This window comes from Phocoena phocoena, chromosome 4 (genome assembly GCF_963924675.1).
Source record: "Phocoena phocoena chromosome 4, mPhoPho1.1, whole genome shotgun sequence".
In the NCBI taxonomy this organism is placed as follows: Eukaryota; Metazoa; Chordata; class Mammalia; order Artiodactyla; family Phocoenidae; genus Phocoena; species Phocoena phocoena.
In genome coordinates this window covers 143,304,093-143,445,828 of record NC_089222.1, presented here as the reverse complement: position 1 = coordinate 143,445,828, position 141,736 = coordinate 143,304,093, and the positions used below count along the sequence as shown (strand labels likewise).

Below are 141,736 nucleotides of genomic sequence, written 5' to 3'. Positions count from 1 at the left end.
GCAGTCCTAGGTCGCCAGGTCCCCAGGATCAGCAGCGTGGCTGCAGAGGCTGGGAGGGCCGGCGGCTGGGGGGTGTTGGAAAAAAGAGCCTGACGGTTGGGGCCCCGAAGCCGGGTGACTTTCCGGGGCTTTGAGTCCAGTAAAATCCCTCCAGGAGGCTCACCGGCTCCGGGAGCCAGCTGCTCAGACGAACAAGCCGAAGGCCCAGGGAGCCGGCGCTCCGAGCCTCTCGCCGGCTTTGGCGTCGGCTCCTCCCCGGCGGCCCGTCCCGGAGGAGGACTGGCGGGCACACCCACGTCCCGCCGCGCCGCCCACCCCGCGCGGGGCTCCCCTCTCGAGCCCCGGGCTGGGCTGTCACCGCGGCTGCCCGGCCGGGGAAAAGGCCCGGAGGACGGCTGGGCTCGCCCCCGCCCGGGGCTCCGGTGGGCGGCTGCCTGCCCGGCACCGGCTCCTCCGGGGTCCGCTCGCCGGGTCCGGGGGGCGCCCGGCCGCTCCTCCAGCCCCGCCCGCTGCAAGGGCCGCCCCGGGCCCGGGGCCCGCCGGACGCCTCCGCCCCGGACGAGCACAAAGACGCGCGCCCGGCGCAGGGACCCCCGGCCTCCCCGCCCGTCGCCCGCGCTGGCAGGTGTCGCTCGGCCGCGGCGCCCGAGTCCCGCGGCCCGGCCGGCGCGGGCGGTGGGGAGGGGGTCCCCCGCGCCGCCCACTCCCCACCGGCCCCCTCCCGGTCCCCGCGTCTCACCTGCGTCCCCAGGCCCCGCGCCCCGCTGCCCGGCCCGGGCGCCGCCGGCGCTTCCTGCTCGCGACTTCCTGGGGCGGCGCGCGGAGGCCCCGGCGGCCCTTTCACTTTCCTGAGGCAGCGGGGCGCCCGGCCGGGCGGTGGCGGCGGCGGCGGCGGCTCGGCCCCTCCCCCTCCGACTCATCCCCTCGCCGGTCCTCCCGCGGCCCCGGAGCGCACCCAGAGGCCCAGCCAGCCCGGGGGAGGCCGGGCGGGGACGCCGCCACGAGGAGACCCCGGGCCACCGCCGCTCAGGACTCCTCCCCGCGGTCCCCGCTCCTTGCACCTGCCTGCGGGCGCCCGGGCTTGAGTTCGAAACTGACCAAAGAAGAGCTCCCCAAGGACCCTTTGTCCTCAAGGTAAGTCCTCCCCGACAGCAGCGGAGCCGGGCTTCCCGAGAAAGGACCGGCACTAAAGGGGGGCAGCCTTGGTCTCCTGGACATTATTCTTATTACCTCCTCTCAGGGGTCAGACTCATGAGACTAGCCTCGTATTAAGTGAAAATGGGGCCCACGATCGGCTGTCGTGAACCATCTTTGATCACACCTGTGTGTGTGTGTGTGTGTGTGTGTGTGTGTGACACGCCCCTCACGTGGCTGTGCTGGAGAACCTCACTGGGTCTCAGTCACCTGAACCAGACGGACCCTCCCCCGGTGCCATAACAGGCTTCCCACCTCACCCAGGAACAGTGTTCTGCGAATCCCACCCTCACTTCTTGCCAAAAAGTGACCGGGCACCGCCCCCCACAAGCCTGATTATTTTCCTGGGGTACCTGCAAAGCACCCGCGGTAGACACATGGCATCTAAATCCAGCCCAGGTGCCCAGCTCCCAGGAAATCACCTCCCTGGAAGGGCCCAGTGAGGCAGAAAGCATGTTTTGCAGAAGAAATTGCAGGAAGAAGTCTCCCCCTTGTTAAAACAATGCTTAAAGTTAAAACCAATCCAAGCAGGAATAAAGACGCTGACGTAGAGAATGGACTTGACACAGGGAGAGGCAAGGGTAAGCTGGGACGAAGTGAGAGAGTGGCATGGATATATACACTACCAAATGTAAAATACATAGCTAGTGGGAAGCAGCCGCATAGCACAGGGAGATCAGCTCGGTGCTTTGTGACCACCTAGAGGGGTGGGATAGGGAGGGTGGGAGGGAGACCCAAGAGGGAGGGGATATGGGGATATATGTATACATATAGCTGATTCACTTTGTTATAAAGCAGAAACTAACACCATTGTAAAGCAATTATACTCCAGTAAAGATGTTAATAAATAAAACCAATCCAAGGCCTGGCAGTAACTGCCCAAAGAGGTCAGAAGGAGAGTGCGCACAGCCTCCTGGCAGGTACCCACCTCCCCTGCCAGGCCTGCGCTTGGGGACACCCTGCTATCCTTTCCCGTTGGCTAAGTTGGGTGTCAAATGCATCGCTTCTGTAGGCCTTTGAGAAGCGTTCTCAGTGCAGGAAGGAGACTGGCCAGCCTCACTGTAGCCCGCAGGATGGCTGCTGGCCCCTCATCCTGCAAGGGAGGTGGCCCGCGCCTCCTGATTTCTCCCTCCCCCTGGCGAGGTCTCTTTCCGCAGACCTCCTCTCTCACAGTCCTCCTCCCTCCCTTCCCCAACTCTCCATCCATGGTGATGCAAGCCTGCCCAGCCTGGCACACCTCTCTCTCCAGATCACCTTGCTCTGCACCCACCCCAGGCTCTGCTCCGGGCTCCTCCTCTCTCCCTGAGCATCAGCCCCCCTGCCTGCAAGCTCTCCCCACCCAAATCCACTCCTCCAGCCCTTCAAATCGCCCTCCTAAAGCAGATGGGACCCTGGCGTTCCTGATGAGAACCCTTCAAGAGCCCCCTCCGGATCAGGAAAGAGCCTCAGTCCTTAGTAGCTGGAAAACAAGACCCTAACCCACTCTTGACTTCACGACCAAAGCTCAGGACCGCTCTTCTAGTTTCCAGGACTTTCTCACACATTGAGTGGCTATTTCTGCCTTAGCCCTCCAGACCCCGGCTCTTCCTAGTGAGCTCAGACTTCGAGACCCAGGTCAGGTGTTTGTCTGTTCTCTCAGGCCATCTTCACTGCTTTCCCAGGGCACTGTAGTTACCTCTTGCTCCTGACTTAGCACACCAAACTGGTACTGGTTATTTCTAAATCTATCTCCTGGCCCCTAGCCTGGGACTGGAGGGGTTCTCGGGGCCTTGCCCTACTCAGAAGGTCTCATCCACCTTTGCCAGCTGCATGAACAGGTGCGGAAGGACTCAGCACAGGGATGCTCCACGTTTCCACACCACTTCTCACCTAGAAAATGACGATGTTTGTATGGCACACTGGGGAAAACCAGACAGACCTCAGGTGGTCTATTTAATACTTGCCGAAAATATTCATCTATGAATTTTACAAAGATTAAAATATTAATCTTTTGGAAAATATTAGTTTCTATATTAATCTTTCGTATGATGGTAAGAAACACCTAAAAATGGATCAGGGAAGTTAGTAAATTTGTATGAAATCTCCAAATAAAACGGTTCACATTTTGAAACGAAAACGTGCGATTGCTTTGATGATCGTGTCGGGTGTTATGCTTGAAATAGCTGCACACAAGCTCAGGACGGGGCACAGCTGGGATGTCACCCTGGAGACTCTTTCTTGACGCAGGTAGACGATAACTTTAAAGTCTTTTTTACAATCACACAGATTTCACAAAAGTTGAAATTATTTTTAAGAATCTGACACTCTTCCTTTTCTTTCTAGGTGTAATATTGACATTTCTTGTGCGAATCAATAAATGAATTTCCAACCCAGTTGAACTTTTCATATCCAGCTTTTCGAACTCGTGACACAGCGTGGGGACCGGTGGAGGTGTGCCCTCAGGCTGCCGCTGCCACAGCCCATGGCCAGGCTTCCAGAGAGATGAGTCCAAGGTGCCCAGACCTGGGGCTGCTCGCTCAACACACCTGCCTGGCCGGGCCTCTGCTTTAACTAGAGACTTCCACGCTTGCTTTGAATTTATTTTGATTTTTATTTCAGAACAAGAGGAACAGACCAAATGAGAGGCACATTCACTCTTATCCGACAGATGTGTCTTGGGTGCCTACCGGGGCCAGAGCATGCCAGGCACTGAGGCCTCAGTCAACTGGGGCCTTGCCTTTGCAGAATCCACAGAGCAAGAGGCTTGCGGCGAGGGCAAGAGCGGAAGGGACTTGGGTTCATGTCCTGGGGCAGCCATAACAAAGACCTCAGACTGGGGGCCTTAAGACAATGGACGTTTATGGTCTCACAGGTCTGGAGGCCACAGGTCTAGATCAAGATGCTGGCGGGGCCGTGCTCCTTCTGAAGCCTCCAGGGGAGAACGGGTTTCGTGCCCTTCTCTCAGCTTGCTGCGTCGCTGGCAATACTGGGTGTTTCTTAGCTTGTAGGTGCATCGCTCTAATAGGCCTCTGTCGTCACCTGGCCTGTCTGTGTTCACATCATCTCTCCGTGTGTCTGTGTCTCTGTGTCCCCCCCTCTTGTAAGGACACCAGTCATGTTGGATTTAGGCTGTACCCTACTCCGGGAGGACTTCAACGGAACTGACTGTATCCGCAATGATCCTATTCCCAAGTAAGGTCATGTTCAGAGCTTCAGGGAGGGACATGAGTTTGTGGGGCGGGGCAGGGCGGGGCCGGAGGGGGACATTATTTAACCCACTACGAGGCTAAATAAGTCTGAACAGGTGGTGGAGAAGGCACTCCCAGGCCAGAGGCCGCAGGAAGTTGGCACCCGAGGCCTGAAGAGGCCAGGGAAGTGAGCCATTACTGGAACCCAGGGCGCTGGGCCAGGGTGGCACTTTGGTAGAGAAGCAGCAGCGGGGAAGAAGCAGGGAGTCTGCAGCCCCACTTCCCCTCCTGCCCTCCAACTGCCCTGATCTAGGAGGGGGGCGGAGGCCGGGGGAGCCCCCCTGACGCAGTGCATCCCAGGACAGATGTGGTCCTTCCCCGCCAAGAGCTCCCAGCTAGTGGAGAGGTCAGACGACAGGTCACCAGCGATCATCACAGCACTGTGTCACACACTGCAGTAGGGGACACGGGGTGCAAAAGAGGGTCACCTGACCCAGACTTGATGGTCACAGGAGGTGACATCTCAGCAGCATACAAGGAGTTGGCCGAGCGCTCGGGGAAGAGAAGGGACATGGTCTGTGCAGAGGGGGTACAGCGTGGACACAAGCCCGCAGGCTGGTATGGGGAGCGAGGACGGAGCAGGGAAAGGGAGGGGGGAGGCTGAGGACCCTGGCAGCAATCCGGCCCGAGGATGGTTGTCTGGGAGCACAGACTTAAGGAAGGCTCAAGAGGTGAGAGAAAGAACACAGAGCTGGGATGACACCCAGCTGTCTGGCTTGGGCAGCGAGCTGGATGGCGGGATCTTCGTGGAGCGAGGCGACAGACGAAGGACAGACAGACTTGAGGGGCAGGGTGCGGGCAAGGAATTAATTTATACTTGTTGAGCGTTGGTTCCCGTGGGGTGTCTCAGTGGGGCTGTTAACTGGGGTTGGATGTGTGAGTCTGGAGTCTCTGGAAGAATCCTAGGTGGGTGAGAGAGGCCTGGTACAGACAGCAGGGGAGGAGAAAGCTTGCCTGGGGCCGGAGACTAGGGCTGAGCCCCCAGGGGTGCCAGTATCTAAGGGCCAGGCAGGGAGGAGGGCCTGGAAGCTGTGGATGGAGCAGAGGGAAAAGCCAGAGTGTGATGTCCAGGAAGCCCCAGCAAGGCAGTGTTTGCTGATGGGGAGGGAGTGGGTGTGGAGCTGGAGGCTGCAAGGAAGTCATTGTCTACTGGCCTCACCCTGGAGGTCATGAAGCTTCCTGGGTGGGGGGTGGCAGAGGCCTGGGTGGGGGTGAGGAAGGAGAGCAGAAAACCATTTCAGGAAGGTTGGCTGCGCTGGGGAGAAGTGAAGGGCCCAAAGCTGGAGAAGGACTCAGGGGGAGGAAGGACATTGCTTAAACGCAAGGACATTTTCTTTCTTTCTTTCTTTCTTCCTTCCTTCCTTCCTTCCTTCCTTCCTTCCTCTCTTTCTTTCTTTTCTTTCTTTCTTTTTTTTTTTTTTTTAATATTTCTTTCTTTCTTTAGGCTGTGCCGGGTCTTAGTTGCGGCGTGCATGGGGGATCTAGTTCTCCCTCCAGGGATCGAACCCTGACCCCCTGCGTTGGGAGTGTGGAGTCTTACCCACTGGACCACCAGGGAAGTGCATGGGCATTTTCAAGCGTAGACAGAAGTCGAGAGAACATTAGAATGAAGCTCCAGGTACCCACTGCCTGGCTTCATCAATGCGCCACCGATTTTGTTTCCTCTGTCTTGACCCACTTCCTGCCCCAGGATATTTTGCAGAAAATCCCAGATGTTATATTTCGCCTGTAAAGTTTCAGTGTGTATCTCTAAAAGATACAGTTTTCAACATAATCACTCTACCATCATGAGGGCTCCCCAAGCGAGAATGATTCCATAATAGCATCAGATCCCCAGCCCGTGTTCTCACTCCCCTGAGTGCCCTATAAATGGTCTCACTCTGTCAGTTTATGTTCGGATGGGGACCCAAACAGTCCACACATGTGTTGTCTGATGTGTCTCCTAGATCTCTCCATCTGGAGATTCCCCTGCATCTTTGTCCTAAGCAATTTCTTGCTGTTGTCACGGAGGCCAGGCCGTTCTTCCTGCAGAGTCTCCCACGCTTTGCATTGTGCGGACCCCATCGTTGTGATATGGTCGAGCATATTCTTTATGTGCTTCCTGTGTACTACCTGAAATTGGCAAGGAGCTCCCGAGGCTTGATCAGATTCGGGACGATTCAAGCCAGTGAGGCATCTGGTATCTGGTCATCTGCCGTATTTAGACGTTCCTTGCCTAAGTTCATTAATTCATTAGAAGTAGAACTCATAGTTGTGAAATGGACATCATAATTTCATTGTTTCTTTTTTATTTGCTAGCCTACTTCTATAAAGAGAAACTTCCCCTCATCAGTTACTTAGTTAACTCTGCAGCACGGTTCATATAGGAGAGGCAGGATACACGTGGAATTCCTTTATTTGCCACTTGTCAAAATAATGAGTTGGCTTTCTACTGTTCTTCAAAAGTTAGCCATGAGTTTTCCTTTGTTTTGCTTTTTTATTCTCCGCACGAGTGGGCTGAGCTACAGTCGCTGTATTTGCATCCATTCCAGTTACTCTCCTTGTTGAATCACATTGGCCAGTGAGTCCTTCTGACGTGACCCGGGTACCTTTGATAGTGTCCTTGCTTTCTAGGGTGACAAGATGTCCTCACAAGCTCATCCCATGCACCTCCTGCCCCAGACCTGGAAATTAGCTCCTTCTCACGGGAGGCCCAGGTCCCAGAGTAGCCAGAAGGGTGGGTGGGTGTGGACACGTCCAGGAAAGGGAGCTGTGTGCTTGAATGACACGTCCTTCCAGAGGCAGAAAGACAAGGAATCCAGAATATGTGAGGAGGAATGAGCCTCGGGTTGGAGAAGAGACGATGGAAAAAGGGCAGAGAGAGAGCCGTCACTTTGCCGGTGGGCAGGTACGAGGGGAGGGTTCCTCCCTCTGTTCCCTTTGTCGCAGAAGGGAGTCAGTTGTGAAAGTGAAGAGGGAGGTGTTTTGGGGAAATGGAGAGGGTTCCGGGGAACCATTGGGAACCCTGGGGAGGGGACAGCAGGTGTGGCCCGGAGACAAGACGGAAGGTCATGAGACAATGAACTTCTCTCAGCGCCCATCTGAGAGGTGGTGCAAGCGTGTCCGTGAGCCCCAGCGGCGCTGAGAGAAGACAGACAGGTGGACAGCTCCACTTGGAAGGGTCGGCTTTCACGGCCCCCAACTCGCAGGGAAGACTCACTCCTTTTCCCTGGTCTTAAGAAAGAGGTAACTCTGACACCTGCTGGAGGGTTGGGTCATCCATGGTAGAGAGGCACTAGGAATGCAAACCTACTATGTGCAAAACAAGCTCTGTGCTAGTAGCGGGCATTGCAAGGAGAAATAAGACTGGAAAAAAGGACCTTCTGCCCAGAAGCTCTGTCACTGCAGGAAAACCACGAGGTGTGTGCATCCAGGGAGGAGCAGACATTGCCTGGGGAGGGCGGAAGCGGGCCGATGGCTCCCTGTAGGGAGCTTTGAGGATACTGGGCTTCAGAGCTCGTGAAAATGCCTCCAGCTTAGAAAGCAGAAAAGCATGAAATATTATTAGAGAGATAAGGAAACAGAACTGACCGTGAAGGAGTTTCATTTTATCTCCACTGATCAAAAAGCAAGAATTTTAGCAGTATGGGGCACTCAACCGGTGAGCCGGGGAGATTTTTGGTTCCATTGCTAATGTTGTTGGTAAAGAACCGAATGAAGAGCCTCCCCTTAGAAGCACATCTTGTATTCCAGGCAGACAAGAGTCCACACACCAAGGAGCCGTAGCCTGACCAAGAATGGAGGAGCAGGTCTGCTGGGTCCCCAGGGGCCCAGAGAGGAGATGGCCAGGCCTCTGGCCGCCTCGGGCTACAGATCTCTTGATTCGACCCTAGCTGACTCACGTATTCTGTGAGTCAACCCTTCTGTCCCCACCCAAGGCTCTCCTCCTGGATGGGAAAAGCCCAGGCAGCAGCCTTAACAGCACTCAGAACTATCCTCGGGGATGTCAGAGAGCTAGATCTCGTCTGCAGAGCAAGAGGTCTAAGCTGGACAGTAAAGTCGCGGTGTACTTATCGTCTTTAGAAACATGGAGAAAAGGCTAAGAGTGGAAAGCAGTTGCCTCTGGGCTGTGAGAAGAGGCACAAAAAGGACAAAGCCGTGTATTTTCAAACAGAATAAAAATAAACGTTAATGTTAAAAAAAAAAAAGATAGAACGATGTGCTTAGCCTAGGCAATGGCTTGTTAGCGGTAGGATTTTAGACCCCGTGATACCCGGGTTGGGACGCATTTGGGGGAGAGGAGCTTTGTAAGTCCTATGATAACACCTAACACTTGAGGCAACTACCATTTGCGAGGGCGGTCCTTGGCGAACTGCTCGTGTAAGACAGGTGGGCGGTGGGCAGAGGTCCCTGCTTCCAGGGCCCTGGCAGTTTTTCCTAGTTGAGAGCTTTCTTGCTTTTCTTCTGTATTGGGGCGAGGGGAGTGGTCGCTGGAGGATGCCTGAGTGCCTTGGGCGTAGCTGGACCCTGACTCCAGCGGGGCTGCTAGAGAGGCTTGCACCGAATGCGGGGACTGTTGCTTCCATCAGCCAAGTGTTCCTGGCAGTGGAGCTCCCCTCTGGAGCTCACGTGTTGCCCGAGCCCATGCGCTGTAAATTCCTCCTAGTTTTAAGCCTATAAGGTCATAGCAGGTTAGGGAAAGGGAAATAGGGTCCATCAACTAGGGAGTCACCCCTCAGCTGAGCTTGTGCAGATAAATAGGATAACCAAGTTGGAATATTTTTATAAGGTCTTCAGCAAGGCTCGATACTTTTCAGCCTAGGTGGTTTGGTAAAATATGTGTTGTAAACCAAGGGACTGTACTTTAAAGCTCCCTCTGGGCCTGTACACACAGACAAGCAGGTACGCCAGAGGCATAGAGGAGAGGCCAGCACCCAGAGCTGAGAAAGGGCTTTTGGGGGTCATGCCAGAGCAGGGGGGAATGAGGTACCCGGAAAAGGCACCTGAAACGGTATTTTCTTAGTAACACAATGGAGTACAATTTCCTTAGGTAACGCCCCCTACATCCTTCAGACTTGTATTAAACGTTCCCATTCATTCTTTTATCAAATCTTGATTGAGTCAAGATAATTTTGGTATATCCTTAAGGTGACATACTTTTCAGTCTTTTAAACACTTTTGAAGAAGTTTGGACGTGCCACCCCATAATGGTAAGTGATAATGGCAAGTGATAAATTAAACGACTTCAATTAAGTTCACACATTATACATGCCCATTCAAAAAGCCTGGGAGGACGCGCACCAGATGCCAGCAGTGGCACCTCTCTCTGGGAGGTGGGGTTAGTGGTCCTCTTTACTTTCTTCTTTGTACTTTACTGTATTTCCCCAATTTGCCAAGAGCGTTTAGTAATTTTTAATAATCCGAGCCTAGGCTCTGCGCTAGACTGCAGGGGTCAAGGCCCTGGGGCCCTTAGGGAGGCTGACCCCGAAACACAAGTCACAACTATGCAAGGAGGGCAACAGGCACAGCCAGAGGGGTGGTCAGAGGGGCCTGAAGCAGCCAGCAAAGGCGTCCCCAGGAGGTGACATCTGGGTAAAGTTGAAGAACTATTCCCCAGGTAGAGAAACAAGACCCAGGTGGGTCTTGCATTTCAGAAAGAGAGAACTGACATACACGGATCTCTGAGGGTGTCCTGGAGAAAAGTGATCTAAATAGTTAACAACAGCTAATGTAGATGGAGAATGAGCCGTAGGGAAAAGTGCTTATCTTCACAAATAATCAAGGAAGTACAAAGTAAAGGCACCAGGAGACGCTGTTTTGCCCAGCAAATTAGCAAAGAAGAGAAATGACTTACAGCAGACCAGGCAGCAGCAGGAATCGGTCACTCTGCTGGAGAGAGCAGGCCCAGGCCGGCCGTTCTAAAAGGCAATGTGGTAGTAGGTGTTTAGTCTTAAGGTTCCTTCCCACCGGCCCAGTAACTCTTCATTCTCTATAACCAAATTCTACAGAGTCGGATTTGAGGTGTGGACAGAGATCTCTGCACTCAGATGTCAGTGGTGAATCTTTTTATTTCTTCATTCATTTCTTTATTTGGGGAAGTACGTTCCCAGGTATTTGTGTGTGACTTTGCTACAATCAGTAAATTAAAAATGTGAGTTCAACTTACACATTACATTTCTCCAGCATCTGCCGTTTCCAGAGCATTTTCATCCTCACCGTCTTATTTGGTCCTTACGACCTCCTGAAGGTGGGGTAGGGTGAGCCCGACTCTGAGAAGAGCGGCCTGCAGCCTCCCCACCTGCTCCTTGCTCAGGGAGACTGATCCATCCTTAGGCCTAGAAGGTGCAGCCCCTTGTACCACGGGATCTCCCACCACCTCTACCACTGGCCAGAGCAAGGTGACAGGTAATGTCAAACATAGAAGCAACCTTCCTATTCACTAGGCGGAAAGGACGTCCATTCTAGGTTGAGGCACTAACATGTAGCCATCAGATATCATAGTTTTGGTAATTTTTTAAATAGCATGGATTAATGTCAAACTTGCCCCAAATGGGTCTGTATTTTTTCTTCCCTCATTTCCTCATAACCCCTAGTATATGACCAGGGCCCCAGCACACACTAAGCCATAGTTATTTAACTGACATACTGAGAGAGCCCCTGGAAAATGGAATCTGATTTAAGGAGAATAAAAAAAACAAGATAGAATAAAAGAAGAATGAGAAATTGATATACTTTACCTTTTTTTTTCTTTCCCAAGTGTTGCATAAAGTACAACTCTGTTACAAAATGCTACCTAGCACCACGATCACAAGCTTCTTTGATTGAGGGCTTACTATGTGCCGGGCACTGCTATGGGGGGGTGGTGGTGAGGGGAGCACAGGTGAGCGCAGGTGAGCACAGTCTGTGCCCTCAAGTTGCTGCCTAACATAAACTGGAGCTGGCCCAACTTCCTGATGTCTCCTGGGTCCACCCTGCCTGACCGCATGAACCCGTCCGCCCACTGCTGCTGCTGAATTACTGAATAATCCCACTACCCGGATGGAAAAGTATTTACTTCCTTTCTGGACTACAGCATTCTCAATATCCTTCCATGAAACCGCATACCTCACGTAGGTGTGTAGGGGTGTGTGTGTGTGTGTATCTGTTTATTTCCTCCTTGTCAGTTGTCACTTTTATAAGAGACATAACGTCAAACAGTTAAAAGAGTTCCTTTTACGTAAGAATCTACTCGTCAATATCTTTCTAGAAACTTCGGTCTCTTCCCATCCTCATGTGTACCAGTGCTAGTGGATATAAGCATTAAACATAATCTGTTTTTTCACAGACTAACTTCTGGTTGTCACGATTACCTGATTGAACCATCTCTGGCAGTTTGATGCTCTCCGGGAAGACACCATTGAAAATGACCAAGACAACCTGACGTCAGAACTTCCCCAAAGCCCCATGGATAGACAGAACGTGCTTGGTTACTATGTGAGTAACCACAGTGAAATTATTAACAACAATAGCTAACATTTACTAAGTGCTGAGTAACAGTAACGCAGTTATTAGTAACAGCTAACATTTACTAGTGTTTTATTGTGTGCTAGGCCCGTGCCAAGCTCATTTTAAACATCTTATTTAGACCTCACGACAGCCCTAAAAGGGCAGTGAACTATTTCCTCCGTTTTACAGATGGGTAAATTGGCTTCAGAAAGAAGCAAACAGAGGTAGGATTTCAAACCTGGGTCTGACTCCTACCCACTAGAGGCCATAAAAACTCCATTTTAAAAAAGAAGTTACAAGGCCTGTGTTTTTATGTCTACCTATAGATATACCTAAAAGTGTCTGTTTATAAATGTGCATATATATATATATATATAAAATAGTTCCATTCTCAAGAACACAAGTATTTTAATAAACAACCACACATTTCCACACTGAAGATGGGCCTGGATTCATTTTGTTGAAAGTCCCTGCTTTTTATCTGAGCAGTTTGTAAACAAACACAGAAACAACCCTGTTTGCACTTTGCCGACTCCCCTCTGCCTTGTCCTCCACGGTCCAGAAGGGACAGGCTCAGGGCCTCAGCCAGTCGCCATGGCAACCGCCAGGCAGCCCCGACCCAGCTCGGAGGTGGGTCAGAAAGCTGTGGAACACGGGAAGCGGACCCCCAGGAGGCCTCCAAGTCACCTTCCTCCCCCGGGGTGGTCCCACCATAGAAGCCGAAGCCACTATCCCCAGCCCCTCTGGGCAGAACCACGGATCGGGTTTCCTTCACCCCTTCTTTTGGCGGGGGTGGGAGAAGTAGAGAGAGGAGGGTCTCATTTATATTTAAGAAAAGCAAGAAGATAATTTCTGCCTGGGGGAAGGGAGCTGGGAGGAACCGTGGTCCTTCACCTCCTCGGCTCACCTGAAGCCCTGCCGCCTCGCCCCTCCCTTCTCCACGGAGGGCTCATCTGCGCACGCTCCCTGCGGTGGGGGGGGAGGGGGAGGGGAGAGGATGGGAACCCCCTCCTGGGGGGTGATGGGAAGGGCCGGCTGGGGGTGTAGGGGAAGTGCCTCCCTGTCAAGGTTGAGAAGTAGGATTTCCTCCTTTTTCCAGTGAAGAAACTCCTTCTAGTGAGGCCTCACCTTTTTGTCTCCGGGAAAGGAGGACGAGCTATGCCACAGTTTCGCAGGCCTTCGGATTTTGAAATCGCTGCTTCTGTGATCACCAAGTACTTGCGTGTCACGTGGGGCTTAAGGGTCAGGGAGTTTGGGGCTGCCCGGCATCAGGCTGGCCGAATGAGGTCTTTCTGGACTACGCAGGTCTCATAGGGAGAGGGTAGGTGGGGCTTTCTACCTGCCGTGAGCGGGGAGCAGCCTCTTTCTGGAAGGAGTTTCTGGGCTCTGTGCTGCAGGAGGCTGGGAGGCCGGTCCTGATGTTTACCTGATCTTGCCTTATTTGGACGATTGTTAAACCTGCAGGGTAAAGAAATTACTACAGATTGACTGAAAGATTTGGTGGGTGGGGAGGATTCTGACTAATTTGCATAAGCCATAAATCCAGTTGTAAACTTTAGGATCTAATAATTCAATGGCTAGGCACCCAGCTGCTTATGATGTGATCCAGGGCAGGGTGTGCTTAAACCACTTTCTGAGTCTTTTAATCGAAGGCTCTTAGAGCCAGTGGTTCTCTGCTTGGTAGATGGTTAAAGTCACTCCCAGAAAAGCATAGTTATTCCTTTAAATCAGAGATCTGGGGCGGGGGGTTGGGGTGGGCAGTAGAGTGTAGTGATTTACAGCAATAGCTTGAGTCAGATGGCATGGTTTGAATCCCACTGGCTGTGTGATTGTGAGCAAAGTCTTTACCTCTCTGTGGCTCCGTTTCCTTAGCTGTACAATGGAGAAATGACAGTGAGGATTTGTTAAGATAATTCATATATAAAACTCTTCAAACACTGCCAGCACAGAGTCAGAACTTAGCAAACATTACTCACTGGCATTTTTAGAGAAAATTTGAAAATTGAATTCCTGACATTTATTTTTATATGCAGAAAAGCTAACATCTGGTTGCATATTCTTGATTGTATTACCATTCCAGATCTCTAATATTTAAAATATTTTGAGGTAGTATTATAAAAAGACACACCCCACTGTAGTAAATGTGGCAACTGACAAGTATAAAGAAGAAAATCATAGTCATCGGTCCTTCTAAAGTCCCCACTTTTTCCCACAAGAAAAACTGTTAATTTGGGGTGTTTACAATCTTTTTAATCTTTGCAACTAACAAACAATATAATCGTAGGGTCTTGTGTGTTAATTTGCCTGTTCATTGTTTCTTTTTTCGGTAAGTGATGGATTTGGGCCTGAGATGCGGTTAAGGTTGCAACCTTCCATTATGCTGTTGTTTCAGAGGGAAACGTCAGCATGCTATGTGTCTTCTGGAAGATCTGTTGATTATTCAGCTATCCACCTCATGGAGTTGGCCTTTGTGTTTTCTCAGGCACTGCTACCCTCCCCCATCTCCCCATCCCCCAGCAACATCACACGACACACCTGGGAGGGGGGTGGGTGGGTGCGAGGAGAACTTTCTATTAATGATATGTGATTTCTTTGTTAGATCTTCATTGATGGCATTATATAGCTATCATAATAAATAACAATACATTAATAAAGTACCATTTTTGATCCCCAGGGCAGCTCTTCAAGTTTGGAAGGGTTTATTCCCCTCAGTTTACAGAATAGGAAACTGAGGCTTAGGGCAGGTGAGTTGCCTGAGGTCACCAAAGCTAATAGGCCATGGGAACCCAGAATTTGACATTGGGCATTCTGGCTCTAGGGGAGTAATATTTCCACTAAATGATGATGACTTTAAGACCGCTTTCCCTCCATTTAGATCAATTTTTAAAATACTTAAATATTAGATTTAAATAAATAAAAAGTTGGGGTTATTATTATTGTTGAAGGTATTAAATCTCAAAAGCAACTAAGAGCACCATACAATATTTAGATTTAAGATGAAACACAGTTATTTGTATAATTTGCAAAAACACATTAAAATTGGATATACAAATGTACGATGGCCAAACCATATATAGAAATAGAACTCTGACCCACAAGTTGCAGCAACAAAGCCCAGGAAACCAACCCACTATCTACAGTAGCCATCGCAAGAAGCCAGCCTACTGTAGGCCAGACTGGCAGGAAGTCAGTCGCTAGCTCTACTAGCTGATCCAGTAACAAACAATAACCCCTTTAACAATTGGCTCCAAATGGCCAGGACTTGATTATAACTGAGAGGCACCCTAATTTTTGCCCCCCCCCCTTCCCCCTTAGGACCAACCAGAGAAAGCTGAATTTTTACTGTAACCAAACACACGGGATGTCTCGGTTCTCCTGAGCCCTCTGGCAGCTTTCCCACACCCACAGCCTGCAGTCAGGGCACCAACCCCCTTCCTTTTTCCCACTATAAAGCTTTCCCACTCCTCTGCCTGCCTTTGAGTCTCTGCCGAAATGCAAGTGATGGTGGCTGAGTCCCTTGCTATAGCAAGCCGCGAATAAATAGTCTTTGCTTGTTCTCATTGGGTGGTCTTTGTTTACTTCCGCACACAAAATAGAGATTCTCTTAAGTAAAAGTGATAAAGGAAAAACATTTCCATCTCACCAGGGGATCTAAAGGCCCATGTGGACTGGATTCCCTTGGCTTGGTTGAGCATCCACTGTGTGCAAAACATGAGACGCTGAGGGGGAAAGGAAGATGAGGGCGGCATGGCTCCTGACACCCAGAAATCAGACAACCGCCCAGATGACTGTCATATGAGACAGAACTTGTCTCGTGTATTTGATGAAGATGGCTAAAGGTACGATGGGAATTAAGAGACAGTGAGCACAGCTAACTTGAAGGGTCAATGGAAACTGCAGGAGGGAGGTGTCCAACATTTAGAGCAAAAGTTAAAAATACAGAGAAATATGGTTATTATATGCTAATAAAAACACACTACTTAAAATTAAATTTTGCATGTTGTCACACTCAGACCTTTAAAATATATAGGTAGATGGATGGTTGATAGCCAGATAGATGATACAGAGCTGAAGTCCTCTCCTCTTTCTCTAAGCCCCATTCCCCTTTTCCTCCACGAGGGCACCCTTATCATGAATTTGGAGCTTTTTCTGGAAGTGGTCTCTTATCCAGTCTTTGATGAATGGCTATGACTTTTGATAGGCAAGGCTGGGGGAAGGAAGACTTTCCAGGGAGAGAATCTGGCACAGGCAGAGGCATAGAAGTGGGGAAGTGACGGATGTACTGGGGCAAGTGCCTGTGGTTTTCTTTTGTCTGAAGCATCTAAACCAGTATAGGAAGGGGATGATGGGCTGTGAGGCTGAGAGGATGACTTAGGGCTTGAACATGGAGGGACTGAACGCCAGTGGATAAGGCTGGTCTGCATTTGGGCTTCGGAGTAGAGGAGGAACGTGAGGTGGTGAAGAGTACCAAAGGCTGGAGATAGAGAGGCTGAATTAGAGACCACTGCTAGAACTTACAGGCTGGGATCAGGGCTGGTGACAGCCGAGTTGGGAAGGAGATCATGAGGGGCCCTGGGCAGGCCCAGGGTCAGATGACCGGAGGGAAGCTAGGAGGAGGGGCCCATTAACAAGTGGGAGTGAGTGTCAATGTGCAGGTGTATGTGTGCGCGTGTGAGTGACTGTCTAGGCGTGTGTGAGGGAGTGAGCTCCACATGGGAACCCCAGGGGGCTGGACTCACACCTAGGGTGGAGGAGAGACGTCAAACCCTGACGGGCATCAGGGTAGATTGCATCTGCTGATAGGTCGGAGCTGACTCCTTGAGTCAGGAGGAGATGTTTACAAACACGAGAAAAGATCTTGAAGAACACATCTCTGTGGACCGCCAACACCCAAGGATCAGAAGACAGCTCAGAAAGGTGAAGAGGGCCTGCCGAGGTATCCGAGGAACCAGTGGCCGGGGCTGGGAAGGGGCAGTGCCCAGCCCGAGGCAGGGGTGAAGGCCTCAAGAGAACTGGCCCGACGCGCTTCCTGCACCCCTCCTCGTTGCAGCATCACCCAGCAGCTGGTTAAAGGGGGCAAGCCACGTGGTGTCCAGGTTAGCGAGCAGGTGGGTACCTAGTACGCCTCAGGCCCCGCCCCCTCCCTCCTCTTGCGCGACGATTGGCCGAGGCTCCCCTTCTCGTTGCTATGACAGCCCCCGGAGGCTGCCATTGGCTTCTCCCTACGCCTTCCCGCCCCAGGCCCCGCCTCTCTCCCGTCCCAAGCGGCGATTGGTGGATGCATCCCGTTGCTATGACAGCATGCGATGGTTAACAGTGACTCCTACCCCCACCTTCCGGCTTCTACGCCCCAGTTGGGAGGAAGGCGGGCCTGGCCGCGTCTCCGTGGCGACGGCGGACGCGGTGCAGGCAGCTGGTACCTACCGACTAGAAAGGCTCAGGCGGCAGCCGGGATCCAGACTGGGGCGGGATCATGTCGGACCTGGGCTCGGAAGAGTTGGAGGAGGAGGGAGAGAAATATCTTGGGGTGAGATCTCCGGGTAAGGGGGGGGGAGCTCCCAGGGGTGCGCGGACCCTTGGAAACCGGTTTCGGAGAGTGGGGTGGCCTGGAGGCCAGCCACAGTCCCACTGGGAGGCCCAGCCAAGAGCAAGGACCACGCAGGCCACAGCGGGCGCTGCGTCCTGCAAGATGGCTGTGAAAGGTGAAACGTTATGACGTCCGCCTGCCGAATCCCTTCTCGCTCCCCCCTCTACCAATTCCTCCTATCGTTAACGGCAAAGATTTCCAAATCCAAGACGTTGGAAGCGTCCTCTTCCCTGCTGTCACCCTTCATGGAGGCAGTTTCCTTGGATGGCTGGGCCATCCCAAGCTACCATACTATTCTTGAATGTATTTTTGTATATTATTCTGAAACTATTTCTGTAATGGAGCCTGGCCCCTCAGGATTAAAGGAAGATGGAGGAAAGCTGCTTCCTGGCAGCCTTCAAGAAATGCTAAGGAGGTCCCAGGCTCAGCGAAGGCTTCCTGAAGTATTACCATCCAGGCCTGTAATCCCATGTGCTTTCTTCACTCTTGTTGGAAATGACCCGGGTCGTTGGAAATATTTCCTGGTTTAGACAGCGGAGAGGAGGTAAGGGGTGCACATTCAGTGATGTGAGCTGGGCTCCACGTGGGCACATTTGTGCTGCCCGAAGCCAGAGGGTGACTGTTGCCTGGCTGGCAGGCTGGGAACCTCATCCGCTGTGTGTGTGCAAGGTACAGAGTTGAAATCGTTTCAGATTTACTTGAAAAATCTAGCAGCGCTTCTGAGATAGATGTGCTTGCTTGCTCGGACCTGTTTTTACTAGCTCTGCACACCCATCTTCCAGCTTCTGCCTGATTTGCTGCTGAAGACAAGCACGTCTGTGCACTGGAGTCACCTGGCCAGTAGGGAGCGGCGGAAGTGCCTGGGATGTACGCATCCCGGGACAGCCAGCAGCTAGTGCTAAAAGGCAGGACAAACTGCAGTGATCGACACTCCAGCACGCCCTGTGCGGTGAGGCTGAGTCTGGGACATCACCCATGCTTGGCAGCCGCCTCTTTCACGTCTGTTTTCGCACCCCCTTTGCTGGTTTCTCCTGGGAGCACTTAAAAAAAAAAAAATCTCTCTCCAAGGTCTGCTTCTGGCGAACCCAAGCTACATCACCTTCCCAGTAAGCTTTCTAGTTCATCCCCTCAAAAGGCCCTACCGATCTGTAACTTTTTAGCGTCCATAATTTTCAGGTTCGATTCACAGTGGGGTCATTTTCAAGGGTTCTTTTCCTATTCAGGCACCCCAGCGTCTCAGTACTGGGTGTATTGAGAGGTCTTTGGGGCGCCAGGAGGAGCCTTTTGTACACTTTGACTTAGACTAACCCTGAAACAAGTTTGTAAGGTTATAAAATTCTGCGTTATAACCTGAGCATGAATTTCTGAGCCAAACAGTGCTAGAAAAGCACAAGAACTGCAAAAATGTTTGTTTCTGAAGCCCTTGATTTAATGTGTCTGAGCTTGTGTGTAATGTCTATCCAGATCCAGCGCCATGTCAAATCATTGCTCTATGCCCTCGCCATTTCATTATTCATGATTTGCACTCTACACTCACGTATTAGGTGCTTGAGAAACATTTATTTCATGAAGGATCGAGAAAATAGGGAAGCGACAAGCTTGTATTATGTTTTTTATTGATTTACTTTTAAGATAGATTAATTATCGATCTTAGCTATGAGGGTTTGAACCTTAAGTCTCTTGATAAGGAGTTTAAAAATAAGATAAACTAAATTCAGTTGGGAGACTCAAGTTGACAACTGAGCCCAGTTTATTCCTCAGCTCCCCCTGCCCCTCTCCCACCATCAGAGCTTCCTTGAAGGTCAAAGCTGTCTTCGGGACACAGACACCCCAGGGATGATTTGCATTTTAAGTTCTGTATTATTGGAGGAAGGTGGGTTTAGGACACGTTCCACCCGCAAATGCTACTTCAAACGTGTTCCTATAAGGAACACAACTTGGCGCACCTCGCATTTTCCTCAAAATGGTCAGTTTTGTTTACAGCTTAAAGGATTATCATAATACATTGGAGGGAGAGAGTGAAAGTCCCACCGTGGACAGGTGCCAGCTGTGTGACCCTGGACGGATGCTCCATGTCACCCAGGTGTGGTACCTACCTCACCTGTAAGACAAGGCCAAGGATTGGGAGGATGCAATGGAATACTATTTATAAAATGCCTAACACATAGTTAGTGCTTTTATTTATTTTATTCATTTTTTAAAAAATTTATTTTGGCTGCGCTGGGTCTTCGTTTCAGCACGTGGGATCTTCCTTGCAGCATGCAGGATCTAGTCCCCCAACCAGGGTTCAAACCCGGGTCCCCTGCTTTGGGAGTGCAGGGTCTTACCCACTGGACCACCAGGGAGATCCCTGGTTAGTGCTTAATAAATGGTAACTGTGATCATCTAGTTTTCTTCGGTCCAGGAATACGAAGGGGAGCGGAACGAGGCCGGTGAGCGGCATGGTCATGGGAAAGCGAGACTGCCCAATGGGGACACGTATGAAGGGAAATACGAACATGGTGAAAGGCACGGCCAGGTCAGAATCGGTGGCTTGAGTGGGTGGTTTACCCAATTTAATACTCTGTTAGCAATGATTAAATTCAGGATTGATATGAATTATATAATCAATGTGTTTCAGGGGACCTACAAATTTAAAAGTGGTGCACGGTACATTGGAGAATATGTTAAAAATAAAAAACATGGTCGAGGCACTTTTATCTATCCAGACGGATCAAGATATGAAGGTAAAGTATTACCACAAAGCAGACTTCCGTGTTGTGGAGGACTTGGGGATGGAACTTCTCTGGGGATGCTGAGACATGCATGAAAGCTTCAAGTTCCCCAGTCATTCAACAAATACGATCTATGTTCCTGTGTTCACAGGGTTGATGCAGAAACCAGAGAGCCTTGTAATTAGTGAACTGATCCACAGGGGGACATGTGACTGTCCCTGTGGCCTGCACACTCCCTCCTGGGGGCCCATGCGCTGAGAGAGGTTGCTGGGCGAGCACGGACCTCGGGGGGTGGGTTGGACCCAGGTCAACTGGTGCTCAGTGGTAGAGTCTCCTTGGAGCTGTGCTTGCTGTCTTCCATTTCTGACCAGCCCCTCTTCTGATGAACACATTGTTGGTTTAGATGGTGGTTCCTTCACTGAAGGCTTCTGATCTGGGAGGTGTTCTGCCTCGTTAAAGTGGCGTTCTTACCTCTGCCGCAGGGCGTTACGTGCCAATGTTACGTAGCTCAGGAAGACTCTTGTCCCCTTATTTCCAAGAACCGCACTGCCGCCCCACCCACCATTGTCACCTGGTGTGACGACAGTGTGACGTCTCACCCCAAAGACCGGTGAAGGCCGTTCCTAACCCAGGGAGAGAGACGAGCGGGGGTGGGTTGTGAGCCTTGCCAACGGTGTGCAAAGGTTATGTTCCGGGCTGCTTTTCTGCGAAGTTATCTAGTTTTCATCAGATTTCCAAAAAGGTCTGTGAGCCCAACCCTGGAACTGGTGTGACAGTAGGTGTGACCCGGTTCAGGGGACCCCATCCCTCCCTGCTCAGCCTTCTCCCCTGCAGTGCGAGGATCAGATGAGTGAACACACGTGAGATGCTCAGAACCAGACCCGACGGATCGTATGTGTTCAGTAAATGTCGGTGGCCACAATGTAGCCTGTGTGATAGCAGCGCTTCTTACCACGGATTCCACCCTCTGAGGGTGTGGGCTGGAGCTGCGGGTCTGGTGGCCACATAAAACCAGAACCGAGGCATCATCAAAGAGGGCTTCTGCTGGAATCCGACACCTGGGTGGACAGTGTCACTGCTGTTCCTACTAGAGATGGAATTTCTCTTTGGTTTTGTTTCATAAATCTTAGAAGCCTGGCTCCAGACGTAGGACCCATCTGCTTTTTAAATCAACTTGACACAATCTAATTTAGGATTTAATTCTTTCCAGATTCTGATGAACCTAATCTCATTATTGTCATTTTGATTTCAGCGTAGATGTTAATCTAATTTGAACAACATATATATTTATATATATTATATATGTGATGTATGAGAAGATATATGCATATGTGGAGATACATATATATGCACTCAGAGTAGGGGCTTGAAGGAAATTTTACTGCGAAGGTTATTAGCTAACATATAAAACGCCTTTGGAGGTAGTTGTAAGTTGTCGTGTCTCCTTATGGTTTTGTACCTTAATGGGTGCAGGGCGCAGTCACTGCCCAGGGATTTCCTCTCTGAGGTCGGAGGCTAAGTACTCATTTTAGCTCAGTAAGTCCACAGTCTTCCAGCCCAAAGCCCAAGTTAACGTGGGACTTCTTTGCCGCTGCTTTGGCCGAAAGGGGTGCAGACCGGCTTGCGGCCACTTGGCGGGGATGCTCAACACAGGCGCTGGAGCAGGTGCGAGGAGGGAAACAGATTGAAATGCCGGCAAGTGGCTGAGAATAGACCACCGAGCCTCCAAGTTGTTGCTGGATCACTGAACGCACGCGAGGCAGCAGGGGTGTGGAGCTGGGGCCACTGTCCATAGGGCAGCAAACCCTGGCTTGAAGCCTTGCTGTGCCGCCGGCCAAGTGGGAAAAAGCCGCCGTTAGCACATGCAGGTGACAGTGGCCCAGTACATACACCTGCCAGCCCGTCCCCCCAGAGGCCCGGCTCAGCCTCCCTCCTCCGGCTCCCCACTCCAGGTGTCTATCGGTCCGGCCGGGAGGCAGGGATGGAGGGGGGTCAGAGTGGGCAGGGGCAGTGGTGAAGGGCGGAGCTGTTTCCTCCTGACCCCTGCTTTTGTGTGGCCCTTCCAGGGGAGTGGGCGGACGACCTGAGGCATGGCCACGGCGTGTACTACTACGTCAACAATGACAGCTACACCGGGGAGTGGTTTGCTCACCAAAGGTTCGGTTCTCCCCCTGGGCCCGCAGATCAGTTCACGTCATGAGCACGTGACGGTAACTAAGCGACAGAATCATGACCGGAGAGCCCACTGGCCAGCTCTGCCCCACGGTTCATGGCTTTAAGGCCAGCGTGGGAGCAATGTACTGCGCGGCTGCAGGTTCCCGGGAACCCACCCAAGGGCCCCAGGCCACGGAGGGCACAGGAGAACCTTCTGGGCGCTGAGTTGCAGCTCCCAGGAGCCCTGCCTCTTCCCCGAGCCAGCCAGCTGATAGGCGGGAGGCCGCCGCTGTACAGCAGGGATGCCTGCTCTCAGCTGGGGCCACGAGCAGGAGGTGTGCTTCGACTGGGCCCAGATATAGAAGCCACTTGTGAGCCCGCCTCAGCGTAGGCCCCCCCCTTGATTCAAATGTGTGTCTCAGGGCTTCCCTGGTGGCGCAGTGGTTGAGAGTCCACCTGCCGATGCAGGGGACGCGGGGTTTGTGCCCCGGTCCGGGGGGATCCCGCGTGCCGCGGAGCGGCTGGGCCCGTGAGCCATGGCCGCTGAGCCTGCGCGTCCGGAGCCTGTGCTCCGCAACGGGAGAGGCCACAGCAGTGAGAGGCCCGCGTACCGCAAAAAAAAACACCCAAAACAAATGTGTGTCTCATAAACCTGGAGGGGTTTTCACTGCAACGGAACCGAGTGCATCGCGGTCCTCATCTTCACCAGGCACGGGCAAGGCACCTACTTCTACGCGGAGACGGGCAGCAAGTACGTGGGTACCTGGGTGAACGGCCAGCAGAAGGGCACGGCAGAGCTCATCCACCTGAACCACAGGTACCAGGGCAAGTTCTTGAACAAAAATGTAAGTCAACGGGCAGCGATGTTTGCCAATGAAATAAGCAACACCCTCCTCCCCGAGCCTGTATAAATGTGTGAGCAGAAAATAGGACAAACCCAGGCAAACCCTCCCACCCGCTCCAGATAGGGAAACAGGGCAGCTGTGCTGAGCTCCGAGCCTCACTGATACCCACAGAGGGCAGGGTGGGGGCGGGGGAAGCTCAGCCAGTTTCTCTGCATCTCAGTAACATCCATGGTCTCTCCCAGCAGCGGGAGTCATTATAGCACTGGGGGCATCTTGACCTTGGTCTTATGAGTAAATCGGATATGAAATACGTATTTGTCTGGAACGACTGAGCATTTCCTGCAGTTGAGCCTGTGGGTGTTTTGACTTTCTTTCCCCCGGGAGGCCCGCAGCCGGAGCCGCAGGGAGGAAGACACACCAGGTCCTCCCTGGAGCCCCACGCCCACCCACCTGCTCCAGGTGGTGGTGGAGCTGGAGGCCTTGGGTCTGAAGGTTTCCGGTTCGCAGTACCTGTGATGGGTCATTTCTGTTGGGAGGACTCTGTGGCCTTGCCTGTCCTTGTTGCCCGAGCCCTGATGGGATGCAGAGAAACCCTGAGTAATTTGGACGCTACCTACCACCCTGCATTTGCCATGTAGCCTTGATCAGGGGTTGAGCAGAAACTTTCCCCGAAGAAAGAGTTTGCTGAGCAAACGAAAGGTGTTAAGAGTTTGACAGAGGAACATCTAACTGATTTAATAAAGTAGCCTCAGACCCTTAAAACTCAGTTTTCATTTCCATATAATTCACGCCCTAATCGCAGACTCTGCTTTCAGTCTTTGTGCGTGTAGGCACGCTCTCCTCAAATCTGTACATGGAATACGTCACTCCCAGCAAAACCTCATGAGATCTTTTTCGGCACACGGAGGTGGGTGGAAGAAAGAGAATTTGATACGAGTCAATTGGGAGGGACCAATGAACGCTGCGAACCTAGACTCATCTGAGGAGTAAGAGCAGAGTGGGACTTTGTTCTGCTAGTTAGAAAAAGACTTTAAAGTTGTGCCAGAGCGTAGTTCCAACCGTGAAACGCCCAGACTCTGGATCCCGCCTGCCCACCTCAAGCATCGCAAAGGCACGGACTTACATGTACAGCTTATACAGAGTTACAGCATGGGGATTTTAATTACATAAATAGAGCCACAGTATATCAGGACACAAAAATATACCCCCGAAAAAGCTATCTTTTTGTGTATTTCAGAAGTTTTTATGTAGGTTAGTTACCGGAATTGCGAAATCTACAAGTATTGATACTTTAGATGATGGTGGATACTCTAATTGTCCTGAAAAGCTAAGCCAGTTTATACTCTGGTCAGCAGGATATGGGAGTCTCTTCATCACTTCTTCCATCAACATTGGATGGTATTAGTCTTTAACATTTTCTTTTCAAATCTGGTGGGTAAAAAATGTTATCTCATAGTTTTAATGTGGAATTCCCTGATTCCTGGTGAGGTCCAGCACCTTTACACACTTTTATTGCTGGTTTGACTTTCTTCCTTCAGACAATTACCTGTTCACATCCTTGCTGACAAGTTATGAAAACACACTATAAATCTTCGATAATGAAAACAGTGTGATACTAGGATAGAGAAATATAGATCAGTGAAGCAGGTTAGAGAGTCCACAGACAGATCGAAGTATATAAAATAATTTAGCACTTGAAAGGATGTCATTTCCAGTTAAAAGGAATGGTGGGGAGAAGTCAAGAAATGGTGCTGGGAGGGCTTCCCTGGTGGCGCAGTGGTTGACGGTCCGCCTGCCGATGCAGGGGACACGGGTTCATGCCCCGGTCCGGGAAGATCCCACGTGCCGCGGAGCGGCTGGGCCCGTGAGCCATGGCCGCTGAGCCTGCGCGTCCGGAGCCTGTGCTCCGCAACGGGAGAGGCCACAACAGTGAGAGGCCTGCGTACCGCAAAAAAAAGGAAAAAAAGAAATAGTGCTAGGACAGCTTGATGACCATTTGGGAGAAAAAATAAAACCAAAGTTTGTCCTCCAACATGTAGACGAAGATACTTACTAGAAGAAATAAAGATTTAAATGCAAACAAGAAAGTCACAGATAGAAGAATAAGTATTTATGACCTTTGGAATGAGGAAGAGGACTTTCTATACAAAAATAGAAAGGAAAACCCAAAAGATTTCACTTGATAAAAATAAGCCAATATAGATTAGAGAGCACCTTAAAGAAAATGTAAAAGATATCTGACAAAAGGGGTTGGGCTATTTGTAACATTTAATTTGTAAAGCGCTTAATCAACGTGATTTAAATTTCAAAAATGTTGAAAAAAAATTCAGCCTTACTGATAACTTAAAAGGTGTGACTTCAAATGATGAGGTCCTGTTTTTTACATATATATATAAAATGTAAAAGTATAATAAATGTTAAGCCCAGAAAAAATATGGGTTTGCGGACGAGAGGCTCTTAAGTGCTGTTGTGGGAAAGAAAATTATTAGAGCCTTATTCTGGTTTAAATATATATATATATAAAACACATACTTTTATCCAGAAATTCAACTTCTGTAAATTTACCCCGAGGAAAATGCCAAGGGTGGACCTAAAGATTTAACTCAGAATATGTTTACCATAGCATTTTTTGCCAAAGTATCAGCATACCAAATATCAACAATAGTAGGTGAGTAAAACAGATTATAATTCTTTGATGAAATAACATACCAGGTTGACAACCGATGTTATGGAAGAATATCTGTGATATGGGAGGTCATTCATGCCCTATTTCTAAGTAAAGATAGAATAAGAGTCAGCACGTGTAGTTACGGTCAGATTTTTATTTAAAAAAAAAATCTCTGTATTAGAAATAAGGTTACAGAGACTACATCAAAATATTAGTCGTTCTAACACAATATTGTAAATCAACTATATATTTAGATAAAATTTTAAAAAATATCAATAGTACTATTTTTAGCTAGTTTGACTGTGTGGGTCAACTAAGTGAAATTTTTGTCATAAATACATTACTTTTATAAAGAGATAAAATGTAGTTAAAGTTTTTTTTAAAACAAACAAAAGGGGGCCTATACTTTGCATTCCACTAGCCATTAGTTCCCAAAAGCATCTTTAATCCATACTGAATTTTCCCCAGTTCCATGATTTGGGGTAGGTTTTATGAAAGTCACATTTATAAAGCATTTTGTACTTTCTACTGGGTGTTGACGCTCAAGAGTGAAGTATTTCTTGGTTTCTCTTTGCTCGTAGCCCGTTGGCCCTGGAAAGTACGTGTTTGATATTGGCTGTGAACAGCACGGGGAATATCACTTACCAGATGTGGTAGGTTGCAGAGTCTATATCACTCCTACGTTCATAGGCAAACGAGCTGCTCGGTGATACTGATCCTACAGATCTGCGTCGGGACCAATTGCCCTAAGGGAGTATAGGAAAGGGGATTGGGCAGAAGGGGAAGCTGGGTTCTGACGGGACCCCATGGGAGCTCTGAAATGGGATGACCCTTCAAAGTGTCCTGAATGGAGGCCAGGACCTGTGACCCACATGTGGACCAGTCACCGGCTGTGGGCTGCCCGTGGACAGGGGCATGAAACCTGGACAATGCGGCCTCCTTTGATGGAGGGCAGTTCCTGGCAGGAACTCTGTTATGAGCAACCAGCTGCCAACACGCCCAGCAGCTGGAGGAGTGAGCGCCTGAAGGGGGGGGGGGATCACATGATCACACAGGAGCCAATGAGAGAGCAGACAGCCTTGGGGGCCGTTCTCAAAGCGCAGTCCCTACGGCAGCTCTGGCCCTACCTGGGAGTCTGTTTGAAATGAAGAGTTTTGGGCCCCACCCCATTCTTCCTGAATCAGAAACTCAGGCTGGGGCCAGCGATCTGGACTTCGACAACCCCTCCACGGGATTCTGAAGGTGCAGTTCAAGTTTGAGCACCACTGTCCTGGAGAAACTCAGACATTTGGACACGGAGGAGAGCAGTGTATTTCCGAGTGACTCAACGGCAGTAATAGGGGTCTGTCACTCTTTGTCACAGGTATTATCATCTTTGCGACAGTGAAGTTTTCCATATTTATAGATTGATGTTCAATCTTTGGAGTTTTGTGATAGTTACAAAACTGAGAAGTAGACCAATATGCTTGGTAAGATTGCCACGTGTTGGCTGTTAACCTTTGTTGGAATTATTCATTATTATAAATTCTTCCACATTTGGAACTGATGAACTTCGTCTACTTTCACTGCATTTTATTTTTCTCTCCATAATCCTTGAGACTAGAGCTTCAGGGTTTATGCCCTTCCATGTCATTCCATGGATGTCTTTGGGTGTTTTTAGGCTTTTTCTTACAGTGATGTTGATACCGAAACTTGGCCTCTGTACACCTGTGCTGAATCGAATCTCAGAGACAGAGTTTTGGGTGAAGCAGAAAAGAACAGCTTTATTGCTTTGCCAGGCAAAGGGGGACACAGTGGGCTAATGCCCTCAAAACTGTGTGTCCCAACCTGGTGGAATTTGGTGAGGAATTTCATAGCAATGGTTCAAGGGTGGGGTTGCTGATAAGGATCAGGGTGTGTGCAGGGCCTGCACTCTTTTAATCTGGCCTCAGGTGGTCTCTTCCCCCGCCCCCGGTACGCGGGGCTCTCACTGTTGTGGCCTCTCCTGTTGCGGATCACAGGCTCCGGACATGCAGGCTCAGCGGCCATGGCTCACGGGCCCAGCCGCTCCGCGGCATGTGGGATCTTCCCGGACCGGGGCACGAACCCGTGTCCCCTGCATCGGCAGGCGGACTCTCAACCACTGTGCCACCAGGGAAGGCCCCCTCAGGTGGTCTCTTGATGAGCTTCTCAAGGTTATCAAACTGTGACCTTCTCTCTGGAATGAACAATGTTTCGTCAAGTAGTGATGAAACATTCCAGTTTCATCAAATGCACATCTTCAAACGAACATCTTCCATTTCTTGGGGGTTTTAGTTCTGCAGAAGAGCTCAAAGACGTTGTTTTGTGTATCCCTTGAGGCAGAACGAGGACCCTGCCCCAAGGCTGCACCACTGTTTCTGGGTTCCTCCTCCCTTATCTCTGCATCCCCTCCCTTTTCTGATTAGTAACTGCTTGAACCTGCCCTTTGGAACTCAGGGAAGGTCATGGAGGCTGGGGCCTATTCCCTAAAACAAGAAACGGGGGACACAAAGGCTTTGGTGTCCAGGAGCCCCACGAGGTCCTGCTCAGTTTCAGTGTTTGTTTTGTTATGTTTAAAGAATCTTAGAGCTGAAATGTGGCTTAGCGGCTGCAAAGGGCACTTAGTCCTGGTCATCTTCGTGTCTCATCCTCATTCTTTCAAGATTCATTTTCAGCCCTTGGATTATACTGTGGAGAGTTGGCAATTACTCTGATCACTGAATCCTGTTATAAAAATGCCCCAGTACAATTCAAAACCTGTCCCATCTCCCCTCACTCTAAATGTCCCATGCATGTTGGTCAAGTTACATTTTTTAACTTAGGAAAGAGAAGAGGATGAGGAGGAGACACTGGTAACTGTCGTTCCAAAATGGAAAGTGACCAAAATCACAGAATTGGCCTTGTGGACCCCACCCCGCCCCCAGGAGCAGACCACTGCAGATGGACCAAGCCAGGGCGAGGCCCCAGGAGCTGAGGGTATATGGAGGCCCTGGGGGGCAGATGGAGTAGGGCTCCCCGGGAGGCAGGCTCTGAGTCCCTTGGTCAGTGATTGGCCGTGGGTGTGACCTGGGCAAGTCTCCGACAGCAGCTGGGATGACAGGTCCTTCCTAAAGGGGATCTGGACAGCGTTTCTGTGTGACCCTCACAGGGGGCTTCCTAAGAAGTCCTCAGGGGGCTGTGGAGTGTCAAAGGTAGGTTACAGTGGGCAGGAGCCCTTCTGTTGCAAGTGATTGAAGACCAGTTCCAATTGGCCTAAGTGGAAAAATACTGATACTAATTCATTGGTTCATACAACTGGAGCGGTGCGGGGGTGGGAGGGGGAGAGCCTCAGGTGTGGCTGGATCAGGGCTCCGTGCTTGGATCTCCTCTCTCCTGTGCACTGGCTCTGCTTGCCAGCATCCTCTTCCCTTTGGCGACCAAAGCTCAGTGACTTTATCAGATTGCCACCCAATCTGCTCAAGAACCCTAGGGAACAGAGAGCTTCTCTCTCCAAATGCTCATCAAAACCCTTGGGATATATATTGTATATACTTAAAATAAAAAGCCCTTGGGAATTAGTACTTCAGAGCAGTGATGCCCATCCCTGAACCTATCACTGTGATGGGGATGAGGGAGCAGATGCCAGGCCTGGGTGGAGCTGTGACTCTGAGTTAAGGGGTGGTCCCCTGATGGAGAAGCGGGCACTGCTGTCAGCAGGGTGGGTGCGGCAAGGCGTCTGCTGATACCGGTTCCCTTTGTTCCATCTCAGGCGGGGGAGAGCCGGCGGAGGAGGTCCAGCCTCTGACCGACGACATGTCAGAGGGGGAATTAGATTCAGTGCATCCTGGAGAGGAGGAGGGAGACGCCAGCAGGGAGGACGGAGAGGAATTTCACTACGACAGCTTAGACCAGGGTGAGCCTGCGCTCTGGGGGCCAGGAGGGCGGGAGAGAAGGAGGCATCAGGCATGCCGGGGTGGGCACAGGGTTTTCTCTGCCTTTGACCGAGGCCGTCCTTGGTCCAGGCCTGAGGGATGGGACATCTCAGAGGACCTGCCCTGGGAATGTCGCTCCTTCTTAGGTGTCCTGGTAGGGACAGCCGTGCGATGCATGTTCTCTCTAACTCGGTCCTTGCTAATCTGCATTTCACCAATACGGCATGCTCGGGCTGCAGGTCCCAGTCGATTGATCCCATGGCTTCATTTTTCTACATGTTTTTCACCTTTATAACACTTTATAGTAATGCACATATAATAATATACAGCAAACACCTTCAAAATTTAAACCCTTTTACCATTTAATTTTTCAGCATTAATACACACAAATGCTCTTACGGGGGTGTGGGAGGAGGGTGGGAAGCGTGGAGTACAGCTTCCACAGAGATCAGAGTTTCAACAGTGTTACTTATAAATTATAGTCCAGCAATTTTATTCACTGATGAGTGCGCGCAGGCAAAAGATAATGCTGGACCTTACTCTCACTTACATGGATGTTCTTTGTCTCAGCATTTACTCCGAATAAACCTTTTGCTTAGTTTATTACTGGTACCAAAAGAAAAACTATAAAAGCCTGTATAAGATAAAATTTAACGTTCCATGATTTTGCCTGATAAATAGAAATGTTTAACATTTATAATACCTATTGCAAAAGATCTGCTAGCAAATCATGCATTTTTAAATAGAAAAAAGGTAATACACTCACATTTCCTTTTCCTTCCCAGGAAACGTTAGTTTTGAAGAAGAGGAAGCCAGACCAGAGCTGCTGGATTAAGATGAAGCAAAAGCCCGAGTGGTAGGAGGTTGAGTCTTAAAGATGCGTCTGTTACCAGGGTAGCTATTACTCATCTATCACTAATCTTTCTTACTTAGTTGTTTGTTAAGATGTTTTACAGTTGCAAATAAATTTCTTCATTATCCTTTGTTTATGAAATAGCCTCTGCTCCCAGTTCTTTAAAAGTTACCTGGTTGGGGCTTCCCTGGTGCCACAGTGGTAAAGAATCCACCTGCCAATGCAGGGGACACGGGTTTGAGCCCTTGTCCAGGAAGATCCCACATGCTGCTGAGCAACTAAGCCTGTGCGCCACAACTACCGAGCCCACGCACCACAACTAATGAAGCCCGCGTGCCTAGAGCCCGTGCTCCGCAACAGGAGAAGCCACCAGCCCCCGCTCGCCGCAACTAGAGAAAGGCCATGTGCAGCAATGAAGACCCAACGCAGCCAAAAAAAAAAAGTTACCAGGTTATTTTGCCATGATTTTTTTAGTGCTGTTTTCTCCTAGGAGAAAGAAAAACATCATATGACTGTAACTCTGCTGAAGATGGTTAATGGAAATGGATTCTGGCTAAGTTAGCTGAGTGACTAGATAGTGAAGTCCCTCTCTCAAATTACCCTCAAGCGAGCCAGGAAAACACCTAGAAAATAAGAATTCCTGTGTGCAATGCTCATAAAACACAACGTAATAAATACACGTCAGGCTTGGGTAAGAAACCCTCAGGTGCCGCCGGAGGGGGCACTCCCATCCGTTCTGCGCCTTCGGCATCTCGGGGTGGGCTTTGGGGCTCCCTGCCGGGAGGTCCGCACAAAAGGCTGAGGGGCAGGGCTGACCGCAGAGATGGCTTTGGCCTGTGTGTACGCTCTTCAGGCCTCCTGGTGGGCTGGGGGCTGACACCTACGTCACATCCAAGTTCCTTGAGTACGGGCCCACCTTGTTTTATTGTGTTTTGCCTTATTGCATTTTGCAGATACTGTGTTTTTTTACAGATTGAAGGTTTGGGGCAACCCTGTGTCAAGCAAGTCTATTGGCACCATCTTTCCGAGAGCATTTGCTCACTTCACGTCTCTGGGTCACATTTTGGTAATTCTCACAACATTTCCAACTTTTTCATTATTTTTATATTTGTTGTGGTGATCTGTGATCTTTTTTTTTTTTAAATGAAGTAGAGTCGATTGACAATATCATGTCAGTTTCAGGGGTACAGCAAAGTGATTCAGAGATATATATATATATATTACAAAATGTTGAGTATAGTTCCCTGTGCTGTTGGTTACCTGTTTTATATATAGCAGTGTGTATCTGCTAAGCCCAAACTCCTAATTTATCCCTCCCCCGACCTTTCCCCTTTGGCAACCATAAGTTTGTTTTGTATGTCCGTGAGGAGTCTGTTTCTGTTTTGTAAATAAGTTCATTTGTATCTTATTTTTTTGGATGCCACATATAAGCGATATCATATGATATTTGTCTTTCTCTGTCTGACTTCACTTAGTATGATAAGCTCTAGGTCCATCCATTGCTACCAATGGCATGATTTCATTCTTTTTTATGGCTGAGTGATAATTCCAGTGATCAGTGATCTTTTTTTTTTTTTTTTTTTTTTTTTTGCGGTACACGGGCCTCTCACTGCTGTGGCCTCTCCCGTTGCGGAGCACAGGCTCTGGACGCACAGGCTCAGCGGCCACGGCTCACGGGCCCAGCTGCTCCGCAGCATGTGGGATCTTCCCGGACCGGGTCATGAACCCGTGTCCCCTGCATCGGCAGGCGGACTCTCAACCACTGCGCCACCAGGGAAGCCCGATCAGTGATCTTTGACATGACTATTGCCATGGTTTTGGGACACCATGTGCTGCACCCCTATAAGATGGCCAACTAAATGGATCAATGTTGTGTGTGTTCTGACTGCTCCACTGACCGGCTGTTGTCCCATCTCTCCCTCTCTTTGGGCCTCCCTGTTCCCTGAGACACAACAATATTGAAATTAGGCCATTTAATAACCCTGCAATGGCCTCTAAGTGTTCAAGAGAAATAAGAGTCACATGTCTCTCACTTTAAATCAAAAGCTAGAAATGATGACGCTTAGTGAGGAAGCCATGTTGAAAGCCTAGACAGGCCAAAAGCTACATCTCTTGCACCAAACAGCCAAGTTGTGGATGCAAAGGAAAAGTTCTTGGAGGAGATTAAAACTGCTGCCCCAGTGAACACACGAATGATGAGAAAGCGAGACAGCTTTATTGCCGGTATGGAGAAAGTTTTACTTGTCTGGATAGAAGATCAAACCAGCCACAATATTCCCTTAAGCCAGAGCCTAACCTAGAGCCAGGCCCTAACTCTCTTCAATTCTGTGAAGGCTAAAAGAGGTGAGGAAGCTGCAGAGGAAAAGTTTGAAGCCAGCAGAGGTTGGTTCGTGAGGTTTAAGGAAGAAGCCGTCTCTTGACATAGAAGTAGGAGATAAAGCAGCAAGTGCTGATGTGGAAGCTGCAGCAAGTTATCCAGAAGGTCTAGCTAAGTAATTAATGAAGGTGGCTACATCTGTTATCCAGCATAGACAAAACAGCCTGCATTGGAAGAAGATGCCATCTAGGAGTTTCATAGCTAGAGAGGAGAAGTCAGTGACTGGCTTCAAAGCTTCAGAGGACAGGCTGACTCTCTCGTTAGGGGCTAATGCAGTTAGTGACTTGCAGTTGAAGCCATTGCTCATTCAACATTCTGAAAATCCTAAGGCCCTTAAGAATTATGCTAAGTCTACTCTGCCTGTGCTCTGTAAATGCAACGACAAAACCTGGATGACAGCACATCTGTTTACAACACGGGTTACCGAATATTTTAAGCCCACCGTTGAGACCTACTGCTCAGAGAAAAAGATTCCTTTCAAAATATTACTGCTCATTGACAAGGCACCTGGTCACCCGAGAGCTCTGATGGAGATGTACAGTGAGATTTGTGTTGTTTTCATGACTACTAACAACAACCACTCTGCAGCCCATGGATTAAGGAGTAATTTCAGCTTTCAAGTCTTACTATTTAAGAAATACATTTCGGAAGGCTGTAGTTGCCGTAGATGGTAGTTCCTCTGATGGATCTGGGCAAAGTAAATCGAAAACCTTCTGGAAAGGGTTCACCATTCTAGATGCCATTCGTAACATTCGTGATTCATGGGAAGAGGTCAAAGCATCAACATTAACAGGAGTTTGGAAGAAGTTGATTCCAGCCCTCATGGATGACTTTGAGGGCTTCAAGACCTCATGGAGGAGGTAACTGCAGATGTGGTGGAAACAGCAAGGGAAGTAGAATTAGAAGTGGAGCCTGAAGATCGACTGAGTTGCTGCAATTTCATGACAGAACTTAATCGGTTGAGGAGTTGCTTCTTACGGATGAGCAAAGAAAGTGGTTCCTTGAGATGGAATCTTACTCCTGGTGAAGATGCTGTGCAGACTGTTGAAACGACAACAAAGGATTTAGAATGTTACATCAACTTAGTTGATAAGGCAGCTGCAGGATTGGAGGGGATTGACTCCAACTTTGAAAGAAGTTCTACAGCGGGCAAAATGCTATCACACAGCACTGCTGCTACAGAGAAATCATTCGTGAAAGGAAGAGTCAATTGACGTGGCAAACTTCACTGGGGTCTTATTTTAAAAACTGCCACAGCTGTTCCAAACTTCAGCAGCCACCACCCCGACCAGCCAGCAGCCATCAACATCCAAGAAAGACCCTCCACCAGCAACAAGATTCTGACTCGTGGAAGGCTCAGATGACGGTTAGCAGTTTTTAGCAATAAAATAAAATATTTTAAAATGAAGGCATGTACACTGATTTTTATTTTTAAAAAATTTTATTGGAGTAGAGTTGATTTACAATGTTGTGTTCGTTTCTGCTGTACAGCAAAGTGAGTCCGTTATACACATACATGTATCCACTCTTTTTTATATTCTTTTCCCATATAGCTCATTACAGAGTATGGAGTAGAGTTCCCTGTGCTCTACATGGTTGACCCTGGTTCCCTGTGCTATAATCGGCATCCTTAGCTGTTTTATATGTAGTGGTGTGTATATGTCAATCCCAACCTCCCAATTTATCCCTCCCTGCCCCTCTCCCCCACCTTCCCCCCAGTAACCATACGTTTGTTTTTCACCTCTGTGACTCTATTTCTGTTCTGTAAATAAGTTCATTTGTACCAGTTTTTTTCGATTCCAGATATAAGCATATCATATTTGTCTTTCTCTGTCTGGCTTACTTCACTCAGTATGACAATCTCTAGGTCCATCCATGTTGCTGGTTGAGTAATATTCCGTTGTATATATGTACCACATCTTCTTTATCCATTCCTCCGTTGATGGACATTTAGGTTGCTTCCATGTCCAGGCTATCGTAAATAGTGCTGCAGTGAACACTGGGGTGCATGTATCTTCTCAAATTATGGTTTTCTCCGGATATACGCCCAGGTGTGGGATTGCTAATTTTAGTTTTCTAAGGAAACTCTGTACTGTTCTCCATAATGTTTGTACCAATTTACATTCCCACCAACATAAACTGTTTTTCTAGGGCTATTGCACACTTAATAGACTGCAGTAGAGTGTAAACGTAACTTTTATATACACAGGGAAACCAAAAAATTCACGTGACTAGCTTTGCCTCAATGTTCGCTTTATTGCTGTCACCTGGAACCAAGCCTGCGGTCTCTCTGAGGTCTGCCTGCGTTGGTCCCTCCCGGCCCCGCCTTTCTCTCCCAGCACCAGTTCAGGCCCCACTGCTCTGAAATCATGAACTCCGAAGGAGCCCCCGCCTCCCATCTCTCCAGCTCGGCTTCACCCATCCTCCCCTGTTCCCAGAGTCACTCAGAGGGCAAGGGTCTCCAGTTCACCCCAAAATGTCCTTGGGAGCCGGTCTGCCCAACCCCAGGTCATGCACTGCATCTGGTGGTTATGACCCTGAACGTGGGGCCTCTGTAAGAAAAAGCACACGGCACTATGGGTATAAAATTACGTGAAGCAAATATTTATTCAGAATGAGAAATTTCAAAATGATTATAAGCTAAAAGGTGACAAATCCACATATAGCACCACTAGAAAACCGTCGGACTACTGCTACTAATACATTGCCTAATACGATTCTCTAGTATTTCTTTTCCTACAGTTTTTTCGCCGGCATGTTCTTTGATTGCCTCTTCTTACCACAGTAATTTTGTAAGGTTTTCTATGGGGACATTAGCAAGAAAATTAGTTGTTCCTTGAGCGTGGTTTATGAAATACCAATGGTCGAGGGGCACAAAACGCCTATCTTCCCCTGCGGGCACGTTGCTACTCACGAAATCGCTCCAGCTTGGCATTTCAAACAAGCACTGTGATAAACCCCACTGCGTGTGAGTCCCTCAAAAATTGTATACGCTGCGATTAACATACATACACTACTATACATAAAATAGGTAAACAACAAGGACCTACTGTATAGCACAGGCAACCATAGTCAATATTTTGTAATAACCTACAAAGGAAAAGAATCTGAAAAAGAACATATATATATATATGTATATATATATCACTGAGTCAGTTTGCTGTACGCTTGAAACTAGCACAATGTAAATTACCAATACTTCAATTAAAAAAAAAAAACATTGTATACGTTGTATCATCATATTCCCCACAGGAGATACTCTGTTTTGATCTGGCATCAGTAGTAACCTCCCTTACAGCTTTGCACATCTGATGATTGAAATAATTTCCCATAGCCTGGAGCCTGTACTCCTCCTCCACTCCCACATCTATGGTGCTGGACTCACCAGACAGGTTCAGACGGAGACTTGACCTTTGACCCCACACCCTGGGGTGTCAGAAGCCTGGGTAAGTTATCCAAATGGCTGGCAGGAGTGTTTCTGGAAGCCTTGCCAGAACAGCTAGCAATGACAGAACTACACGTGGAAGTTACTGCAAACCTGTCACACACAGATGCATATATTCTACCAAACCCAAACTCCTAAGTCTATCCTCAGTTCAGCTCACTCAATGCTCCCTTAAATGGATTCTAAAAATGCCCCTGATTGTTCAAGTGACCCCAGCGTGAGGACGTGTCTGAATGAGCCGGGAGAAAAGAGACGGAGGACACAGGTGATTATGGGTAAAATACTTCGCTTCCGCAACTACACAAAGTCACCACATGAATGCAGTCAAGGTCTCGGAAGGGCCCAGGTTGGTGAGCTGAATTCACGATAAATCCCCTCTGCCCTTCACACTCTATTTTGTACAGTCCCTCTCACATCGCTGGGGTTTTTTGGTTTTGTTTTTTATAATATTCTTTTAGCAACACTGGTTTTGAAGAAACTGAGCCACTCCCTGGCAGAATATCTGACCTTCTCCATGTGTCTGGATTCTCTTAGCTTGTTCTTCTGTCCCCGTATTTCTTATGTTCTAGAAGTTACAGCTAAAGGCGTGATGATTCACCGTTTGTGGTCGTGTGTACTCCCCACTTCATTAAGCAGAAGGTGTGGTGAACCTGGTTGACCCGCCGTCATGGTTGACCCTGGTCTCACACAGTGGCCGATACCTCGCTGGTCCCCTTTGCTGCTCGAAGTTGTGTGCCTGGTGTGTGTGCCCGTCCAATTCCCCACAGTCACTTACCTGACAGTTTCAACACTAGTGGATAACCTTTGTCTGAGTTAATTTCATTATTGTCTTGGTTTCCTAGGGCTGCTGTACAAATTACCACAAACTGGGTGGCTGTAAACAACTAAAACTTATTCTCCCACAGTTCTGGAGGTCAGACATTCAAAACTGAGGTCTCGACAGGGCCGCGTTCCCTCAGAGACTCCTGGGGAGGATCCTTCCTGCTTCTCAAGCTTCTGGTGGCTCCCATGTCCCTTGACTCGTGGCCACGTCACCGCGTCGATGCCTCCTTTCACATCTGTATCAAACCTTCCTCTGTCTCTCTTACAAGGACACGTGTGATTAGGTTTAGGGCTCTCCTGGATGATCTAGGATAATCTCAAAATCTTTAATCACACCTGCAGAGATCCTTTTTCCGAATGAGGTAACATTCACAGGTTCCAGTGTTTAGGACCTGCTATCTTTGGGGCCACTATTCAGCCCACTACAATTACGGTTTTAAAAAAATGGTTTTTCTAACTACCGTTCCTTCTGCATTTATTAGGCTGTAAAATGTGCATTTATTTGGTTCCCATGAAATACAGTCCTCCTGGGAAGACAGGGTAAATACTTAATTCCTTCCTTTGAATTACCAATTTTAAAAGCAAGACGTTAGTTCACTAAGTGCTTCAAATGGTAACAGATTAGTTTGTTCTGGACCTCTCTTTTTTGCGCAGTCATCATGGACTCCTGGATTTTCATTGATTCCATGTGTTTTAATCCACTACAATTCTTATTCTTTATCATGCTAAAACAGACACAGCTTTGGCCAGTGGTAGCTCTTCATGCTAGCTTCTGGTCCTTTGGGCACAACTCTGTTAGTCCTTGAAAATTTCATTACATCTTCCTCAGTGTTTTTATAATTTATTTTTATGTATTTTCAAATTTACAAAAACATTGCAAGAAGAGTAAAAGGAACTCCCCTGTACTCCTTAACCAGGCTCAGCAATTACTTAATTACTTACATCTTTGCCCCATTTGCTTTAGAGACAGAAAAAGAGAATCGTATGTATAGTATCTATATAGTATCTATACTATATATACTATAGTATGGAATAGATACTATAGATATACTATATATATCTATACACATACTATTTCATATATATATATACACACTATTATATATAGTATATATTATATACTATAATAGTATATTAATAATATAATAGGATATTATATACTATTATTTGTATATATACTATATATGTATGTATACTATATACATGTGTATATAGTATACACACATATATAGTATATATATACACTATTTCTTCAGAACCGTTTGAATGTAAGATATGTCTAAGTTTTTCAGTGTATTTTTTAGAAACAAGGACATTCTCTTACATAACCACAGTATAATTATCCAAATCAGGAAACTTCACCTTGATGTAATTTGGTATGATTCCCCCAATCCCCACTCCTTATGTAAATTTCATCAATTTTCTACTTAATGTCCTTTTTAGCTAATATTAACGACTCAGCATTTATTCGTTATTGGATATCCATTATTGGATATTTACATAACATTCTTTGTGAAATGTTTGTTCAGTATTTTTTCTAGTTTTTAACTGGCTTGTCTTATTTTTTGATTTGTGGAAGTTCTTGATCTCTTCCAGATGTAATTCCTTCATCAGACACACGTTTGCTTTCCGTCTGTGGCTGGCCTCTTTTCTTTTTTTTTTTTTCCTGTACGCGGGCCTCTCACTGTTGTGGCCTCTCCCGTTGCGGAGCACAGGCTCCAGACGCACAGGCTCAGCAGCCATGGCTCACGGGCCCAGCCGCTCCACGGCATGTGGGATCTTCCCGGACGGGGGCACGAACCCGTGTCCCCTGCATTGGCAGGCGGACTCTCAACCACTGCGCCACCAGGGAAGCCCTGCCTCTTTTCTTGACAGTGTCCTTGACAAGAAGAAGTTTGAAATTCTGATGATCTAATTTGGGCAGATTTATCCACAGAAGTTGAAGCTCCTCCTTTCTGGCTTTTTCTGCTCCTGGATTTTCTGCTCACTTTCCAGCAGCTGTGGTGGCCCTGAGCCCGGTCCTCTAGCTCTTCAGATCAGAGAGGTGCCCTTTTCTATCGGCATCTAGTCACTCTGTGTGGCTACCACTGCCCCAGGCTAAAGTTATAATCACGGAAGCTCACCCTTATATCTCTTCTCCAGGTGTCAGCTCTCTGTCAGGTCCTGGCCAGTTTTTGTTCACTCCATTGGCATCAGATAGTTGTTTGGTAACTTCCCCAGAGTTTATCTCCTGTTATCTGCAGGCGGGCTAGGTCTGGAAGGAGCTTACTGAATTCGGAACCTTCAGTGCGTAATGCTGGGTAGAGGAGAGTTTTGTTCACCAAATGTCTTTACCATAAATGAAATGAGTAAGACATTCGTCTTGATCTCCAGATGTGAGTGATTCATATTTCAGGATTCCTGACACCCGGGGCTGTGCCCGGCCTCGGCCAGCTCCGTGGGTTCTGGCGTCCTGGGCCTCAGCCCAGGGCACCTCCTCAGAGCTGCCCCCTCTGCTGGAGCCCATCCCGTGGCCCTTCCCTGCATAACTGCCTGCCCGAGTGAGGTGTCTGGGAGCCCACCTCAGAGAAGCCCCTCCACTCCACCCATTCTTCTCTCCGCCAACCCAGAAGGGTGGTCTGGATGCTGGCTCACCCCTCCTCTCTAGCCGGGGGTCCAGCTTCCCGGGCTCTCCTGCCAGGTGCCTGCACACTGGTTCTTGGTTGTTGATTTGGTTTGGTCCCAGTTTGGGGTGGGCAGGCAGGGGGACAGGGGAAGAGGAGGGCCTCCAGCGAGGCCGCTGTGAATGAGCAGGAAGCAGAGAAGGGAAAGAGGGTGGAAAGGATTGTAGCAAGAGAGGCATGGAGGGTGAATGGAGCTGCTGCTGGATGTCTACCGTAATGGGATCTCACCAGCAAAAAGCATCTATTTCTGTACCTAAAAAGAGCCTGCAGCACAGGAATTCTGGAAACCTCCAGCAAGGTTGCAGACCCTGGATGCTGCACCATCTTTCAGCCACTCTCCTCGGGCAGCGTGTGAACCCAGGGGTGCGGGGCTGGTTCAGAGGGTGCAACGTGTTTGTTCCCTGTCTCCTCTGCCATCATGCGAGTTACAGAGACAAACACCACCGGGGTTCCTCACCAGCGGAGTCTGAGTCTCCCGTCTCTGCTTTGTACCCGCTGAATCTTGACCCTTCAGACCCTGCCACGCCCCCTCTAAAGCCACACGTGTTAGGAAAAGCTCCATCTACCTCCTGCATTTCTCCTTTACTCTCCATGACTGCCACACTCACAGCACTTCTGACACAGATGTGTGGGTTTCTCCACACCTGGCACTTCTGTGACCCCAGCTGGTGTCCTACGACTGAACTCAGTTCTGACACTACCTACCTGGAGATGGCGTCGGATCCCACAGGCTAAGGGCTCAGTCCCACAAGACCGCCCCCCACACACTTCAGATGCCAATGGCAAGGAGTGGGTCCCCAGGTGACCCACAACTTCTGTCCGACTTGCCTACACATCGGAGGTTCCCATGACTGCCTCCCTTTTGGATGCAGTAATTTGCAAGAACAGCTCATAGAACTCAGGGAAACACTTATTTACATTTACCAGTTTATTAAAGGATGAGATAGGGGATTCGGATGAACACCCAGATGAAGAGGTACAAAGGCGAGGTCTGGGAGGTTCCTGAGTGCAGAAGCTTCTGTCCCCATGGAACTGGGGTGCATCACCCTCCAAATGCACAAACTGGAAGCTCCTCAAACCTCCTACTGTTGGGATTTTATGGAGGCTTCCTCACAAGGGCACGATCAATTATGAACTCCATTTCCAGCCCCTGTCCCATCTCTGGAGAATGTTGAGGAGAAGGCGCTGAAGATTCCAAGGTTCTAATCATGGCTTGGTCTTTCTGGTGAGACCAGCCCCCATTCAGGAGCCCAGAGTCACCTCATTAGAACAAAAGACACTCCTATCACCCAGGAAATTCCAAGGGATTTAGGAGCTCTGTGGTCAAAGACCAAATATAAGAACAGATTCTAATTGTCTAGTTGTCTTAATTGTTGACAAACTGTCAACAAGTTCACCTTGTCTTATCACCTAGAAAATGGTTTCAGGAGCTCTGTGCCAGGAGCAGAGACCAATTCATATATTTTCTATTATTTCACACCACCCTTACCTTTCACCTCTTCACAAAGGCCTTCTTTGACCCAATCTCTTTTAGGCCCCTCCTAATGTCCTATCTCCTAGCACTCTTTTGTTTTTCTTTATGCCATGTCTCATAATTTTCAATTCATTCATTCAACAAATACTTCCTGAAAGCCAGCTGCTTGCCAGGTAGTGTGTTGGAGGTGGGGCTTAGAGTGGGACGCTTATTCCTAGGACCCCCTGTTACACAGTGAAGCAAAAGGGGTCTGGCTTCCTTGACCGTATTTGCCACTGCACCGGCCACTTCCAGAACGCATCCTCACCCGACACCCAGCCCTGGTCAGTGCTGGCATCTTTCTGTCCTTGACCATCATGCCCACACTTCTGGCAATCAGTTCTTCTGATTGTCAAGTTTTCCACAATACAATACAAGTCTATTACCAACAGATGGCAACATGAAAATTTGAATCTTGCAAAAGATGTAGGATTTCATGGAATTGATTAAATTTATGTTGAATGACTGCTCAAATCACATACAAAGCTGGGAGAGGTTCTGGCAAAGTTAGACTGAACAACAATAGGGTATAAGGACATCAACAAAGGGATAAACCCAGTTTCTGGGGTAAACCTCACTTGGTCAGGATATATCACCTTTTTTATATATTGTTATATTTGATTTGCTAAACTTTTGTTAATACGTTTTGCAACTATGTTTATGAGGGATATTTATTTGTAGTTTTCTGATTTGAAATGTCTTTCTCTAGTTTTGTTATCAAGGTAATGCTGGCTTCATAGACTATGTTGGTGAGCGTTCCCTTCTCTTCAATTTTCTGGAAGGGTTTGTTTAGAACTGGTATTATTTCTTCCTTCATTGTTTGGTAGAATTCACCAGTGAAGTCTTCTGGACCTGTACTTTTCTTTGTGGAAAGGTTTTTAACTACAAATTCTATTTTGTTATTAGGTATAAGACTGTTCAGATTCTTTTTTCTTGGTTGAGCTTCGACAGTTTGCATCTTTAAGAAATTTTCTGTTTAAGTTTAGGAAATTGTTGGCACAAAGTTGTTCATAATGTTGTCTTTTTTTTTTAGAAGATGTTGGGGGTAGGAGTTTTATTAATTTATTTTATTTATTTATGGCTGTGTTGGGTCTTCGTTTCTGTGCGAGGGCTTTCTCTAGTTGCGGCAAGTCGGGGCCATTCTTCATCGCGGTGCGCGGGCCTCTCACTATCGCGGCCTCTCTTGTGGAGCACAGGCTCCAGACGCGCAGGCTCAGTAGTTGTGGCTCACGGGCCCAGTTGCTCTGCGGCATGTGGGATCTTCCCAGACCAGGGCTCGAACCTGTGTCCCCTGCATTAGCAGGCAGATTCTCAACCACTGCGCCACCAGGGAAGCCCCATAATGTTGTCTTTTAATATCTGCCAACTCAGTAGTGATGTCACCTCTCCTGATAATGGTAATTTGTCTTTTCTCTCTCTCTTTTTCCCTCTGGTTAGTCTGTTGGAGGCTTATACCTTTTCTTGAATGTGTTCGAAGAGCCAGCTTTTGTTTTCATTGATTCTATTAGTTTTTCTGTTTTCTATTTCATTGATAAATCCTTGGATCTATATCATTTCCTTTCTTTGGCTTATGTTGGGTTTAATTTGCTGTTATATTTCTAGTTTTTAGGGTGGAAGCTAAGCTCATAGCGTTTAGACTTTACTTCTCTTCTAAGAATGACATTTAATGTGCTATAAATTTCTTTCCAAATCGTGCCTTAATGACATCTAACAAGTTCTGATACCACATATTCTCATTTTAACTCAGTTCAAAACTTTCCGTTTACCCTTTTGATTTCATCTTTAATCCATGCGTTATTTAGAGATGTGTTATTTAGTTTCCAAATATTCTAGATATTTTCCTGTTATCAATTTCCATTTAATTCCTTTTTGGTAAGAAAACAAACATTTAATGACTTGAGTACTTTTATTAAACTTACCAAGACTTGTTTTTTAGCCTAGAGTATGGTCTATCTTAGTAAATGGCCCACATGCACACTTGGAAAAGACGTGAATTCCGCTGTTGCTTGGTGGAGTGTTCTATAAATATTGATTAGGCCAAGTTGGTTGATAGTGTTGCCAAATTCTATGCACTTACTTATTTTCTGTCTACTAGTTTTTATCAATTATTATGAGAGAGATTGAAATCCATGACTAGAATTGTGGATTTTTCCACAGTTGCAGTTCTACCAGTCTTTGAAGCTCTGTTATCTGTAGTACAAATCTTTGGGGTTGCTATATTCTTTGGATGAGTTGACTCATTAATTATTATGATGAAATTACTTCTTTATCTCTGGCTATAATCTTTGCTCTGAAATGTTTAACATCGATATAGCCATTCCAGCTTTATTCTGAATAGAGTAAGCAGGGTATATCTTTCTCCATTCTTTTACTTCTAATAATTTTTAAAAATAGGCGAAAGGGGTTTCACGTAGGTAGCACACAGTTAGGTCTTGATTAGTTATCTTATCTGTTGAGCTATGCTGTTTAATGGGTATGTTTAGACTACTGGTGTTTAATGGTATCATCGATATGACTAGGTTTAAATACCAACTGTCATTTTATTACCCTCTCCCCCCCTTTTTGTCTTCTTTTAGATTGTTTTCATGGTTCCCTTTATCTCTGTTCTTGGATTATTAGATATAAATCTTTGTCTTCTCTTTTAGTCATTGTTTTAGGGTCTATAGTACACGTATTTAGTTCTTCACACTCTGCTTTCAAGCGATAGTATATCAGTTCTTGTGTAGTATAAGAATCCTTCTATTTCTCTGTTCCCAGGCTATTGTTGTCTTATATTTTAATTTACAGATATTATAAACCCCATCCTACATTGTTATTATTTTTGTTTATATATCCCATAGTCTCTTAAAATAACAATAAGAATAAATATCATGCACTTATCCACGCAGTTAACGTTGTAGATGCTCCTTATTCCTTTGTGTACATTCAGATTTCCATCTGGCATCATTTTCCTTCTGATGAAGAATTTTCTTAAGATTTCCTGTCCTGTGAGTTTGCTGGTGATATATTTCTTTAGCTTTTTATATTTGAAGAAGTTTCTGTTTCACTTTTATTTTATTTATTTATTTATTTATTTTTGCGGTACGCGGGCCTCTCACCGTTGTGGCCTCTCCCGTTGCGGAGCACAGGCTCCGGATGCGCAGGCTCAGCGTCCACGGCTCACGGGCCCAGCCGCTCCGCAGCACGTGGGATCTTCCCGCACCGGGGCACGAACCCATGTCCCCTGCATCGGCAGGCGGACTCTCAACCACTGTGCCACTAGGGAAGCCCTCACTTTTATTTTTGACGCACACGTTCCCTGGGTATAGAACTCTATGTTGGCAGTTTTTTCCTTCGGTACTTAAAGGTGCTGCTCCACATTACCTGTATTGTTTCTGACAAAAAGTCTGCTGTTATTCGTGTCTCTGTCTGTTCTGTATATTTTCACCCTCTCTGCTTTTAAGAGTTCTCCTAATTCCTGGTTTTGAACGATCTGATCATATTTTTTCTCATGTAATTTTCATTATATTTCTTGTGCTTGGAGTTTGTTGAGATTCTTGGCTGAGGGTTTGTAGTTTTCATCAGATTTTAAAACATTTTGGCTATTGCTTTTCAAACATATGTTTTCTTCCCCCGTCCCTCTCAGGGACTCCAGTTCTTCACGTACTAGCCTGCTCAATATTTTCCTACAAGTCACTGATGCTTTGTTCATTTCATTGTCAGTCATTTTTCTCTCTGTTTCAGTTTGGTTAGTTTTTATTGTTATGTGCTCATATTCACCAATCTTTTCTTCTGCGGTTCTATCCAATGTGTTTTTAAGTCTCGGTCATTATAGTTTTCATCTCAAGAAACTTGATTTAAGTAAGTGCTGTGCTGAATAATTGAAGTTTGCCACCCACATGTCCCTGGAGCTCTCTCTGTGCCACTCTCTTGTCTGGTACTGGTGAATCCCTGCTGCCTTGTCTCTACAGACTCTCACCCCTCCTCATCTACTCAGGCAGCCTACTGGGCTTACCTAGGTTCTCGCTCTCCGTACTCTGACCTGGAAACCCTCTCTTCGGTCAGAAAGATGGACAATTGCTGCACTGCCCGTTGTCCAACATCTGAGAAAAACCTGTTTCATATGTTCTTGATAAGCCTTCTCATTGTTCGTGGTGAGAAGGCAAGTGCCATAGCAATTACTTCCAGGACCCAATTTCACTTTTGATACTGGATCTAAATGTTTCTAAACCTGTACCCATCTCTTCTCACCTGGGCTCCATCACTTACGAGGTATTTGACTTGAAAAGCCACACCTTTTCACTAATACTGAGATGGTATTACTCATCCTCTTATAAAGTGTTAAAAGCATAGACTGAAAGAATAGAAAATGATTCAAGAAAATAAAAAGCGTTCTGTAGAAGCTACTGTTATTTGTCATCTTGCTCTTTTCAGGAGCCATTTTCTCTTCTAAATTGCTCTAACTTTCTGATTACAACAAGTTACTACTTTACCTTTTTGTATATAATTCTTTTAAATCCAAGTGCATAGAAAAATTGATTTAAATCAATTTTCTCAAGTTCTAGGTCCTGCTTCCCTCTCGGTTCACAATACCCCATGTAAATATCCCTTAAACACTCCACATCTAGGCTCACAGGGCCAGAGTGGAGGAGGGAACCTAGAAAAAAACCTGAGTGGTTTTATTGGTAATCGAAGCTACGATATAAAAAATAACAGAGCTTCCAACACAAATTGAGATCACTGTGTCCTAGGCATTATGCTAACTATTTTATGTAAAGGGCACTGGTTAGCTTCACCTCACAACAATCCTTTGAAGGAGGTACTAACATATGTCCATTTTGTAGGTGAGAAAATAGAAGTTTAGAGAATTAAATGACTCCAGGTCACAAAGTAGGTGAGTGTCAAGTGTGGGCTTAACTCAGAGTTCTCTGACTTGAAACTTGTGCTCTTTTTAGCTCCTCTTCCCCACCGTGACCTAATGACCAGGTTGGGCCACTTCACGTGCTCTGACGTCACCCACGCCAATCATGACTGCAAGCAGTCCACAGAGGTTCCCCAGCTCCAGTGTCCTGCTCCGTGCTCTATACAAGAGAGATGGAACAGGAAACTCAAGAAGCATAGACGTGGCAAGATGATTTATGTCCTCCCCAGATGACGTCCTGGCCGGGCCGTAGCTCTGCTTCCCTCCCTTGTCCCCTGCGCCTGCTGGCAGGGTGGCTGGAGGCCTGGATTGTTGCAGGGTGCGAGCCCAGGGCGAGCGCTCCAGCCCCGGAGCAGGCCTGGCCCAGCTCATCCACCCATCCAGCCCACAGATTCCAGTGTGTCCTTCTTCCTGAGCCTCTACGGGCGACTGTCAGGTGTGATAACCAGGCCCCTGTCCCCTGCACTGCTCCTGAAAGATGAGTCCATCCACCCAGCAGGGCCCAGGACCAGGTTGGGTTTACATCCTGAGTTGAGAACCAGTCTGCTGTGAACAAGGACTGCTTGGTCCATTTTTCTTTCTTTATAACCCCTGGGGTGGACAGCAGTACTCAGTTCACCGGGGTTCAATTTGGGGGCCGGCTCTCTTTTTGAGCTTCGTTTCATCTCTAGCTCATATGAAGTGACCAGCGTTTTCTCCCAGCCCCGTGGTTGGCTATCTTCCCACTGCTGCTCAGGCCTCCTCGGTGGGGCTGGGCTGCAGAGCCAGAGGACACGACCGGGATGACGTTTATGTAACAGTGAATGGGCACTGGAGATGTGCCCATTCAGACTTGATCAGGCGAGGCGGTCTCCTTGGGGCTCCCCAGACTCCCACACGCCCCGATGATGTCCCATTGCTCGCTTACCCATGCATGTCCTGCGCACGGCGGGGACTGAGTCTAAGTTTCTGTCTCCAGGGCCTCCAGCTGCCCACATAGATGGTGCCCACGTCCATCTCACATAAACTCTGAGGCTTCCGAGGAGGTCTTAAGGGCAGAAGAAAGCTTAGTGGGAAAATCTGGGTTCACTTATCTTTTATTTTTATTGAAGTCAAGTTGGTTTACAGTGTTGTGTTAGTTTCAGATGTACAGCAAAGTGATTCAGTTACACATATATTCTTTTCAGATTCTTTTCCATTACGGGTTATTACAAGATGTTGAATATAGTTCCCCGTGCTACAAAGTGGGTCCTTGTTGTTTATCTATTTTATATATAGTAGTGTGTATCTACTAATCCTAAACTCCTAATTTATCCCTCCACCCCTTTGGTAACCATACGTTCGTCTTCTATGTCTGTGAGTCTCTTTCTGTTCTGTAAATAAGTTCACTTGTATCATCTTTTTAGATTCCACATATAAGTGATATCACGTGATATTTGTCTTTCTCTGTCTGACTTACTTCACTTAGTGTGATCATCTCCAGGTCCATCCTCGTTGCTGCAAATGACATTATTTCATTCTTTTTCGTGGCTGAGTAGTAGTCCATTGTGTACATGCACCACATCCTCTTTGGGTTCACTTATCTTAAGGGATAAACAAAGGAAGAGGACTAGTTAGGAAGATGTTAGAGCAGCCAACTGGGACCTCAGAGGGTCAGGACGTGGGGATGGTGGCACATTTCTATCACAAATGCTGTGTCACCATCACTGTGTTCCCTTCTCTGCTGTGTCCCTTTTCATCTTCTCATGGCACGTGACACAATATATTTTTTTCAAGGCAGACAGCACCTCTTCACGTTCACTTCATGCAGACCCGCTGGGGACTGAGTCAAAATGCAGCTTCTGACCCAGCAGGTGAGTGAGGGGCCTGAGACTCTGCACTTCCAGCACACTCCCAGGTGATGCCCATCCCACTGCATGTTTGAGAAGCAAGTTGATAGATGGCTTATTCAGGGTTCCTTGCTTTTCCTCAAAGACTGGTTGTGTTTTCCCAGATAATAAGCTCTGGGACCCCCGGTTTTTAATAATGTCGACGTGAGCCAGGGTAGAGGGTCCGCCCTTCTGTCAGCACACCCGAGCAAGGAGAGCAAAATGGTCCAAGTATCACTGAAGGCAGTAAAACGTGTACTTTCCAGAATCAACCACTAAAATCAGCTGGACTGCCTTTCTGGGAAGGGTTTTGGGGGAGAGCCTACCTGCAGCTCACTCAGAGCATTTCTCCTTTGGGATTTATGTGCTGTAGCTTCTTGGGAAAACACTTTGGCTTATTGCACTAACAGATTCTCACCTTATTGTGAGTGGAACAGAATGAAAGATAATGAGTTACCAGTTGAAAGAAACACTTTTGGAGGGAGAAGGAGAAATCTGACATTTCCAGATCATTTATTTTTGGAATGATTTCTTCAAGAACGTCTTTGCTCCACTTGAGGAGATCATGTGTGTGTGTGTGTGTGTGTGTGTGTCTAATTCTTAGCTTTTCGGGGGGCTTCAGTTTTAGAAGCAAATGGTATTCAACAACTGAAAGTGGCATTTACTTGGAACCAAACAGGGATGAGAAGCTAAGGATTCTGGAAATTTTCTGCGGAGACTTGCAAAGACCTTTCGACACAGCTGAGTTCCTACTACCCTTTGTGATGGAGAAGCCTGTAAAACCTGTGACATCTCTAAAAGTCAAGTTCAGCTTTGGTAGATTGCCATCTCCACCCCCCAGACTTTACTCAGTGCGTGGAGTGTGCAGGCTTTGTCTTGCCTTGGAGGAAGTGTGTGGTTTTCTCGTGTGTGTGTGGGGGGACAGCAGGTCAGGAGGGGGTGGAAGCAGGTGGTGCCCTGTTGAACAGGGAGACTGGGTACAGGCAAGCGGTGGGGCTCCCTCCAGGCAGGGTCCAGGCACCAGAGTCGCTGGTTGGACCCGGAACCCGGAAGAGACACAACCTTGGTGGGATCCTAGGAGCCAAACGTCTGTCCAGAGCCCAGCACACAGCATCTCACTTGATACCCCCTGGCCCGGCTCTTCTGCCAAGTCTTTCCTCCCAGCCCAGGGCCATAGTCTCCTCACTCTCCTGTTCTGGCTCCCTCCTCCTGCCCGTCCCCCTATTTGTGAAGGAGGCTTGTTTTCTTTAGCAGGAAGTGGGCACCAGCCCGAAGCACATGGCTGCGATGGTGCCTGCAGGCCAGTCGAAGCCCCTCTCACTAACCCTGACCTCTCCCCACAGAGCAGTGGTGGGCTGGAGCCGGCTCACACCAGCTCCGGAGAGCGGCTTTTGAAATTCTCAGGCATTTTGTAAATCGACTGTTAAAACGTTGATGGCTCAGAATCAACCACGGTGGGAGGAGCATTTGCATCATGGAAATTGGCAAACGCCACAGACACCCCAGCTCAGCCCCCCAGTGCTCACTGCTAAGAGGGTGACACTTCCTCCTGAAGTGTCAATGCCAGGTCACAGTGGCGCACGCAAAACACACAGAAATGGTACCCGGGGTCACATGAGTAAAAGATAGAATTGGAGCTCAAACCCAGGTCTCCCAAACCCAATTTAATTCCTCTGGACAATGCTGGTGGTGACGTTGAATAATTAATGTCTCCTTCGTTATTGGAAACTATTTCTTTCAATTCTATTAGTTTTGTGTGTATCCATTGTCTGCTGGCCCTTGGGGTCTGGGGGAGGGAGGAAGTACGGGATAGGGATTGAGAAGATTACTCTGATTTGGGACCATGCACTGTGTCCAAAGACTCTACAGCCATTGGGCGTTCATGGCAGACTTTCATATAGTATCACTTACACGTGGAATCTAAAAAAATGATACAAAGGAGCTTATTTACAAAAGAAACAGACTTAGGAAACAAACTGATGGTTACCAAAGGGGAAAGGTGGGGGGTGGAATAAATTAGGAGGTTGGGATTAATATACATAACTACTATATATAAAATAGATAAATCAATGAGGATCTACTGTATAGCACAGGGGACCCAATACTCCGTAACAACCTATATGGGAGAAGAGTCTGAAAAAGAAAAGATATATGTACATGTATAACTGAATCACTTGGCTGTACACCTGAAACTAACACAACATTGTAAATCAACTATACTCCAATATAAAGTAAAAATTAAAAAAAAACAAAAACAGACTTTCAAGTTCTAGAATTTGGTTGGGGGACTCGGTCAAATGGACTAAAAGTCTTAGAAACAAGGCTGGGTTGTCACCAGGTCTCGGCCACCTGGACAGAAAGACCCACTTGACAGAGCTCTCCCCTGCTGGTCTCGGCCACCCCTCCGTGCAGCCCCCCAGGCTCACACAGCTGTTCACAGGTACCCCCGGGCTTCCTCTGTCCTGTGAATGCACAAAACCCTGCCCTTCAGAGCAACATAAGCTGCTCAGCTCAAGATAGGGACCTATTGGTTAAGGCATTTTTCTCCCTAATAGCACGTGTACCCAGCAGGGGTTCTACTCGCACATGTGTGTGGGTCCTGGGGAGCCCGGGTGACTTCATGTGTCATCACCTGGGGACAGGGCTCTCGGCATCTCTGGGAAGGGGCTACATCAGTGGTTCTCAACTGGGGTGGGTAATTTTGCTCCCCCAGACACATTTGGCAATGTCCAGAGACGTTTCTGGTTATCACAATGGGGAGGAGGGGTGCTTCTGGCATCTTACTGGGTCCAGACCAAGGATGCTGCTGGATGCCCACAATGCACAGGACAGCCCCCACAAGAAGCAATTATCCCTCCCCAGTGTCAACAGTGCCGAGGTTGGGAAACCCTGGACCACGTAAACGGAGCAGGTTCGCAGGTGAATCACTGTCACAGAGGTGACGGGGTGCCACTCCCTGCCCAGGTCCTGGGCTTGCGGTGAACTTGGCACGTGGTCACCGTTGCACCCTTTGAAATAAGCAATGTCTACACAAACAAGTGACAGCAAACAGCAGAGCGAGGCAGAGCATGGCTAAGGGCATCGGGGTCCCTGTGGTGCAGAGGGAGGAGGCTGGGTGGGCTGGGGGTAGGGTTACCCTTGTAGTACTTTAAAATTTTGTACTTTCCCAGCTTGTACTTTTAAATTTTGTTTAAGGTGCTTTTTAAAGCAGATTTGAAGAATATTTTAGTTGAATTTATCTATTTTTCCTTTTATAGTTCCAGATTTCTGTGTCATGGTTACAAAGGCCTTCCCTCCACTCTGAGATACTTTTAAAAAGTTCTCACATAAAAAGTTCTCACATGGTGTCTTCTAGTACTTTTACAATTTTACTTTGTACATTTAAACCTTTGATTTTTTTTTTTTTTTCCTTGCAATGAGTGAGGAACGACTCCAACCTTCTCTTCCCCGGATGGCGACCCTATTGTCCCAACATCACTGACTTAATCATCTTCCGCCCCACCACCCAGTCATTCCATTACCCAGTTTAACATACATAAACGCCTATATTTCAGAGCTGATTCCTGCCTTTCTATTTATACCTCTGATCGCTCTGCCTAAAATCCAGCGCTTCTGCCACACTGTTTTAACTACAGTAGCTTTATAATGTGTTTAAGGGGCTTCCCTGGTGGCGCAGTGGTTGAGAGTCCACCTGCCGATGCAGGGGACGCGGGTTCGTGCCCCGGTCCGGGAAGCTCCCACATGCCGCGGAGCGGCTGGGCCCGTGAGCCGTGGCCGCTAAGCCTGCGCGTCCGGAGCCTGTGCTCTGCAATGGGAGAGGCCACAACGGTGAGAGGCCCACGTACTGCAAAAAATAAAATAAAATGGAATATAATGTGTTTAATATCTGTTGGGGTTAATTCCCCTCTTTATCCCAACACTCCCTTTTGGATTTTGTTCGTTATTCCTCCTGGAAGTTTGTTTTTCCTCATGAACTTCAGAATCTACTCGTTTCTCCCTCAAAAGTCATTTTCATGATTTGAATTTGATTGTGATCACCCTGTGGATGCATTTAGGAGATGGCATCCTTGTGATGTTGAGTCTTGCTTTCTATGGGGGAAAATGGCATGCCTTTCCAACCATTCCAGCCTTTTTCTGTGCCCCTCGGTGGTATGTTAAATTCTCATGAGTCCTGTAAGTGTACTCCTAGGTGTTTCATGTTGTGCTGTCATGGCCATGCAAACGGGCCATTCTCTGTGTCGTATCTCCTAAGGATGTGGCCCTAAACAAAAGCTATTGATGTTTGAACTTACCCATGAGCTCAGCCATGTTGCTGAATTCTCTTCCTGGAGTACGAGGATTTCAGTCCATTTCTTGGGGTTCCAGGCTTATGGTCCCAGCATCTGTAAGTACTGACAACTGGCTTTCGATGCGTGGCCAGAGGGTGCAGGGTCTCTGCACGTGGGTAGGAGGGACGCCTCTGTTCCCCACTTCCTCTGCCACGCTCCTTGGACTGATCTGGGGGTCTGATGGAGTGGGAGAAGCACTTAGGGCTGTTTGTAGGCCTTTGTGAGCCCCTGAGACCGGGTGACAAAGGGACTTGGAGAGGATGAGACCCCCAGCCTGGCTCTGTGTAGGAGGTTCTGGGAGTGTGGGCCGTGACCCTAGATGGGTGCCTTTCTCTAGACGGTAGGATGGCAAAGCCACTAGGGGCTCTTGATCTTGGGGGCTGAGAAGGGCAGTGTCCCACAGATCCCTTCCCGAGCACTCGTGCTCCCCAGAGGGCTCCCAGAAATAACTGGGGTGGGAAGAGGGGGTCAGCACAAATGTCCCTGCACCTCGTTCTTCCCCGAGGCCAGGGAGGGAGGGCCTTTAGGTGACCAAGGTTCTGGCCTTTACTCCTCACAAGACCTGCCCACAGGGAGTTAGATTTTTGTGTTAACTGAAAATAAGTACAGAAAAAGTCAGGAGGGGTCGTGTATGGATCTGGACGCTTTAAACAGGCTCGGTTGATGGTGACATTTATTATGGGCCTTGCGCTGAGCTGCGTGCCCTGGCCAGTAACCAGCCCTTCAGAAGTATCCATGTTTGGTGTTTGTATCAATGTTTTTTATGCTCTGTAACAGAGTCTTGGGGCTGCCTTGACAAAGTGCCACAGGCTGGGCGGCTCAAAAAAACGTTGTTTATTTTAGTCTTATACTCTGAAGGTTTGAAGTTCAAGACTGAGGTGTGGGCAGGGCTGGTCCCTCTCTCCTGGGCATGTAGATGGCCTTCTTCTCCCCGTGTCCTCACATGATTTTCCCTCTGTATGTCTGTGTCCTAATCTCCTCTTCTTATAAGGACTCCAGTCATCTTGGATTAGGGCCCCACCCCAATGAGCTCATTATAGTTTTATCACCTCTTTAAAGACCCATCTCCAATAGAAGTCACATTCCGAAGTGCTGTGGGTTAGGACTTCAGCTTATAAAATTTAGGGGGACATGATTCAACGCATAAAATTCACCAACATGACTCATACCTAAAGCATCTCAAATTTGGTGCTAAAATAAGACTTGCTTCAGTGGAAAATTATGACGGCTCTTTCTTAGAGAAACTTAGCAGCGTTTGCAGGGATGGGTGGCCCCAGACCTGTGGCTGAGGGCTTCTCTGTCACAGGCATGAGCTCAGGCCCCTCAATTCCTTTGCAGCCCAGCCCAAGGCCAGCTCCTCCCCCCGCTTTCAGCCTCCTCTCATCTTCCAAAGGAGCCAAGTACTGGCCAGGAGAAGCCCCAGTCACTGTGCCGCAAGGTTATTAAACAACGTTAACCTCCACCGCGTGGGGGGCAGCAAGCAAAACACGGTGGAGGGCCCCTTTCCAGGTTTGCGTTTTCGAGCTCACAGGTGAGGAAATCAAAGAGATAATGTGGGTGGGATCGGAGGTGGGCGCCAGTGGGCACAGGACATCTATTTCCAGATGACGTCAGCAGGGCTCAGACTAGGCTTGTAAACACCTGAGGACCAGCAGGGCCAAAGGAAAGAGGAAAGAGGAGAGGGCTCAGAAATGTTTCTTTCCTTCTTTTTTTTTTTTGCGGTACGCGGGCCTCTCACTGTTGTGGCCTCTCCCGTTGCGGAGCACAGGCTCCGGACGCGCAGGCTCAGCGGCCATGGCTCACGGGCCCCGCCGCTCCGCGGCATGTGGGGTCTTCCCGGACCGGGGCACCTTCCCTGCATCGGCAGGTGGACTCTCAACCACTGCGCCACCAGGGAAGCCCTCTTTCCTTCTTTTTTGGTTCCTTATTAGTTCATAGAGTTGAAAACTTACACCAAATAATGAAAAGCTTCCAAAGGCACCTCCATCCTTGCCCCTCCGCAGGACAGCTCTGTGCCCAAGGACGCCCCACACAGTGAGGGTCATTCTGGAAGCCGAGAATGACAGAAGTGGGCTTTTCTATCTTTGCAGCAGAAGTGGGGGGCTAGTCAGAAGAATTAGAGAATACAAAGAAATCAGTGTTTCTTGCACACTTGACTTCAAGCTCCGAGATTCAAACCCATCTCGTCGTCCCATGTAACCCCCCATCAGCAGCCCAGTGAAGACGAGGTCGTTGTCTGCCTCCTTCATCACCCAGGGGCATGAGACCCAGAAGCCTCCCCCCTGAGAGGATGAACCTGGACATCTTGTGGACCACCCCAGAGCAGTGACCACTATGTAAACCCCATTTGCTTGATTTGTGAAGTTTTTATCATCATCGTGATTAGGAAGGTCTGTGTGGCACTGGGATACCCAGGAGAGAGTGCAGAGAGATTGCGAGGTGGTGGTGTAGCACATCCAACCACGACTGTGCCCTCCCTCTGAGCACTTGGAGAACTTTTTCTGTTTCTTCAGCACGGTTGGGGTGAGAGGACATCGCTGGGCACCCCCGCCTTGACTGCCCGGACCAGCTTCTTCAAAGTCAGAGCACCTTTGGATACACCATCTCTGGATACTTCACTGTGCCTGGTGGGCTTGGGGGCTCTCTGGTTTTTCCTTCCTGTTAGTCAGGGCAGGACCCACTGCCTCCATTTGCAAAGCTCCCCTCCCCCCCTCCGCTTGATCAAAGGGAGAAAAAGAGAAGCTGAATAAGACCTGCACCAAGGGGGGGATGTCGCAAATCCTTACACCCTGGCCTCTGTATAAGCAGCTGGAAGTGCTTGGAAGGACTGGGGGTGGGGTGGGCTGAAGACTGAGCGGCCGCAGAGCTGTGCACATCCTAATCCCTGGACCTGTGACTATGTTACATCACATGGCAAAGGGGACTTTGCAGGTGGGATTAAGTTATGGGTCTTGAGATGGGGAGATAGTCCCAGATTATTGGGATTATTGGGTGGGTTCAATGTAATCCCAGGGGAATTTACAAAAGGGAGACAGGAAGGTCAGAAGCAGAAGGCAATGTGACTGTAAGTAGAGGAACAGGGAGATCTGAAGGGGCACCACTGCTGCCTTTGAAGACAGAGGAAGGTGCTGTGAACCAAGGAATGCAGGAGCCGCTAAAGCCTGGAGAAGCAGGGAAGCAGACTCTCCCCAGTGCCGCGGAAGGAAAGGAACCCGCTGGCCTATTTCAGAACTGCTGACCTGCAGGACTGTAACAGTAAACACGTGTGTGTTTAAAAAGTTGTGTCTCTAATCAGTACTGTGCAGTTACTTGTTACAGCAGCAACAGGAAGCTAATACCTGGTCTGTGGTCACCAGGCCTGTTTCCCGGTTTTGATCTGGTAGGTGGTTTTCTTGCAATATTTTATTCAATATTCCACCTCTTTGGGCCTGTGTGGACATAGCCAAAGAGTGATTGAAACAGAAAAAGAAAAAAATGATTGGGAACTTGATGAATAAAAACATATAAAGTAAAGTAGAATTTTCTGTGGGGTCAGTGTCATGGTTCCTCATTCCCCTCCAAGCCGCATGGCCAATGCACATGGTACACTGTGGCATCCTCACAGCTAAGCTCACAGGATGACGGTCCGCAGAGGGCAAACACTCTGGTATCTAAAAGTGCCTTTTGTGCTTCTACAAGTCACATTAGGGGAGACTATGACCTCTTCGAAATAACAGTATCTTACAGCCACTGCGAAGCGTTTCCCCTCTTCATCATTGTGAATTATGCAAACATAGAGGCGGCTCTTAGTTGCCCGGGATCCAGTTACTCCAGTTAAACGCTGAGTTTGAGCCATGAGTCAGCGTCTTCACGGGAGGGTTCACCAGCTCCCATTTTCCTTCTTCTTTGTTTTCTTCTAAGAAGCACATACCCAGAGAAGGGATCTAGAACAGAGTTAAATCACTTATTATTATTTTATACCAGGTCCATGGATTTCAGACTTGTTCCAAAGCCAACAGCCTTGGAGGCTGGCGTGACGTCCCCATGATGCCTTGAACGCAGCACTAACATCCAGCACAGCAGCCCTCAGCGGGGCCTCCCCGCCCTCCCACGGGCAGTGGGAAATGTCTGCAGACCTTTCTCTTGGTCACAGCTGGGGGTGCTACGGCATCTCAGGAGTAGAGGCCAGGGATGCTGCTAAACCTCCCACAATGCACAGGACAGTCCTCACAGCACAGCATCGTCCCGCCCAAATGTCAACAATGTTGAGGCTGAGAACCCCGTCTGTCTACGCTACTGCTTCAAGAGTGGCTTCCATTCTCGAGTGGCTTCCATTCTCGAATTCAGCGTCACAAATCGATACAGGCATTGTGTTTTCAAACCCAAGATTAAAGGACAAAAGCGAAACTTTAGACCTCAATTCCCTGTAAAATAAATGGTTTGGAGCAGATCTTTGTTTTTAAGGCTTTGTTTGTTTATATGTTCTGCTTTCCTTTTTTCCCCCTCTCTTTTCAATGTCCGGAAATTCCTTGCTTAGAAGAAACGTGCAAAAATTCCAACCTGGGGGGTCAGGATGCAAGTGGGGGCTGGCGTTGACTCAGGGACCCTCTCTCCTTCTGTGTGTAGAGCCTGGGGGGAGGGTTCGGGGATGAGTGTGATGGGGGTGGGCTCCTGAATGTCCGTTTTCAGCTGCCCCTGACTTTAAGGCCCATCGTTGGTTGGTAAAGCCCTTGATGAATTTCTGATATTAACTGGCAAGTCCAGCTAACTTGGGGATGGGGTGGGGTGGACTCTAAATCCTCAGTGTAAGAAAGTGGCGGGAGTGTGGAAGTTCAAGGCTGGCATCTCGAGCGGGGAGGCCAAGGGTCAGGGGAGTGGGTGGGAATTTGGCCACAAAGACTAATGGGATTTTGGAACCGTGTCAACGTGCAATTGCCATGCAGTCTCGGTCAGCGTCTGGCGGGTGCAGCACTGCTGTCTGCATGGATGACGAGGACCCCCAGGGGGCCCCGGGGTGGGAAGGGCTGCAAGAACAGGAGCGGCCACGTCGGAGTACGTGGGGACGGGGACGGGAGACGTGGTGATGTCAGCAGGAGCAAGGCCCTGAGTAGATTTAGGGGGCGGGGATGGGGGCGGGGTCTGAGTCCTGAGTTTCCCGCCTCCATTCACCTCCTCATGTGGATAAAAGCCACCTCTGCTTTGCGGGGTGACGCTCCACAGTTTGGTCCAAAGTACCCGTTATCCTTCTCTACACATCCGTCACCTGCTTGCTTTTTCAGTATGTGGGCCCGGCACCAGGCACCCCAGCAGCTTTGACCAGCTCGTGTGTTCCGAGGCTGGATGACTCCAAAGGCAAGAGGGAGGGGCTCCCTTCTGGCCGTCAGGCCCCCAGTCCCCAGAGCAAGTGAGCCCAGCAACCACCCTTTCTCTTCTTATCCAAATGTCTCACCCCCCACTGGACCAAGTGCTCAGCTACTGGAGTGACAGGAATTATCACGTGACCTGATAATAAAAGTTCTCTGTCTTGTTTTTTATATTATGTGGGTAGCAAATGGCCACAGTTGCCATAATGATGAAGATGACAAACCTCCCCGTCAGCTCCCTGCCCAAGGCTGCCTTTTGCGTCAGAGCAGGCGGGCACGTTCTCAGGTGACAGGTGGGTCCCTGCTGCCCTGGGTTGTCAGGACGCTTGTCTTCGTCCTGAGAGGGGCGTGTGGTGACGCCGCATCGTCGGGCTGCCTGTTTCGGCGGCAGAAACACGAACGAGGGGGCGCGTACCTTCCTCACTAGCTGGGTGAGCACTGTGCAGTCCCGGGGCGGCAGCCCAAGGAGTGGGCGCGTGCAGGAGTCCAGCGCCGAGCCATGGCCCACGACCAGGATGACGCCCACTGTGGGAGAAAGGACACCCCGAGGTCAGAGCAGGCACAGAGAACGCGTCTTATTAGACGGGGGTGGGGGAGGCAAAGCTGTCAGGCGGAACAAGCTCGTGGTGCCCCGAGGCCTTGAGGGACCCCGGGTAGGAGGGAGGTGTGGTTGGTAAGAGCTCATTAACACTGGCAGTCGGCCTCTCGTTTGTGTAGAAGTTCTTCTGAGCCCGTCGCATCCTGTGCCGGGCTCGGGTGGCTGCACCCGCCCGCAAGCCTCAGGGATGGGCCGGTGCCGTGCGCTGAGCGGCCTCGTCCAGGCCTTGTCTGTGAGCTTGCGAAAGATCAGCTGCTCAGTGCCAAAGGGGCCACGGATGACTCTCTCTTTACAGAAAGACCTCCAGAGTCCAGGGCCGAGTGAGTCTCCTAAAGGTGACGGGCGCGGGCAAGGCTGGGAGTTAGACCTGCGGGTGAGCCAGGGAGGCCCCAAGGCCGGACCCAGCCCGCCACCTGAGGACGGAATCAGAACCCGAGCTTCCCTGGAAAGCTGAGAGTCACAGAACGATCTATTCATTTACCCCTAATGTGGCTATAAATTCTCCGGTGTGACCCCCAGAGCCAAGCCCCCACCTGCTTCTCCTGTGTTATTTCTGAGTAATTTCGCACTCATTTCTTCGGCCTCCGAGGTTATGGTGAGGTTGCCGGACATGCAGGTTTGACCCCTGGCCTGTGCTCTCCAGCTGGGCCACCTGGACACGGCGGCCTCCTAGACACTCTGAGCTTCCAGGTCACATGGTGTCAGTGGAGGTGATATCTCAGCCCGCACGGGAGGGTGAGGACCTAACAGGTAAAGCCTGTGAAGGGCCACCAGTACCGCAGGATTTGCAGGTGTTAGGTTCGACCCTCCAGCCCCGCTGGACTTTCCATTGCTCTGTCCGCTGGATCCACACGTCTCTGCCGCCTCCTGGCCCTGCCTTCGCCTTCCAAACCCTACTCACTCCACCGCTCAGGTGCTGCATCCGGGGTGCCTCAGCCATGGGTGGATGGGTCTGTATCCCTGCAGCAGGCAGCGGCCACCTGTGTCACTGGCAGGGGTCAGTAGACCCCAGAGGTAATGAAGCAATGGTTCTGCATCCTCTTCCAGAAGCCCTCAGGACCCTAGGGAGATGCTGGGAAGGAAGGTCATCCGTGGACACTGAATTTCAGCCTGGGTCAGGTGGAGACAGGTGGGCCAGGGAGGGGCCTGGGTGCAGGAAAGGCCCTCATTTCATTCTGTCCTCTGATGGCCTGTAGCAATAATTGTGAGCAACGTGAGACTGATAATGAATCAGAGGCCACTAAGGTGTGGTTTCCAAAAGCACCTTCCCCGGGGTGCCCATCAGTCAAAACAGGTCACACGGACCCGTCTCGTGGCCGGGTGTGCGTGTGGCGCTGGACACCGCAGGGTTGAGGTCTCAGAGCCTGTGCCCCACGGTGCACTGGGGACTCTGGCGGGAGGGCAGGGGCTCAGCTGTCCCCGAGGTCCTGGTCATCAGAGTCTTTGGTCCCCTGAGCTCCTTTGGACGAGGGATGGAAAGAACGATGGTGGGGCAAGCGGGCCGGGTGGTCCCTTATCGACTCCTTCTGAGCTCTTTTTCATGTTATTTAATATTCCTAATACTCCAGACGTTTGCGCCTTTTCCTCCAACAATATTCATACCCTTGAGGGCAGAACGTGTGTCTTCTTTGCTTAGATTTTTCCCATGATGCTTCATTTGGTACCTGGCACATTGCTGATGTCCAATACACACTTGCTAACTTAAATCTTATAGGATTCGTTTTTCGAGCTTTACTATGGACATTTTCATATATACCCCAAAAGCGAGTCTGATGAATCCCCGTGCTCCCATCAGGGAGCTCTAACGGTTGTTGACATTTTGCCCATCTTGTATCATCTGTCTGCTACCCCACGCCCTTTTCTGTGAAGTATTTTTATTTTATTTTTACTGAAGTATAGCTTATGTACAATATTATACTGTATAAGTTACAATATTATATAAGGTGTACAATATAGTGATTCACAATTTTTTTTTTTTTTTTTTTTTGTGGTACGCGGGCCTCTCACTGTTGTGGCCTCTGGCTCCGGACGCTCAGGCTCAGCGGCCATGGCTCACGGGCCCAGCCGCTCCATGGCATGTGGGATCTTCCCGGACCAGGGCACGAACCCGCGTCCCCTGCATCGGCAGGCGGACTCTCAACCACTGTGCCACCAGGGAAGCCCCTGATTCACAATTTTTAAAGGCTATACGCCATTTAGTTGCTACAAAATATTGGCTATGTTCCCTATGTTGTACAATATATCCTTGTAGCTTATTTTATACCTAATAGCTTGTACCTCTTAATCCCCTGCCCCTATCTTGCCCGTCCCCGTTTCCTCTCCCCACTGGTACTCCTCGTTTGTTTTCAATACCTGTGAGTCTGCCTCTTTTTTGTTATATTCACTAGTTTGTTGTATTTTTTAGATTCCACATATAAGTGTTTGTCTTTCTCTGTCTGACTGATTTCACTTGGTGTAACGCCCTTCAAGTCCACCCATGTTGCTGCAAATGTCAAAATTTCATCCTTTTTTATGGCTGAGTAATATTCCATTGTGTATATGCACCACATCTTCTTAATCCATTTATTGGTTGATGGACACTTAGTGAAGCGTTTTAAAGCATATCCCAAACATCATGCCATTTCACAGGATATACCTCCGTTTGCATCTCCAAATGAGGACTTTTCATTCTTACACAACAACCATGCTATTTTCACACCTCGCAAAATGAGCATTAATATTTCTTAAATACTTCCATATTCAGATTCCAGATTTAAATTCCATGTTCAAATTTCTTTAGTGGACTCAACCATCAACTTAAACAGGTGCTTTGTCCGAACTGTCATTTAAGCATGACCCAACATTTGGCTGTTTGCTCCTTAGTTTCTTTGTTTCCTAGGAAGTGGGCGTGGCCGGTCTGTGTTGACCCTTCTGTCCTGGATCCCGTCAGCTCTTGGTTTCGAAATCAGGGGCCCCAGGGCCTGGGTCGGGGGGCACGTGTCTATGCAGAGGCAGCGATGTAGCACTCCAGTGGCAGGGAAATGGGGCAGGGGAGGCTGGGGCATCCCTAGGTTCAAAAATCAATCATTTCCATCCCGGAGGTGAGAACCCAACCCCCAGGGCGGCTGGTACCCGAGGACAATGGGGGCACTTACCATCCTGCGGGCGGGTGCTGACCATCTGTTCCATGCTCACCGCACACCTGTGTAAGTAATCCTCGTAGCGCTCGGCGGGCAGGAGGGAGGGAAGGGGGAAGGCGGGCCTGGAGGAGGGGGAGGGGAGAAGGAAGAAGACGGCTCGCCTCTAGCCAGGGCTCGCGGTCAGCAGCAAGCCTCCAGATTTGTGCTCAAAACCAGCAAAGAGCTGGCGTTGGGCCTCCAGCGTGCTTTCTCACTGAGCACCAGGCACACAGGCTTGTGATGGCGCAGCCAGCCACGGGCAGAGGGAGATGCAGGTTCTCTGGCTGACGAACTCTAGCCAGACTGACTGACCCTCTTCTCAACGGGCCCGACCTGTGGGCTTCACATCCAACCTTGTGGACTCAGTTTAGCCAGAATCGCCCACCCCCGTATCTGACCACTCTGGATATCCGAGCAAACTCGGCTTCCCCTCCAACCCCAGGAGGTGTCCGATCCCCTGGCCTGCCCACAGCAAGGATCCTTTTAGGTTCCGTTTAGCAAGAATCACCCTGTTCTCTTAAGAATCTCCCATCGCCCCACCCTGCTCCTGGGAGGAATAATCCCCACTTGGCCTTATATTCGGAGGAGAATCTGACCTTCCTCCCGTTCTGCGAGCCCCCACTGCAGTGGTCCTTCTTGAATAAAGCCTTCCTTGGTATCTTTACCAAGTGTCGTGGGTAATTTTTCTTTAACAAGAACGAGAAAACCCCAGCAGCAGACGATGCGAGGCGGCTCACCTATAATCCATGCTGACGTTGAAGTTCGCCCCTTTCAGCTCTTCCAGGGTCATGAGGGTTGGGGTAGTTTTGCCAGCCTCCCATTTGGTCCATTCAAAGATTCCGGGCTCCACTCTTATCTTAATTTTCTTCTCCAGTTTGAGCTCTGGATTTAACAGAATACAAGTGCTTATCATCTTCGGCGTCTATTTTGGCTTTCTGTAAAGAAGTCTCTTCCTAGGTCTAAATCAAACCTTTGGAAAAAAATCTGACTTTACACTATTTCTCAGACAAAAGCCACCAGGCAGTTGGAGGGTATGAGAGGAGTGATGACCCTCTGTTCATCAGGAAGGGCCAGAGTCTCTTGGGATCTGGGAGGTGCCACTGGCAGCAGCCTCCCTGGAGCTCATCCTGGTCACCCGATGCAGCCCCATAGCACGTGGCACCCGCGCTCCTCCTTGGGTCAAGAAGGAACCTGCACCTATGAGGACTTGGCTGGTCCAGTGATCTGAGGAAAAGACGAGGGCAATCGTGGAGCTTGTTAGTCACACGGAAGCGCCATCCTGGTAAACACTGACCCTGGACTGAGCTGAAGCGGAGGGTGGATGGGAGTCACCTTCTGGAACATTCTATCTCACAACTGGCCCTTCCCTAGGATTTTTTTTTTTTTTTTTGCAGTACGCGGGCCTCTCACTGCTGTGGCCTCTCCCGTTACGGAGCACAGGCTCCGGACGCACAGGCTCAGCGGCCATGGCTCACGGGCCTAGCCGCTCCGCAGCATGTGGGATCTTCCCGGACGGGGGCACGAACCTGTGTCCCCTGCGTCGGCAGGCGGACTCTCAACCACTGCGCCACCAGGGAAGCCCGAATTTTTTTTTTTTTTTAATGGGAAAAAACCTCCACTTGCTATTGTAAATTTAAAAAAACTGGAAATGGAAGTCATGAATTCAGTAAAATCTAACTGGTGAAGTTGTTTTGGACAAAACTTCATATAATCATATTTGCATCTAAGTATACTTCATCTGTTTTGCCAAAAATAGTACATATGTTCGCTACAGAAAAGCACATTCCATAAGCTGACATTTTTTTTTATACCTTCAGTAAGAGACCTATAAACTAAAGTCACCTCTTTTTGAGTGGGGGAAAAACAAGACCTTAATGTTTTTATTCGAAATGGAGAAAATGACATTAAACGGAAATGCTGGCAATAAAATCCATTCCCCAATTGTATTTCAGGCCCATGAAATGGGTTCCTTTGCAAAGCACATTTAGAAAAGAGAGTTAGGGCTGGTTGATGGGGCTCCTAGGCTCTCCCGCAGCCTGTGAGGAGCTCGTGTCCACCGGGAATAGGTGACACGAAGAAAGAGTTTGGAGAGGGAGGGACTGGGAGTTCGGGGTCAGCAGATGCAAACTATTATATATAGGCTGGATAGACAACAAGGTCCTGCTGTAGAGTGCAGGGAACTACATTCAATACCCTGTGATAAACCGTAATGGAAAAGAGTATGAAAAAGAATATATATGCATATAACTGAGTCATTTTGCTGTACAGCAGAAATTAAGACAACATTGTAATTCAACTATTCTTCAATAAAAAATAAATTGAAAACAGAAAAATAATACCCTACAAAATTAAAAAAAAAAAAAAAAGAGTCTGGAGAGTGTCCCAAATGGCGTTGGGCACTCTTCCTGTTCTGTGGGTCACACTTTGGGAAATGGTCCATCTGGACACATTCACTGACATGGTGGTGAGATAAAGCTTAGCATTCTGGGGGACAGGATGGTCGTGTTCGAGGACATATGAAGAAGGCCGGGCATCCTGCTTTCTGGATTAACACAGGATTTATGGATTTATGCTCTTTAAACTGACTTTGTCGTGCTCTCCTCATCTGCATGGTCAGAAAATATTTTGGGGAACTTTTATTTTAAATGCAAGAGATCCACATAATAGAAGTCAGAGAAATTGGAACAGATACATTCATAATGAAGAAACATGAATGATAACCGAAAGGGGATAAAGTTACGAAAAATGTTTTTGAAGCTCTCAGTTATATTCGTTTAAGGCCTAAAGAATATCCCTTTATCTTTTTTTTCATACGTTGTGACCATGGCTGGGAGGCTGGATGGGGAAAGGGAGCCTGAGAGCATCATTAGGAAAGGGCCTGGCGACTCGGAGGAAGTAGTCACCGTCAGAGACATCCGCGTGCTGGCCTGGCTGGACACAGGCTATCTGCAGGTGTCACCCCCGCTCGCCTGTGGGCTGCCAGCCTCAGATGGAAATTCAAGTGTTTTTTTAGGTTAGTGGAAAAGTATCAGCCTCTCGGATGGGTTAAAACAAAATAAGCTCCATTAAATGGCGGGTTTAAAGGCGGGTGGGGGGCATAGGAGAATCAGGGATGAGCCCGTCACCTTTTATCCTGTATCTGTGCGTGTTTCTTACTTTCTTCACATCTGATCACTGTAGCTGTTGGGTTAATTACACATATATTGATCCTAAGCTATCCGGGGATAGAATGACTTCATATCTATCTTGCTTTCTTCTGTCCTACTTATTAAGAGTTATCAAATGGAAACAGAGCAAACACGGCGGGGTCCTGGGCCCCTCCCGGGTTTGTTTAGCAGCTGACATTGTGCGTTAACCTGCCCTCGGCTCCATGGGTCCAGAGCCCAGAGCTGCAGGGAAGCAAAGCAATGAACGTGCACATCTCAACAGTGGGGGAAACCATGGGCGTTTCTCCATCTCAGGGACCCGAGAAACCGTGCAGGGGAGTCCAGGATCCCCTGTCGTGCTCGGATGAGAAATGACAAAGGGAGGACGTCTGCAGGGCTGACGATGCACAGAGACGACCTCCGAGTTTTAAATGTGTGGAAAGCGGACGGTGATGAAATGGGTTTCTACCCTCACAACTTAGCGGGTGGATCAAGAAACAGCACGTTAATGAGAAGGTAGGAAAGGACTGGATTGGCCACGGGCCCACACGGGTCCTGTGCCAGGATCAGGTCCATCCCTGGGAGGGATTCCCAGCTGCATGGCAGAATCGGGAAGGCACTTTGTCAGAGCTTCTCTGATCGATGTGGAGGGGATACTGGGGAGGGGCTCGGGCTGGCGGACCTGCCATCGTTTCAACAGCTCCTCCCGTGAAGGTCTGCTTGCTGCCCTCTTTCTGACACCGCTCCAGCAGTAGCCTCTTTCCGCTTTGTCCCCTTCCTCCACTGATGTCCTTCCTCCCTGACCTTGATCCAGTCGGTCATTCCCAGCAGCTGCAACCCTGTCTAAGCTCAGTGCCATCCCCTTCTCTATCTCCAGCCAGCCTTCCTTTCTCTGTAGCCTCCTGTCCCTCGTGTCAGATTCCAAAACTCCAGCCACCTCCCGGGATTTCACTCCACGGAGCTGACTCTTTTCTTGGTATCATTGGCCTCCCCCAGCCCCTAACTCCCTACCTTACACAGCTTAAAATCTCCACTCAATCTCCACGGCCCTTCCCTGTGCACCTCGCACCCTTTCTGGCTTCATTGCACTCACTTCTCAAACCCGTCCGGGGTTATAGCCCCAGGTCCTTCCGCTCCTCCTGGCGCACGCCTGGGGGCAGCTTCAGCCCGGCTGATGGGTCTCCGTGTAAGGCTGTGCCCACGACGTCAAGTGGCCTTTGTGCTGCCCAATGTTCGCCTTGCACTTCCCCACCCCTGTCCTGGCCCCTCCCCAATAAGCATGTCACACATTCAGCGCTCCCCTTTCCCATGCTCGCCTGGTGACCTGACTTCCTGTGTCTCTGAGAAAGCAGAGGCAAGCCCCCTCCTCCACATGTGCCCACCTGCTACACCTGTGTCCACACGCTCTGCCCTCATTCCCATCACTGTGGAGGACCGGCCGTGCACGTGTGGCGACCTAGGTCTTGTGCCCCCTTCCCCACACTGGGAGGGGCGGAACCAGGACCTCCAGGGCAGGCTGCCCATCTCTGGCAGGAAGTTGCTGCTTCCTGTAGGTGGACACTCGCTCAGAAGGGTCTGCCACTGGCTTCCGATCACACAGCAGCTTTTGATGGTGCCGAACAGCTCCCAGGAGCCGATTCCCTTGCCCAGGGAGTCTTGCATTTTGGACTTGAGAAGGGACCACAGCAGTTCTCAGCTCTCTGGGAACACTCTCGCCCCCAGCTTTTTAAAAAAACACATGGCAGAAGCAGGCCAAAGGCGAATTACAATCCTGACCTTCCAGAAATGCTAACTGGCTCAGTGCCTCCTAACAGTCCTCGAGGGCTGGTTCACAGCTGTTGTGTGACTTTGTGTGGCCATTCGTGGTCACCCACCCCAGTCTCACCTCTGCTCACTGTCGTCTCCCCCAGGAGAAGAGTCATGAGGTCAAGGCCACATGAGAAGCTAGCTACAGTTCTCACTGACCTTCCAGGATGTGTTTGGCTGTCTGCACACAGCGGAGGGCTGGGGAGGTGAAGACGGAGGTGATCCTGATACCACTGTCCAGCAGAGCTTCCCCTGGAAGACAGCAGGTGGAGAAGTGCCCTCTTCATAACTGTAGCTACCCATGGCGGCAACTCCAACAGGTGGCTTACTACCCGTGGCAGGCAGGGTCTTAAGTGGCCCCAAGAATCCCCACCACCACCCCGTGTACACACCCTGTATAATCCCCTGGTGTGTGGGTGGAAGCTGTGAGTACGGTGAGCTAGCACCCCTGTGACCAGGTTATGTTATAAGGCAGAAGGGAGGTTATCACAGGTGGGCCAGACCCATTCAGGTGAGCCCATTAAAAGCAGAGATTTCTCCAGCCAGTCACAGAAAAGAAGTCAGATAACATATTCACACTGCTATGTATAAAACAGACAACCAACAAGGTCCTTTTTCAGAGCACAGGGAACTAGACTCAATATTTTGTAATAACCTATAAGGGAAAAGAATCTGATAAAGAACATTTATCTATCTATCTGTCTGTCTATCTATCTAAAACAGAACCACTTTGCTGTACACCTGAAACTTATATGATATTGTAAATCAACTATACTTTAATAAAATTTTTTTAAAAACCAAAGGTAGAGGGATTTGGCATGCAATAAATTCTCTATTGTTGGCTTCCAAGATGGAGGGGGACATGTTGCGAGGAAGGTGGGTGGGCTCTAGGAATCCAGCAGGCCCTGTGCTGGCACCAGGCAAGGAAGTGAGGACTTCAGTCCCACAACCACAAGGAACTGAATTCTCCCACCAGCCCAATGAATGTGGAACTGCTTCCAGGAGGCTCCAGGTGGGAAGTCAGCCCAGCCAGCAGCTTGATATCAGAGTTCAGACCCTGAACAGAGAACCCAGCCATGCTGTGTTTGTGTTTCTGACCCACAGAACTGTGAGCATCAAGTGGGTGCTGTTTCAAGTTCATGGTCATCTGTAGTAATGGAAATTCAAGCCCGCTGGGGCTCATGGAAGGACAAGCCTGTAAATCACATTTCTTCTTGCAAAATCAGAGGACCTGGTCTTTGGGAGAGAAGGAGATCTCTTCAGTACAAAATCTGCACAGTACCAACACCAGCGAGGTTTCCGTGGATGTTGTGATGGGCTGATTTCTGTTCCCTAAATTCATACGTTGGAGTCCTAACCCCATGCCTCACAGTGTGACATTCTCTGAATGTAGGGTCTTTATAGAGGTGATCAAGTTAAGATGAGGAATTTATGAGGACTGGTGCCCTTATATAAAGGGGAGATGTGACCTCAAAGGGCACGTAGCAAGGACTCGATACACGTGAGTGATAATCACTGCTACAACTATTGTTACTATTCGTACTAGAATGATCCTCAAACATACCTGCCATTCTGGACTGGAAAATTCCACAGGACGATAAAGGTGGATCGTTTTCAAAGTCTTTGATACCTCGGCTCCGTCTGGGCAGACTGCGAGGGAAGTTCAGGTCTGGCCGGTAGTATTTCCCTAAAGCATAAATACGTACCAGATGCTCAGTTCCACTGAGTTAGTGCCTATTTGTCCCACTAAACTCTTAAGATCAAGACCCGCATTTGAAACATGGTAATTATTTACATTGTGGTCGACTGTGTTTTTTCTTGAGCGTGCTCTGTGATGTGGATTCCAGGAGGAAGCCCTACTCTCACCACCCATTCCCTCAAACACAGAAAACGTATGTTTCAGCCATAGGAACCATGAGACCTTCTTTGTCCTCTCAAACACCCCCCGAAGAGTCATTCATACAATTTTCCTGATTAAGAACCGAGACTGATTTAGCTTAACTCGATAAGAATCTCAAATTGGTATTAATTAATTAGATGAAACTCAACCCATCCCCATAGCTTGAAGATGTCCCATTGCCTACGGGACAGAATACAGATGGTGGGAGAGGGTCCTGCATTGTGTGTTATTAGTCAGCTGATTGAGGCAGGACTGGACATCAGGGGGCTCCACTGGGACTCCCCACCACCACAACCCATTCAGAGGCTCAGAGCACCTTGGTTCACTTTGAGTTTGACCTTGGGCTCGAAGATTGGACGATCTGGTGCAAATCCTGGCACCACCAGTTACTAGCTGTGTGTGTAGAGGCAGCTGACTAATCTCCCTTATCAATAAAAATCGTGAAACAACAGAGCTGTCTGAACCAATCAGCGAGATAATGCTTGGATCCCGGAGCCTGGCTCAGGGGTAGTGGCCAATAGGGTCAGGTCTGATCTCATCCTCAGATTATCCAATTATCCCTGCGGATAAATGAATAACCATGCCACACCACACCAAGCCCTCTCATCCTCCCAAGCGGCCCCCAAACCTCCTGGCTACAACAGATTCTAGCAGCCAACATGCCTCTCCTGAGACCTGCCATACGTCATACGGCTGGCCTGTCACTTGCTCCAGCAGTTCACCAAGTGGAGGCAGGTGGCGGCTATCTGCATGCCTTGTGCTTTTTAGGTTCCATGAAAGATTTTTCTGGAAGCTGCCTCCCTGGAATTTCCATTGGCAGAGACTTTGTTTGAACCATAAGCTTTACAGACCTTTATTAAATGCCAGTGTTAGGTGTGCCCGCAGGGAAAGCTGGTATTTGTTTTTCATTCAAAGCGAAGGTCCGTCACTTCTGTCATATTCTCAAGGGCATCTGTCATCCCCAAATGTGAAACTACTCCACTGAGGTCTTTTGCCCTCACTGATGCTTTATCTGTGATTACTTTGGGAGGCAGAGGGCAGAGCTCACAAGAAGCCGAGGACCCGGGGGGTGGTTGGGTTCTGACGGGAGTACAGTCTGAGCTAATAGGGGTGCCCTGGGCCAGCGCCGCTGGGAAGTCAGGGGCCATAGAGGGTGTGGGTCCTTCGTCCAGAAGTGGCAGACACCAGGAGGGACGCCGGAATGCAAGGGGAGGCCAGCAGTGTCCCCAAATACCCGTCACTGTAATTGATCAAACGCTGCAACTTGCAGCATTCAGACCAAGTAGACAGTCACAAGGCACTTTACCAGGGCTTCCTTACCTGGTAGAAGATCCATCAACAGCTTCCTCTAAGCTGGGAATTTCCAGTGCCTTTAAAATATTTTCCCTTATAGGTGACTTGATCTTTTGCGTAGATGACCAAATCATTTCCCTCTTTTTATGAAGTCCAGTCACTCTTTTTTGATGTTGGTTGTTTGGTCTGGTTCTCACACCACCACCACCATCATATACATACTGACGTGTGTGCCATTTCAGTCTGTAGTTTTAGTAATTATTTTACTGTAGGAAGTGTCTTCTAATTCTTTGTCTGAATGTCAGTGCATCTTCAGAGCCACGTATCTCTTCCTTGAGCCTTTGTGCCTCTACTTGGTCTTGTTTTGTAGAGACAAGCATTGCATTAGTTCTATGGGTTCTTGGCGATAGGTGTAGTCATGACATCATTTGCTCAGGAATTTTCTTCTGCATTCAGGTCATCTGCCAATGCTTCCCCTATTCACCTCCCCCTTTCTTGGCCTGTCGGGCTCCTGGAGGGATCCCTAAGGGCTCAGCAAGTCCAGCCACTGTGAATGGATTTTATCACTGGGTTCATTTAATACTTTCATTTATATAATTATCCGTGGCTCAGAAATAGTGGCACTCCGGGCTTTCCGTTAGGGGATGTGTGTGATGCAGTTGTGGATCAGTACAGAGACTGTGGGTGTTTTGTATTTACAAGCCCTGTTCTCAGTTCTTGGCATCCAGAGGGGTGAAGTTGGGGTAAGCACCCAATACGTTAAAAAATATGCCCTTCAGTTGAGTATAGCACGGCCAGACATTGTAGGGAAGCGACCACTGCAGGGAAGATGACTCAGAAAGATGCAGCTGTGAGATTGCAAGTTGGGGTATGTGCCAGCAGCTGAGGGTCCGTGACTGTGGTCAGAGTGACTTGCTTTCAAGGCAGTGCCTTACCCACTAACCTGTGTGCTGCTGGGACACACAGGGCTGTCCACGTGTCACTCCAGCAGACTTGCTTACTATTGAAAACCATTCCTCCATCTTCCCCAAAGCGTTTGAGGTAAGATACTTACAGAGGCATACACGCTCACATGCACACATGTAATGCCTGTGGAGAGAGATGGAGCGTGTGTCTATCCCACATGAACAGTCTATGCATGGTCATTCTGAAGCATGGTGCCCCAGGGGCTCTGGCTAAGAAATCTGAGACGTGATCTCATCTGTTAGCTCTGTCTAATTCCTGCCTCTGGACTCTCCAGGACTGCACCTACCGTCGGGAGTGGAACACTGCTGCAGCCAGGACTTCCCGAAGATCTGGTCCACTCTCTCTCCATGGCGCACCACCAGGACGCTTTTCCTCAGTATGGTGGCCTGGAATGGTGGAAAGAAAGGCACGTGAGAGTGAACACCCGCCTTATGAGACTTGTTCCAGCAGCTTCTCCCCGTCATCCAGTGGTGGCCTGGACACCACGTCTCTTCCTTCCTCGCTCAGTAGCTACAGCCCGTTTTACCAGGATCATTATGATGAGAACGGGCTAGGAATTGCAGGTGATCTCTGATTTCTTGCAACTTTTAATTTTCTGGGCACTATAGCACACATAGGAAATGAAAAGGAAGTAGAACAAATGACCCACGTCATGGCACAACTGTCTACTTTCTGTCTCTTCCAAGTTCTTATCCTTTGTCTTGGTCCCTTCAGGCTGCTGTAATAAAATACCCTGGGTGGCTTATAAACAACAGAAATTTGTGTCTCATGGTTCTGGAGGCTGGAAGTCTCAGGGTGCCAGAGATCAGGCACCAACACAGTTAGGTGAGGGCCCTCTTTTGGGCTAACATCTCACTGTGTCCTCACACGGTGGAGGGTAAGGGAGCTCTCTGGGGTCTTTTCCATAAGGTCACTAACCCCTTTCATGAGAGCTCCACCCGCATGACCTAAGCCCCACCTCCAAACACCATCACATTGATCAACAAGATTTCAACATAGGAATTTGGTGGGGGACACAAATATTCACCCTTCCATAGTGACTTCTTAGGAATGATCTGAATCTATCTAAATATAATAATATATACATTTATTACTTTATAATATGATATGTAATTGTAATTCAATTATATAATATAATTATAATCTTTATAATATACTATATCTATCATAATGTACTATATTATACTATTATAACATTATAGATTACATAATATCTATTATATATAATAGATATATATAATAGATATATGTATATACTATTAGATATGTACAAATCTTCCTCAACATAGGATGGGGTTACATCCCAATAAACCCATATAAATTGAAAATATCTTAAGTAAAAAATGCATTTAATATCATTTGATATCTGCCCAACATCAGAGAGCTGACTGGACCACATGTCACTAGTCTGGGAAAATTCAAAATTCAAGTATTCAAAATTCTACTGAATGCATATTGCTTTTGCACCATCGTAAAGTCAAACAAGTGTAAGTTGGGGACCATCTGTGTGTGTATCTATATCTATATCTATCTATAAAATCTATCTATTATCTATTTATCAATCTTCTATCTATCTACCTATGTATCTATCTACCTACCTATCTATCTATCTACCTATCTATCTCTCTATCTATCTATCTCTCTATCTAATCTATCTATCATTTAGCCATCCATCCATCCATCCATCCTAGTCTCCTCTGTTGTTGGCACTCGTTTTCTTCCGAGGGGCCCTCTGGGACCACCCCAGTGTTGGTGTGTTAAATGTGGTTCTCTGCTTAAATGTGGTTCACCCTGTTCTCCAGGGTGCCAGGGCGTGTGTTCAGCTCTGGGCACCCAGGGGAGAAGCCCTGCATCTACCCCTTCCTTCTCCTTTCTTGATGGCCCTTCTTTCCCATAACTGGCATTTTTCTGTTTGGCTGAGTGCTAGGGGAAAACAGCCCTTTATTTTACTTTATTTATTTTGGGGAGAGAAAGGTATCGACAGGAGGTTAGCAGGGTCCAGCTGTGGAAACAGCAGAGCTCTCTGGAGCTCTCCTCCTTTGCCTTGGGCAGGGGCTCAGACGGCCCTTGGGCCTCAAAACTGCAGGGCTCACGTCCACCTTTGCTCTGGGGGAGGTCAGTGCTTTGGTGAATTAACCCAAGGGCTGCATTCCAGGCCGTGGCGTGGGGGGTCTTTGAGGAGGGGACCTCTATGTGCGGGGTGGCTGGGGGTTTCCTCAGGGGAGCTGGGGCTGAACCTTCTCGCTGTGCTATGTCGGAGGGAGAGGTTGACCTCGAGAGGAAGCCTGAGCATATTTTCTGCAAAAAAGACGGAGAGAATGAGGGAGAGCTGAGGTGGCCGGAGAGGTGAGAGTGACCCGCAGAGGCTGAGGGCGGAGCCGACGTGGAGCCACCAGGACAGCTGTGTGGGGCACAGGCCTCCCCCGGGAGCCCCAGAGGTGACAGACAACCTCTCGAGGGAGGCACTGAGGCTGGGCCGGGACTCTGAAGGAGCTCGCCTCCCAGCCCCGGGGGCAGGGGCGGTGCTGCCCAGCACCAGGCCCAGACCGTTCAGGGGACTCAACTCTGGAGCAGGATGGGAAATTCCGCATCCGACAGGCCCGCTGCCTCTGGGGACTCGTGCCGTCAGGGTCTGGGGACACGCGTGCCAGATGCTGGGACACAAGGTGTCGTCCACAGGTGCCCCACTTAGGGGGCCTCGGATCTCACTGGGGCCTCTGGACCAACATGGAAAGATGAGTCACAGATGGCAGAGGACGAGGGGCAGAGCTGACAGTGCCTGCCACAGGAGGTCATGGGGGGGGGGGACTTGGTCATGCCTGGAGCCACGGTCACCAGGGACGGTCAGAAGGGGGAGGGCGTCTGGACAGGAGACAGCTCCAGCCAGAGGTCTGCTTTGCCCTGACCACTCCTTTTCGTCAGGTGGACCCTTTCTCTCCCTCCCCATCTTTGGCCTCACATCCCTCTGAAGGTGGGCTTCTGCTATTTTTTTTTCTTTTGGCTGCCCTGCACAGCACGTGGGATCTTAGTTCCCTGACCGGGGATCGAACTCTCGCCCCGTGCATCGGAAGTGCAGAGTCTTAACCACTGGACCACCGGGGGAGTCCCTCTATCTTTGCTATTGGGTGATGTGAGGAAGAGGTGACGAGATGTGGCCCTCCTCAGTGTGAACTCCATCACCAGACCCAGAATCACATTCTGGTTTCCCCCAAATACTGGAGAGGAAAATGTAGGTATTTTTAACAGGTAAACACCCTGAGAGACACGGTGTTCATTTGAAACTAGCCAGTGCTACTGACCACGCCCTTGGGATTGATTCTGCCAACAGGGGTGGGGCCTCGAGGGTCTGCACCTCTGGCTGCTCCCCCAGCATGTCTTCAAGTTCATCAAGAAGGACGAAGGGGCCCCAGCAGAGTCCCCGCATGTTGGAAAGTGGTTGGGAATTGCTGAGAAGGGCAGACACCAGAAAGTAGGGTCTCGGGCAAACTGCACCTGCCTCACAAGCGCTCTTGGGTCCGGCACCATGGGCAGCCCCAGCCAGACCCTCCCAACCCCTCATGGGGCCCATCCATCCCCGGGGGGATGCAGAATCTCCAGCTGCCTGACATACAGCGCTCTTCTCGGTGGACCTGACTACATTCTGACGGGTGCATGAAATGCGGTGTTTGTGAGCCGATGGGACGGTCAAAGTCTCCATATGTAGTTTCTCGGGGCCTTGGGGCCGAGTCTTCAAAATGGGCACAAGGTCAAGGTGACGTGAATACTGTGGTGGAGGGCGCCGATGTTTGGTCCAGGATGCAAACACCGACCTCCGGCAGCTGCAAGGGGAAGGTCGTCTTGCTGTCTTACATTTTTTAAAAATTATTTATTTGGTTGCACTGGGTCTTAGTTGCAGCATGTGGTCTTCGTAGTTGCGGCACGTGGGCTCCTTAGTTGTGGCGTGCATGTGGGATCTAGTTCCCTGACCGAGGATCGAACCCGAGCCCCCTGCATTTGGAGCACGGAGTCCCAGCCACTGTGCCACCAGGGAAGTCCCGTTGCTGTCTTACATTTTGAAGTATGGCTATGGGATTGCCTGCACGGACACCAGGACCCCCTTTCTATTTCATTCCCCCTGCTGAGGACGGATCTTCCCAGTAGGTCACGGGACACACACGTGCTCCCAACCTGGATCTGCTCACTGATGGTCTCAAAGCACCATCACTGCCTTGGGCTGAGGTTTTGGATTGGGGGCATTTTCTTCCCTGGAAGAGCACGGAGGAGTTGAACTTTGAAATGCAGAGCTTTGCATCAGGAATATTATGATAAAGTGAAAGGTCCGTGGCGAATGGAATGGACTAACCCCCGGGTCCACACAACAGCAGGGCTGCATCAGATCTTTTGACAGAAGGCGCCGGATGCCTTTCCTGGGACTGCTGTAACAAAGCACCAGCTGTGGGGGCTGAAAACAAAGGAAGCTTATTCTCTTCCAGTTCTGAAGGCTGGCAGTCCAAAATCAAGGCGTCGCAGGGCCAGGCCCCCTCAGAGGCTCTAGGGGAGGGTCCCGGTGGCCCCAGCATCCTTGATGTGTGGCCGTGTGGCTCCAGTCTCTGCCCCGAGGTCACGTGGCTTCTCCCTGTGTGCCTGTCTCCTTGTCTATGAGCATCACATCCCCTGTTTCCTGTGATTAGGTTTAGGGCCTGCAAGATAATCTCCCCATCAAGATCCTTATCTCAGTCCCACATGCAAAGACCATTTTCCTCATAATAGGTGGCAGGAATTGGGACCTTACCTCTTTGGAGACGTTTTTCAGCCCACTACTCGACCATAGCAAAACGATGGCCAGTTTTGCTTTCTCACTACCTGGATGGAGTGACCTCAGGCCAGGGGAGGGTTCTGTTATCGGGGACGGTGTCAGGTTCTCGTTCATTTAAAGCACCAGTGTTCAGACAGAGGCCGAGCTCGAGCTCGGGGCTGAGCATTGCAAGCCAGCTCCTCCCCTCCTTCAATCTGAAAGGGGGGCTCAGCCTCAGGGAGCCCACGGCCCCAGTCCAGGCTGGCCCCCCTCATTCCCAGAGAGTCTGGGCCGGGGGCCCCATTTTCATCGGTCTGGGCTGGCAGGCCTCTGGCTCCCAGTCTGCAGCTTCTCCACCCAGGCCGTTCACCCCCTGAAGGCCCAGCTAAAGAGGTCACCCATTGTCCTCCCAGGGTCCCAGTGTCCCCTGCCCTGCGCTCAGCTCTTGTCTGAACTGGAGGCAAGCTCTGGGGGCCGGTGGGCTCTTGGGGGAGGAGCCAGCTGGCTGATGGCGGAGTTAGGGTGAGAGTGCGGACCCCAGGAGGGCTGGGTCCCTGCCCCTTTCCTGCCCTGTGACCTAGTGCCATGATGACAGAGCTCAGGCTCGCAGTGTGTGCGTGTGTGCGGGGGTCACCCGCTGCCCGGGGTGGACGGAGCAGGGGGACCTGGTAGCAGAGAGGTGGGCCCCTTGCTGGCCCACCTGGGTCTGAGCTCAGGGCAGCCGTGTCTGAATGAAAGCTGCCCCTGAGAAGCCGAGTCTACCCGGAGTTGACACAGAGTGGGGCTATGAGCGGCTCATTTGACCTCAGGGCCCCGTCACCTGTAGGGACTGCAGGCTGCTGCTCTGGGACACGGGCAGAGGCTGAGGCTCCCCGTTCCGTCTGCTGCTGGCTTCACCATCCTTCCCGGAGCTCGGGTCTGGGGCTACACCGAAGGTGTACGTCCTGTGGGAGAGGAAAGAGATCAGTGTCGTGACGACCCTGGGAAGCATCCGGTCGTCACGTGATGGAGAGCATGCCTGCGACGCGACAGGTGGGCTGGGTCATCGTGAGGATGAAGCGAAACAATGGTTCAAAACGGCTCAGTGCCCAGCACACAGCAGCTCTTGAGCCAGTGGTGGTGGTTCATGTTCTCCGTCACCACCTGTTACAGACCGAACTGTGTGCCCTCAGGTGTATAGTCCTGACCCCCAAGACCTCCGAATGGGACCCTATTTGGAGGTCGGACCTTTAAAGAGCTGATGAAGGTAAAATGAGGTCACTAGGGTGGGTGCTAATTCAATCTGACTGGGTCCTTTTGAGAAGAGGAGATCAGGACACAGGGATGACGATGTGCGGACACTGGGAGGAGACGGCCATCTACACACCCGGGAGAGAGGCCTCGGGAGGGACCAGCTTGAGCTCGGGCTTCCAGCCTCCAGGGCTGCAAGAGAAGGGACACCTGCTGTTTAAGTCACCACGTCTGTGATGTCTTGTTATGAGGCCCAAGCAAACCAGTGCCTCGTCCCGTAAGAATCGCCTTCTAAAATAACCAAAGGTGTGAAGATGCTCGTGGCTGGGAACAGGGACAAGGGAGCAGAACAGACACATTAGACAGCATTGCAACACACAGGAAAGGCCCAGAGGCTTTAGTGGGCGGGTGGGTGACCACGGTACCCGAGCAGTTGCCCGCGGAGAAGGAACTGCTGCCCGTCTAGGGGATCAAGACAGGTGCCCCGGGTGGGCAGCCGTTTGGGAGCCCTGAGGACCACTGAGGGCAAAGGTCACGGCACACCGGAGCTGTGAGAACTCCGGAAGGTGAGTGGGCGCTGGTGCCGAGGTGAGGAACAGGGGAGGGGCCAGGTGCCGACCGTCATGGATGCAAATCCTCCAAGAGCAAGAAATGGCCAGGTTCCCAGGGGAGATTCCTTTTAGAAAGCGAAAGGCCATCTTTGTAAACTCTAGTTAAAAACAATTTACAAGCACCTCTGGTTCCCTTTCCCATGGGATCTGAACACCTGTCCTGGTGGTCGTAAAAGGACGACTAGTTATACTGAAGCTGTCCTCAGGAGGCCTGTAGTCTGCTTTAGAGCGTGTGGGCTAGCTTCAAACGAGGCTGAGTGAAAAAGATACGTACACTCAGAGGAGAGAAATGGACAGTAGCTAGAGAGGGAAATGGGAAAAAAAGAGAGCTTGTGCTTGATTTTGTTTTTAAGATAACAGCATGTTTGCTTGCTGGGGGGATCCATGGGGGAGGGCCTTAGGATGACAGATGATGCTGGCAGATGCCCTTGGAGGGCATGGGATGCCCAGGAGGGATGGGATGCAATGCGCCGTGAACAGGTGGCCTTGGCTAGGAGTTTGGACCCAGCATCACAGTGTGCTGTGGGGAGAAGGGCACGTGGGCCCAGAGGCTGCAGGTGACCAGAGCTGGTGGACACCCTTCTGATGGTTCACCCGTCCCGGTGGATAGGAGTGAGGAATGCAGTAGGTGGCCTCTGGGTTCAATGAAAAAATCGGACACAAATCAACAGGTGGGCAGAGTATCCAGGGATGCCTGGGCCTCCAGTTTACGGGGGAAGAGAAGGAAGCAGACAGTCCGCTCACGTGAGTGACTGGTAAGGGAACGTCTTTATTACTATTCTCTGGAAAGCATGTTCTCTTCTTGCTCTTTAAATTGTAGTATGATTTTTAACATACAGAAGGCTTACATTTTAAGCATTTAATAATCAGTATTAAAGACACATCTGTTAAGTCTCACCCTAAGATCCATTCCACTGCTTCTCTGCTTTCAAAGCTCTCCCCAGTCCAGAAATCAGAAATACAGTCGTTTAAACTGCCTTCTATTTTAAAATGATTTTCTTTTTCTGTTTAAATCTTGACTCAGAATTAAACTGATATCAGTGTGTGCTGTGAGGTCATACAGAACACCTTTTATTTTACACCCATTTATTTTCCTATTTCTGATGCATTTATCTGATAGGAACCTCCTAATATACCGGGGTCTCCTGCTCTGTTAGCTAGTCTGTTCCACGGATCTATTTTTTCTCTTTCCCTCGAGTCAGTACCATATTATAGATTTATAACATGCTTTTAATATCTGGTAGGGTAAATATCTCCTCTCATCACTTTTATTTTTCAAAGTGTTCTCAGCTCTTCTCTCCTATTTATTCTCCCAGATAAAATTTTCAATCACTCAGTGAAGTTCCAACAAACGATCCCATTGGGATTTTCCCTGGAATTTCATTAAACCTGGAAATGGCTCTGGGAGGATTCATTTTGCTCCATCATGAACGTGGTGTGTTTCTACTTATTCGGCCCATTTGTAAATGTTTGCCTTTCTCTCCCACAGTGGCCCCAAGTCCCCCAGTTCTCGTAAAGCTGATGGCTCCCAGGCCTCCATCCTGAGACCCTAACCGGGTCCTGAGCTGGGAGTGGCATCATTTCTCCTGCATCTCAGGGGCCCACAGGCTCAGGCCACCTGCTTTTCACCATCACAACCGTACGCCTGGGACCCTCAGTGCCCACGCGGTGTTTCGATGTAGTGAACTCACTTCTGAAACTGTCTGCCAGTCGTACCTTCTCTTCCCATCTTGTTGCCTGTCCTGTCTTGAGCGGTAAATCCTACTGGCGGTGAGACAGGCTGGGACCTGGGACCTTTTGCTGGGACCTGGGACCCTTTGCTGCAGGCCTTGCACCTGGACACACCTCTCCTCCAGCAACAGAATACAAAGAAACTGTACAGGACTAAAAATAACTGAGTGCATACCCAGTTGGGTCAAATTCTGGACCCAAAAGATACAGAGACCAAAAAACCCAACTGCCACTTTTGAAGAGCCTGGAGCAGAAACAGGGTGTCGGGAGCAAAGGCAGGGCACTGCGCGTGCCCCCTGCACACACCGCCACCTAAGGGGTGGGCAGACCACCTAAGTCGCCCCTCCAGCCTGACCCCTGGACACACCTTACCCTCACCCCATATAAGGAACTAGCTCGCCCCCCCTCGGGGAGCAGGCAAGCAAGGGAACCTGTTGTTGGTTCTCACTCCCCCCTGTGGCAGCAGTGGTCCCAACAAAGCCGTGCCTGAATTTCTTGTCTGGCCTCTGATCAACTTCCATTGATTAAGGAAGCTAAGAACCCTGGTCCCTAACAGCAGGATCCAGGTCAAATAGATTTACACGGCTCATATTCTCACAGCGTCAGATGTCAGCACATTCGACATCTTTAACTGGTCATAAATAGACAAGAACGTGATCCCCATATTCAGACCATTGACATTCCCTCTTCTAGTGAGCCTCTCAGTATTTGCAGTCTCATGTTGACACAGGAAATGCTGGTGGGTTTCCCCTTCCTGAGGGCGAGGTGTGGCCCTCCCGCACCCTGCTCCGGGCCCTCAGGGCAGATAATGAAGCCTCCTTATCTATAAATAACATCTGTGAAGCTTACAGCTGGAGAGAAAATTTGAATTTTTTTTTTTTTTTTTGCTACTCTTTCAAATGAAATACAACCTTGATTACCATGGGGATGTTGGTGATGAGAAGAGAAAGGAAAGAAGGTAGCATTTTAATACTTCTGTTTTTTTCTGAAACGTTGGAGACCCACTTACTGCTTAACTTACACCATAGAAATAGATGTATTTAAATTCTCCCTGGCTTTTAAAAGGGGCACAGCTGCCGTCTGTGCGGTTGTGTGGACTGTGTCTGCTAGGGATGCCGTAGCGAGGTACCATGGACGGGTAACAGATACCTATTCTCATACAGTCTGGGGGCTGAGTCCAAGATGGAGGTATGGGCAGGGTTAGTTCCTCCAGAGGCCTCCCTCCTTGGTGTGTACTCGGCCGTCTTCTCCCTGTGTCCTCACATGACCATCCTTCTGTGTGTGTCTGCGTCCGGATCTCCTCTTCTTATAAGGACACCAGGCAAATCGGATTAGGGCCCCACCCTGTGACCTCATTTTACCTTAATCACCTCTTTAAAGACCCATCTCCAAATACAATCACATTGTGAGGTGCTGGGGCTTCAGACATCAACGTATGAATCTGGGGGACACAATGCAAACCACGACAATATCTCTATTATGTCTGAGCTACTTGCCAGGAACTTGCTCTGTGGTTTTGGAAAGTTACTGAGCATGTGTTGCTCCAGGGTTGGTGCTCTCATCTTGGCTCAAAGAGGACAAAGTGTCCTCTAAGCTCTAACGTTCATGGCTCTTTGTTCGAGATTAGGCTACATACATTCTTGTCTGGAGGGTTGAAAACTGCTGCGATTCATAACTATGTTCCATCAATATCACAGTGGTCACCTCTGATCTTTTTCTTCAAAGTAACAGGCAAATATTGTGGGGTCATTTTGTTGCTGAGTGAATCCAGAGACCCTGAACTATTGGCACAAATGCTGAATTGTCGCATTGGTGATGGGTCACTGATGTAAGGCCAATACTTTTTCCTGCTTGGGTTGCACGTCCCAAGTGTGAATTCTGTGCTGACACCGTCAGGGATATTTATCCACTGTCTGTAAACAGCAGTTTGTCTGCCCACAGCTGAAGTAGCCTCGGGACAGTATCATCGGACGGCATTTCTGCTCAACCAATTAGTAAGGTGTCCAGACATTCTAGGGCCATCTTCTGAATTTAAAAGCTTGAAGTTTAATGAAGTACATTTGGGGCCATTTTAAAAGACTTAGCCAGGACAGCTGAGTCCAACAACAGTGCTGGCTCTCTGTCCTTCTGACCCATAATCACATGTCACTGTCTGTCTTACTTCTTCCCCAGCACAGCTGGGGTGCTTCCAAAACAGGGCCAATCGGACACCCCACAGCCCAGCCCAGTACTTAGTTTTCTCTTCTTTTGCTATAATTCTTGTTAATACTTATCAATTCCTAGGGGAAACTTGTTTCTAGAAGGAATAGTCCCAGAAATGTTCAGCTTAAAAGCTGGAACCGTTACTTTGGTGACAGGTGACTAATAATAGATTAACTGTGAGGTGAAAGATGCGATAGCCACAAACTCATTTTCTCCAGAATCTTAGCTGCATAGTTCTAGAAACATCCAGTTTGCCGACTGCCTGGCGACAGTGATGCTCTCTTGTCCTGAGCAAGGACTGGAGGACTTGCTAAAGGACAGGGACCAGACGGGAGCCCGCACCACCTGGACCTCAGATGGTCAGTTTGGGTGGAACTGGTATCTTCTCCCTTGTTGCTCCTTAAATGGTTCATTGGACCGGGTGATGGTCTGAGCTGGTTCTAAAAGGAACCGAGTGCTTCCTTGATTGCATGATGTCATCTGGCCCCTCCACCTCCCTGGGCCCAAGTGTTCTCAGCTCTCAGGGATGACGATGTACCTGATTATCTCTGCAGTCCCTCGTGACACCAATGTCCTGTGATTTTGTTGTGGCCACCGGACACACGGCCGTGTCCACATCTGCAAAACTGTGCTTCTCCGGGACGACTGGTCTACCCACACCTGGGATGGCTGTGATCTTTTCGTGGAAGCCATATCCCTTTCCACGTTGGGTGTGCGAGAGCTGGGAGCCTGGGGCCCACAGCGTGCATGGTGTGCACAGAGCTTGGCCCTGGGTTTGTCTGACTTCTCTCCCTTTGACCCAGTTTCCTTATATTCTTTTCTTTAAACTTAAAATTGATTGATTTAGATTTTGAATAAGTAATGCATTTCTATGGTTCACAAAGTTAAAAATTATGCAGTGGTAGAGGGTGAAAAGTCTCCCTCCCATTCCTATTCCATTCTCCCAACTCCCACCCTCAATCCTGCAGGTAGCCACTGTTAGACGTTTATAGACATCTTCCCTTCCAGGGAACTTTTATGTACGGACGTGCATGTAAATACATATCGTGCAGATCTAAGTACAGAGGGTAATGTTTTAGTGCATCTGTTCCCCACAGTTAGTACTATCCTATACACATTGTTCTGCGACTTCTCTTGGATTTTTTTTATATCAGTACATAAAATACTTCCCTGTGATCATTTTTAAAAACCTCAAGTATTCTATTGTATGGATGTATCGTAATTTATTTCACTGGCTTATCTTTAATTGAATTATCTCTTCTACGGTGCTTGTATGCTTCTATAATTTGTTTTGCTCATAATAAGGAAGTGGTATTTTGTAGTCCTTTTGGGATTATGATCTCAGAAAAGTTTTGTAGAGTAATTGATGTTTTCTGAATGTTTTCAGTGGAAAACCACAAATCAACCAAGATATTTACCATATACCTGCAGGGATAATGTTGCTAGCACGGAGAAGGCAATTTTTACCAACAATGGAACTGTCTAGAAGCATACAAGCACCACGGCCACTGTTTCCAAAAAGACGCTCTCAGACACTAAGTCTGAGAGAGGCGTCTGGGCTGCAGGGGCAGAGTGGCGCTCACCTGTGCTTCACCCAGGTGTCACACTCGCTAGCTCGCTCCGTGTAGTTCTCGGGCAGGAAGCCCCGGCAGCCGGTCTGCTGTGAGATCCCAATCACCCAGCCCTCGCTGGCTTCCTCCTGCTGAGTGGGGTCCACGAAGATGTAGTCACCGGGACTGAGCGTCAGCTCATCCGTGTTCTGCGGTTTGTACTGGAACAGGACCCTCAGGGTCTAGAACGGAGGAAAGTGTCTTCACGTCTCAAGCAAGGATGGGTTCTGTGTCTCCAAGACACATCCAAGCCTCTGTCTGATGACAGTAGAATATGACAAAAGGAGGTATACGCTTGTTCAGGTACATTCAGAAATGAACTTTGGTATCTATCTATCAACTGTCTCTCTAGTTACTCTCTATCTATCATCTATCTATTATCTCTCTATCATCTATCTATCTATCTATCATCTATTTACCTCTGTATCTATTTACATCTGTATCTATCAATCACCTATCTACCTCTTATCTACCTATCAATTTATCTACCTATCTATCTCTATCATCTATCTACCTATTTTATCAGTCTACTATCTACCTACCTATTTATCTCTGTTTACTTATTTCTTATATGAAAATCTCAAAGCATAACCAGATGTTCACATCCGCCCGCCTTGGAGTGAGGTTATTTACAGCTTCTCCCACACCACAGAACACGGTGGATTCATTCATACTTGTTCCATGGGTCTGAAGGGAGCATACCAAGCTTTCTATCTAAAGCAATCAGTCCCACGGGGAGGGAGTCTTGAACCGAGGCTTCACTCAAATCATTATCTAAACAAATTAGCAAGCAGTACAGTGTATTCGTAAATCTTTGCAACTGTCCATTTTTAATACCAGAAATGTTTCCACTGTTTCCCCAAATTTCTGTGTCTGCGACTTAAAGATACAAAAGAATGTTAATTCCAAAGCGCAGGCCACAGAATGATTTTAGACAAGGGATAGAAGTCCGTCCTTCTGCTGAAATACCTCCATCCGAGGGCTCCTGCGGGTCAGGGCTCCGTCAGGAGGGCAGCGTTCACCTATTCCCATGGCGGGGTCCAGTCCAGCCGTCCGCCTGCGTTCGCTCACCTGGTAGTGTACAAAGCGCATGTCCCGGGAGTAGAGTGCGGCCGTCCACTGGCAGCTGTGGCCGGGGTGGATGGCTCTGGCCAGCTGCTCCAGCGTCCTCTGGTGGTGGGGATAGAACTTGTGGGCCAGGGTGAGATGCAGCTGCTTGGTGCAGGGCTTCACGGTGCAGTCTGTGAAATCACGCAAACGGGGCACCTTGACCCGGACGTCCGCACTGCACGCCCGGGGGCCTCCGCATCCGGGGGCGGCCACGAGCCCGGGCTGGAGGTGCAAACGTCTTTACACACGCACCTCCTGCCTCTGCCCACTCCCCTCCCCACACCAGCGCTGCCCCGACAGGGCAAGGAGTTGGCCCAGACGGGCCACCACACAGAGGTCACCTCGTTAAGGAGGTACTTGCAGATTCTACGAAGAAGCAGGAAAGCTGAGGGTATAGAGACACAGGTTTTGGGGGTGGCTGTTTGTGGCCCATCAATTTGCAAGCTAATTGTCCCGACAATTGATTCAAATCTCCTTCACCCCCCGGGGTGTGCATGTGACCTGAACGGGTGGGCTCACGCTCCAGTCAATGGCTTTTTGTTCAGTTGCGGAGTCTCTGGAAGAAAATGCCCTAAGCAATGCGATTCCATCGGGACGTCGCAGTGCCTCTAATGTTCTGCTGACTTTGGTGAAGCAGGAAGCCCTTGGAGTGGCCAAGGCCCTGGTCTTTTTTTTTTTTTTTTTTTTACGCGGGCCTCTCACTGCTGTGGCCTCTCCCGTTGCGGAGCACAGGCTCCGGACGCGCAGGCTCAGCGGCCATGGCTCACGGGCCCAGCCGCTCCACGGCATGTGGGATCTTCCCGGAGCGGGGCACGAACCCGCGTCCCCTGCATCGGCAGGCGGACTCTCAACCCCTGCGCCACCAGGCCCTGGTCTTTTGGAGTGACCTCTGCCCTCATGGCCCCAGCCCTCCTGGACCTCATCCCAGGGCCCTCAGGTTAGTGGGCAGCAGCGTCCCCGAAGCAGCCGGGATCCGGTTTCAGCCAGGTCACAAAGCAGCTTTGTTCCGGGGAGGTGGTGATTAGTGGAACTGCACAGACTCTGGAATCTGATAGACCTGACTTTAGACCCAGCTGCCCCGTTTGGCAGCTGACTTTGGGGACCATCCTGGTCTGACTCAGCTTCAGTTTCGACAGCAGCAACTTGAGGATTGGACGGGCTGTCCTGGGAAACCGACCTCTTAACCGTAAGGTCCCCGGGAAACTTTCAGTAAATCTTAGTTACCTGCTACCTTTCTCACGGGCAACACTTAGCAACACACAGGATCTGTCTTCCCCCTGAAAAACGTCAAGGGTGATGCACCCACTTCCTGGAGCCCAGACTTGGCAAAACCCCATTGATGTCTCCCGTCCTCTATCTGAGCCTTTGGTAGCAAAAGAGAAACTGGCGAGGTCTCCAGGCCCTGAGCTGCAGGGGAGAGGAGCTCGAAGCAAGAGAGCATGTGGGTGGCGGGGAAATTCCTTTTCTCGGGTGTTCCAGACGAGGTGGGGGGGACGGCCTTGCCGTGGATGAGTCAACGTGGCCTGGGAAAGGCCCGCTGAGGTCATCGTCAGAGAGATCACTGAGTCACCTGATCTGAATGGGCGCTTGTCTATTTCTCTGTGTGGCTCATGCCCCTGGGGACTGTGAGCTGGCCAGGATCACGCTCGCTGGCTGAGCTGTGCCTGGTGCCTCCCGATCTATCAGGGTCAGGCCCAGGGTGCCGGCTGTGGAGGGCAGGGCAGAGCCTGCTAAGGGGTGGGCGATGGATGTGAGGTCAAAGCTGGTTTCCCGGGGTGCGGAGCGGGTCAGCACAAAGCCCAGGAGGCGTGAAGCAGGACGTGGCCGGGCTCTAGTGCCAGGTCCACCACCCACTGGCTTGGGGACTCTATTGTCACAGATGGCCACACCCTGGGTGGCCTAAAACAACAGAAATTTGTTCTCATGCGTCTGGAGGCTGCAAGTCCAAAACCAAGGTGTTGCAGGGCAGTGCCCCCCAGCTGAGGGCTCCCGGGGAGGGTCCCTCCTGGCCTCCTCCAGCTCCTGTGGCCCCAGCATTCCTTTGCCTGTGGCCACATCCTTTAAAGCCTGCCTCCGTGGTCACATGGCCTCTCCTCTGTGTCTCTGTGTCTTCTCGTCATACAAGGACACCGGACTTAGGGCCTGTCCTACTCCAGTGTGACCTCAACTAATTACATCTAATAGAGAACCTATTTCCAAATAAGGTCCTTTTCTGAGGTTTTGGTGGACTTGAATTTTAGGGGACACTTTTCAACCCATGACAGTGACCTTGGGCAGGCACTTTACCCTGCACAGCCCTCAGTCACTCTATTTTTAAAATGAGTGGTCATTAAGAGCCACTTTTGGGGGGCATGGGAGTAAGTGAGGTACTAGGCCTGCTCGGAGGCAAGTGGCTGATACACTGCATCAGGACAAGAGCCATGTCCGTCGTCCTTCTAGAGACAAGGAGATTCAAGAGCCATGCCCTGAACTCACGTTTACGTAAGGGAGGCAATCCGCAAGGACATGGGGTAAGGTTATCATTATCTAGCAAATATGATCCCAGACTCGCCAAGCGAGCCTCCAAATGGAAATCTGGGACTAAGGAAATTATTCATGTGACCGGCATCTGCGTTCATACATGTCTGCAGGGGGCAGGGAGGGAGGTGCCCCAGCCTACGATCCCCTGTCATCATGTGACCACACACCGTCCCTCCTGGGACAGTTTCCCAGCAGCTGGAACACGGCTGAGTGTTCTGAAAAACCGCATCGATGCAGACAAGGCTATTCCCACTTAGAGAAGAGCCCTCTGCTAGCTCTGAGTCTTTCTATTCGCTCACTCTGTTTTGTTTTTAATTAATTTTTATTGGAGTATAATTGATGTACAATGTTGTTTAGTTTCTGCTGTACAGCAAAGTGAATCCGTTATACATATCCACATAGCCACTCTTTTTTAGATTCTATTCCCGTGCAGGTCATTACAGAGTATTGGGTAGAGTTCCCTGCGCTCTACAGCAGGTCCTTATTAGTTACCTATTTTATATATAGTAGTGTGTATATGTCAGTCCCAATCTCCCAATTTATCCCTCGCACCCCTTTCCTCCTTAGTAACCGTAAGTTTGTTTTCTACATCTGTGACTCTACTTCTGTTTTGTAAATAGGTTCATCTGTACCATTTTTTTTATTCCACGTATAAGTGATATCATATGATATTTGTCTTTCTCTGTCTGACTTAGCTCACATTTTTGAAGGACATCCTGGCCCGTTACGGAGGTTCTAGCTAATTGTTCAGCCTCAGGTTAAGGCCATGTCATAGTTGCTGGCTGTAAAGGGCCAGGTGGGTGTGGAAGTGACCTGGTGAGGGTGCAGATAACCCTGTGTCCGGCCAGCCCGTAGGATGACCGTCGCTGCATCGGGGAGACAGCCTCACTCTTGCTGCCCTGGGGTCTGCCCATCGCATCCGAGTGTGGCGAGCTCAGTCCCTCAGGCACAAAGGGACCACTTTCTATTAACCGGGGCCTGCGTGTGCTTCTGCCTGGGGCTGCCTACCTGCTAAGATGGAAGCTTCCGTGGCGAACATCACAGCAAATTCCTGGATGATGTCTGCGGTGCTGTCATTCACGAAGAAGCCCAGGTAGCTGACGGAAGAATGGAGAACCAGAGGCACGACCGAGGGGAAGGCGCCCAGGGTCCTATCCCCGGCTCTCTTCAGTGCTTCATACAGACACTCCAACTTCTGGTCCTCGCACTGAGGGACAGAGACAGGACAGTCACCTGTTGCCTTAACTAATAAAAATCAGGCAGCCTCGGGAGCCTCTTTTCTGCTCACGATGCTGTAACATAATTTAACTAGTCCTGGCGTTTGGGGTGATGGATCCGCTCTATAGCTGGTCCCCAGTTTCTTATAGAATTCAGGTCAAGCTCTTTTTGGAATAGAATAGCCTTTGAGTGCCCAGGTCAAAAATCCCTTGTCCCTCTAAATATGTGCCTCACTGCACGTTGAGTTGACCCAACCCTGCATCACATCCTGAACCCCGTCCTCCAGTCCTGTGGCCCACAGCTGGGCTCAGTGCTGCATCATTGGCTCCTGGAGGTTTCCTGTAGACACCAAGGCAGCCCCGGGGTGCACCGCTCACAACCTACCCTACTGAGGAGGGTTGTAGCCTACCCCTCAGCTGCTGACCTTCAGACCCGGCAGCAGGCCACACACTCGGCCAGTGATCGGGCCATCCTTGCCCCCAACGGGGTCTCCTCTGACGTGGTCTTGGCTCACAAGCTCCCCCTCAACCCTGCTGTCACCCACTCACCTGCCCTCTGGCCACACAGCCCTTGGCTCCTTGCTCAGTGGGAAAGACTCCACGTGGCCGTGTGGGACCCCAGTGGAACCCTGACAGAGCCACCCCCTTCGGGGAGCCGGCCAAATCCTGCTCTCCCCAGCAGCTGGCTCCCTCTGGGCTTCCCACAGCCCTCTTAGTTCTCTGAGTTATGAACCTTATCGTCATTGTTAATGCACACCCTCGGCTCCCCTGCTAACCAGGAGCGCACTAAATTCAACCCTTTCTGTTGTACCTTTGCAGTCCTCGTAGGGCCTGGAAAGCACGTGGTGCCTGGCGGGCACTCATCTCATGTAATCTGGGAGCATGGAGCCACGTTATACCCCGACCTGTAGCTGACGGCACCGTGTGGTGGCAAAGGGGCACTCAGCCACCAGGGCAGGGTGGGGCGTGGGGCGGGCGTGAGGGGGCAGCCACCTCGAGAGAAGGGAAATGTGTGTGCGTGTGTCTACGTGTGTGGTGTGTCTGTGTGTCATGCTGGGCGTGTCTCTGTGTGCATATCTGTGTGTGTGACACGGTGTGTGCGTGTGGTGTGTCTGTGTGAGATGCTGTGTGTGTGTATGTGTGTGTGCGTTCACAAATGGACATGCCTCGACAGGCTGGGAGGAAGAGTTGGAGGCCCCAGTCAGCTCTCTGGCTGTCAGGACCCGGTGTGTCCATTTCTAAGGTCATGTTCGTTGCTGGCTTCACTGCCTCTCCTTTCCCTGATGAGCTCCTAGGACAAGCCAGGAAGGAGCCTGTCACAAATGCCATCAATGTGCAAGTAGGGTGACCAACTCACCCTGGTTTGCCTGGGACTTTCCTGGTTTCAGAACCTGGGAATCCCTCCCCACTGGCCCTGACAAATGAGGATGATTGTCAAGGGCTTTGGAAGATGCTGCTTCTCCTGGGCATCGTCTGGAAGGCTTCCTGCACAGGTTTGCATCCCCCTTTCCGTGCAGCGCAAAGGAGCCTGGAACAGAGGGCTCCTTGGGCCCCGGTGGGACCCTTAGAGTTTGCTGGCAGCAGAGCCGGGGTGGGGCCAGGGTGTGCCCTCTGTACTTTTCTCTGGTCGGGAGCCACAGTGGTGTCTGCCCCTCCTTCTCTCATTCTCATGTCTCCCTCTTGTCTTTTGAGCATCCCAGGTCCTTCTCACCTTCCCAGGACCCCATCCTGGGAGCTGGAGCTGGCTCTCTGAACATCTTTCGAATCAGAGAACTGGTCCCCCAGGCAGGGAGAAGTCCTACGTCTGTGGCTGGCCAACCCGTTCTTTAGTTGATCCATCACACATCTGTGAAGCACCCACTCTGTTTGAGGCATGGTGCTGGTCCCTGGGGGGCAATGGTAAGTGAATTATCCTCCTTCACTTGAGCGGTTCAGTCCAGTGAGGGATGCAGAGCTGAACCAGACACATGGCCATGCAACAGGGGAAGAGTGCCACTAGACTTAGAAACAAGAGGATGGTGGGAGCACAAAGGGCAGCAACCTCTTCTGCCTGGGGAGCTGGGGAAGACTCAAAAAGGGAGGGGATAAATGAGTTGGGTTCTGAAGGATGAATAGAAGTTGACCAGATGAAGATGAGGAAGAAAGTAAAGGATATCTCACACAAAGAGTCCGGGTAACACCACCATTGTGGACCACCCTGTGAAAGTAAACCCCTCAATTTTGCCCCATCACCACCTAGTTATGGCAGAAAATGACTCAGCCGCTGTGTTAATGAGCATTAAAAACTCCTTGGATCGACTCACCGTGAAGAAGTCACAGAGCGTTATGTGAGGGAAGACCTCATGCGCTCTGTTCTTTGCGCACTGACGCCTGCTCTCTCTCCAGAACTCTTGAAGTTTGTCCAGCAGGGGTCCCGTGGGACAGAGGAAAAGGGCGTACTCCTGGGGGATGGGGTCGTCGAGAGAAGGGTCATTGCAATGGCAGTGCAGCCTGCAACAGAGAATGGGACACTGTTACCTGGCGTCGTGGCCAAAAGAGTCTTTCCCCATGGAGGACACAGGACAGTGGTGACAGCAACTCAGAACAGCAGGCCGTGCAGAGCAGAGATGTCCATGCCCGGGCGGGACTTGCCGAGCATGGGGCTGAGTGTGGCCGCAGAGCAGGTCAGTGTCCAGCCAGGTCTCAGATCCTGGCTAGTCTGATTCCCAGGCCAAAGACCCAGAAAAGCAGAGAAAGGTGACAGAAACACTCAAAACCTGGTCTTCTAGTGGTCTTTGTGGGCCAGTCATCTCCTTAGGGTTGAAAATTTTGTGGAAAAAAACTCACACTTTAATTTTATCTCCAACTTCAAATTAAGTGTAAAAATCAAAGCCACAAAGAACTAGACAGAACTTAGGTGGCTACTATATTTTCTTTCAATTCAGAAAGTTATTTTAAATACTAAGAAAAAAAATACTAGGAAAAATGGCATAGAGCCCCCAATTCAAGTTCATTCTCACCAATAATAAAAAAAAAATGGGGGCTTCCCTGGCGGCGCAGTGGTTGAGAGTCCGCCTGCCGATGCAGGGGACGCGGGTTCGTGCCCCGGTCCGGGAGGATTCCACATGCCGCGGAGCGGTTGGGCCCGTGAGCCATGGCCGCTGAGCCTGTGCGTCCGGAGCCCGTGCTCCGTAACGGGAGAGGCCACAACAGTGAGAGGCCCGTGTACCGCAAAAAAAAAAAAAATTGAGGCAACCACGAGACACTGATTTTCTCACTTGTCAAATTAACAGAATGTCTTTGAGAGGGTGAAAGTTAGGCTTGATTGTGTCGAAGGTGCAGTGAGACTTAAGGATGAATTTCTGCAACCTTTACATATAGCAATTTGCTAAGATGTGTCAATAGCCTTAAAATACCCATTCCATTTGAACTAGTAATTCCACTTCCAGAAATTTATCCGAGGGAAAAAGTATAGATAAGACTTCATATAACATATTTATTGTATGGTTATTTATAATAGGAAAGAAGGAAAAAACGAGAAAAAAGACAATAACTTTATCATGCAGTCATTGGAAATTATGGATTTGAATAATTTTTGATGACTCAGAGAAGTGCTTGTGATATAATATTAAATTTAGGAATCAGGGTACAGCCACTGGAGAAAACGTAAGAGACACACAAATACCTTCTCCTTAATAAAAAAAATACCAATAGAGGAAGCTATACCCCTTCCATTGTAGCTCACTTCCCCTTTTCTAGAGGAAACCTCAGGTCTTAATCTGCTTGTTTTCTTCTAGACCTCTAGGTAACAAATCCACAGATAGCACTTGTGTGTGTTTTATATAAATCATAAGCTATTGTTCAAATAATTCAGCAACTTGCATTTTTTACTCGACCCTGTGGTTTTGTAATCTCTCCACATTGATACACATACATCTGGGGAAGTTTGTCAGAATGAACCTTCTAAGGTCTGTATAACAGCACATCATTTACATATCTCATCCACCCATGCCACTGATGGACATTTAAATTGTTTTCTTTTTTCTAAATTTCACAGCTCTGTGATCAAGATCTTTGTACATGTCCTTTTAGGTCCTCTGTGTTTCTTCAGGGAATGTACTTGGACAGGAACTTCTGGGTGGCAGCTAATTCACCGCTATTGCAGCTGAGAAAGTGAGAGACCACCTTCCCCTCATTCTCACCAGCACTTGAAGCCGCCTTTTGCTGTTAACGGCATCCTGATCTGCCCCCGATTAGGAGTGCGGTTGGTCCCACTCTCACAGAATCTAGGGGACCCACCACCTCCCTGTTCTTCGGTGGGTCTGCTGGGCTTTCTGGCTGAGTCACCACTAGCACGACCCTCAGGGCAGTGGGTTTGGTTTTTAATTCCAATTCTGCAATGGACTTTAGGGTTAGCCTAGCCCAGAGGGTCCCGGGTGCTTCCCTTTGTCCCGTACAGGGCGGGCATTTTTGCCCTTGGCCTAGAGTTTTTGGAGGAGGAGGGGGTTCCCGCCGAGGACACTCTGAGCCCTAAGAGACCTGGTGCCTGTGTCTGCCATCCTGCTCTGGGGAGGGCACCCCAGCTTGGCGGGACCTGGGGTTTTTGTTTGATTTTCGCTGCAGCTATTCCGGGGAGGAGCACGAGGGGACTTCCCACCAGGGGAAGGATGATGGCATCAGGTCACACGCGGGCGGGACTGAGTTTTAGAGAACGGGGTGTCCTCTTTGATTCCCAGGGCTGGAAACCGAGGCCCGTAGCAGCAGGAGGCTGGCAGAGCTGCAGAGCTGAGGGCTGGCTGAGCCTCCTGGAACCCAGAGCTCCCCCCAGCCCCCAGGCACCTGGCACCCTGAGAGGCAACGTGCGAGGCCTTGGGGGGCAATCAACACCACCTGCAAGTTCTCGCCCCATCAGAGGTGAAGACGGTGGCAACCTCGCCTTCATATCAGCAAGAATGGCTCTGCCCTATTTACTCAACAAATCACATGGATATTACTCTTCACTAACAGGCACGTTTGGATTAAATCAGACTTTTTTTTTTTTTTTTTGCGGTACGCGGGCCTCTCACTGTTGTGGCCTCTCCCGTTGCGGAGCACAGGCTCCGGACGCGCAGGCTCAGCGGCCATGGCTCACGGGCCCAGCTGCTCCGCGGCATGTGGGATCTTCCCGGACCGGGGCACGAACCCACGTCCCCTGCATCGGCAGGCAGACTCTCAACCACTGCGCCACCAGGGAAGCCCTAAATCAGACTTTTAAGTGAAGAAAACGTTGTTCAACGTTCTCTCTCTTTTGTTTTCCATTTTAACCGGGGCCTCTTTATTCCTTTCCCTGGGTGCTGGGTGGGCGGCATGGAGGCTCCCCGCCCCCTGGAGTGTCCTGGGCACTTCCCAGCGCTCACCCTGCACCTACCAGTCTGACGCCTCCGCAACCGTCTTCCTTCCAGTCGCCGCCAACGCCTTGAGCCTGTGGGGAGGGAGAACGCGAGGAGCTCTCAGAACCTGCCTTCTGTTCTTTGGAAAAGGTCAGAGAGACAGGAGTGTCCCTGCAGCACATGGGACCTTAGGGGGTCACCCCCAGGGGCTGGACAGCCAGACCTCACAGTGGGATGCAGCGCCCAGTCCTCCGCCCTCCGCGTGGCATCACTGTGGTTTTGGAAACGCAGACGCCCTGCATCTCAGCCCATCATTTTCCTTCCCTGGCCCCCACCCCCAGTCCCTGGCACGGAGTCCAAGGGCTCCTGTCCTGAGGTCCACCCACACCTGAATCCCGCGTCCCCATCCCTCCCCAATGCACCTGCTCCCAAGCCAGGTGGACCCGCTCTTGGACCCTTGAGTCGGCTGTGCAGGGCCATGTCCCAGGCTTGCACACGTGCCTCCCTGCCAAGATTAGGCCCGGTGCCAGCATGTCCTGGGGCAAATGGCACTGGGTCTTCCAGGCTCGGCTCAGACGTTTCTCTTCCAGGAAGCCCTCCGCAAACCACCCAAGCAGGATGCCCGTGCAGCTCTCCTGCACTTCCCCACTGCACATATGGCCACCTTGCCCCTCATCTCAGTGGACTTGAGTCCATCTACCTGCTCAACTGGACCACAAGCTCCCTGGGCCCAACCAAGTCTTACTCATCCTTGAAACTGGGATGAATGTACACTGAATGGAGTTTAACTGAAGGGGACTGAACTGGACAGATGGAGTTTGGTGAAGGTAATTCATCCGGGAATTCAGCCTGGAAATAGCTGGAGTTGACCAGGCACCCAAGATGGCCAGTGCCCAGCACTGCTATTTCAGAGGATACTGGCGGGGATGAGGCTGCCTGGAGAGGTTAACAGGAGCCTTACCTGGGTGCTGTCGCCTAAGGGAGACGTTTAAAACACGTTTCTCCACCTCCAACACGCAGCTGTTTAAACTGGAAGGAATTTTGAGTACGTCTCCGATGGTGGCTTTGGTCACGTAATAAAGCATGAGTGTTGCAAGCGTGAGTGTTACTGGGAGTGGGGTTCCAGCCCTGCCCCTCCAGAATCTGCCCTCTCTGGCCTCGGTGTCCCCTTCTGCCTCTGACGGATGGTGCCCGGCCCATGGCAAGCTCCCTGCACACGCCTGGTTCTGTTCCCGTCTCACAGACCCCCGCTTTACTATGAGCATAACATGACAACAAAGTCCTGATTTGGGTTGGGGAGGAAAGGGGTCCAGCCTCAGTCATTCCACGCAGTTGGGCAAGGGTTTGTCATCTGTCTAAGGAGAGTTTGCCCCCCCCCCCAAGTCCGAGGTTACCTAAGGGGACTTAGGATGTATTTCCCACATGAATAAGCAGGTGAAAAGCCCCAGATCTAAGAAAACTGTGGAAGCTGCAACCTGCTGTCGGTCTCAAGCTCATTGTTTTGGGGGACCCTGTCCTCTCCCAGAGGGTGACCTTCAAGGTGGAGTCATCTCTGTGTGGCCCTTCTCCTTGGGCAAGTAGGATCATGTCCACCCTGCTCGAGGAGTTCCTTAACCATTTCGCTCCATTATCAGACATTCAAGAGAGCCCCCCTCTAAGGACAAGGGGTTTCCCTGCATATTTAGAACTGCATTCTTGTGTATTTCAAGAGGTCCCAGCATCAGAGACCCACCCGGCTTTGGGGCTTTCAAATTCGAGTCTAAAAAGCTGTCTCAGATTCATTGAGCTGCCCACAGAGGGGGTACAGCCAGACCCCTCCAAACCCTGCTTCCAATTTTCACAAATTTCAAGGTCCCTCCATCACCAGCCAGCAGAGTTTGTCTTTAAAAGGCCAAGATCGTGTCATTTATAAAAGCAGAAAAGGCCTCATTTTGAGCCAGTCTCTGGCCCTGCATGGTGCACCCCTTGACAGGAAGTAAGTGCTCTGAGCCACCTGCAGTTTTGTGGCCCCAGAGGGGCCAGCTCAGGGTCCAGGGCACATGGCCAGCCAGGGCGGTACTCACGCGGTATGTGCCGGGAAGCCCATGCCCAGGAGGGGGTCCAGGAGCGAGGTGGTGCTGCGGCCCTTGAGCTTGTTGGAAACCTTGGCATAGATCTGAGTCTCACCCGCTGCCATCTCTTCCTGATGCCGACTGAAGCGAGCAGATAAAGCAGGGAGGGAGAGGCAGGGGAGGCTGAGGCTGAGAAGAAAAACCTCAAGCCCTTTTTGATCTTTCCGACAAAAGCTAATATCCTGTTTGCATGAGCTATTGGTTTTCAGAATTCTCTTTGCAGAGTATGGGTGTAGTCAACCAAGCCCCTTCCACAGTGGGGTTTGGAGTCTAGAGGTCCAACCGAGTACCTGCATGGGATCGGCCTTGGCTCTGACTTGGGCTGTATTGGGGAGCGAGTCGGCCTGGGAGGGAGGGGGCAGGGTGGAGGAGGGGAAGCCGGTGTGGGGTTAACTCTGAGCCACTGTATCTTAGCTTCCTTATCTGCAAGACACTGCATCTAGTGTCCCTGCTAGCTCTAAAAGTTTTGGCTCTTCTAGTTATTCATTGAATTTTTTTTTTAATTTAAAAAACTCTTAAAGTTTAATATGCATGCAGAAAATCTGATGAATCCTACATGTACAGCTCAATGCATTTTCACAAAGTGAGCTTGCTAACCTCATCCTCCAAGACCAGCAATGAAACAAAGGTCCTCAACCAGGGCAATTTTGGCCCCCATCCCCAGGGACCACTGGCAATGTTTGGAGACATTTTTGGTTGTCACAGCTGGAGGAGGGGGTGTTTGCTACCTGCACCCAGTGGGCTGAGGCCAGGAATGCTGCAGCACATATGGCAGCAAAGAAGGGCCCAGACCAAGATGTCAACAGATGTCCTGTTCTAGAACATCCCCAGAACCTCAGAAAACCCCTGGCCCCCGGCATCATTCCCCCAGCCTCCTAGTTTTCTCCTCCCTCCCCCAAAATGTAGCTGCTGTGCTCATATATATATGAATTTTGCTCATCTTTGAATCTGACATAGACAGAACCGTATAGCATGTACTCTTTCATGTCTGATTCCTTTTGCCCAAAATCGTGAGTGTGAAATTTATCCACGTTATTGAGTGTAGCCATGGCTCACTGTATTGCTGTGGACTACCAGATAAACGCACCATAATTTACTTCTCTAGCTCTCAGTTGACGTACATTTGGGGGGTTTTCAGTTTTGCCGCGCACACGTTCTTGTATATGTGTTTGAGTGCCCCATGCATGCATTTCTGTTAGGTACCCGTCTAGGTGTGGGATAGTGAGGTCATAGGACATATGCATCCTTCATTTGTACCAACTTGCCCCCTTGCCAGCAGCGGATGAAAGTTTCTTCTGCTCTACATCCTTGCCCACACTTGATGTTATCAGTCTTTCAGCCAGTCTGGGGCTGCGTCGTTGTATCTCACTCTGGTTCTAATTTGTGTTTCTCCAAATGTCAGTGACACTGACCACCACGAGACAGGCTGTTGACCATCTGAATTTCCTCTTTGGGGATGGGCCTCTTCTAGTTGTCTGCCATTTTTTTTTTTTTTTTTTTGCGGTATGCGGGCCTCTCACTGTTGTGGCCTCTCCCGTTGCGGAGCACAGGCTCCGGACGCGCAGGCTCAGCGGCCATGGCTCACGGGCCCAGCCGCTCTGTGGCATGTGGGATCTTCCCGGACCGGGGCACGAACGCATGTCCCCTGCATCGGCAGGCGGACTCTCAACCACTGCGCCACCAGGGAAGCCCTGAGATCGCTTATTAATTCTAATATTTGGTAGATGCTTTTGGATTTTCTATGTACACAATTATGTAATCTTCAAATAAGGACAGTTTTCCCCTCACTTTCTAATATTTATAAACTTTATTTCCTCTTCTTGCCATATTGTCTGGCAAAGACCTCCAATGCCATGTTGAATAAAAGTGGCTTTTTGGTAGATACTCTTTATCAAATAAAAGAAATTCCTTTTCACTCCTAGTTTACTGAAGTGTTTTAGAATTTCATTAATGGATATTAAATTTTATCTTATGCTTCTTCTGTGTCTATTGAGGTGATCATATTGTTTTCCTTTTTTATTCAATGAATGAGGTAACTTACACCAATTGACTTCTTTTTTTTTTTTTTTTGCGGTACGCGGGCCTCTCACTGTTGTGGCCTCTCCCGTCGCGGAGCACAGGCTCCGGACGCGCAGGCTCAGCCGCCATGGCTCACGGGTCCAGCCGCTCCGCGGCATGTGGGATCTTCCCGGACCGGGTCACGAACCCGTGTCCCCTGCATCGGCAGGCGGACTCTCAACCACTGCGCCACCAGGGAAGCCCCCAATTGACTTTTGAATGTTAAATCGATCTTGTTTTCCAAAGATAAAACCTCCTTGGCTATAATATGTTATCCTTTTAATATATCACTGGAATCAATTTGTTAATGTTTTGTTTAAAATCTTTGCATCGATGTTTGTAAGTTGGCTTGGCCTTTTGCTTTCCCTTCTTGTAATTTCCTTGTCAGGTTTTGGTATCAGCAGTGATCAACTCATTCTGAGTTACCTGTGACTTTCTTGGTCTTAGCACTGAAAGTTCCCATCCTGGGAAAACCCTCTCAGTCCCAGGAAAACAAGAACAGTTGGTCACCCTAGTGTCAGCCTTATTCTGGCCTCATAGATGAGTTGGGAAGTGTTACCTCGTTCCAAATTCTCTGAGTTTTTGTAAGTTTGGTATAATTTCTTTCTTAAATATTTGAAAAGATTTATCAGTGAAGTCATCTGAGCCTAGAATTTTCTTTTTTGGGAAGTTTTAAATTATGAATTTACTTTATTTAAGCAATATAGGACTATTCTTCTTGTATGTGTTTTATTAAGTTGTTTTTCAAGGAATTTGACCATCTTATGTAAGTTGCCAAATTTCCAGGCACTTCCAATTCTGTTACATAGTTCCTGTATCCACGTTGCTATCTTAAAAAATAAAAGTCAGTTATTTTACCAGCAAAAATGGGTTTATTCGAGAATAACAGAGAATTGAAATTCAGGACAAGTAAGTCACAGTAAAAACCACAGGCAAGTCTAATAAACAAAGGAGAGGAACATTATTTTATAGTAAAATGGAGGAAGCTGGGAGGGCTTATTTTGAACTGAGCCCATTGGATAAAAGTGAGAATTCAGGGTGATGACATTTTTCCCTGGCTGAGTTACCGGGGTGGTCAATTTCTTGTAGGAGATGCAATGTGCATTTTTTCCTGTTGGGGGGCATAATTGGTGATTCTTTCCTTTTGGTGATCCTTCTGCTGGGGTCTGTAATTGACAATTCTTCCTGTAACTGACAATTCACGTAATTGACGTCTACCTGCGTGTCTGTGAGAACTCCCACTTCTGGCCTTCCAATTCCATTTTAGTGAGGTTTCCCTCTTAATTTTCACAAGGTTTTACAATATTGGTTTTATTATTCTTAGATATTTCATTATTATTGATGTACTGTAAAGTATATCTTTTAAAAATTTCATGTTCCTACTCTCTGTTGCTGGTAAATCAAAATACTATTGATTTCAGATTATTTTACACTCAACTTATATCCACAAGTCTTATTTGACCTACTTATTCATTCTAAAAGTTTATCTTTAGAATTTTAAAGATATTCTTTGTGCAAAAATAATTTTGTCTATGAATAATACTAGCTGTATTTCTTGTTTTCTAACCAGTACATATTCTTTTCTTTTAAAAATTCTCCCTTCCTTCCCTCTTTCTTCCCTTCCTTCCTTTATTCCTTTCTTTTTCTTTCATCTTTTTTCTTTTTTCCTTTTCTTTTTTTCTTTCTTCTTCCTCCTCCTCCTTCTTCCTTAGTTTTATTGCACTGGTTTGGACACCAAATATTGAATACATATGACATATACCTATATAGTGCATCTCCTTATATTTTCGTCCACCTCAGAGGAAAGAGTTACAATATTTCACCTTTAAATGTGAAAAGTAAAAATTATATTTTAAAGTAATGTCTTTTCCCTTTGAGGATTTCAAAAGATGAAATAATTTCAAAATCAAATGAATTATAGATCTTAAATTTGAATGTCTGAAAATAGGCAAAGCTTGTTACCCAAAGGGAAAAAAGTAGAGTTGGGGTCTGAAATAGAGCCTCTCTTCAAACATACTTTTCTCTTCTAACAGTAAACCACTTTGTGAACCATGGTGCTTATAGCACATTAAAATGTAAATTTTTTTAAAAAAAGATCTTATCCGTGTAAACCAGGAAGTGCCCTATCTAGCTTAATTCCTTTTTCTTAGATTGAAAAGTTAGCTTCAAAGGCCAACAGTGAAAAGACTAAAGCTTCCTGATCAACGATTTCTACTGTGGTTGAGCCCCAAAGCCTCCCTTCACTCACTAAAGGAATCAAGGTGGGAACAGACCACACCTGTAACTCAAGCTGTGTGAAGATGGTTACTAAGGCTTCACAGCTTCTAGAGCAGTCCTCGGGAGGATGTCCCTTCTCATACCTTCGAACGGAGACCTCTGAAGACATTAGCTTGGTGAATATCAGATACCAGCCCTACGTATGCTGATTTCTGTTTCCTTAACATTTTATTTTGAGTTTGATGGAATTGAATTGTAGGTAACCTTTCTGAAAAGCTACTTTATGGTGGTAGAAGTCCAGCTACCTTCATGGGTTCTTTCCCTAATACTCCCTGGTGAATTGTCCCAATCTTTGACTTCATGTGACCCACATGACAACATGTGAACACATGGTAATATGCCCTCGTGGCTGCTTTTGGTTTTCTGCATGTCCACCCAGTATTCTCCATCCACCTAGGTTTACAATCAACTCGTATACATGGAGGCCCATCATACACTCACCATTGGGCTGGACACCCAAAGAGTACATTCTAGACTTTGTCCTTCGAGAGCTGTACCACACTTGGGAGCGCCAGCTATGACACTCAGGTAAAAGCAAAGAAAGAATTAAGTTCTAAGTTTCCCGTTGCTGTCTTTGAGAGCAAATGTTCCTTCAGGGACTGGGGAGGGTAGTTAGGACAGATGTAAAGAAGGGATGTATGGGCTTGAGGGACACCTGGTGTTAAATGCAAAAGACACTGAGAGATATGTGGGCAGGTGCTCGGAGGTGGGAAAACAAGACTGAAGTAATTCACGATTGGCTGAATATAGTTCTTTGGCTACTGTTGCCATTGACAAATCCCACCAATGCGACCTTCAAAATCAATACCAAACCCTGCCCTTGATCTCCACCTGCACCACCAGCACCCTGGTCGCAGTCGTGGTGGCCCAGGGTTTCAGTAGCCTCCTACTGGTTCTCTGTACACACAAACCTGCCCCTATACTTGGTGCACACAGGTAGATCCCCACCACACCCGGGGATCTACCACATCAGCTCCTCCACCCTTTCCCTCACGTGGATGCCAAACCAGAGTCCTTCCAGGAGCCCGGGCTCTCTAAGCTCTGCCCTTTGGCCTCTCCAGGCACATAGGCTTTCCTGAGTTTCTCCAACACTCCTAACTCATCCTCTCCACTGGGTCTTTGGCATTGATGGTCCCATGCTTGGAGCAAGCTCCCTTCTTAGCTGGAGACAGGCTGGGACCTGGGATCCTTTGCTGCAGTGCTTGCACCTGGACAAACGTCTCCTAGAGAAACAAAATGCAAAGAAACTATAAAGGATTAAAAATAACTTTGCACATGCACAGTTAGGACAAATTCTGGACAACAAGATTCAAAAAATACAAAGAGACCAAAAAAAAAGCAAAACCCCAACTGCCACTTCTGAAGAGCTGGGAGCAAAAGCAGGGCACTGCGCATGCCTCCTGCACTCAACACCACCAAAAGGGTGGGCAGACCACCTGAGCCACCCTCTGGCCTGACCCCTGGACACACCCCTCCCCTCACCCCATGTAAGAAACTGCTCAGTCCCCCTCGGGGAGCGATCAGGGGAACCTGTTACTTGCTTTCGCTCCTTCCTGTGGCCGCAGGAGCCCCAATACAGCCTTGCCTGAATTTCTTGTCTGGCCTCTTATCAATTTCTATCGGTTAAGGAGGCCAAGAATCCTGGTTAGTATCAGGCTCACAAGACCTACTTTACCACATCATCAAGGGCTCTGCTAAGACATCACTTCCTTCCTGGAGGCCTTCCTCCACCACACCGTCCCATCATTATCTAAACCTCTCCTGGCCTCATCTCTTCCTACTGTTTGTCATCACCTGAGACCACAGGTGAGCGCTTTGTCCCCTCTGCCACCTGCTCTGAGTCTAGATGGCTGGCTCATGGCAGACGGCCCATCAGTGTTTGCTGAATCAGTGAATGCACGACTCCCATCTAGCTCACGTTCACCCTGGCCTTCCAAAGGGCTTCCTAGTCCCCTGCCCACAGCAGCAGGGCTCTGTGCTTTCCTGATAACACATCTTTAAGCCGTATCGTGTGCAGAAGCCTCTTGGGACGCAGAGGACTCTACAGAGTGGAGCGGGCAGGGTGTCTCTGTAGAGTGCTGGCTGCGGGTCCCCTGTCTTTTGTCTGCAGAGCGCTGCAAGTCTAAACCTGAGCTCGGGCGCACAGGGGGCTCGAAAGCCCCACCAAAGAGTTTCCCTGCCCTGCTGGGTGACCTTGCTCAGCAGTGGGCAGGACCTGCCTGTTCTTTTAAATAAAAGGAGTGCCTGTGTCCCAAAGCCTCTCTTATGAGAAGTCTCTGAAAAGGTTTGCTTACCTTACTTAACTAATTAAAGGCAAGCCACATTTTCCCCTCTCTGGTCTCTGCAGTCAACCACCAGTGGCTACTTGATAGTCACTGCCAGGTAGGGTTACCCAGGGGCCCGTGATCAAGCCATTTGCGTGATGATTGAGTCGACAAGGCTGAGCGCCTCGGTGGAAATATTTCCCGGTTGGACTCTCCTGTTGGCAGCCTGCTTACCATCACGCTTGCTTTTATAATGAGAAAGGAAATTATTTCTGCTTTTAATGATGGCGGCTCCAGAAATGGTGAGTGAAGTGGGGGGTGGGGGTGGGGCAGGCGCAGGGGAGAGAAGCCGCTTCTAAAAGGTGACTTCTCAACGTTTCTGGATGTGAAACCTCCCCACCATGACCTGCTGGGAAGGGACTCCCTTACCTAGGTTCCCCGTTTCAGGAAGCATTTTGCCGTTGATTCTCACTCTTGTTCTAAAGCCAGGCTGTGGAATTTGCCACAGGCTGACAGTAAGCTGCAGTTACGAGCAAGAATCAAGGTAAAAAAGGCTGAATGTGGATTATTAGTTTCCTAAGCTACTCTTCGAAGCTACTCTCGCGATGGAAACGAAATAAACATTTTTAGCGCATAACTCTTGCTTAGATTTCCCCAGGACCACGTGAAACAGGCATGAAGACAGAGTTTGTTTGAAGTGGCTTAATAGTTCCCTTTTGAATTTCAAACATTACAAGTAAATGGAGAGAAAATAACGATGGGTGACCTAAGTATCCATGATTATATGGCTGTTGGAAAGTCTAGGTTTTAGCACGTTGCAGAAGCAACTTCCTGGGGTGCTCTCGCCTGATTCCTCGGAGAGTGATTTGGAATTTAGTCGGGAACATTTGGACTGTTTCTTTGCTCCCTCTGCCCCTCTTTTGAGTTATTGGAAATGACTTCCAAAGGCTTCTGACCTGTCCGGCATCACGATAGGTGGAATTCTCTTGGAGGAAACAGATCCCCCGTGTAGCTTTTGGGCGAGCCCGCAGTCCCCAGCCACTCCTCCCTTTGCGAGGTAAAGGGGGGGGGACTGGGCACCCAGAGGGCGAGGATACTTTCATCCTTAATTAGGTCAAGCCTGTGCGAGCCAGGAAAAGGTTGTGTTTACGGGAAGCTCCGAATACAGTGGGTGAGCGTCCCTTCCTTGGTGCTATCTGCATTTTGGGGGCACGGACATGATGTGAGTATCCAGACTTCTTATAGTATGGTAGGTGTATCACCTGCACGGGCAAAGGGTCAAGTTTAAGTGGGACAAAAGAGAGAAGGAAAGGGTTTGAAAGTAATTTATCTTCTGAAAAGTAATGGTAACTAACTTCTAAATGGTAAAAGGGCACATCTCTAGAGACATACTATTCAATTGATTTGAAGATTGGTTGAACAAATAATGGGAAAGTCATACGTTTGGGAGAATTACATTCGTAGTTTCGCTCACTCTAGACGTTTCTGTGTTATCTGCTGTGGCTCAGAAAAAAAAAATGCGTTCTCCCTGGACAAATAGTTTTGATTTATCGGCACTGAAAGCTCTTTATGTGGATTGTCAGATTTCAAAGATTTCGCACGACAAAGATTCGTTTGATGTTAAAACTATAAACAGGGACGCAAACGCTCTCTATTCTTTCCTGCGAAGGAGGTGGAGGTAGAGCCTGGTCTCCGAGGTCCTGAAATAGTCACCATGGGGGAAAATGACCCACCTGCTGCCGAAGCCCCCTTCTCCTTCAGATCGCTTTTCGGCCTTGATGATTTGAAAATAAGTCCTGTTACACCAGGTAGGTGGCACCAGGTCTCATTTCTGCCCCGCTTCCCCTCCCCCATATAGATGATGGATGTGGCTGAGTGTTCCCCTGGAGAAATCTCTCCCCAGGAGCCCTCACACCCACAGGCCGCTTCCTCGTGTTTGCAGAATCCTGGAGAGAAGGGGCATTAGGGGGGCCGTCACTTTGTTTAGCCTCTTGCCAACTCCCTGGAGATAGGTGTTGGTATTCTCTGGATGGAGGTTTTCTGAAATCGAGGCTCCAACTGCCCCTGGGAGTTAGGGGTCAGATCCTGGCCGGGAAATCTCTGAGCCCTCCAGGAATTCCTGACAATCAGTGGTCACCAGCCCTTCCAGAAAACTTGAAATAAGCCGGTTGCCCTAACGGTATCAGATACCTAGATTAAAATTCAACAGCAGGTGACGGAGTTGCTCCTAGCAACTGAAGGAAGGAAAGTTGGTTTTGGAAATGAGTCATAAATGCTTGGAGAAATGGCAGACTCCTTCATGCCTGGATAGGATCTTTTTGGCAAAGACCCTATCAGGACTTGTCACAGGAAGCTGTGGCTCCCTGGTCCTGGCTGCAGTCAGGAAGACTGAGCCCAGGGGCTGGGCAGAGGGACATCTGGGGCCCCTGGCTAGGGTTCCAGAAAGCATGGCATGGGGGCCGCACTAACGATTCCTTTTAAACCACCTGGACAGCTGATGTGGACCGATGGGAGGCGGGAGAAGAGGTTTCAAGTAAGGGAAAATATACACAATTTACAAATGCTTTTCAAAAATTAGCATCAGTGGAAATGAAGAAAAAACATCCTGCAGTTACCTAACCACCCAAACTTAGCTAGTTTTTACATTTTCTTTATTCTCTCCATGTCCTTGACCATAAGTATACACTCACAGGCAGCGCAGGTGCAGACAGGCGTTTTTCCATGTGCTTTTTGGTTTTCTAAATGCCCTTTTTATAGGATCAGGTCGGTGTGTAATTTACATAGCCATTTGGGTCATCATTTGACATATAATTGTTTCTAATATTTTATAATATAAATCATAACATGAATAGCACTATACATATTCTTTTCTGCTAAGTTTTGATCACTTCTTCATGACTAATTCCCAGTCATGGGAAGGAATAAAAACTTTTTTAAACTTTTCTTTTTAAATAAACCAATGCATTGTTTATGAGGGAAATTTAGGAAATACAGTTAATCAAAGTTTTTTTAAGATGAGCCACAATTTTACTCTTACTCAGAGGTAAACCTATTAGCACTTTATAATTTATTTCTTGCCTTTTTCCTATCAACATATCTGCATTTCTCTTTGGAAGTGAAGTATGAAGGTAGACCCCAGAGATATTTTGGGTTTGGTTCCAGACCACTGCAATAAGCAAATATTGCAATAAAATGAGTCACATAATTTTTTAGTTTCCCCGTACGTATGAAAGTCAAGTTTATTAGATAGCATAGTCTACTCAGCGTGCAATAGCCTTATGCCCCCAAACAATGTACATACCCTAATTAAAAAATTACGTTTTAACTTAGTTAAACAATTAACTTCATCGCTAAAAAATGCTAGCCTTTACCTGACTACACGGTGTTGCTACAAAACTTCAATTTATGAAAACGGCAATACCGGCAAAGCGCGATAGAACGAGGTCCGCCTGTACTATTTGTATGATTTTGAAGCTTACTTTTTTTAACTTAAAAATATTATGTTCATCTTTCCATGACATTAACTAATTAAATAGCCTTTAAGGCTTGGCAAACTATGGCCCCTGGGCCGAATCTGGCCCGCTGTCTGTTTTTCTAAATAAAGTTTTATTGGCACACAGACATATCCATTTATTCACATTTTGTCTGGCTGCTTTCAGGCCATAGCTGCAGAGTTGAGAAGCTGTGACAGGGACCACTTATGGCCCATAAAGTTTAAAACACTTATGATCGGGTCCTTCACAGAAAAACGTTGCCGACCCCTCTCCTCTCTCATTTTAGATATTTCTGTACCATTTGTAATTTCACCACCTCCCTTTCGTTGGTCACTTAGGCTGTTTCCATATGTCCGTGATGCGTCAATATTATCAAGGTCGCTCCTTTAAGTGTTCTTTACATAGAGATTTGTGTACATCTGTGATGACTTTTTAGGATAACTTCCTAGAAGTGGAATTAATAGGTCAAAAATTCTATCCATTTTTTAGCTTTTTGGTACATATTTCCAATTTGACTGTCAAAAAGTTTACACAGTTTATACTCTTATGGGCTGTTAAGTGGAGATCCATTTCCTTTCACTTTGGACTGCAGTGGAAATAGTAGTAGTAGTAGTAATAATAATACATTGCAAAGGTGATATGTAATTATGTCTAATTTGTGGTGTTTCTTTCGTTTCCAGAGGGGTTGAAGGTTTTTTGTGTGTGTGCTTGTTTATCATCTGCATTCCTCCTTTGAAGAGATGCTATACCTTTTGCTTTTTATTCCAAGCATGACCTCAAAGACAGGGCAAGGAGGAGGGGGACCACAGTGGGACCATAGGGCACGCGGCCGAGGAGCCGTAAAGTGGCAAATGTGAGCTGATACAAAGGCGCTGTAATTGCAGGAGGGGCTGTAACTGCAGGACACTCTTTGGATCTACAACTGGGGCTCACTTCCTAAACCTCACTCTTAGATACTGGACAGCTAGAATGATGAGAAGTCATTCTGGGGTTCCTGCTGAGTTTTAAAGTGTGACTGGAGAGCCGGCATCTCAGTAGGGAGAGTGACTGATTGGGGCAGGCTTCCGGAGGCGGGGGAGGTGGAGAGGAGGGGTCTGCTTTGCTGACTCTAAATGGGTTATCCTGAAAGGAACTGGTCTCTGGCCTTGAGATAAAACCACGTTCATTATCCCAAAACCATCCCCAAACCAACCATCCATTCCTTCAATCTACTAACATTTACTGAGGACCGTGGAATGGCTAGTGCCGTTCTAGGTGTTGAGAGTACAGCCTGGAACAAGCCGCCCGCTCCTGCATCCAAGGCTAAACAAGGACCGTGTGGGTGGTCCCTCCGCCCCGCTCCACACTCACGGCACAGAGTCTGATGTGCATCTCCTATCCCCCCATTCTTCCCTTTCTGCTCCTGCTTTTTCCTTGTTTACTCTTTTCTCCCATTTCATCACTTTCTTTTTTCCATTTTTGTTTTCTAATTCACTTCTGTTTTGGGCAACCGGGAAGGGTACTGACCATTTTATAATCGCAGTCTTTATAGCCAGAGGATGAAGTTGTGGGTTTCCAAAGACAGACAGGGAGCCTCTTTTTGGCTCTTCCACGGGAGACTCTCGGCCCAACATCTCCAAGAGCAGGAGAACAGAGGCCAAGGCAGTCTCCGTCCTGTGTCGTCATGTGAGGCCTGGAAAGCTTCCTCCCCTCCCTACGTTCTAACCTTCCTAATTATAAGAGAGGTCAGCTTCAGCATAGATGTATTTTCAGGATTGATGAGATAATTTGCATGAAATGGCCTGTTCTCCTGAGAGTAAACGTTGCAGTGGAAATCCTCCTGTCGTCCAGAGAGGCTTGCACTTTTGAGTATCTTAAGCTCTTCACATCTTCTTTTCTACCAAATCAGCCTTGTTCTATAGGCAAGAACTGGGAAGGGTCTGGGGCTTTACCCTACTTGCAAGCTAACAAGTCAGCCTGCCCCAGTCCCACGGATGCTGGCAGAAGACACAGCCCTTCGGTCGGACACGTGTACACACAGCACAGGTGGCACGAGCGTCCTGTTTGAGTAGGTCACGCTTGCCTGCCAAGTCCCTCAGCAGCAATGTGGAGCGGCCCAGGTGCACGCTGTACACGCAGCGGGTCTGCATCACAGCTGAGGAGCCCTGAGCTGAGGGAATCCACATCTTTTATAATGGGCTTCAAACAGACCTGCACAAGCTTTGTCCCAAAGGAAGAGGTGGTATTTATTAAGCCAGACAGTAAATAGTAACCTGTCCCTTGCTCTGGAGAAGGACACCATCTCTGTCTTCTAAGGCTGTTTGCTCTGCCAGCATCCTCCAAGAGATGGTCTGGAATGAAGGCCCTCGGTGTCTATGCTCAGGACTGGTGGAGAATGACCCGCACATCACCTGGTGACCCTTTCAGAGATCCCAGTTCTCTCTCTCCTGAAAGCACCCTGTTTGGGTTTTACATGTTGCCTTCCTCTGTAGGAAAACATCCTTGGGAGTTGGGGTTCTACCTCCCCTCCGTATTAGTTTCCTAGGGCCACCAAGACATCACAAACTCGGTGGCCTAAAACAGCAGGAATCTATTTTCTCTGGAGGCTAGAAGTCTGAAACTAAGGTGACCGCAAGGACTTGCTCCCTCTGACACCTGCAGGGGAAAGCCTTCCTTGCCTCACCTTAGATGTTGGGGTTTGCTGATAAATCATGGGTTCCTTGGCTTATAGATGTATCACCCCCATATCTGTCTTCCTCTTCACATGGCCTTCTGCCCGTGTCTCTTCACATCATCTTCCCTCTGTGTGTGTCTGTCTCTGTGTCTGAATTTCCCCTGTTTATAAGGACACCAGTCATTTTAGATCAAGGCCCACATTAATGACCTTGATTTAACTTGATCACCTCTGTAAAGACTCTATTTCCAAATAAGATGATATTCTGAGTTCTGAGGGTTTGAACATAAACCTGTCTCTTGGGGGACACAATTCAATCCATCACACCATCCCCTAACCGAGGACGGATGGAGCTGGGCTGGTGTTGGGGAGCTTGGGCTCAACTTTTAGAGAACGTGCCCCCGGGTAGGCGGCCATTTCTCTAAGTCAACTCCCTTTGGGCTGGAACATTCTCTGCGCTGAGGGCAGGGGGGATGAATAGCTAAATTTTGTTTTATTTCATTCAGATTCGCTGTTCCGTGGCCTTTTGCTCTCCCCGCTTTTTGGTTTCTAGATTCCGACGCGGTGGCTGCCCAGATCCTGTCTCTGCTGCCACTGAAGTTCTTTCCCATCATTGTCATCGGGATAATTGCATTGATATTAGCGCTGGCCATTGGTCTGGGCAGTGAGTACGATCCATTATTTAGTAGGTTCTCAAATACCTGTTCAGGCGTTTAGACTTTCACGGGCTCCCCCCTCACACCAACCCGGGCCCGCCACACAGCCCTAATTACTAAGGCAAACACCCTCTGGGTTTGCTGATTTGAGCTTTATTTGCCGGCAGGATCGTGAAGCCGACCAGGGCCCCAGCGGGGGCCTTTGGCTGTGGTGGAGGTTTCGTCACCGAGGAGCCTCTGCCCAGTTAAAAGTGGCCAGAGGCAGCTGATGAAACTGAACCCACAGGCAGGAGGGGGTGGGAGCGGGTGGAGGAGACAAGGAGGCCATTCATGCCAGGCCAAGCTGGGTTTCAAATAAGGTGCAAGTGGCTTTTGAGAAAGAGAGTCATTTGAATGGTCCCTGATAGGGAACAATTTTGCATTTACTCTTCAAATAGGCGGATCTCAGATCAGTTTAACTCTCCACGTGCTCGGCTTTGGGGTCCACAGTTCCCTCACTTCTCGCCCAGGGTCAGAGAAGACAGGAGGTAGATTGGGGGCCAGGGGTCCTCTCTCAAGGCTCCTTGCTCAGCCGGCTTAGCCAGTCGGCCACAGCCACGCACTTTCTCTCTGGACCTTGAGTCACCAGAGTCTAAATTCATCTTGAGTTGTGGCTTGAGGTCACTTAGGGAGACACGGTGGGGTGCAGCTGCCCCGCCCGCTGGAATCTGGAACAGAAACTGGGCTGAGGGAAACAGGCTGCTGGCAGTGGTGCCGTTTCAACGCAGCTTTCGTGACGCTTGGGCAAGCTCAAGGCCGCGTGGCAGGTGCACGGTTGTCAGTGCTGTGCACTGAAGCAGCCCTTCCCCGACCCCCTCCCTCCTTTCCTCAGTCCACTTTGACTGCTCCGGGAAGTACAGGTGTCGGTCGTCTTTTAAGTGCATTGAGCTGACGGCTAGATGCGACGGAGTGTCAGACTGCAAAGACGGGGAAGATGAGTACCGATGTGGTAAGGTCATGCCTTTTCAGAAGCAGAAGCAGGAGGACGTCAGTACAACCCGACCCTGACCTTCCCCATCTGAGAAATGGGTCCAAGGCGATGCCTTTGTTAAGTCATGGGATCCAACTGGCATTCAGCCCAGGAGACCCTGGGCTGGGTATTAAGGGAGGGTCCTTACATGGAGCTAAAATTGGGTTGGGGAGACTCTGTAAGCAAGCAGAAGAGAGCTCCAAGAGAACTCAGGGGTCCAGACGATAAGAACTGTGGCCGCCCTGCGTGGGTGGGGCACTGACCAGGGGCAGGTCAGACTCAGCACGGGAGGGTCTAGGCTGGCTGCAGAGAAATTCTGCCGGGTCTCAGGGCTCCTCAGGCCACTAACGACCTGTCTTCCTGTGCGTTGGTCAGTCCGCGTGAGCGGTCAGAACGCCGCACTCCAGGTGTTCACGGCTGCCACCTGGAGGACCATGTGCTCTGAGGACTGGAAGAGTCACCACGCTACTGTCGCCTGTGCCCAGCTGGGGTTTCCAAGGTAATTCAGAGAGTGTCCAGCAGTGGGCAGGACATGAGCAGTGATCACGATGAGGGCAGACAGCTGCCGTTTAGCTGAGTACACACAAGGCACCTGGACACCCCCACGGCAACCCCGCGATGCCTGACATCACAGGTGCGCAAACCAAGGTCCCAACGTGCTAAGTGACTTGCTCAAGGTCACATGGGACCTAGCGTGTTTGGGGGCATCTCAGGCCAGGACCCTAGATGCAAACATTCAATAGAGAGCTTCAGAGCTGAGGACTGAGCCCCCAGTTCCTCAGGCCACAGCTCTTGGGCAGCTTCCCGACACCACCCAGCTTGGTCCCACTTCCCAAGGAGCCCCAGAGAGCCAAGTTCGAAAAGTCAGGAATTTAGTGAATGTCCAGTTATTCGAAACAGTTGATTAGCAACAGGTGGAAGAAAGAAACAGGTAGAAGAAAGAACTATTGCAGCGGAATCTCCACGTTTCAACGTTCTGCGTTCCTTATGTGACTTTTTGCACTGGGGCGACACACTTTGGCCCTGATGCGGCCCCGTCCCTCCCCTGGCCCCTCCTTCGGGCCCCTGGTAGCTGCTGTCTTCCTCGGGTGCCCAGGACTGCGCTTCTGCTCCTCTTTGTGTCGGATTCTTGGAGTTCAAAACCAGCAGGCTCTGAGTACCCACACTCTCCTCAGGAAGTGGGCATCCCTGTTTGCGCCCGAGGAAACGGGCGTTAAAACCTCCACGCTCTGAGCAGGGAGCCCTGACTTGCAAATCTGATGCATCATATTCTCAACTCTTTTCTCCAAAGCCAGTGAAACCCGCCCTCCAGCCCGTGTCCCTGAGATGTGCCTCTTTCTCACCCGTGACAACCTGGATTCAGAAATCAGCTGTACTTCAAGCCCAACGACAGCAGCAAAAGCACCCACACAATTGCCTTCAGGAATTATGTAGACTTGACCCCTCATAGGCAAGGAGGAAGTTTACATACCACACACACACAGCCCACATCACACACACCACAAACACACACACGCCACACACACCACGCGCACACGTCACACACACACGCCAATTACACAGACGCACACACAAACCCCGCCACCACGGCTCACAGCTGAAAGCTTCCCTTGGGCATTGTTGCTCCATAGGAGGTCGTTCCTTGGACTCACTAGGGGGCGTCCCTTCTTCTTCCCGTCTGCCTCCCCTGCTTCTCCCGCCTGGACCATCTCCCTGCCCTGAATCCCTGGCCTCCCCTCTGTCTTGCAGAGGGACCCAGCAGCCCCTCTCTCCTTCTCCCAACCCTTCCCGGCAGTGCTCAGGCATCTCTGCACCCCAGCCATCTGCGGAGAGGCTCCTTCCTCGTTCCATCTCAGGGCAAGTCTGGAGTATGCAATTTTCCAGTCTGTCCCCTCAACCTTGTCCATTTTCTTCCCTCTAAACGTGCTCTGTTCTTCCCTGTTTCTTCAGTTCTGAGATTTGCTTCTGTATCCTTTCTTGTTTATTCTTCCTATTTCTCTCTTGAAAGCCCTCCTTTGATCCCCTCTGCTCTACAGCGTCCTGTGTCAGAGGTCTGTGATAAAGAATAAAAGATAGACTGGCGACTCAGATTGCCTGGGTCCAGATCCCAGCACACGTGCAGCCCCGTCACATGACTGAGGCCTCAAAAATAAGGTGAATAATAATACCAGCTTTAAAGGGTCGCTGTGAGGGTCAAGTGATCTTGGGGCTTTGAAGCCAGCCTGGACCGCAGGGACGCCCTATAAGAGTCTGTGGTCATGGTTGTTGTTACCACTGAGACTTTGACAATTTATGGGGCTCCAGGTGCAGCCTTTGGGGGTCCCTTTGCATCACCCTCACCGCCCCACTGGTGGCCCAGTCCACCTGTATCAGGATCTCCGTCTCGGTAACATCCGGCTCTTTCATCTGGTGCCTGACGTATCAGCGGGTTGAGCAATACCTGGGGAGGCTGGAAGGGTCATTGCTGCTGCCTAGATTACATTTTTCTCAAAACTCAAACCTGGCTGCACTTTGTACACCACGTACGCTGCCCGCGCCATCCCCCAGCGTTTACAATCACCCGATGAAATCATGCTTGATAAGCTGGTGAGTTCGTGAGCGAAGCAAGCCAGCGACTCTGTCTTTTGTTCATTCCACGACCTCCCATCTCATGACTCTTTGGATGCCTGATTTGAAAAATATTATTCCCTCTTTTCCATCATTCTCCAGACCTGTTTCCTGACCCTTTAAACACTGGCTTGTCCTGGTGCCCCCGAATCTCTCCGTCTACATGCTCATCTCTCTGTAACGGGAGCCCTGCCAGCTCTGGGCAGCCTGGGAAAGTCTTTCATCCCCCCCCCACCCCCAGCCTATCGTACCTGGGGCGCTCAGCATCCCCACTTCGGTGCTCACCTGAAAACACTCCACCCAATTCTGTGTTCTGTTCCCTCTGAGGCTCGCTTCAGGCCAAGCAAAGGTCAGTTCAGCTCAATGCATCAGGGAGCGTCCCCCCAGCTACGTCAGGAAGTGGTCCTCCCTCGCATGTGGCTGGAGCCCACGGTGGGTGGATGGGCTGTGGGGAGAGGGTCACCCCAGACTCTTCCAGGTCTGGAATACCTTGCTAAGTTGGCAGAAGGAAGCCATTGACGGTTTGGGGCTGCAAAATGACTCCCCTCCCAGTACGATACCTGTATCCTTGTGACTTGAGCCCAGGTAGATCTGCTACAGAGTGAATTCCACACATCAGGTCTGTGTTTCCATTGTGCTTGCAGCTATGTGAGTTCGGACACCATCAGAGTGGATTCACTGGAGGAGCAGTTCCGAGAGGAGTTCGTTTCCATCAATCACCTCTTGCCAGATGACAAAGTGACCACTTTACACCAGTCGGTGTACGTGAGGTAAGCGGCCAGGTGGTGCCGTGTCCACTTATGTCCACTCATCCGCTGGACTTGTACATGAGGTTGTGTTCTCCAAGTGCAAGGTGCAGGTTTGGCCGCTTTGGTTAGAAGGGTGGACGCACCAGGCTGGGGTACAAGAACTTAATCCCAAGCCAGGCAAATACAGCCCAACAGACAGAGGGAGGAAGGATGGTAAAGGGGTCCCGTGATGCGCGTGTCGTAAATACAGCATCGCACCGTGCACACAGTGGGCGCTGCTGATGTGTTAGGGGAAAGGAAGGGAGGGAGGGAGGAGAAAAAATATTAGAAAGAAAGAAATTAAGAAAGAAACGTATCCTTCTTTATTTACAAAATACTTTAATGTTCACCATTTGTATTACATGTTTCCCCAAAGAAGTCCTAAGGGAGGTAAAACGAGGTATCCTTAAATGACAGTCAGGTACCTGAAGCTTACAGGGGTCACCTGTCTGGTGCACAGAGGTACGTCAGGCTTTCTGAACCCACGTTCCGTGTGCTCTTCCTGACTCCTTGGACCAAACCCCGAGAGGAGTGTGTTCTCTGCTCCAGGAAACACCTGCCTGTCAACCTATTGTACAATTGACAGTCGCTCCTGAACCCACGTGAAATCTGCAGGGACAGCTCATCTCTTGGGTCCTAAAACCGCAGTCTGGTGACACTAGCTTTTTCTTGCATGACCATGTGACAGGACTGGGGCTCTAAAGGCAGGAAACCTACAAAGGGATCTACAAAGGGATCCCAGGGTGGATTGTAACATGAGCACCCACCCACGCAAGGGACAGTGTGTGTCATTTCCCAGGCAATCACATCTCAGCTCTGGAGGTGGGGGGAGGTCTCCTCTGACATGCATGTGTCCCAGGCTGCAGGGACTTTGTGGCAGGAGAGCCACAAAACTGACATGCAAATGACACCAGTGTATGTTTATATAATATAGCTCATTATACATTTCTTATCATTAGCTATACAAAGCCTAGGAATACTCAACACCCGGTCACACACACCATACCTCACTGTAGTCACGTGTTTTAGAATGAATTGTGTGACCTCACTCTCGTGGGGTTTTTTTTCTAGACTAAAATTATAATCTGTATTCAAGAGCAGGGGAGTAAAGTTTATTTTTCTTTTACCCCAAGATTTAAGTAAAAAAAAAAAAAAAGTGTTCAGTTCACAGGCCTCGGGTATTTATCATTAAACGCATTCTTTTTCCACTTTAGGGAGGGATGCACCTCGGGTTACGTGGTTACCTTGAAGTGCTCAGGTGAGAGTTACAGAAACGCAGAGAGAAACGGAAGGAAGCCCTGGCTCACAGGCTCCTGTCCCCCCTCCCCGCTCCTTGGACCGCTCTGTTGGCAGTCCCTTCCTCCCAGGGGCCAGGTGGGAACTCTGTGACCCCCATCTGCCAGGTTGGTGAAGAGAGCCCTGGGCGACTTCTCAGGAGCAGACAGGACCACGGCGCACGATGTCCTGTCCTTCCGTGGTGGCACCAATCGCCTGACTCTCTGGCACCTTCTCTTCCCCACCCCTCCTGCCAGAAAAGTGTGCACGGGCTGCTTAGTGCCCGCCCCCAGCCTGGGCAGGCACCCTATGTTCCTGGCAAGGGGGCGCCGTATCTGGCGCTGTGTCCTGACGGGCTTTTCCCACGGCACCCCTACAGCACCCTGCTTGTCCCACGCCACAGGTGACCTGCCCCCGCCCCCATCCCTCACCCTGTGCTCCCACCAACGCTCCCGCCCCTGCCCCTCCCTCTCCTTCTGCAGTCTGCGGTCTGAGGACGGGCTCCAGCCCGCGCATCGTGGGTGGCAACGTGTCCTTGCTGGCGCAGTGGCCCTGGCAGGCCAGCCTGCAGTTCCAGGGCTACCACTTGTGCGGAGGGTCCGTCATCACCCCCGTGTGGATCGTCACTGCTGCCCACTGTGTTTATGAGTGAGTTCTCCTGACCTCCTTGCGGGGGGTCCTCATCTTCTGCAGACCCCCATCCCAGTCCGGGCCATGTTGGGACAGGGCTGATTTGGGTGGTCGACAGCAGGGCAGGTCCAGAAAGCAGGAAGACAGACCGGATGGTCACAAAGTAATGTCCACAGGGCGGGACACCTTCCTTCTTCACTGTGGATCCAGCTCCATCAGCTGGGTGAGACTGGTGACCCTGGGCTCATTTTAAGGATCTCTGGCCCGCAGCTCTTACAGAAAAGAGAGAAGGAAGAGGAAGGAAGCTCTCGCAGGAGGGAACCCAGCAACCTAAAGGCCCTAGGCCTCCCTGTAGCTCATCACAGTGGACCATGCTGTGGCCGAGAGGGAGAGGGAGGGTGCAGGGTAGGCAGGGGTCTCCCCAGAGCCACCCCTCCTTGAGTCTCTCTCCAGGGGGCTGGCTTGGAAGAAAACCACAGAAAATACTTCCAAACACAGGGGCAATCGTCCCCGTTGTTTCCACCTCCCTCTACTTCGGTTTCTGATGGAGAATAGACCCTGATGGACTGTCACGGGGAGCAAGGTTCAGCTCACTTCTCAAATGCCCAGAGGTGCAAAGAGCAAGGCCTGTCTAGGAAATGCACGGGGTGGGTCTGTGCTTCTGCAGGGCTTGATGGGGGGGACGTCTGCTGGCATCTCCTTAGCACCGGCTCTTGGGACACCTGAGGGGTCCGTGGGTTAACGTGCTTGGGGCTTTCTCATTTTAGTCTCTACCTCCCCAAGTCATGGACCATCCAGGTGGGCCTCGTTTCCCTGCTGGACAGTCCAGCCCCCTCCCATCTGGTGGAAAAAATCATCTACCACAGCAAGTACAAGCCAAAGAGGTTGGGCAATGACATCGCCCTCATGAAGCTGGCCGGGCCTGTCACTTTCAATGGTACGTCTGGGTCTCTGTCATTTTGTTGCTATCCTTTGTTTCGAGAGAATTTGAATTGCTTGTTGAAGCATGGTGATGAAGGCTGCCTTACAATCTCGCCAGATAATTCCAATATGTGATTCATTCCCGCGCTGGCCTCAGTTGACTGTCTCTTCGTCTTAAAGTTGTGATTTTCCTGGCTCTCGGTATGATGAGAAATTTTCAGTCATATTCCGGTCACCTGGGCCATCGTGTTAGGAGACGTACATCTTCAATTTTAGCAGACTGTCACCCTGTTCAGGTTCACTATGCAGGTCCTGGCCTGCTTTTGTGGGCTGTGGTTCTGATGATTATTTGATTTCAGAGCCTGTGTGGTTCTCCTTTGGTCAACTTGGTTTGGCTGGGGCCGCTGGGGCCCTCACTTGTGCTACTTCCTTTCTGCTGGTACCACCTGGAGATTAAAGGGACTTCCCCAGGCCAGACCACCCGGTGCCTGTGGGTGGTAGAAGGGGGTCTCAGGCACATGGGAACAAAGAGCTTTTTCTTGTTTCGTGCTTATCATGGTGAGGTCCCCACCCATCTGCCTGGTGTCTCAATCTTGGCTGAGAAAGAGAGGGCCTCCCAGGCCAGCCAGCTGCTTGTGGTGGGATCTTCCCTGCAGCCCTTTCTTTACAAGTCAGAAGACACTGGGAATCTCCAGCTCCTGGAAATACTCAGAAACGTTCTCTCCCAACCAGCTGCTGAGTTCAGAGGCTCTGTTTCTCCACAGAAATGTCAAGTCCTGACTCCCGGAGGTTTCAAAAACACCAGAAAAGCCACACGGGACAGAACTTTCCAAGATGTTACAGATGCAACAAAGCATATGAGCCTGCTCCTAAATAAGTAAAAGCCCTCCTCTGCTTCCCAAGGCTTAGAGCAGCTCAGAGAGCAGCAGAGTATAATAAACAAGGCCCCTGGTTGGAGCAGAAGCCTGGCTCAGGACCAGCAGCAGGTCGGACCTGGCAGAACCGACAGTGTGTTTAGCACATAGCACACAGAATTCTCCACGCATCACACTTGGAAACAAATATTTCTAGAGAAACAAAGAGAAATTGTAAAGGTGGTGTGTGTTTGTTAATTATGATTAATGACCCTTGGTTATACAAAAATGAGGTGCCAGCACTTGCACTTTGACAAAAATTAAAATGAGTGCCCTTACCCCTTCTCTACCTTTCCATTATTGTCCTATCCCAAAAGCTTAGCGTGTCTCAGAATACGGGCACACGAAGGCCCCGTGACAGTCTTTGGTGGAGGGCTTACGTGACACAGCCCAGGTGGACAGGCAGGCTCGTCGCCTCCAGATATGTCAGGAAGGATGGGAATATTCACACACTGTTGGGCCATAAAGCAGCGTGCCCATGGTCTAGAACGAGAGCAGGCAGGCTTTGGCCCATGGGCTGAATCTGACCCTTTGCCTACTTTTGTAAATAAAGTTTTATTGGCCCACAGCCTGGCCCATTTGTTCACCACGGCCCGTGGCTGCTTTCATGCTACTGTGGCAGAGGTGAGGGTTGAAACAGAGACCACGTGGCCTGCCAAGCCTAAAATATAAAGTATTTGGCTTTTCTTTTCTTTTTTGCGGTACGCGGGCCTCTCACTGTTGTGGCCTCTCCCGTTGCGGAGCACAGGCTCCGGACGCGCAGGCTCAGCAGCCATGGCTCACGGGCCCAGCCGCTCCACGGCATGAGGGATCTTCCTGGACCGGGGCACGAACCCGCGTCCCCTGCATCGGCAGGCGGACTCTCAACCACTGCGCCACCAGGGAAGCCCTATTTGGCTTTTTATAGAAAATATGCTGACCCCTAGTCTAGACTCCCTCATGTTGCCACGGTCTCGGGTTGTTTTAAAGTTTCAGGGCTCTGGTGGGCAAGGGGTCCCTACTCTGAGCAAATAGCTTCCAAACGACCAGGGACCTGGCCTTTCTCTGGGAGCTGGCTTGAGCTGCCAGAGCGGTAGGCACTGAGAAGACGGTTTTCTCAGACCACAGCTGCCACAGGCTTGAAAGCTCTTGTTTCCTCTCCAAACAGAGATGATCCAGCCAGTCTGTCTGCCCAACTCCGAAGAGCACTTTCCTGATGGGAAAATGTGTTGGACGTCAGGCTGGGGGGCCACAGAGGATGGAGGTCAGTGTTCTGAAATCAAGATTCTGAGTCCAGGGTGCCTAGAACCGAGAGGGCTGTGGGCCTGCTCCCCAGGCTCCCAGTGTAATGTCCCCACCCACGTGTCCCGGTCGGGGTGTAGCGCAGACCCCCAGCCGGCCACTGAGACATGAGAGGAATGGGAGGCGGGTGTGCCCTGTGGTGAGCCTGTAATACGTGAAGGTCACAGTTTATAAGCAGGTGAAATTAGAGGGTGTCGATCTGTTTGGGTGGGTGGTGAGGCTGACCCACCACAGATGTGTTAGTTTCTTGTCGCTGCTGTAACAAATGACCCCAAATTTACTGGCCTAAAGCAATGCACGCGTGTTGCCTCACAGTTACGGGGATCGGAAGTCATAAATCAGTGTGTCAGGAAGGCTGTGATCCTCCCAGAGGCTCTGGGGGAGGATCTGTTCCCACGTGTTCCAGCCTCTAGGGCCCCTGCATCTCTTGCTTCTGCCCTCACCTCCACCTTCAAGCCAGCAGCACAGCATCTTCCAATCTCTCTCCTCACTGACCTCCGCTTCTCCTATCATCACATCTCCTTCTCTGACCCTTTGAAGGACCCTTGTGATTACACTTAAGGTCCACCCAGAGAGCCCGGCATCGTGTCCCCATCTCAAGGTCTTATCACATCTGCAAAGTCCCTTTTAGAAGGTGACACGGTCCCTGGTTCCAGGGGTTGGGATGTGGATGCCTTTGGGAGTACAAGTTTCTGCTGACCACCCCCAGGTTCCACCCCAAAGCTGTGAGTGGGATCTTCGCGTGCCTTAGTTTCCCTGCTGTCATCTGGGTTATTTTGGGAACTAAACAGACTGGTGTAGGTCAAGTGCTTGGCCCAGGACAGGCTCTGGCGGGGCGGGGGTGGGGGGGGCCCTGTTGGCTACATTTGCCCCCCGTCCTCCCACATTGGTGACCTTAGGGAAGTGAGTGGCCCTGACATGAAGCAGCGGGGTCCCCCAGCAGACTCCCCAGGGGGCAGAGCTCTAAGGCCATCCACCTCCAGGCTTCCCCACCCGCATGCAGGCCCCCTGAGTTCCTGGTGGGGGCCCCCCGCACCACACGAACCACCCCCTGCTCTGACCCAGGCGATGCCTCCCCGGTCCTCAACCATGCGGCTGTGCCTCTGATCTCCAACAAGATCTGCAACCACAGGGACGTGTACGGTGGCATCATCTCCCCCTCCATGATCTGTGCTGGCTACCTGAAAGGCGGTGTGGACAGCTGCCAGGTAGGGGCCCCTGGTGACCCCTGGGGGCCACGCTGCAAGCAAGGCGAGGCTCTGCTGTGGCAACCCAGCCTGCGGGAGAGGCCACCACCAGCATGTCCCTGTGACTGACTGAAAAGCAAATTTACAGGGCGTGGGAAGAAGTTTGCTCAGGATATCAGTGTTTACCCAACGCTCCCCTCTGCCTGGGTGCTGGGCAGTGGGAAGGGTCTCGGAGTTTGCAGAGGGACCAAAGGGGCAGAGGGCAGGCGGGAACCAGGGAATCCAGTCTGCAAAGCTACAGTGGGCGAGACTCCAACACTGCCTGGTCCAGCCGAAGCCCCTGGCCAGGCAGACCCTCCCTCTGGAGCATCCCTCTGTTTCCCCAGCTGCCTTGACCTTCGTGGGTTCAGGGTACCGAGATCTGGCAGGGAGACGGCTGGAGGGGGACCGTCCCCAAAGGATAAGGACCCCACTATTAGGGGTACAAGTCAGTTCCAGAAGGACTGGGGAGTGAACGCAGAGCCATCTTCGTGCTGTATTTTGTGATAGAGTGAAGGGGGGGATCCTGCCACCAGGCCAAGGGACACACCGTGGCAGTGCCTGTTGTGTGCCCTTTGCTCTTTCCTTGTCATCTAGGGAGACAGCGGGGGGCCCCTGGTGTGTCAAGAGAGGAGGGTGTGGAAGTTGGTGGGAGCCACAAGCTTCGGCATTGGCTGTGCCGCGGTGAACAAGCCCGGAGTCTACACCCGCATCACCTCCTTCCTGGACTGGATTCACGAGCAGATGGAGGTGGGTGCAGCGCCGCCCCTGCCCTGGAATCTCATGCTGGTGCCCGTCAGTCAGTCCACCTCTGGCATCCCTTCCGTGGGACCCCAGTCCTGCTGTCCGGAGCCAGGAAGTGACCAATCAGTTATCGATTTGTCAAGCAGTGACTTTGTGCTTCTGGGCGTTAGACCGAGCAGGGCTAATCCCACAGACAAGGCCCTGGCGGGGTGGGCATGGCGGGTGGGCACACGCAGGGCCAGTGTTGCTGGGACGGGAAGGAAACGTGCTTCCACCAACTGGGGAAAGGAGGAGGGGCAGCCGAGGAAGAGGCCTGGGGGACGGGAACCAGCCAGGTGGGCACGTGTGGGTATGGAGACAGGTGGGGGATGGTCTGGACCGGAGGCCCCGAATGCCCACTGGGGAGTTTGGACCTTGCCAGGAGCCAGGGTGGCATGGAGAGTGTCCAATCAGGAGGGGTCTGGGCGGTTCTGTGCTTTGGGGGGGCCTCCCTGTGGGCGGTTGGGGGTGGTGCTGGAGGAGGGAGATGGGTCAGTGAGGCTGGCTTGGCAAGACCAGGGCTGGCAGGGGGAGCCCTGGTGATGGCGGGAGGAAGAATGGGACGCCCAGGGACAAGGAATGCCCCAGCCTACTCCAGGCCCCAGTGCAATGGCTTAGAAGACAGGGGGAGACACCCACCTAGGGAGCGAGAGCCTGGACAGCCTGGCCTTCCAACCCATGGGCGCGCAGATGTTTGCGGACCTGATCACCGGCTCTGAGTCCCACGTCAGGCCTTGGACCAATTTCAAAGAACTTTGGTTTTTTTTTTGGTGTATTTTGTTGTTGTTTTCGTTGGGTTTTTTTGAGGCAAAATTTACACAGAGTGAAACTGACCATTCTAAAGTGAAAATCTGGGGGCATTTAGCCCATTCACAATGTTGGGCTGCTGCCGTCTCTACCTAGTTTCAGAATATTTTCATTTTCTGGAAATAAGACTTCATTAAGCAGTCGCTCCCTGTTCCCTGTCCCCCAGACTCCAGTGACCAGTAATCTGCTTTCTGTCCTGGTAGATCAAGACCTTTAAAATGCTCCTTTTAATTTAAAGCATTTGGCTAAGAAGGACCAAACTCCTCATGTGCCTTGGTGTTAATTTCCACTTCTTCCTCCTTGAATATTTGCCTTAAATCAGGAGCTACGAGCAGGGCTGAGGCCCCAGGACTGGGCCTGGCTGGAATTCCAGCCCTGCTGTCGTATAGCTGTGTGTTCTCTGCAGGCATATCGTGCCAGCCCATTGCAGGGCAAGGCTAGGAGATAGGCCTGCCGGGGACTTCTGCTGGGGCTCATTTTGCTGTTAGCTGACCGCCTGGCCCAGCGCTGAGGGCTGTGCAATGCTCTTCAGCCCCCAATTCAGCCCAAATCCCTCACCCCCTCAGAAAACAGACATTTGAAAGAGCAGCCTCCTTGCTGCATGGCTGCAGACAGCCCGTGAGCAGGATTGAGAGGGGATGAGGGTCATGTGGGCCGGGGGGGTGGGGGTGTCACGTGGGCGTAGGGAGTGGAGGACCCTGTGATTTCGCCCAGGGAGCCTCGGAGGTGCAGCTCCACGACGCTGCTCCCAGGCTCAGAGGGTCCATGTGACCAGGCTTGCTGCAAGGGTAGGTTGAAGATGTCCGGCCCAGTCCTGAGCTGGTGGGGAGGACCAGGTTCCAAAATCAGTCTGGGAGGTTCTGACAGAGGGGTCCTGACCTCTCAGCCCATTTCCCCCCAGCACCGCCCTGGCTGTGGGGCCCTAGGACCATTCCCATATTAGAGGTGAGGGGACCCACATAAGCCCCCCGCCGAGGCTAATAAGGGCAGGGCGTGAGTCTAACCAGCTCCGTGAGCCCAGCCCCCCACCCTGCAAAGCTCAGTGATGGATCTCCAAGCGGGGCCGCAGAGCACTCCTCCCGGCTGCTCGCTAGCGTTGGGGGTCCAGAGGGTCTGATCGGAAGCCCTGGCAATTCTGAGGCAGGGGTCTCCGGGGCACACTCTGAGGACGTGGGGGGATTTTAGAAAGGGCTCCTCTTCCTCCCAGAGCTCGAGAAGCAGGTTCTTCTGGATGTAGGTGGATGGCTCCCCTGAGGCCTGGGAGAGCATCTCAGCCACGGCAGCCTCTGGCATCTGAAGGCCTGTGTGAGTCATGCCTCTCTTCAAACGTCTCTGGGACGACCCAGAAGAGGCTTCCCTCCCATGAGAGTTTTCCAGCGGGCCTGCATTTTAATTTATTTTTTGTGGTACGCGGGCCTCTCACTGTTGTGGCCTCTCCCGCTGCGGAGCACAGGCTCCGGACGCGCAGGCTCAACGGCCATGGCTCACGGGCCCAGCCGCCGGGGATCTTCCCGGACCGGGGCACGAACCCGTGTCCCCTGCATCGACAGGCGGCCTCTCAACCACTGCGCCACCAGGGAAGCCCCGGGCCTGCATTTTTAGTTGTTTCTTTTGAACCTTGATGTGAGGGCCTTCCAATAGCTCTCACACCTCGAGGGGAATCACCCCATTTTTTAGCTGATGCGAAAGCTTGCTGCGTCACCTTCATTTTCATCCAGTAGTTTTCTCTCTCTGCTGTACGCTTAAAACGAAATCGTTGCAACTCAAAGAGAGACACAGGAACACTGATACTAAGAGCTGGAAACGATGGAATAGTCGCAGGTTGATGACGCAGACGGCGGGGGTGTGGCAGGTTGGAGGTGTGACACAGGGAAGGGGAGCTATTTCACACTTACCCGGGATCCGCATGGAACAGAGGCCAACTTTGTCCCCATCAGTTGTGAACAGCTGACGCTCCACTCAGGGTGCAGTCAGGTGCTCACTCCATCTTAATATTAGAGAGATGGCTTGAAGCGCTGAAAAAGATAATACCTATGTTTTCATTTCTAGAGGGACCTGAAAACTTGAAGAGAAAGAGGCAGGTTACCACCTTGAGTTCCGGCCAAGACGGAGACATCCCTGTCCTTCCATGGATTGTAACAGCAGAGCCAAAAGAAGGAGCATCTTTTCGTTCCTCTACATCTAGAGCAATTTTCTTCTATCACCTCTAACAAGCCAGAGGGACATTGGACTAAAATGACCCCGAACCTCCTTTCTGATCTTCACTAAGAACAGAAGCAGGAATGCCTCCGAAGTGCTACAGTTTCCTTGTCCATCTGGTTTCCTCCCCTGCAAAGCGATCCACACCTTAGCCCCTCAACAAAGACACGGCAGCCTGGACCTGCAGGAGTGTGGTCAGTGCAGCTGCAGCTGTCTGCACCTTTTTATCCGGGCACCAGAACCTAACCAATTTTCTACCAGGATCTCCTTTGACATGTGGGAACTTAAGATCATAGTTTGAGGTTTATTTCTGGTATTTTTTGTAGCCTTTGGTGCTTGATGTATCATTGTCTCTTGCTTCCAGAGGATGTCCCCTTTCTTAGTGCATTCATCCCTCCGAGCTTGTCTGAATGAATCCTGACTGCTCGTATAAGCTTAATTCAAGAGGCTTAATTAATTTGATCTCTTCTATATCCATCGTGGGTTTTGTATTTTCTGTTAGAACGGGTTTCTCGGCAGATCAGAATTATCTGCTATTACATCACCGTGCTCAGAAGCAGAGTAAGAAAAGAAAGTACTAAGTCAAAGCCATCTAAACCTCACACAACGGTACTGAGGCAGACTAGACAGTCTCAAGTCGTTAAGAGGCCAGAGGTTTCCCTACCTCTCTGTATGAGCCCATTCATCTCCCAAGCAGCTGCAGGATTAGAGACCCCTTTCTGTACCCACACACCTTCTGCAGTCCGCATAACACACACATAACAGAGGAAGGTTACCTGGTAAGTAATCACTGTCCAGTGCTGCTTTATCACAAATGACTTCATCAGAATATGAATCCGTTGCTTTGCCTGAGTTAACAGTGGGAAAGATGGGTGAGTTTCAGAGAGCTCAGAGATGGGTCCAGGTACCCGGGGAAGGGCCGGCTCCAGGAAGCCTCCATGTGTGAGAAGGGGATGGGGAAGATAGGGAGGGAGAACTAAGGGCAAACCTCATTTGGATGCACTTCACTGTATCATAGTCACTGCACAGATCTCTGTACATGTCAGAAGTGACAAGACCATTTTTATTTTAAGTGTGTCTGCCCAGCTCTCTTTGAAAGCAGTGGTAGCTCACCAAAGCATCTTGAGAAAGAGGAACAAAGCTGGAGGTATCACTCTCCTGATATCAAACTATCCTACAAAGTTTCAGTCATCAAAACAGTATGGTACTGGCACAAAAACAGACACACAGATTAATGGAACAGGATAGAGAGCCCAGAAATAAACCCACACTTATATAGGCAATTAATCTACACCAAAGGAGGCAAGAATATACAATGGAGGAAAAGACAATCTCTTCAGCTACATGCAAAAGAATGAAACTGGCCTACTTTGTTATACCATGCACAAAAGTAAACTCAACATGGATTAAAGACTTAAATGTAAGACCTGAAACCACAAAATTTGTAGAAGAAAACATAGGCAGTAAAATCTTTGACACTGGTATTAGTATTATTTTTTAGATCTGTCTCCTCAGGCAAGGGCAAGAAAAACAAAAATAAACAAATAGGACTATATCATACTAAAAAAACATTTTGCACAGTGAACAAAACCATCAATAAAACGAAAAGTCTGCCTACTGAATTGGAGAAGATATTTGCAAATGGTATATCCAATAAGGGGTTAATATCCAAAAAATATAAAGAACTCATACAACTCAATAGCCAAAAACCAAACAATCCAATTTTAAAAGTGGGCGTAGGACCTGAATAGACATTTTTTCCAAAGAAGACATAGAGATGGTGGACAGACACATGAAAAGATGTTCAACATCAATAATCACCAGGAAAATGCAAATCAAAACCATCATGAGGTATTACCTCACACCTGTCAGAATGGCTATTATCAAAAAGAACACAAATAACAAATGTTGGTGAGGGTGTGGAGAAAGGGGAACCCTTGTGCACTGTTGGTGGGAATGTAAATTGGTGCAGCCACTATGGAAAACAGTATGGAGGTTCCTCAAAAAATTAAAAATAGAACTACCATTTCATCCAGCAATTCTGCTTCTGGGTATTTACCCAAAGAAAACAAAAACACTAATTGGAAAAAATATATGCACTCCTGTGTTCGTTGCAGCATTGTTTACAATAGCCAAGATATGGAAGCAACTTATGTGTCCATCAGCAGATGAATGTATAAAGAAGGTGTTGTGTATATATACAATGGAATATTATTCAGCCATAAAAAAGAATGGAATCTTGCCATTTGTGACAACTTGAGTGGACCCTGAGGATATTATGCTAAGTAAAATAAGTCAGACAGAGAAAGACAAACACAAAAATGAAAGAAATATTTCACTTACACGTGGAATCTAAAAAACAAAACAAATGAGCCAACATAACAAAACAGAAAAAGACTCATAGATACAGAGAACACATGGGTGGTTGCCAGAGGGGAGGGGGGTGAGGGTTGGGTGAAATGGGGGAAGGAGATTAACGGGTACAGAGTTCCAGTTGTAAAATAAATAAGGCATATGGGGATGTAACGTACATCACAAATATAGTCAATAATACAGTAATAAGTTTGTATGGGGACAGATGCTAACTAGACCTATCCCAGTGATTGTTTCATAATGTATTTAAATGTCGAATCACTCTGTTGTACACCTGAAACGAACCTAACATTGTACGTCTGCTATACTTCAATAAAAAAAACAATGTTCTATAGGAGAAAAGAATAAGAAATCAAGTTCTTCAGAGTTCAGTCTATAATGGTATCATGGCACATAATCATTTGTTAGTTTAAATAAACCCATATAACTTCACTAAATTTACCCTGTGATACATAAAATAATACTCCAATTAAAAAAAAAAAAAGAAAGTAGTGGTAACTCAGGTATTGAAGAGCCAAGGTATGAAAAGTTGAAAGGTTTCCTATGTGATCATCTCAGTTTTGAAAACTTGACTTTGGGGTCAATGCACTTTAGCCTGTTGTGGTTTCCTTCTGCTAGCTTGTTGGGAAAGACTTGCTGTCTTACATCTTTCAAAGGGTCCTGGATAATACTAATGGTGGGGAGTTACTCGGTGTGTGCTGGGTCCTGACCCTGTTCTAAACCTGTTCCCTACGCTTACTTGCTTCATTGTTACAGCACCCCTACGACACAGGGTTTTGCCACTAGTTCCAGTCACAGATGAGGAAACCGACTTGTGAAAGTGACGAGATTTTCCCAAGACCACAGGTCGGGCCAGTGGGGTACATCATACCAGCAGGAATTAAAGCAATTGACTAATTGCAAAGCTACATTCTTTCACATTTGAGTCCAAAGGGACTTTGTGCCACCAGTTTGAACCCATCTGAGATGCAGTAGTGATTCAAAGTCGTGATCGACTTTGTCCTCTAGAAACGTTTGGTTCCCACGGAGCCGTTTGCTGGCTTAAGGTTCTCGAGTAAAGCGGTTTGTCATCTTGTTCCTTTTCTCCTGTGGCTACAACAACTTGACACCTACCTCACACCTGGCAGCCAGGCCACAGCAGGCGCTGGGAGAGAAGGCCATGGCTGGAGCATCCCTAACCTGCAGGCCAGCCACAGCCAGAGGAACACACCATAGATGAGGTGGGCTGCCTCCCCTGACGGCTCAGACCTGAAGAAGCAGCTGTGGGGCATCCGTGTCCCGAGGTAGTAAATGAGGGAGCCTCACCTGCGCCCAGACATCCAGGACAGTGGCTGGGAAACAGCTCCTCTCCCTCTCTCTCTCTCTTTCTCTGTCTCTTTCTCTCTCCCTCTCTTTCTGGTACTTTAGTATTTGATATGGCTGTATTTAAATATGTTTATAAGAATTGCAGAAGACCTAACAATAGTATAGAAAGCTTGGAAACAGAGTATTAAAAATTGGTCCGGGGCTTCCCAGGTGGCGCAGTGGTTAAGAATCCGCCTGCCAATGCAGGGGACACAGGTTCGATCCCTGGTCCGGGAAGATCCCACACGCCGCGGAGCAACTAAGCCCGTGCACCACAAGTACTGGAGCCCACGCGCCTAGAACCTGTGCTCCGTAACAAGAGAAGCCACCGCGATGAGAAGCCCGCGCACTGCAACAAAGAGTAGCCCCCGCTCGCCGCAACTAGAGAAAGCCCGCGTGCAGCAACGAAGACCCAACATAGCCAAAAATAAATAAATAAAATAAATAAATTAAAAAAAACTAAAAATTGGTCAACAACTTGAATACTGTAATTGGCCACAAAATCTGTTAGTTGCCTCCCTTCTCTAATAGGAGGGCTTCTGGCCGGGAGCTGAGGAATCTGTTGAAGTCTATCTCCTCCAATTCTCACCTGGAGAGACCACCTGGGCTGTGCAGGAAGATGCCAGGACGGTCTGGCTGTGGATCCCCCGCCCTGTCACCCTGTCCCACAGCCCAGCCCGGGAGCCACTGCTGGTGGAAGACGTTCCAGGTGTGGGCGCAGCTGTACTGGTCTCAATGTCCAAAGGCTTCTCTGCGAGAATTTCCCAACAGCAGCAGTGGGGTTGGGATACTTCTGCAGGAGCCAAGCCCTGATCTAATGGGCAGGGGCAGGTGCATTTTCCGATGGCCTGGCCACCAGCACCGGGGAGGCAAAGGGACGTGCCAGCAGTAAGCAAGAAGAATCCAGTTTCTGCTGCAGAATCGTAAACAACATGGGCTTCCAATCAATTAATTTAGACTACTTACTCGCCGGGCTACGTTTTCCCCACAGCGTGAAAAATCCTGGCTGACTTGTTGCATCTCAGTGACTTGCAACACAACGTCCTCTGTGTCTGGCCCAGCTCCGCACCAAGAACCGTGGCCTGTCCCACCTGCTTGGGAGCAACTTCTGGAGACTGGCCACCTTTTATTCACCTGCACATCCCAACATCCAGACCAGGACCCAGAAGCTGCTCGTGGACACGAGTGGAGTGACCGAATGCTGATTATGAAATAAATGCACCACCTCCATGGACTACACCTGAACGCCATTGTTTCATAAACCAGCACGTATTATGTATGGAAGTAGGTGAAAATCACCCTAATGGTAACATTTGTAATTTAAAATTATGACGTATTTAAAAGAACAGCCATATTTCTCCCCTTAAAAGTACAATATAACTGCCTGATGTGTGAAAACCAGATCCTGCTACATGTCTACACTGTGTTCTGGTCTGCCGTAGAGTGACCAACATTCTGTAAAAAATTATGACCCAGAGTCTAGTTCACAGAAAAATGGTCAAAGTGATAGCACTAAGGGGTGAGAAACGACAAAAGAGATAATTTATTTTAAGACTGAAAAGAAAACAATACTGATGCTCTCTAAAATCCATCCACTAAGCATTGATATCATGTTTTCAGACTTGGGGAAATGGACTCTTAAGACATAATTTTTTTTTTTTTTTTTTTTTTTTGCGGTACGCGGGCCTCTCACTGTTGTGGCCTCTCCCGCTGCGGAGCACAGGCTCTGGACGCGCAGGCTCAGCGGTCATGGCTCAGGGGCCCAGCCGCTTGGCGGCATGTGGGATCTTCCTGGACCGGGGCACAAACCCGTGTCCCCTGCATCGGCAGGCGGACTCTCAACCACTGCGCCACCAGGGAAGCCCTTAAGACATAATTTTTATATCAGAGTGTTTTTTTTTCTTTTTTTTACTCTTTTACCCTTTCTTTCCTTTTCATCTTAGGTGCAAACTAGAAGCTTCCACTGGCCCTCATTTCCTTGCTGGGGTCAGAGCGGCGAGGGAGGTTTGCAGGAAGAGCTGGGGTCTGCTGTCTAGCCCACATGTGCCTTGGCCTCTTGCTGACCTCCCTCTTCTCCAGGAGCGGCTGGTGTGGGGATGCAGCTGCCACATGTGCACGATTCCCCGTATTCTCTCCTCAGGCCCCGGTGGCGGGGGGCGGAGGGGCAGACCTGGCCCCAGGCAGGAGGCCCCCACGTTGGTACATTAAAAGGTGTATAATATCACTGGTTTCCAACACAGTGTTAAAACTTAGTGCTCATTCCCTGCAGACTCCAGAGGACAAGGCAAGGAAAGGGAAGGGATGGAGTTGGGGACCATCCCTGGGTCCAGACAGCTGCTTGTTTATCACACCCACCCTCAGAGAACTTCAAGGGAAACCTAGGCGCTTCCCAGGTCTGGCCACCAGGGGGGGCTCTGGGGAGGGCACCCACTCCCACCCCTTCCGCCTGGTCACTGGAAAATTCCAGATTCTCGCCCAGGTCCCGGACGGACAGCTGTCTGCTGGGACTGTGACGCTGGGGCCACAGCTTGCCTTCCTCCTGGCTTGTGAGAGGGCTGCCTGCTGCCAGGCCAGAGCCAGAGCTTCTTCCCGTCCCCATCCCCGGGGTGCCCACCGTGACTCAGTGCTGGCCACAGGGCAGGATGGATGCCAGACGGGCGGCAGGGCCCAGGGCGAGATTCCAGAGTCTGTACCCATTTCAACCAGAGCAGGAGTCAGGCCTTCAGCTGTGAAATTGTGAGGACACCCCTGCAGTCCCCAGCTTCCCTGAGGCTGAAGCCAGAGTGCCTCCATGGGCCTCCGTGCGGGAGGCGGTTATCTTCTCGGTGCAATCACATCCGGGAGGGGCGGGAGGCTGGGGTTTCCGTTTAACCACTTTCCCTCACCAACCACACAGAGGGCTGCTGAGAAAAGGAACCATGAAAATGATTGTTTAAAGTTATGCTTGGTTCATGGAGCCCAAAGAACTATGATTTCAGAAACACTCTTATCGGGCTAATATATATGTTTTTTAACATCTTTATTGGAGTATAATTGCTTTACAATGGTGTGTTAGTTTCTGCTGTATAACAAAGTGAATCAGCTGTACATATACATATATCCCCATATCTTCTCCCTCTTGCGTCTCCCTCCCTCCCACCCTCCCTGTCTCACCCTCTAGGTGGTCACAAAGCACCGAGCTGATCTCCCTGTGCTATGCGGCTGCTTCCCACTAGCTATCTACCTTACGTTTGGTAGTGTATATATGTCCATGCTACTCTCTCACTTCGTCCCAGCTTACCCTTCCCCCTCCTCGTGTCCTCAAGTCCATTCTCTATGTCTGCGTCTTTATTCCTGTCCTGCCCCTAGGTTCTTCAGAGCCACTTTATTTTTTAGATTCCATATATATGTGTGAGCATACGGTATTTGTCTTTCTCTTTCTGACTTACTTCACTCTGTATGACAGACTCTATGTTCATCCACCTCACTGCTAATAACTCAATTTCGTTTCTTTTTATGGCTGAGTAATATTCCATTGTATACATGTGCCACATCTTCTTTATCCATTCTTCTGTCAGTAGACACTTAGGTTGCTTCCATGTCCTGGCCATTGTAAATAGAGCTGCAGTGAACATTTTGGTACATGACTCTTTTTGAATTATGGTTTTCTCAGGGTATATGTCCAGTAGTGGGATTGCTGGGTCATATGGTATTTCTATTTTTAGTATTTTAAGAAACCTCCATACTGTTCTCCATAGTGGCTGTATCAAGTTACATTCCCACCAACAGTGCAAGAGTGTTCACTTTTCTCCACACCCTCTCCAGCATTTACTGTTTCTGGTTTTTTTGATGATGGCCATTCTGACTGGTGTGAGATGATACCTCATTGTAGTTTTGATTTGCATTTCTCTAATGATTAGTGATGTTGAGCATCCTTTCATGTGTTTGTTGGCAATCTGTATATCTTCTTTGGAGAAATGTCTATGTAGGTCTTCTGCCCATTTTTGGTTTGGGTTGTTTGTATTTTTGATATTGAGTTGTGTGAGCTGCTTGTAAATTTTGGAGATTAATCCTTTGTCAATTGCTTCTTTTGCAAATATTTTCTCCCATTCTGAGGGTTGTCTTTTGGTCCTGTTTATGGTTTCCTTTGCTGTGCAAAAGCTTTTAAGTTTCATTAGGTCCCATTTGTTTATTTTTGTTTTTATTTCCATTTCTCTAGGAGGTGGATCGAAAAGGATCTTGCTGTGATTTATGTCATAGAGCGTTCTGCCTATGTTTTCCTCTAAGAGTTTGATAGTGTCTGGCCTTACATTTAGGTCTTTAATCCATTTTGAGTTTATTTTTGTGTATGGTGTTAGGGAGTTTTCTAATTTCATTCTTTTACATGTAGCTGTCCAGTTTCCCAGCACCATTTCTTGAAGAGGCTGTCTTTTCTCCACTGCACATTCTTGCCTGCTTTATCAAAACTAAGGTGACCATATGTGTGTGGGTTTATCTCTGGGCTTTCTATCCTGTTTCGTTGATCTATATTTCTGTTTTTGTGCGAGTACCATACTGTCTTGATTACTGTAGCTTTGTAGTATAGTCTGAAGTCAGGGAGCCTGATTCCTCCAGCTCCAGTTTTCTTTCTCAAGATTGCTTTGGCTATTCGGGGTCTTTTTTGTTTCCATACAAATTGTGAAATTTTTTGTTCTAGTTCTGTGAAAAATGCCACTAGTAGTTTGATAGGGATTGCGTTGAATCTGTAGACTGCTTTGGGTAGTATAGTCATGTTCACAATGTTGATTCTTCCAATCCAAGAACATGGTATATCTCTCCATCTGTTGGTATCATGTTTAATTTCTTTCATCAGTGTCTTATAGCTTTCTGCACACACGTCTTTTGTCTCCTTAGGTAGGTTTTTTTTTTTTTTTTTTGCGGTACGCGAGCCTCTCACTGTTGTGGCCTCTCCCGTTGTGGAGCACAGGCTCCGGACGCGCAGGCTCAGCGGCCATGGCTCACAGGCCCAGCCGCTCCGCGGCATGTGGGATCCTCCCGTACTGGGGCACGAACCCGCGTCCCCTGCATCAGCAGACGGACTCTCAACCACTGCGCCACCAGGGAAGCCCCTTAGGTAGGTTTATTCAGAGGTGTTTTATTCTTTTTGTTGCAGTGGTAAATGGGACTGTTTCCTTAATTTCTCTTTCAGATTTTTCATCATTAGTGTATAGGAATGCAAGAGATTTCTGTGCATTAATTTTGTATCCTGCTACTTTACCAAATTCATTGATTAGCTCTAGTAGTTTTCTGGTAGCATCTTTAGGATTCTCTATGTATAGTATCATGTCATCTGCAAGCAGTGACAGCTTTACTTCTTTTCCGATTTGGATTCCTTTTATTTCCTTTTCTTCTCTGATTGCTGTGGCTAAAACTTCCAAAACTATGTTGAATGACAGTGATGAGAGTGGACAACCTTGTCTTTTTCCTGAACTTAGAGGAAATGGTTGCAGTTTTTCATCATTGAGAACGATGTTGGCTGTGGTTTTGTCATATATGGCCTTTATTATGTTGAGGTAAGTTCCCTCTATGCCTATTTTCTGGAGGGTTTTTATAATAAATGCGTGTTGAATTTTGTTGAAAGCTTTTTCTGCATCTATTGAGATAATCATATGGTTTTTCTCCTTCAATATGTTAATATAGTTTATCTTAACATTGACTGATTTGCGTATATTGAAAAATCTTTGCATTCCTGGGATAAGCCCCACTTGATCATGGTGTATGATCCTTTTACTGTGCTGTTGGATTCTGTTTGCTAGTCTTTTGTTAAGGATTTTTGCATCTATATTCATCAGTGATATTGGCCTGTAGTTTTCTTTCTTTGTGACATCTTTGTCTGGTTTTGGTATCAGGGTGACGGTGGCCTCATAGAATGAGTTTGGGAGCGTTGCTCCCTCTGCTATATTTTGGAAGAGTTTGAGAAGGATAGGAGTTAGCTCTTCTCTAAATGTTTGATAGAATTCACCTGTGAAGCCATCTGGTCCTGGGCTTTTGTTTGTTGGAAGATTTTTAATCAGAATCTCAATTTCATTGCTTGTAATTTGTCTGTTTATATTTTCTATTTCTTCCTGGTTCGGTCTCAGAAGGTTGTGCTTTTCTAAGAATTTGTCCATTTCTTCCAGGTTGTCCATTTTATTGGCATATAGTTGCTTGTAGTAATCTCTCATTATCCTTTGTCTTTATGCAGGGTCAGTTGTTAATTCTCCTTTTTCATTTCTAATTCTATTGATTTGAGCCTTCTCTCTTTTTTTTCTTGTTGAGTCTGGCTAATGGTTTATCAATTTTGTTTAGCTTCTCAAAGAACCAGCTTTTAGTTTTATTGATCTTTGCTATTGTTTCCTTCATTTCTTTTTCATTTATTTCTGATCTGATCTTTATGATTTCTTTCCTTCTGCTAACTTTGGGGTTTTTTTTGTTCTTGTTTCTCTAATTGCTTTAGGTGTAAGGTTAGATTATTTATTTGAGATTTTTCTTGTTTCTTGAGGTAGGCTTGTATAGCTATAAACTTCCCTCTTAGAACTGCTTTTTGCTGCATCCCATAGGTTTTGGGTCATCTTGTTTTCATTGTCATTTTTTTCTAGGTATTTTTTGATTTCCTCTTTGATTTCTTCAGCGATCTCTTGGTTATTTAGTAGTGTATTGTTTAGCCTCCATGTGTTTGCATTCTTTACAGATTTTTTCCTGTAATTGATATGTAGTCTCATAGCGTTGTGGTCAGAAAAGATACTTGATACGATTTCAATTTTCTTAAATTTACCAAGGCGTGATTTGTGACCCAGGATATAATCTATCCTGGAGAATGTTCCATGAGGACTTAAGAAGAAAGTGTATTCTGTTGTTTTTGGTTGAAATGTCCTATGAATATCAATTAAGTCCCTCTTGTTTAATGTATCATTTAAAGCTTGTGTTTCCTTATTTATTTTCATTTTGGATGATCTGCCCATTGGTGAAAGTGGGGTGTTTAAGACCCCTACTATCAATGTGTTACTGTCGATTTCCCCTTTTATGGCTGCTAGCATTTGCCTTATATACTGAGGTGCTCATATGTTGAGTGCATAGATATTCACAATTGTTATATCTTCTTCTTGGATTGATCACTGGATCATTATATAGTGTCCTTCCTTGTCTGTTATAATAGTCTTTATTCTAAAGTCTATATTGTCTGAGTGTTGTTACTACAGCTTTCTTTTGATTTCTATCTGCATGGAATATCTTTTTCCATCCCCTCACTTTCACTCTGTATGTGTCCCTAGGTCTGAAGTGAGTCTCTTGTAGACAGCATATATACGGGTCTTGTTTTTGTATCCATTCAGCCAGTCTATGTCTTTTGGTGGGAGCATTCAATCCATTTACATTTAAGGTAATTATCGATATGTATGTTCCTATTACCATTTTCTTAATTGTTTTGGATTTGTTATTGTAGGTCTTTTCCTTCTCTTGTGTTTCCTGCCTAGAGAAGTTCCTTTAGCATTTGTTGTAAAGCTGGTTTTGTGGTGCTGAATTCTCTTAGCTTTCGCTTGTCTGTAAAGGTTTTAATGTCTCTGTCGAATCTGAATAAGATCCTTGCTGGATAGAGTAATCTTGTTGTTGTTTTTTTTTTTTAATTATTTATTTATTTTTGGCTGTGTTGGGTCTTTGTTTCTGTGCGAGGGCTTTCTCTAATTGCAGCGAGCAGGGGCCACTCTTCATCGCGGTGCACGGGCCTCTCACTGTCGCGGCCTCTTTTGTTGTGGAGCACAAGTTCCAGACGTGCAGGCTCAGTAGTTGTGGCACACGGGCCTAGCCACTCCGCGGCATGTGGAATCTTCCCAGACCAGGGCTCGAACCCATGTCCCTTGCGTTGGCAGGTGGACTGTCAACCACTGCACCACCAGGGAAGCTCCGAGTAATCTTAGTTGTAGGTTTTTCCCTTTCATCACTTTAAATATGTCCTGCCACTCCCTTCTGGCTTGCAGAGTTTCTGCTGAAAGATCAGCTGTTAACCTTATGGGGATTCCCTTGTATGTTATTTGTTGTTTTTCCCTTGCTGCTTTTAATATTTTTTCTTTGTATTTAATTTTTTTCTTTGAATTTTTAAACATCTTTATTGGAGTATAATTGCTTTACAATGGTGTGTTAGTTTCTGCTTTATAACAAAGTGAATCAGCTATACATATATCCCCATATCTCCTCCCTCTTGCATTTAATTTTTGATAGTTTGGTCAATATGTATCTTGGCATGTTTCTCCTTGGATTTATCCTGTATGGGACTCTCTGCACTTCCTGGACTTGATTGACTATTTCCTTTCCCATATTAGGGAAGTTTTCAATTATAATCTCTTCAAATATCTTCTCAGTCCCTTTCCTTTTCTCTTCTTCTTCTGGGACCCCTATAATTCAAATGTTGGTGCTTTTAATGTTGTCCCAGATGTCTCTGAGACTGTCCTCAATTCTTTTCATTCTTTTTTCTTTATTCTGCTCTGCGGTAGTTATTTCCACTATTTTATCTTCCAGGTCACTTATCCGTTCTTCTGCCCCAGTTATTCTGCTATTGATTCCTTCTAGAGAATTTTTAATTTCTTTTATTTTGTTGTTCATCATTGTTTGTTTGCTCTTTGTTTCTTCTAGCTCCTTGTTAAACATTTCTTGTATTTTCTCCATTCTATTTCCAAGATTTTGAATCATCTTCACCATCATTACTCTGAATTCTTTTTCAGGTAGACTACCGAAGTGCTACTGAAGCGCAACTCCTTATAGAGCCTTGGAAAATCAGGCCAGCGCAGCAGCTTCTGGGCGGGTCATGCCCCCGCAGTGCCCCCTGCCAGGCGACAGTCTTCTTGGGCTAATATTTTTTAATTGAAACTTTTATTGAGATAATTATCGTATCACATGCAGTCACAAGGAATAATACAGATAGGGGTCTTGTGAAATTTGCCCAGTTTTCCCTCATGATGACATTTTATAAAACTATGGGGCAGTATCACAGGCAGAGCGTGGACAGTGTTAAAGTGCATTGATCTTACTTGGGTTTGTCCAGTTTTACTTGTTCTTGTGTGTGTGTGTGTGTGTGTGTGTGTGTGTGTGTTTATATGTGGTATATGTCTTGTGTGTATATGTCTTTATGTGTGGGTGTTTATGTGTGCATGTATGTGTATGTGGGGTGTGTGTGTCTGTGGTGTGTGTCTATATGTGGTGTATATATATGTGGCATGTATATATGTGTGTGGTGCATGTGTCTGTTTATGTGTGTGCGCTTATGTATGTGTATGTGTGTATATGTGGTATGTACGTGTTGTGTATGTTTGTGTGTGCATGTATGTGTATGTGGTGTGTGTATGTGGTGTGTGTCTGTGTGTGGTGTGTGTGTATTTAGCTCTGTTCACTGTGTAAAACCCATGTAGGTCTGTGTACCCACCACCACAATGCAGACACTGAACAGTTCCATCACTGGAAGGATCCCTCCAACTGCCCTTTTTAAAACCCCACCTAATTCCTTCATGAATCCACCACCCTCACCTCCCACCCCTTTCCTGTCTCTAATCCCTGGCAACCACTAAGCTGTTCTTCATTTCTAAAATATAGTCATTTCCAAATGTTCCATATGGAAGCATACAGTTTCCATTCCTCTCAGATAAATGCCCAGAAGGGCAACTTGCTGGGTGATCCCATAGTTGCATAATTAGATTTTTAAGAAACTGCTGCCCTCTTTTCCAGAGCGACTCCACCATTTGACAAGCTCAGAAATGCACGAGAGCTCCAGTTTCCTGAACCCTTGTCAGCATCTGCTGTGGCCCCTGCTTTTTATTTGAGCCATTCTGATAGGTGTTTGGTGGTATTCCATTACAGTTTGAACTTGCATTTCCCTGATGGCTAATGATGGTGAACACCCTTTCCTATGCTCATTTGCCATCTGTGTATACTCTTGGTGGAACGTCTCTTCCTGTTTTGGCCATTTTCTAATTGGATTGTTTTCTAGCGCTGAGATTTGAGAGTTCTTTATACATTCTAGATACAAGTTCTTTTTTGGATGTGTAGTTTACAAATATATTTCCTACCAGTCTGTAGTTTGTCTTTTCATTTTCCTCACACAAGGATTCACAGAGCAAAAGTTTTAAAGTTTGGGAGGAGGGTACATTTTATCAACTTTTCCTTTTATGTGTCATGTTCATGGCACCAAGTTGAAGAACTTCTTGCTTAGTTCTATGTCCCAAATATTTTCTCCTAAAAGTTTTTCTCCTAAAAGATTTATAGCTTTATGTTTTATGCTTAATTCTATGCTGTATTTTGGTTAATTTTTTATATAAGATGTGAGGTTTAGGTTATAGTTCACTTTTTTCCCCCTGTGGATGTCCATTTGCCCAGCACTATTTGTTGACAAGGCTGTCTTTTCTCCATTGAATTGCTTTTACTCCTTTGTCAAAAAAAAGAGTTGGGTGGGCTTCCCTGGTGGTACAGTGGTTGAGAATCTGCCTACCAATGCAGGGGACATGGGTTCGAGCCCTGGTCCAGGAAGATCCCACATGCCATGGAGCAACTAAGCCCATGTGCCACAACTACTGAGCTTGCACTCTAGAGCCCGTGAGCCACAACTAATGAAGCCCACGTGCCTAGAGCCCGTGCTCTGCAACAAGAGAAGCCACTGCAATGAGAAACCCACACACTGCAACGAAAAGTAGCCCCCGCTCGCCACAACTAGAGAAAAGTCTGTGTGCAGCAACGAAGACCCAACGCAGCCAAAATAAATAAATTTATTTAAAAAAAATCAGTTGGGCATATTTGTGTGAGTCTATTTCTGGATCCCCTGTCCTGTTGTATTGATCTATCTCTCTTGTCTTGATTACGGCCACTAGATAGTAAGACTTACTATCAGGTAGAGTGATTCCTCTCAGTTTATTCCTCTTTTTCAAGATTGTTTTAACTATTCAAGGGCTTGTGTCTTTCCATATAAATTTTAAAGTAAGCTTCTCTATGTCTACAAAAACTTTGCTGGAATTTTGATAGAAGTTGAATAAACCTATAGATCAATTCGGGGAGAACTGACATCTTGACTGTGTTGAGTCTTCCAACATGTCTCTCAATTAGATTTTCTTTGATTTCTTTCCTCAAAACGTTGTCATTTGCAGCATAGAGTTCCTCAAAATATTTTGTTAAATGTATACCTAAGTGTTCCAGTTTTTGATTGGTTATAAATGGTATTGTGTTCTTAATTTCAGTTTGTGTGTGTTTACTGATAGTAAACAGAAATACAATTGATTTTTGCATACTGATCTTGAATCCTGTGAATCATTGAACTCTTTATTATTTCTAAGAGTTTGTGTTTAGTTTCTTTGGGATTTTATACATAGGTGATCATACCATCTGCAAACAGTTCTATTTCTTCCTTTCTCATCCCATGTTCTTTTAATTTCTTTTTCTTCCCTTATTTCAGTGGCTAGAATGTCTAGGACTATATTAAACAGTAGTGATGAGAGCAGAGAGACTTGCCTTGCTCTCAGTCTTATGGGGAAAGCATTCAGTCTTTTTCAAGTTTGACATCAGCTATAGGTGTAGAGGCTCTTTTCCAAGCTGAGGTCATACCCTATTATTTTTAATGGCTGAGAGGTTTCGTCAGTAATGGCTGTTGGATTTTGTCAAATATATTTTCCACATCAGTTGATAATGTATGGTTTTTCTTCTTTAGCTTGATGTTGATTTTCTAATGTTGAACCAGCCTTGTATACCTGGAATAAACCCTATTTGGCCATGGTGTATAGTTCTTTTTTATTGTTGAATTAAGTTTGCTAATATTTTGTTGGGAAATTCTGCATCTAAATTCATGAGAGATATTGGTTTGTAGTTTCCTTTTTTGTGTGTTGTCTTCATCTGGTTTTGGTATCAGGGTGACACTGGCCTCATAAAATGAGTTGGGAAAAGTTTATCCCTTTTCTATTTTCTGGAAGAGATTGTGTTAAATTGTTGTTAATTATTCTTTTAAAACTGGGTGGAGGGACTTCCCTGGTGCCGCAGTGGTTGAGAGTCTGCCTGCCGATGCATGGGACGCGGGTTAATGCCCCAGTCTGGGAAGATCCCACACGCTGTGGAGCGGCTGCGCCCATGAGCCATGGCCGCTGAGCCTGCCCGTCCGGAGCCTGTGCTCCGCAACGGGAGAGGCCACAATGTACCGCAAAAAACCCACAAAAAACAAACAAACAAAAAACTGGTGGAAATTTCTTTTTTCAGAGATTTTACATTATAAATTAAAATTCTTTGATGTTTATAGGGCTGTTCAGATTGTGTATTCCATGTTCATTGAATTTTGGTTGTTTGTAGCTTTTGAGAACTTAATCCATTTCTTCCTAGTTGTAAAATTTATAAGCATAAAGTTCTTCACAGAATTCCCTTTATATCCTTTAGATGTCTGCAGGGTCTGTAGTGATATCCCCTGTTTCATTTCTAATGTTATTTGTGCCCTCTTGCTTTTAATTTTTGTCCGTTTTGCTATAGGTTTGTCAATTTTATTCATTTTCCAAAGAACTAGTTTTCATCTCATTGTTTTTTTCCTATTTTTCAATTTCATTGATTTCCACTCTTATTTTTCTTATTTTCTTCCTTCTAATTGCTTTGGCTTTATTTGGCTCTTATTTTTCTAATCTTTTGAGGTAGAAACAATTTTTTGATTTGACAACTTTTCTTATTTCTATTGTAAGTTAATGCAATGAGTTTCCCTCTCAGCACTGCTTTAGCTGAGTCCCACAAATTTTGTTATGTTGTGTGTTCATTTTCATTCAGCTCTATATACTTTAAAATTTCTTTAGAAACTTCTTTTTTAACCTGTGAATTATTTACACAAGGGTTATTTAATTTCTACCCATTTAGAGCTTTATCTATTGTTTGCTATTGATTTTTCATTTGATTTCATTGTGGTCAGAGCACACATTCTGTATGATTTCAATTCTTTTAGATTTGTTGAGATTTATTTTATGATCCAGTATACTGTCTATCTTGGTGAATTTACATGAGCACTTAGAAAAAATGTGTATTCTGCTGTTATTGGGTGGAATGTCCTAGAAATACCAGTTAGATCCTGTTGGCTGGTGTGTAGTTCATATGTGCTATGTCTTTGCTGATTGTCTGTCTAGTGGTTCATCTGTTGCGGGGAGGGGGGTTCTTGATGTTCCCAACTATAATTGTGGGCTTATCATCTATTTCTCCTTTCAGCTCTATCCGTTTTTGTTTCATCTATTTTGAGGCTGTTTTTTTAATAAGGACTAAAGCTTTTGAAAATTTTAAAGGCAAAATAATATTTTTAAGAGTCATGTAAGCATTGTAACAATTTTTGAGAGTATACATACTACATATTTTTACCCCAAACCACTTTCAACTTCTTCATCATGCTATCCTCATGCTGACTGTGGAAGGAAAGGTCAGGTCCACAGAGGTCTGGGTCTCAGAAACTAACGTTGCCCCTTAGTATTTTTTTGGAATCTTTATCTTCTTATGTGGAAAAATGAAAAAGATTAAGAGTGGACATTCAAGGCAATGTTGTAAACATCCTATTAAAACACTTAAGAAAAATGACATCCCTTTTTAAAGCAAGGATTTAAAAATAGAACATTCCAGATGAACGAGTAGACCTGAAGCCATTCCCTGACTGATACATAGGGATGAATTTCCTACAAGGACCCTAGGTTGTGTGTGACCTGGAGCTTGATTACTCCAGGGCTGCCTCCTTCTCCTCCAAAGAAGAAAGAATGTGAAAATGCAAGGGAGAGATAATAATATGGGGAGAACCTTGAATCTCTTCTAATTTACATTTTAAAAAGCCAATCTTTTTTTGAATTTTATTTTACTTATTTTTTATATAGCAGGTTCTTATTAGTCATCAATTTAATACAAATCAGTGTATATATGTCAATCCCAATCTCCCAATTCACCACACCACCATCCCCACCCCCCACAGCCTTCCCCTCTTTGGTGCCCATACATTTGTTCTCTACATCTGTGTCTCAACTTCTGCCGTGTAAACTGGTTCATCTGTACCATTTTCCTAGGTTCCATATACATGCGTTAATATACAATATTTGTTTTTCTCTTTCTGACTTACTTCACTCTGTATGACAGTACCTAGATCCATCCACGTCTCAACAAATGACTCAATTTCATTCCTTTTTATGGCTGAGTAATATTCCATTGTATATATGTACCAAATCTTCTTTATCTATTCGTCTGTCGATGGGCATTTAGATTGCTTCCATGTCCTGGCTATTGTAACTAGTGCTGCAATGAACATTGGGGTGCATGTGTCTTTTTGAATTATGGTTTTCTCAGGGTATATGCCCAGTAGTGGGATTGCTGGGTCATATGGTAATTCTATTTTTAGTTTTTTAAGGAACCTCCATACTGTTCTCTATAGTGACTGTATCAATTTACATTCCCACCAAGAGTGCAAGAGGGTTCTCTTTTCTGCACACCCTCTCCAGCATTTGTTCCTTGTAGATTTTCTGATGATGCCCATTCGAACTGGTGTGAGGTGATACCTCACTATAGTTTTGATTTGCATTTCTCTAATAATTAGTGATGTTGAGCAGCTTTTCATGTGCTTCTTGGCCATCTGTATGTCTTCTTTGGAGAAATGTCTATTTAGGTCTTCTGGCTACTTTTGGATTGGATTGTTTGTTTCTTTAATATTGAGCTGCATGTGCTGTTTATATATTTTGGAGATTAATCCTTTGTCTGTTGATTCATTTGCAAATATTTTCTCCCATTCTGAGGGTGGTCTTTTCATCTTGTTTATGGTTTCCTTTTCTGTGCAAACGTTTTTAAGTTTCATTAGGTCCCGTTCGTTTTTTTTTTTTTTTTTTTTAATTTCCATTACTCTAGGAGGTGGATCAAAAAAGATCTTGCTGTGATTTATGTCAAAGAACGTTCATCCTATGTTTTCCTCTAAGAGTTTTATAGTGTCTGGCCTTACATTTTAGTCTTTAATCCACTTTGAGTTTATTTTTGTGTATGGTGATAG

At 48.6% G+C, this 141,736-nt stretch overlaps 3 protein-coding genes and 1 non-coding gene across 8 annotated transcripts; 3 read left to right on the top strand and 1 right to left on the bottom strand.

Moving 5' to 3' along the window:
- The first annotated feature begins 17,348 nt into the window (after positions 1-17,348).
- On the top strand, positions 17,349-30,758 carry RSPH1 (radial spoke head component 1). 2 transcript variants are annotated; one of them, XM_065876775.1, is made up of 9 exons: positions 17,359-17,412; positions 19,877-19,990; positions 20,093-20,198; positions 22,253-22,343; positions 23,050-23,185; positions 26,435-26,506; positions 28,676-28,829; positions 29,602-29,745; positions 30,550-30,599. In XM_065876775.1, the coding sequence occupies exons 1-9, from the start codon at positions 17,359-17,361 to the stop codon at positions 30,597-30,599; spliced, it is 921 nt and encodes a 306-aa protein (XP_065732847.1). The 2 variants fall into 2 exon arrangements, with proteins under 2 accessions (XP_065732848.1, XP_065732847.1); XM_065876776.1 differs by lacking the exon at positions 19,877-19,990 and having other exon boundaries at positions 17,349-17,412; positions 30,550-30,758.
- Positions 30,759-56,297: 25,539 nt separating this feature from the next.
- Positions 56,298-95,524, bottom strand: UBASH3A (ubiquitin associated and SH3 domain containing A). Of its 2 annotated transcripts, XM_065876388.1 has the most exons (14): positions 95,138-95,524; positions 93,113-93,166; positions 90,030-90,216; positions 87,518-87,716; positions 83,951-84,120; positions 82,853-83,061; positions 76,316-76,439; positions 71,008-71,107; positions 68,127-68,249; positions 66,722-66,814; positions 62,348-62,492; positions 61,587-61,693; positions 58,270-58,379; positions 56,298-56,435 (listed from the first exon to the last, which is right to left on the bottom strand). In XM_065876388.1, exons 1-14 carry the CDS (start codon positions 95,248-95,250, stop codon positions 56,298-56,300), a joined length of 1,872 nt encoding a protein of 623 aa, XP_065732460.1. In that variant the 5' UTR covers positions 95,251-95,524. The 2 variants fall into 2 exon arrangements, with proteins under 2 accessions (XP_065732460.1, XP_065732461.1); XM_065876389.1 differs by lacking the exons at positions 58,270-58,379; positions 61,587-61,693 and having other exon boundaries at positions 56,408-56,435; positions 95,138-95,250.
- On the top strand, positions 77,457-77,589 carry LOC136122975 (small nucleolar RNA SNORA61). Its single transcript, XR_010655864.1, has one exon. It is a non-coding gene; the product is annotated as a small nucleolar RNA SNORA61 (small nucleolar RNA).
- Positions 95,525-102,068: 6,544 nt separating the features above from the next.
- Positions 102,069-122,895, top strand: TMPRSS3 (transmembrane serine protease 3). 3 transcript variants are annotated; one of them, XM_065876300.1, is made up of 14 exons: positions 102,878-103,033; positions 103,454-103,592; positions 108,485-108,595; positions 109,459-109,575; positions 109,972-110,095; positions 112,848-112,973; positions 114,206-114,249; positions 114,749-114,914; positions 115,664-115,833; positions 117,879-117,974; positions 118,188-118,190; positions 119,078-119,220; positions 119,836-119,988; positions 122,878-122,895. In XM_065876300.1, exons 1-14 carry the CDS (start codon positions 103,031-103,033, stop codon positions 122,893-122,895), a joined length of 1,413 nt encoding a protein of 470 aa, XP_065732372.1. In that variant the 5' UTR covers positions 102,878-103,030. The 3 variants fall into 3 exon arrangements, with proteins under 3 accessions (XP_065732370.1, XP_065732372.1, XP_065732371.1); XM_065876298.1 differs by lacking the exons at positions 102,878-103,033; positions 118,188-118,190 and adding an exon at positions 102,069-102,095 and having other exon boundaries at positions 103,457-103,592; XM_065876299.1 differs by lacking the exon at positions 102,878-103,033 and having other exon boundaries at positions 103,499-103,592.
- The last annotated feature ends 18,841 nt before the right edge of the window (positions 122,896-141,736 follow it).

Coding starts and splice junctions, on each gene's coding strand:
- RSPH1 (XM_065876775.1), top strand. CDS start 17,359: ATGTCGGACCTGGGCTCGGAAGAGTTGGAGGAGGAGGGAGAGAAATAT. Junction 22,344..23,049: donor GAGTGGTTTGCTCACCAAAG/GTTCGGTTCTCC, acceptor CATCTTCACCAG/GCACGGGCAAGGCACCTACT. Junction 26,507..28,675: donor AATATCACTTACCAGATGTG/GTAGGTTGCAGA, acceptor TTTTTAACTTAG/GAAAGAGAAGAGGATGAGGA.
- TMPRSS3 (XM_065876298.1), top strand. CDS start 102,069: ATGGCGGCTCCAGAAATGGTGAGTGAA. Junction 112,974..114,205: donor CACCAGTCGGTGTACGTGAG/GTAAGCGGCCAG, acceptor TTTCCACTTTAG/GGAGGGATGCACCTCGGGTT. Junction 119,221..119,835: donor GCGGTGTGGACAGCTGCCAG/GTAGGGGCCCCT, acceptor CTTGTCATCTAG/GGAGACAGCGGGGGGCCCCT.
- UBASH3A (XM_065876388.1), bottom strand. CDS start 95,250: ATGGCAGCGGGTGAGACTCAGATCTATGCCAAGGTTTCCAACAAGCTC. Junction 93,167..95,137: donor GGCTTCCCGGCACATACCGC/GTGAGTACCGCC, acceptor CCCTCCCCACAG/GCTCAAGGCGTTGGCGGCGA. Junction 56,436..58,269: donor TCACCCAGCTAGTGAGGAAG/GTACGCGCCCCC, acceptor ACTCTGTTCTAG/ATCCCTTCTCTGGGTATGTG.